Here is a 142,326-nt window from a genome sequence, read left to right on the forward strand (position 1 = left end):
ACAGATGATGTTGGCAGCATCTACCTCTCATTCATCAAAATGGCTTCACAGCTGCGTATCCGCTAAATACTACATTCAGGCTCTCCGTTGATGAAAGGCTGGTTGTTGCTGTTTCTGGCGGATTGTCTCGGTTTTAACTGATTAACGATTTGTGTTTCTACTGCAAAGTTCACAACGAACTTCCAACGTAACTAGGTGACAACTAATGCGTCTAGATAAAAGGACTGCCTCTCCCACTCCTGCTGCACAATGCCAGCCCAGTTGCTTTTAAAAAAAACACAAACCCATAAAAGACGCCTGCTGGATCAGGCCAGTGGCCTGAAGGAGCGTCTCCACCCCCATCGTTCAGCCCAGACAATGAGATCCAGTGCCGAGGGCCTTCTGGTGGTTCCCTCATTGCGAGAAGTGAGGTTACAGGGAACCAGACAGAGGGCCTTCTCGGTAGTGGCACCCGCCCTGTGGAACGCCCTCCCTTCAGATGTGAAGGAAATAAGCAGCTATCCTATCTTTAAAAGACATCTGAAGGCAGCCCTGTACAGGGATGTTTTTATTATTTAACGCTGTACTGTTTTTAACACTTGATTGGGAGCCGCCCAGAGTGGCTGGGGAAACTCAGCCAGATGGGCAGGGGATAAAGAAAATATTATTATTATTATTATTATTATTATTATTATTGGAACCTGCACACAGGATTCAAGCCCATTTTCTCATGGCTGGGCTCCGAGACCAGAAATTAGCCAGGATTGTAGGGGAGGTGGTACACAGCGAGAAAGCAGCACCTTGGGACAGGCAAGGACATAAAACTAGAAAATAAAAACAAAATTCGGGATGTTGCTCTGTGAGAGTTCCATTTCCTCTCTGGATCCTTTAATCAGGCTTAGATTTGTGGAAGGAAGGCAGTTCCAAATGTGGCCAGGGATACACACAATGTGTGCTTTGTTCACTGGGTGTGTGTTCACATTACTGCCTTAGGCCTGGGTGCAGTGAAGTTGTTTTCTCCAGCTGCCGCCACCCTCCCGGTGTGTTTTGCACCACCTTCCCCATAGCTGTTCACATCAACTTTGTTTTTATCAGTGCCACAGTCGTATCAAACAGTCACATTTTGCAACAAAGCTCAGGGTACCTATGCATTTTGGATAATGGGGTGAACACGGATTAAAAACCCAGCACTGGAAACACAAGTGAGTGTAAGCAGGTGGGAGGAACCAGCAAGGGAAGAAGGCTCAGGGCCTGGGGATTGGTGGTAGGATGACCGTGAGTGGTCCGAGGGAGAAGACTGGGAGGTGGAGGTGTCAGAAGCTGAAGAAGTATCAGGGTTTGGTGAGCAGGGAGAGTCTGTGGCAGAGAGCAGTCCAGAATCAGAAGCAGAAGCTGAAGCAGGAGAGTTGGATGAGGGAGGCCCAGAGGAGGAGATGAGTCAGGCTGGTGAAGATGCCCGGGAGTCTCCCCCTCCTGCTGCGACAAGCTCCCTTCTCCCCTAGTCTCCCAGTACCAGGAGAGGCATGAAGAGGGTGGAGGAGAAATTAGCCTCATGCAGGCTTAGGATCAGATTGCTTGGGGGGAAATCCTGGAGGAAGCGACAGGCAGCTGTGAGAAGGAGGGAACCTTCAGTCTCTGCAACAGCTTCACGGGGACAAGACATACAGAAGACAAGCTGCGGTGCTCCTTAGGCCTGACACTCCCGTGCAGATCCTGGTTTTTCCCTAATAAATAGAAAATTCCACTTGCTATGTGTGATTGACTGCTGACTCACTCCTGGCAGCACGAGTGTGAATGCAGCCTAGGATGGAAGCAGAGAAATGTGTGGGCAAGGGTCACATCCTTCCACAACCAGAGGCTCAGTAATCTCTTAGGCTCAGTGGCCGGCTGTGGGAGGGAGTAGTTAAAAACAAGGCTGGAGGGAATGACTAAGCACAATTCCCACATGACACACATGGAATTTTGTTAACGTGATTTGGACGTCGTTTGGGAGCAAGGTGGCATACCTGTCTTTAAAATATAGGGGAGGGCCTATATTTAATGGCAGAGAGGGTTGCATGTCCCAGATAAAGAATCTTGCCTGGAATCCCAGAGAGCCATTGCTAACTGATGTAGACAATATTGAGCTAGATGAACCAAATTTTTCACTTGTTATGCGGCAGTTTTCTGTGTCATTACAAAAACCAAACAGTGAGTTATACCGTTATTTATGCACCATTCATATTTCCAATAGGAGAGGTATTGTACTGAGACCGTTATAAGAAGCTTGCTTCCATGATTTTCTGTATCTCTTCTGGGGAGCTGCAAGTATCATAATATTTTAGTAGTAGTATAATACTGCAAGGAAAAGCTTCTGGTTTCTTAGAAAATGTTAAACATTTTTTTTTCAATTCGTTACATATCATCTCCCAAAATTCTTTTACTACTTTACAAGTCCACCATAAATGATAGAAGGTGCCCTCTTTCTCTTTACATTTCCAGCATGTGTTTGAATCTTGCTTTATACATTTTAGCTAATTTACTAGGGGTTAAATACCAGCAGCACATCATTTTCATATGGTTTTCTTTCATAGCACGCTGTGAACCTTTAAGTCTCGATTCCATAATGTCTCCCATGCTGTCAATTGTATGCTATATCCAAAATCCCTCACCCAAATTGATCTGTTCGTCTTTTGTATATCATTCCAATAATAATTTATGGATTTTAAAAAATAATTTACTCTTAATTTCTAACAGCTCCTTTTCAAATTTAGAGGTTTCATTAACGAAACCTTTCTTTTGGTCCGTCTTAAAGATATAATTAAGTTGATGGTATTGTAACCAATGTTAATAATCCTCTTATATCTTCAAACCTCTTTAATTTCAGCTCATGATTTATTTCCATTAATAATTCTTTATAAGATACCCAGTCAATTTTCTTAGATATTTCAGCCCACAGATTCAGCTGTTTCACAAACACTACTTTTAGCAACTTTGGGTTGTGTTTATCTGAAGTAACACTTAAGTTATAATAAGAGAGGACCCATTAAAATGAATGAACCTAAGTTAGTGGTGCCCATTGTTTTCAATGGGTTTACTCTGAGTAGGATTAACATTGGGGACAACCTTTTGACTTTTCACTGCTCTCTGACTTCAGATCCACACCATATATTTGAAGCACATTACTTCCCCAAAGAATAATGGGAGATGTAGTTTCTTCCTGAAAGAGCTGTAATTCTCAGAACCCTTAACAGGCTGCATTATTACTATTATTATTATTATTATTAGTTGTAGTAGTAGTTACCTGCCTTCACCCTAAGGTTCCAGGTGGGTTACAAAATTAAAATGCAATATAAAAAATAGTTTAAAGCAACTTAGTCATAAAAATAAGGTGATTCATAAAATATGACTTGCTGTATACTGAAGGTGCCTGACACACCTTCGTGGGGAGTGAGTTCCACAGCTAAGGGGCCACCACAGAGAAGGCCCTGTTCCCAAATCTACACACACACAAACACATGCCTTTGAGGGCAGAGGACGACCAAGAGAGGCCCTTTTGCTGATCTCAGCAATCGAGAAAGCCTGTAGGGAAGGAGGCAGTCTTTCAGATATTTGAGGCCTGTGTTGTTTAGGGCTTTAAGCACTAATATGAGCACCTTGAATTGGGCCTCAAAATGAGCTGACAACCACCGAAGCTGTTTCAGAAGAGGGGTTATATGGGGGGGCAGCCCCTACCCCAAAACTATTCAGGGGGCCCAAAACTCGGCCCCCAGGAACCCCTCAAGCAGGACCCAAGCACAAGAGCACCCTCCCATCCTTGGCTTCTAAGCAACAACAGTTTGCTGCTCTTTGCTACGAACCTAGCCCTGTCATTTAAATATTATTTATGTTGTTGTTTTTAAATAGCTTGCAATCTTGTTGTATTGTTTTGCCGATGGCTTTGTAAGCCAACTTGGGAGGGTGAATACCCTAAAAGGTGAGATAAAAACCACAAGCAAACATTTAAAATGCAATTCAGTGCAGCTTGGGCTGCCCTCATCGTCTCTAGGCAGTGTTGGGGAATGTGGACTCAGATTAAGGGTTTGTACTTTGCCTAGTCAATATTGGATATTGACCAATGCATGAAATCTTTTTGTATGCTCTTCCTTTGAGTGTGTTTGAGTTGCTTTCATGCCATTCGTTTGTGCTCTGTCTCTAACGAACTCCCGTTAGCCGCAATATATCGGTCATTGTCACGCACATACCCAACTTCTGAGTGGTAACAGATTTCAGAGGTGCGAACGCATACCTTGAGTTTGGTTGTCCTTGCAATTAAGTTTGCTGGAGACAGGGTGTCTCTGTGATAATATACTTCTCTTCATATATTCAGGGTGCTCACAAGATGGAACTCCAACAGATCGTGTTCCTTTGTTGGGTTTCTGGTGTGACAGCGTCCCTAGAGCAATAGCTTTGGGCTCTGCACGGAAACAGTTGATAAACAGCAAGTGGTTAATGAATGGATTATAAGTCATAGAATTGAACTGTAGAGCTGGATGGGGCCTCGAGGGTCATCTAGGCCACACCCTGCAATGCAGCCATCCTTGGGTGGGCTCACAACAACTACCAATTGGGTCAGGAGAGGCTGAGGCGGCCTCTGGGTCTAGTGACCCACCAACGTCTCCTGAGCTGCAGAGACTGAGGTCTGAGAGAAGGAGAGACCTGAGTACTCGCAGGAGGAGTGCTCGCCTTCGGGCGAGACAGGGAGGTGAGTCACTGGGGGATCAGGACCAACCGTTACCCTGACAGAGAGAAAAGGTTGCTGGACCCCGACCCAGGTTACGGGAGCATTGTTGCTGTTTGCCAGAACCTGCCTGTGATCCTGTGCCTGACCTTGCCTGGTTCCCTGCCTCATGTCCTGCCTTGGTCCTGTCGGACCGACTCCTCACAAAACCCTTGGATTTGGGACTGGACCTGGACCGTGTTACTCAGGTTACTCCTGGGCCCAGCACAGTGCCACAGCCATGGGGTCATGTGCTTTAAAGGCTCCATACACAATGTACATTTAGATAGATCTAGGAAATGGATACATAGGGAAGAAGTGAGACATTCAGATGAATCTGAGGCTTAGCTCTTGTCCCATGTGTTAGTCACATTCTGGAACTGTATGTTCCAAAATTCCAAATAACCAGAAGAGACTTTTTATGTATGCGACTACTGCTGCCCAGACACTATTAGCCCATAGATGGAAAGAAGGCACAGTCCCTACCAGGGAAGAATGGCAGATTAAACTGATGGACTATGCCAAAATGGCAAAACTGACCAGAAGAATTAGGAAACAGGAAGACCAAAATTTCCATAAGGAAAGGGGAAAATATAAAATTTATTTGTAAAAACATTGTAAACAATTACAGTTATTAGTAGGATTGGAATGACGTTCATGTTTAAAAGCTGGACTATGGTTTTATTGAAACAAAAGAAAAAAATTCCTTCCAGTAGCACCTTAGAGACCAACTTAGTTAGTTAATGGTATGAGCTTTCATGTGCATGCACACATGAAAGAAGTGTCTGAAGAAGTGTGCATGCACACAAAAGCTCTGGTATCTGAAGAAGTGTGCATGCACACGAAAACTCATAATTTAGTTGGTCTCTAAGGTGCTACTGGACGATTTTTTTTATTTTGTTTCGACTACAGCAGACCAACATGGCTACCTACCTGTAACTAGAACTATGGTTTTATTGAAGATTTAATAGAATTGGATTACCAGAGAAGATGAATGAGAAAAAGTTAACATAAGGACTCACAAAAGGGGAGGAAGGAAGTCAGTGGGGACTTATGGACATTGTCTTATTTGTTTTCTATGTGATTGCTTGTAAATCTGAAAACCCAAATAAAGTTTTTTTGAAAAATGAAATAGCTAAGAGAAAATCTTCATGATGAGCAAGAAAATGTGCTGACAAGTGTAGTTTGGAAAGGAGGCTGATCCGTTGGCCTGCCTAAACTTTGCTTCCTAAAGCCAAGGCCAGGTCTCTGTCCTCTTGCGATAAACTTTCCTACTTGCTTAACCCTGTTAAGCAAACGGCCAAAGCAAACAGCACTTGCAGACCAGTTGTGTGACAATCAGATTGTCATTTTCTTTTTTAAAATAATAATAATAAAGTCTACTTGCTGGTAGAGCTTACAATATGAAATGTAACAATTAACAACAATGGACTAATTATCCATTTTAGAAAGTTGCTTCTGTAACAGGAAAACATAATTAGGGCAAGGAAGTATTGCAGATTGGAACCCCGTTCCTACAATGAACATTAACCCCCAAAGTAAATAGGCACAATGTTTGCCTTACCAGGGCACAACTCATTGGAGACTACTCCAGAATTACAAGAAGAGGAGGAGAAGGAGTTTGCATTTGATATCCCGCTTTATCACTACCTGAAGGAGTCTCCAAGCGGCTAACATTCTCCTGTCCCTTCCTCCCCCACAACACACACTCTGTGAGTTGATTGGGGCTGAGAGACTTCAGAGAAGTGTGACTGGCCCAAGGTCACCCAGCAGCTGTATGTGGAGGAGCGGAGACGCGAACCCGGTTCACCAGATTATGAGTCCACCACTCTTAACCATTACACCACACTGGAAAAGCGATTTTAAAACATCACGCCCCAAGCAGTTTACGTTGTGAAAAATTACCACTGCAGTCTTCTCACTAATACTGTACAGTGGTACATCAGGTTACAGATGCTTCTGGTTACAGATACTTCAGGTTACAGACTCCGCTAACCCAGAAATAGTACCTCAGGTTAAGAACTTTGCTTCAGAATGAGAACAGGAATTGCACGGCGGTGGCGGTACCGGTAGATCCAGATTTGAGGAAGTCTTGGTAGTGGAGCATTCCTGTGGCCCATTTTTCCAAGATGGATCCCAGGGGGCTAATACAGCTCTGGTAGCACCAGTGTTCTGGGCAGTTCCGTATAGCCTAATGTTTCCCAAACTTGGGCCTGCAGTTGTTTTTTGGACTACAGTCCCCATCATCTCTGACCACTGGTCTTGCTAGCTAGGGATGATGGGAGTTGTAGTCCAAAAACAGCTGGAGACCCATGGTTGGGAAGCACTGGTCTAGCCAAATTTCCCATAGTGCCCTTGGCAGTGCTCTGAGGCCTTTTGGGAAATTTAAATGGCAGCTGGACCCAGCCCCCAAATACTGCTTGAGAACAAGCTAAAGGGAAGTCTGAGGAACATGTCGGTGGTGGCACCTAGGGGAAGCATGGGAATCCTAAATGTATGTCTGTATTTATTTTAATGTACTGACATATATTCAGAGTCTAGAGTGGATTTCATGCTCTTTATTCAGCTCATTGTGGTGAGGAGGAATGAATGTTCCCCCAAAGTATCTGCTTTATATACATTATTTACACAATGGGCCCCACGTGATTGGCTAATTATGGGATTCTCCTGTAGGCCAATCAGGTTGTGGATTCACTTCCATCTGGATCTGGATTGGGTGGCTCCTGCAGACCAATCATACTGCTGCATTATTCTAGGACCAATCAGACTGCTGCATTTTTGATCCTATTCAACTCAGTACATAACATGTACTCAGGCACATGCACACTCAGCTAGTAAACAAGTGCCAGTAGTGTAGTGGCCAGAGTGTTTATCCAGAACCCAGGAGACCACAGTTCAAATCCCAGCTCTTCCATGAAGCTCACTGGGTGACCCTGGGCCACTCGCACTACTCTCAGCCTAACCTACCTCACAGGGTTGTTGTGTGGGGATTAATTGAGGTGGGGCAGAACCATGTACGCCACCTTGAACTCCTTGGATACACAGGTGGGATACACAGTGGTACCTCGTGTTACAGACACCTCAGGTTACAGGCTCCGCTAACCCAAAAATAGTGCCTCAGGTTAAGAACTTTGCTTCAGGATGAGAACAGAAACCGTGTTGCGGCGTTGCGGCGGCAGCAGGAAGCCCCATTAGCTAAAGTGGTACCTCAGATTAAGAACAGTTTCAGGTTAAGAATGGACCTCCAGAACGAATTAAGTTCTTAACCCAAGGTACCACTGTAGATGCAATTAAAAAAACACTAATAAATAAGAGGTTTAGAGTGATGTCTGAGATTAGTATTCATAATGGCTGCCAGATTTGGACTGTCTGCTCTGTCTGCATGAAAGTCTTCCTGGACCAGCAGGAAGCTCAGATGAACGCTGCTCTTCTTGATCTAATGATGCTGCTTCTGCAAATGCTACAAGATTTGGGTACCCTGGAAATACAATGACAATATTAGCAAAGGTGTTGTGGTCCAATTGTGTGATCAGACGAGGAGCTTGGAGGTGTCAGTGGATGTGTACCTGAGGGGCAGGTGAAGGCAGGGACCAAAAACGAAAACCAAAAGTAACCCAGAGGAATAGAAACCCAAACTGCTGCCCAGGTTTTCAGGAAATGGGCAGCAAAAAATCCTTTTCTTGGGAAACAGAAACTTAGCGCTACGGTTTTGATTGGTTGAAAGTCGAAAGAAAGGAACGAGTGTTTTCTTTATGAGGTTGCTAGGAGGAAAACAAAGAAACAGAGCTGTTTTTATTTATTTAGCTATGAATATCTGCAACTACTTCCCAAAACAAGAAGACAGCTCGTGAACCCCAGTGTCTCACACATAAAAGCTCCAAGGAGCTTAAGGCAGCGTTGCAAGACTTCTCCCCGTTCCATATTTTATCATCACAACAGTCCTGTGAGGTAAATTAGAGCCAAAAGGGTAACTGATCCCAAATCGCTCAGCTTCAAGGCTGAATAGGGATTTAAACCTGAATCTCCTAAATCCTACTCTTCTCATCGAACCGTTATGCCACACTGGAACACTTGCCAAATAAATGTAATTTTCTGCAGGACTTGCAAATAACCACTTGCCTGATTACCAGTGGCGATTGAACGGTGGTCTCTAGGTGACTGTGCAATTTGCAGAGCAGGAGACGTCATGTGTCCTCCCTTTCCAGGCCACCTCGATGCCAGAAATGGCTGACATAGGCATGCATGGGTAAGCAAAGATATACCGGTAGTCTGATTTACACGCCTGCACATCTCGCAAAATATCTGACACAGTTTGGATGTGTCAGTTTGCCCCATGTACAGGAAATCACGAATGCTTAAGGTGTAAAACTACAATCCTGTATGCCCTTTACCTGGGAGTAAGTACTGTGGAACTCAGTGGGACATACCTCTTTGCAACATGCAGTGTAAGGGCATTCTGTATATAGGACTATGTGTCACCATGAGCGAATGGAATATATGTGGAATGCCTTGCAATGAAGGCCTATTTTCTGCCTTTCCCTTGTACATCTTAGGTTATAGATCACAGATGCCTCTCCTGCTGTGTTGTTTTGTTTCTATATTTATGCCAAAGCCTTGGGCTCAGAGTGTTCCTGCCAGTGCAGCCTATTCTCGCCAATATATATCTAACGCAGCAAACATAACAAGCTATATTAAGATGACGGTGGGATTGCCAGGCATCTATTCTTGTAAAAGGTTATCCCTTATTTTTAAATATCAGAGTTCTAGTAGTAGACTTTCCTCGCTACAGAATACCACCATTCCATAATCCCTCAATCAGGGCTGGGCAACCTGCTGCCCTCCAGATATTGTTGGACAGCAACTACCATCATTTGAGATTTATTGGCCATGTGAGTTGGAGTTCAGCAGCTTTTGGAGGACCACAAGGTTTTCTTACCCCCCCCCCCCGATCCTCAAGTCAAGAGAAAGCCGGCTCTGTATATCTTTATCATTAGACATTGCATCTATAAGAATGAATCCATGCATGCTGTTTGTGTTTGTAGATGGGCAACACTAATTTTGGCCATGCCAACTCTTACCTGACCACACCCACGGTTGGTTGGTATGTATCCTTCTTGTTCCTCCAAGGCTTGGCCTAGAGCAGGCATGGCCAAACCTGGCCCTCCAGCTGTTTTGGGACTACAACACCCATCATCCCTAGCTAACAGGACCAGTGGTCAGGGATGATAGGAACTGTAGTCCCAAAACAGCTGGAGGGCCAAGTTTGGCCAGGCCTGGCCTAGAGGGAATATGGTCCTTGTGCAGTTCCATTTTTGGTGATGGAACCATTCATATGGAACCTCCTCCTGGCTCAATCCTTCAAACTTTTAGTAAGTTAATTTAAGGCTGCTGGGGGCACTGTCAACATTGTTCCTTAGGCAAAGACCTCTCTCTTTCTTTGTGATAATATGCAAAGGACCCTATACACAAATGTATAAATAAATGACAGCACTAATATTCATTCAGCCCTTCATTCAAAGCCTTCTTTAGGCTACTCTTCAGCACTGAAAAGCTCCTAGATACGGGTCAGTAAGAAAAAGCAGAGACATCACCTTGCCAACAAAGGTCTGTATAGTTAAAGCTATGGTTTTCCTAGTAGTGATGTTTGGAAGTGAGAACTGGACCATAAAGAAGGCTGACCGCCAAAGAATTGGTGCTTTTGAATTATGGTGCTGGAGGAGACTCTTGAGAGTCCCATGGACTGCAAGAAGATCAAACTTATCCATTCTGAAGGAAATCAGCCCTGAGTGCTCCCTGGAAGGACAGATCGTGAAGCTGAGGCTCCAATACTTTGGCCACCTCATGAGAAGAGAAGACTCCCTGGAAAAGATCCTGATGTTGGGAAAGATGGAGGGCACAAGGAGAAGGGGACGACAGAGGACAAGATGGCTGGACAGTGTTCTTGAAGCTACCAGCATGAGTTTGACCAAACTGCAGGAGGCAGTGGAAGACAGGAATGCCTGGCGTGCCCTGGTCCATGGGGTCACGAAGAGTTCGACATCACTAAACAAGTAAACAACAAGAAAACAAAACAAGCGCAGCACCCAAGCTTACAATCTAGAAGGACACAGCACACAAGGATAAAGGGATGAGGAGGGAAGAGAAAAACAGGTTTGGGTGTTATGAGGTTCTCTGCTCACAATGGATCATCAGCATCATAGAAATCTGTCTTAGATGAAGCCATTTGGTCCATCTAGCTCAGTATTGTCCACATTGGGTGACAGCAGCTTTCCAGGGATTAATTTGGGACTTTATCCCCGTTGACTTCATGCAAATCAGCTGTTTTACCACTGAGCTTTAGCCCTCCCTCTAAAATCAAACACATGCAGTGCAGGGGAAGTTGCTGTTTCTTCAATACCTCTTTTGGTCCTCTCCAACCAGCTGCATTTGCAGATTCAATGAAAAAGGGAAACTGTGCTATCTGAAACTTTAGAAAACAATATTTTGGTATCATTTGCTGTCATCTGAAGGCAGATTACTCTCCCTGGTATAAACCCAGCACTGTTTAATCAGAAACAGCTCCAGCTCACCCAATGGATGAGTCAGAATCCAAAAGGTCAAATGGGCTGAATGTAGAATCTGGCCAAAGTCAATATATACAGTTATCACCAGATCATTGGAGTCTAAGCTGTGCGGAGTTTGAAAAACTGCTCTTCAATTGAGGAAATCAGGAGATGCAATAGTGACAGTCCCTCCCATGTTCCTTGCGAATTCTTAATTGTCACTACTATGGGAATGTGGATATAATGTTCATAGTGGAAATAAGGACTTCTTGGACTTACTTGGGCTTCCCTTTTGGATATTAAAGCAGCCCATTGCTTAATGTGGATTTATTGTAAAGCCCAAAATGGCCTCAGCCCTGTATACCTAAAGAAGCATCTCCACCCCCATCATCCCGCCCCATGAGGTCCAGCTTAGAGGGCCTTCTGGCAATTCCCTCACTGCGAGAAGCCAAGTTACAGGGAACCAGGCTGAGGGCCTGCTCGGTAGTGGCACCCCCTGTGGAACACCCTCCCAGCAGATGTCAAGGAGATAACTAATTATATGACTTTTAGAAGACATCTGAAGGCAGCACTGTATGAGGAAGTTTTTAATGGTTGATGTTTTATTGTATTTTAAATATTTTGTTGGGAGCCACCCAGAGTGGCTGGGACAACCCAGACAGATGGGTGGCTTATAAAATAAAATAAAATAAAATAAAATAAAATAAAATAAAATAAAATAAAATAAAATAAAATAAAATAAAATAAAATAAAATAAAATAAAATAAAATAAAATAAAATAAATAAAATAAAATAAAAAAATAAAATAAAATAAAATAAAATAATAAAATAATAAAATAATAAAATAAAATAAAATAAATAATTACTGCTGCTGCTACTACTGCTATCACTTTAGTGGCAGTACTGCAAATGCAGTAATCATTTTGATACACACTTTGACACAACTTTGTTAATATATTCATAAACGTTTTGTCTGAGTGTTTATTGTTGCTTTACTTTTATTTTCAATTTCATGTCATTTTCGCAGGTCATATGCTTTAATGTAAACAAAGATATATCTCAATGCAGCCATGTTAAACAATATTAAGATGAAAATGAATAAAAACTATGTTACTATAAAGACTGGAAGCTGAAAGTTGTTTTTATATTTATATATTAAAAAAACCCACCGCAAATGTGAATTTGCTTCAAACAAGAGAAACGTTTCATGCCCCACAAGCAGGGTGGAGTTGTCTGGATTTGACCATTTGCATGGAAATCTCCTAGATGACTCTGTGCTACCATGAAACATCTATTCCATTTTTTTCTGTACAGAGGGAAAGTGGGTGGATGTTTTTTTAAAAAATATAATTGTTCAAAACACATTCCCATGTGCCTTTCCTAGCTGGCACTTCCTGTACTTAAGGCCTCTGAAAAGATGACAAGAGTCTTTGGTGTTTCTTTCTGTGGTTTATCAAAGGAGATGCCACACTCGTCTTCATCATTTTCCTTGGGAATTACCGTATTTTTCCGTCTATAAGACGCCCCCTATTTTGGGGGACTCAGATTTAAGAAAATGGCCTTGGCACTATCTGTGTATAAGACGTCCCCTAATATTTGACATAATTTATTAGGGAGGAAAACCTAGCTTTATACATGGAAAAATACGGCACTTTTGTCTGAATTTTGATCATTAAAGGAGGAAAAAGCATTGCATAAATATTTGGGAGGGACAGTTATTTATTGCGGAGTATGCACACATCTTTAGGCATCATGCAAAAGCGTTTTTTTAACCAGGCCTTTGGTTGATTTGATTGACATCCTATGTGCTTTGAGAATGTGGGTTTTTTTGGGGGGGGGAGGGTTATTGGGTTGTTGTTTTTATTTTTGTTATATATTTTGTGGTTTTATATTTTGATTTTATTCTGTGAACTACCCTGAGACCTCCGGGAATAATAATAAGAAGAATAAGAATATTCTCAGGCTGTATTGTTACATCATCACATTCCCTTCATTTGAGCTCAGAATAACAAGAATCTTGGCTTTGGTGAGACAGGCTTTCTGTCCTGGGTCTTTTCCCATAGTCTTGTTTATATAACAGTGCAGCAGAAGGAATCTCTTTTTAAACATTTCCTTACTGCTCGCGTGTGAATGTAACGTGAAGCAGAAACAATTCCTTTTCAGGATTCTTTCAGGCTTGGATGGGCCATAGATGCTGCCTTGGGAAGTTTTGGTTCCTGGCCCATTCCTTTTTTAAAAGAAAGCAAAGCAAGGCAAGATTCCTTTGATTCCCCAGATGTCAGGGAATTCAACATGTTTGGGCTGAAGCCTTTGTCAGCTCCAAAGCGAACAGGCATCAGAGACTCCCGGAAGCTCAAATAACAAGAGCTGCTGGTGTCTGTCTTTGCTTAGATCATTGTTTCCAACTCATGTCCTCCCTCACTGTCTGAGTCACTGTGGGGTTCCCAGATGAAAACAGCAAAAACAGGGAAACGAAAAGCAGAGACCATTGTTAGTGCCAGTTTATCTTGGCATGGCACAGGGCAAAAGGATGGCTCACACTAACTGGGCTTTGAAGCTAAGGAGTCTTCTTGGAGGCAGAGGAGCTGAGTGGGCCTCTCCCAGAGCAGCTAAGACAAAGCAAATATTGGAACAAGCAGAGAGACAGACTGCCCACACAATTTACCGGGGGTCCAAAAGGACTTGGCTCCTGCTGACTGTGTTCTTGAAGGGCATATATCCAGGTGGAGAGTCTGTGGCCCTGTTTGTTAAGACTGTTGTTAGTTTTCCTGGACCATTGGCCATTATTTTTATTTATTTTTTTGTATTTTTATTTAGATTTTCCATCATACAATTTAATTTAAAAAAAGAGAAATAATACATAGCAGAAAAGAAACATTAAATCATTATACAATATCAAAAAAGAAAAAACATATACAAAATGAAATAAACCCACCACCCTGTTTAACTTCCCTCCACCGCTACTCGTCTTCTCTAAAATCAATTTTACCCTTATCATTGCATTCTGATTGTTTTTATTTTCTCTATATACATACATATGTCGTTGATATAATTTATTGTTATGATGCATTTACATTCTTAATCTAGGCATATTAGCATGTCTTTTTTAGAGGAATATTTTGTCATATAATCATCAAAGCATTGCCATTCGTTTTTTAGTCTTTGATTTGACTGCTGTCGTATGGATGCTGTTAATTTAGCCAATTTTAAATTTGAGAATCCATTCCTCCTTGGTAGGTAGTTCTTTAGCTTTCCATTTAGATGCTATTACTATCCTAGCTGCGGTGGTCGCATATAAGAAAATTCTTTTTTTCGATTTCTGCACATGCAGAAACTGCCTTATCTAGGGCTGGATTTAGTTTTGAGGAGGCCCTAAGCTACTGAAGGTAATGGGGCCCTTTATATGTCCAGCTGTCCTTTGTCAACAACAAATAGTCGCTGTCTTTTGTGTTGAATACTTTTTCCCCTCCAAAAATGATGGGGAAATGTGTGTGCGTCCTATGGGGCGAATGCAGGCTTTCACTGAAGCCTGGAGAGCGAGAGGTGTCGGTGCGCACCAACCCCTCTCATTCTCCAGGCTTCTGGAAGCTATCCGCAAGCCTTGGGAGCCCGGCGGGAGGTCCCACTGGGCTCCCAAGGCTTGCGGGCAGCAGCCTGCAGCCCGAATCACAGGGCACGCTGCGGAGCACGCCCCATGCTTCGGGCAGATGTCCGCAAGCCTTGTGCGCCCGGTGGGAGGTCCCGGCATGCGTGCAAGGCTTGGGGCGGCATCCTGCCGCCCGAAGTACGGGGCGCGCTGCAGAGCACGCCCCATGCTTCGGGCAGATGTCCGCAAGCCTTGCGTGCCCAGCAGGAAGTCCCGGCAGGCGCGCAAGGCTTGGGGCGGCAGGCTGCAGCCCAAAGCATGGGGCACACTGCAGAGCACGCCCCGTGCTTCGGGCAGATGTCCGCAAGCCTTGCGCGCACGGCAGGAAGTCCCGCCGGGCTCACAAGGCTTGAGGGCGGCAGCCTGTTCTGGGGGCTGGGGTCGGGGGAAGCCCGAGCTTCCCCCGTCCCAGCCCCGCGGCTGGTGGGGGGAAAATAATATTTTTTTTAATCCCCCCCCAAAACTAGGTGTGTTCTATGGGCCAGTGCACCCTACAGGACGTAAAATATGGTATATGCTATATAGTAATATATGGACCTAACAGGTATCTGAAGCCATTTGTACACAACAAAACAGGAGCCTACACAACACAAAAAACTGTTGCTGTATGTAGGTTTTATTTTATTTTTTATCTTATATTTTGAAAATGTACATCCAGGTGTTTTTTCTTTAATTTTTTTGGGGGGCCCCAAGAGAGTGGGGCCCTAAGCTATAGCTTGTTTAAGCTTATACATAAATCCGGCCCTGGCCTTATCTACAGTGGTGCCTCGCAAGACGAAAATAATTCGTTCCGCGAGTCTTTTCGTCTTGCGATGTTTTTCGTCTTGCGAAGCACGGTCTGTCGCAACTGCGCCTCTTCAAGCGGCTTTAGGAAAAAAGTGAACAAACTCGCAAGACGTTTTCGTCTTGCGAAGCAAGCCCATAGGGGAATTCGTCTTGCGAAGCGACGCAAAAACCGAAAAACCCTTTCGTCTTGCGGGTTTTTCGTTTTGCGAGGCAGTCGTCTTGCGGGGCACCACTGTACTGTTGGGCCCAATAATGGTCTTGTCTTCTCAATCTGCCGGAGCCAGTCTTTGCATGCAGGGGAAGTCTCTAATTCACTGAAGGTTTGAGACCCCTCAGCTACCAGCCCCTGGTTTAGTTGACCAGTCAAATGGGTTTCCTGGGCTGTGCCCACTGTCGCAATGCTGACAGCTTCTAGAAGCCGAAATGGAAGACCAGAAGAAGGCAACATGTGGCTTTTTCTAGATCAAGAAGTGCAGGCAGACTGACAGGCCACAGAGCACTGGAGAAAAACAGGAAAGAAAAAGACACATCTCTCTTGACTGCCTCGCAGCTCAAGGTAAGCCCAAAATCCTGCGCCCACAGAAATGCTAAAGATAATCTAAATTGCCTTGAGAACGAAGGAGGAAAATGGAAGTCTTTTAACTCAGGGAAGGAAACTTCTGGGACACTGGTGGACATGTTTTGGCTCAGTGCTTATTCATATGGCTTATCATATGGTTCAAAAGTAGCCACATAGATATGGCACGCTCTGGTCCATGGGGTCCTGGCATGCTCTGGTCCATGGGGTCACGAAGAGCCGGACACGACTAAACGACAAACGAGATATGGCATAATACCAACTAAAATTTAATTGTTAAGTGCATACCTTTGGTCAAGGAAACCAGCTCCATTTGTGGCTGTCTATATCATCACAACATAATACCAGAATGGTATTGTACTGACAACAGTCTTATCATTACTATCAAAAGTGGCTGCGTGTGAGTGACCTTGGGCGAAAGAAAGTCACAGCTAATCCTCAAACTCAAACTTCTGTTCCTATTAGCACAATGTTCCGAAGGTTCAGATTTCATTCTCCATTAAGGTGAATGCACTGTGGAATGGTTGCCAGGCGGAAGGGCTCTGCTGACTCCACCCCCTTCCAATTACTACTCTGTGTTCAATAGGGGCTGCCCTTGGAAACAGCTCAGAAACGTCAGCTGGTCTCCAAATGCAGCAGCCTGGGTTTTTTTACCCTGGGTAGGTCAACAAGGCTTTTAAACTGTTTCTCTCAGAACTGCGTTAATCAAGGGTTATTTTGGCCTGGGGTCTGAAGCTCAATTTTAGACACTGGTTTTGGCATTTCCTAAGTTTTGCCAGACCAAATAAATGAAATTTGGGACATGGCCGGAGATCTTCATAGCTTTGTTTGGATTGCATTGACCTACTTTCAGTGGGGAATGTACAATGCTATTTGCCTCAGTCTAGGTTTCCACATAGAGCTTGGCAAACGCTCTGAATGATACACTTTCCTAACACATTCCAAGGCCAGATTATAGCACATATTGAAGTTCCTGTTTGCACTGGCTCAGCCTCCCCAGCACTGAGCATGCCACCCCTGTAAACTTCCCCTGGGTGCCTGGATTGGACACCCAGCCTCCCTGCTGTTCTGAACAGAGCTTATCTCTGTGAGTGAGTGTAACAGTGCCTGCTTCCTCCCACCCCCCCGCTTGATGGGGGATTCGCACCATTTTGTGGTCTTGTCTTTCTCGCTGCTCTTGGTAGCCATTTTTTTTTGTTATGTCACATCCCTACAGCAACATTTCCGGGACCACAGCACTTCCTCAAAATTCCAAATGTGTCAACTGGCCCCCAAAGGTTGGCAGAGCTGCACAGGGCCAAATTCCGTTGAAATCAGGAGGACTGACTTCCAGGACTGTCACCTGGTTAATTAATCTTAGCTGATTTATTAAATTGGATAGAAAGCAATACTTTTGAAGGAAAAATGCACACTTTCCTCTTTTATATATATATGGTGTCCATTTAGCAGAGTGCTTCTCAACCTGTGGGTCCCCAGATGTTGTTGGACTACAACTCCCATCATTCCTAGCCAGCATGACCAGTGGTCAGGGATGATGGGAGTTATAGTCCAACAACATCTGGGAACCCACAGTGAGTTACTGTATGCACTGCTGTAAAAGGTAAAGGGTAAAAGGTAAAGGGTTAGGTAAAGGGTTAGGTCCAGTCGTGGCCGACTCTAGGGTTGCAGCGCTCATCTCACTTTATTGGCCGAGGGAGCCGGTGTACAGATTCCGGGTCATGTGGCCAGCATGACTAAGCTGCTTCTGGTGAACAAGAGGAGCGCACGGAAACGCAGGAGCAGTACCTATTTATCTACTTGCACTTTGATATGCTTTTGAACTGCTAGGTTGGCAGGAGCAGGGACCAAGCAACGGGAGCTCACCCCATTGTGGGGGTTCGGACCGTCAACCTGATTGGCAAGTCCTAGGCTCTGTGGTTTAACCCACAGCGCCACCCGCGTCCCACAACCCAACATACTTCTGAGCAAACATGCTTGGAATAAGAGACTGCAAGAATGCTTTCACGAGCAACCTTCAAAACACCTTCTAGTCAACCGTACAAACCCACTTGTGAGCACCGTGACCACAAGTAGGACAGACCTACTTTAAAGAGGTTGTGCATTCAATCCAAGCAATATAGGTTTTAGTTCCATTTTTCAGGCGGGAATACACACACAAAACCACACACCCTTAAAAAATTCCTGGGCACAGCCCAAATGTCACAGTCTTAATCATTAATTTCAGGTTCTAGGCAACGGATTGTCCCTGGGGCGAACCCTGAGGTGTGTCACCTTTCTTCCCACTTTCAGACACGACGCACAACTGCTCACGCTGAATATGGAGAACAACAACAACAACAACCACCCTCCCGCGCCCAGCAAAGGCACCTCTGCGCGCCTCCCTGTGCGTAGAGGTCAAACTAAACCCCTGCTCTTCCTGATAGGTTTCGGAAGAGCTCTTCTCCATAGCGGAGGTGATGATGACTCACTGAATGCACACATGAAGTAAACAAATAAAAAGTTAGCAGCAGCAGCAAAGTTGGATACTTGCAAGCCTGCAAAACCCCAAGAGGTGCGAGAGATTTGGAGAGAAGGGGAAGGAAGGAAGAGGATCCGCGCGCGTGCATGTGGAAGTTGGGCTCTCCCAACTGTGATGCGCCTGGGAGGGACCACCTGATCCCCTTGGCGGGGGTGGTGGGTGGCACCCATGCCACCTGAGTCACCCACCCCTTTCTTTCTTCCTGCCTCCCTCCGCGTCCTCGCTCGGTCTCCATGGCGCGCGCGCAGCCCGGCCAAGTTCCTTGGAACTTGGCCTCCCTCTGACGCAAACAATCGTCGCGGGGCGCCGGCCTCTCCTCCCTCGCAGCCAATGGGAAGTTGGGGGAGCCCCGGGCGGGGACCAATCACGGGGCGCTGGACGCTTCCCCGGTCCGGACTGACCTTCCCCGGGCCGGAGGGGATAAAAGAGCCTAGAGGAGGCAGCCGAGGTTTGGCTGCTGCTGCTGCTGCTGCCTCTCCTGCGCTCCGGGAAGGGAAGCGGCGATCCAGCTCTGCGCAAGCAGCGGAGGAGAGCGGGGAGGAGAGCGCAGGCCGCGGAGGAGCTGGCGGAGGGCCGGGCTGAGCTGCGTGTGGTTGCCGAGGGCGGAGAGAGGCGCAGCTCATTCATTGCAGCACGAAGCCGGCTCGGCTGCAAGGAGCCGGCAAGCAGCGCCGGCGCCCACGCGCAATTTCCCCTTTCCAAGTCCGAGGCGGCATCATCGCCGGCAGCGGAGGAGAGGTAAGGAGGATTCCGCTCGGGCTTCTTTCCCGTCGAGCAGCCGCATCCCCTGGGCTCCGAGAGGCGTCCGTCCACAGGCAAGTGGGGCGGGCGACCCCTTTCTCGGCAAAAGCAGGAGGCGTAAGGGGAGATCTGGGGCGAGGGAGGAGAGAATTGGGGGCGCGGGAGGCGAAGATGGAGATCTGGGAAGAGAAGGGGGGCGCCTCGAAATGATGCGGGGGGATCGTAGAATTGTCAAGCTGGAAGGGACCCTCAAGGATCAACTAGTCCAGCCCCCCCCCCCCCTGCAATGCAGGAATCGCAACGGGAAGCATCCAGGACAGATGGCCGTCCAACCTCTGCTTGGAAACCTCCAAGGAAGGAAGAAGGAGAGTTTGGGGGGTTGTGAGGAGTTTTCCATTCTGCTCTGAAGCCTTGGCCTTGGAGATCGTTCTCCTAAAAGTAATAAGGTCCTCTCCAGAATGCCATGGGGCAGGAGAGAGAATTTGCCAAGCAAGGAGGGGGGAGCAGGACTCCTGAGCTTGGAGAGTTGGAGGGCCTGGAGAGGGGAGCCTGGGCTTGTGTTGGAAGAAAGGCGAGGGCAGCGAGGAGGAGGTGTCTGGAGAAGGTGGGGAGAGCCTAGATCTTGGGGCTGCAGCATCTGGAAAGACAAAGTTGTGGCATTTCATTGGTCTGGAATGGGGAAGGGCTGTAGCTCAGTGGCAGAGCATCTGCCTGGCATGCAGAACGCCGCAGGTTCAATCCCCAACATCTCCAGGTATGACTGAGAGAGACACCCTCCCTGAAACCCTGGAGCTCCACTACTGGTCAGTGTGGGCAATACTGAGCTAGATGGACCAAACAGCTGCCTCAAACTGAAAGCACTTGGGGCCCCTCAAAATGACCGAACTGGACAATGGACAGTGCACATTGAGTGAGTTTTTGTGGTTAATCGCACAACTCAAACCATGTTCACCTCAGCTGCCAGAATGCAACCAGATTTGGCAGTGGGGTGAGACTGACGGTGTAGCAGCTTCATAGTTGGGTGCAGTCGCACACCCAGCTCACTGCACACTGTATTTTTGCATCGCTACACTCAACGGGGGTTCTCAGGGACGCCAGCTTGGTCATGTGAACTGAGGCTCCTGTCTCAGGCCTGCCAGCTGATTCACTGTGACACCGCTTCATAGTTTGTCCCTTCCGACCAACGACCGAGGTGACGGTCTCAGTTGTTTCATAGCAAGCTTCTCTGAGCCAGGAAGCGAGTACCTTTCAACTTCTCAGCAGGCGCCAGTATGACAGAAAACTGTGTTTCTGAGTTGGCTGGCAGAGTTCCCTCATCTCAGGGGTATCAATAGGAAGAGAGAGACGCAGCAGTGACAACAGCGTGCTTTGATAATCCTCCTGAGCTGGGCTCAAAAGATGCCAGAAAGGAGAATATCCTTATAAAAAGCAACAACTTTTGCCCCATTAGGTGCTTGGGAAACCCACGAGCTCCAAAGCCCGTAAGGCAGCCCCTTTCCAAACGGCTGTCTCCAGTGGTCAGTCGAGCCTACCTCACAGGGTTGTTGTTGGGGTTTAAATGAGGAGAACCATGGATATGGCACCTTGAGCTCAATGGACAAAAAGGTGGGATATAAATTCAATAATAAATAAATATATTTTTTAAAGTTGCCTTCCAGGGAGCCTCCCCCACCCCTGCACTCACCCCACAAACTTTGGCAGCATCTCCTGCACACACACACACACACACACACCAAGCCAATACATTGGGAGAGCACTGGGTTGTTGTCAAGAGTTGCTACAAGGAAGAAAATAAATAAATGGGAAGTCACATTACTGCATGTGTTATACTGATTGGGAATCTGGGAGTGCAGAGGGAGCGAAGGGAATATTTGTAGATTGCTATCTTTCTGAATTTTACATTTGCACAAATTCTGGGTTTCGGATGCATGGAGCTGGAGCAGCCCATTGAGGTTCCACAAAGAAAGAGGAGCAAATGAAGCTGCCTTATACCATAGAATTGTAGAGTTGGGATGCCAAGAGTCACCAACCAGTGTGGTGTAGTGGTGAAGAGCGGTGGACTCGTAATCTGGTGAACTGGGTTCGCTTCCCCGCTCCTCCACCTGCAGCTGCTGGGTGACCTTGGGCTAGTCACACTTCTCTGAAGTCTCTCAACCCCACTCACCTCACAGAGTGTTTGTTGTGAGGGAGGAAGGGAAAGGAGAATGTTAGCCACTTGGAGACTCCTTCGGGTAGTGATAAAGCGGGATATCAAATCCAAACTCCTCTTCAAGTCCAAGCTCCTGCTAAGCTGGAATATAAACTGAAGCCTCCACGACAGATGGCCATCCAATCTCTGCTTTAAAAAACTCCCAAGAAAGGAAGAGTCCAAATTAAAACATTGGTTTATCTAGCTCAGTATTGCTTACACTGGTTCGGAGGCAGACAATCCAGCTCATCTGTTGTCCACACACTGCCTGGTAGCAGCTCTCTAGCTTTCAGACATTTCCAATCTGACCTGGAGATACTGGGGATTGAACCCAAGACTATTTTGCATGCATGTTCTGCCGCTGAGCCACAACCCTTCCGCCAATTTGCTTCAGAACTGTGGTTCTGAAGCTCATATCTTTCTGAGAGCTTCAGTTGTAATTCTCATTCAGTCTTTGACGTGCTGCTTATGCCTCAAACTTTGAATTTCATAACCTATCTTTTGCCTCTTTGGGGGTCAAAGCAAACTGATCTCCTCCCACTATTTTTCGTGCCCATTAAGGATAAATGCCTGCTCAATAGAGTTTGGCGCAATCTAAGGATGTTGCAAGGCATGCTCTTCATTCTGTTATACCAGGAACTTCCAGTCAATGAAGTTGACGTCGGTCACATTTACACATGTTACCTTTATAGCACTTGGAACAGTCTTGGCTTCCCCCAAAGAACTCTGGGAGCTGTAGTTTGTTATAGGTGCTACAATTCCCAGAGTTCCCTGGGAAGAAGGACTCACTGTTAAACCACTCTTATTTCCTAACATTTCTCAACACCTTTCACAAGCTACAGCTCCCCAAATTATTCAGGGGGAACCATGGTGATTTGAAGTGGTATCACAGTGCTTTAAATGGGTGGTGTGAATGTGACCATAGATAGCTTTCTTAGTAATAATAATAATAATAATAATAATAATAATAATAATAATAATAATAAAAAATTATTATTTATACCCCGCCCATCTGGCTGGGCCTCCCCAACCCTGAACAGGGCTGCCTTAAGATGTCTTCTGAATGTCAGGTAGTTGTTTATCGCTTTGACATCTGCTGGAACGGCGTTCCACAGGGCAGGCGCCACTACCGAGAAGGCCCTCTGCCTGGTTCCCTGTACCTTTGCTTCTCGCAATGAGGGAACCGCCAGAAGGCCCTTGGCACTGGACCTCAGCGTCCGGGCAGAATGATGGGGGTGGAGACGCTCCTTCAGGTATACTGGACCGAGGCCGTTTAGGGCTTTAAAGGTCAGCACCAACACTTTGAATTGTGCTCGGAAACGTACTGGGAGCCAATGTAGGTCTTTCAAGACCGGTGTTATATGGTCTTGGCGGCCGTCACCAGTCTGGCTGCCGTTAGTTAAATCAAAATACACGTCCTGTGTCTTTTTTGGGGGGGGGGGTAATATTCCTTATCCTATCCTAGGAAACCTCAAGGGCAATGGCCCTGAACAGATCTTTGCCTACAAGTTGTTTAGATTCCTGGTGTCCGTAAAAGCTAACTTTGCAGTTTTCAGTTTCACCTACCTTAAGGGAAGTTGTTTGCAGTCCGGACCAGATTTAAGCTGCCCTGTTTGTTCAACCAGCTCTTCCCTCCCCGTTTTATTATATTTTTTTAAAAGGGACATGGGGTAGTTGGGGGGAGGAGAGGAAAGTTAATTGCTAACTGTTGTGCTGGAAATTAGGAGGCACAAGAGGTGAAAGGATGAGGGGAGAAGTGTCCTTGCAGACTTTGTTGGGGGTTTAGGCATTTATTATCTAGAGCTGCTTAAGATTCTGCTGCAGAAAGGAGGACATTGCAGACAGTGGCTAAATCAGCCAGAGGGTTTGGTGAAATGCACAAGTCCTGTGATCTTCAGATGGAGGGCGGCTTACAAATTTAATAAATAAAATAGCATAAAATTAAAAGTCCATTGTGATGTGGGAGGTGGGAAGGAAGGTTGAGGAGTTAGTAGAGGGAAAGAGAAGACTCTCTGGACATCAACATTAAAAAAACACTGTAATTATTTAATTTTGAATTTATATCCCACCTTTTTGTCCATTGAGTTCGAGCTGGCATATGCATGGTTCTCCTCTTTCCTCATTGAACCCCCACAACAACCCTGTGAGGTAGGATAGACTGAGAGCAACTGGCCCAAGGTGGCCAAGTGAAGTTCACAGCTGGGTGGGGATTTGAACCCTCGTCTCCCAGGTTCTAGTCCAGCACTCTAACCACTGTGCCACGTCCCCTTAGGATTGCAGCCCCGCCATAGAGTGATGCTTAATTACTTTTATAATTTAGAGCAGGCATAGGCAAGCTCCAGCCCTCCAGATGTTTGGGACTACAACTTCCACCATCCCTGACCAGTGGTCCTGTTAGCTAGGGATGATGGGAATTGTAGTCCCAAACACCTGGAAGGCCGGAGTTTGCCTATGCCTGATTTAGAGACTCCATCGCATGGCAGAGCTTTTATGCTAGCTTGTCTAAATGCATTTCCCTCATCTATATTGTTTGGAAGGTTTCAAAATAAATCCTCTCCCAGAGACAGATTTTGTTCCTGTAATGAGAAAACACCAGAGACAATACACCACATAATTTTGGGTTGCCCTCTTCTCCACACCCATCAGAGATCTCCTAGTGACTCCCTTACAGCTCAAAATATCGATTTGCAGGGAGTCTGTAATCCAATATTTGTTGAGGGATGATACTCCCGAAACTATCAAGATAGTCTCGTGATACTTAGCCGAGATTTCTAAAGCTAAATCTAAAGTTGCCTGATTTATTTAATGGTGGTTATCTAGTCTTTTTATTGCATGTGTTTGAATTATCAATGTATTTGGATGACTTTGCATGGTTTTATGATTTTACTGTTTTAACTTATGCCAATAAAGGCTAGTTAAAACTAAGTTACAACAACACTGCTCCATGCTGGGTGGTGCTGGAAGGAACATAGAGAGCTGCCTTTGGCCGTGTGAAATCCTTGGTCCATCTAGCTCAGTATTGTCTGATCTACTTAGCCAGGTGGACAGATGGTCTGGCAGCTTTCTATAGTCCTGCGAACTCACTGGTAAACCCTTGGTAAACCACTTTTGCTCTCAGAAAGCCTTCTTTTGGTGTTGAAGGTGCCTTTGGCTTGGCCATACGGTTTGGGTACTGTACAGGTATTTTGAGAACGCGTGTTTCTGAACTACACAGAGTTGCTTGATGAAAGCACATGAATAAATACCATTACACTCAGTGGGGAGGGGGGACTTAGTGTTAGTTATAATAATTTTTATTTGTATCCCGCCCATCTGCCTAGGTTGCCCCAACCACTCTGGGTGGCTTCCAACAAATATAAAAGCATAATGAAACATCAAACATTAACAGCCTCCCTATAGAGGGCTGCCTGAAGATGTCTTCTAAAGGTTCTGTCAACACCAACACTTTGAATTGTGCTTGGAAATGTACTGGGAGCCAGTATAGATCCTTCAGGACTGGTGTTATATGTTCTCGGAGGCCACTCCCAGTCACCAGCCTGGCAGCCACGTTCTGGATTAGCTGTAGTTTCCGAGTCACCTTCAAAAGTAGCCCCACGTCGAGCGCATTGCAGTAGTCCAAGCGGGAGATAACCAGCGCATGTCATAAGGTCCAAAGAACAGATTATGGGAGAGTTCTGTGGTTGATCTCCTGCTTCTCAAAAAAAAAAAAAAAAAAAGTTCATAAAAAACTGAGCAGCGTCAATCTGCTGATGTTTTTGTCTTTATTTTAATGCAGCTGGGCGTGGGGGTCTGAATTTGAACAGAACTATAGCACTGGAGAATTAAGGTGTTTTGACACACACACACACACCCATGATGTTTTCCTGGTCCAAATTGCCCTGCTCCCCAAAAGCTGCAGTTAGCTTTGCAAGATTGCCGGGGGCGGGGGGGAGCGAAGTAAAACTCACATTAAATTGGGAATAGCCAAAGTGGCGCATTTCAGGTGTTGTTGGGCTGGAGTTCCCATCATCCATGACCAGTGGCCTTTGTGTGCATCAGTGGCATAGCGTGGGTTGTCAGCACCCAGGGCAAGGCAAGTAATTTGCACCCCCTAACCCGTGGATTTGCGCCCCCTAACCCTAACCCCCAGATGTTGCACCCGGTGCGGCCGGCCCCCCCTGCACCCCCACGCTACGCCACTGGTGTGCATGCACAACTTTTGTGTTGAAGAGCACCCTCTGATAAGAATTGTACAATGGGCTCATAGGGGCGACGTCTGAGTGGGCAGCAGTGTGCTTGTGTGTCCTAATCATTGTGCTTCTTCCTTTCCCAGCATTCTCATCTCTCTTGGGCCTTCATGAAGAAACGGCTTGGTAGACCATTGAGAAGCCACCTTCCTTGACGCGCCACCCCCCCAGCGATGCCCTGGAACATCAAATGGCTGAGCAGCTACAGCAGCCACAGCTCCCAGTCCCAGAAGCAATGCAAGAAGTCCTCCTTTGCCTTCTACCAAGCGGTGAGGGACCAGCTGCCCGTGTGGCTGTTGGAGGACATGAGGCGCATGGAGGCCTTCCACTGGCAGGAAGGGGGCAAAGTCAGCACCTACTCCCCTTCCGAGGCCCTCCTCTACGCCCTGGTGCATAACCACCAGCCTTACGCCCGCTACCTGCTGAGCAACTTCCCTCAGAGTGCCCTGGCTATCCCCAGCCTTCACTTCAGCTGCTGCCATTCCTCCGCTCCTCACTTGGCCATGGCTGTGCGCTACAACCGTGTCCACATCCTTCTGGAGATCTTGAAGGCCATCAGAGACTTCCCGGCCAGCGACCGGGCCAGCTATTTGGACCGCAGAGGGTGCAGCCGAGTGGAAGGAGGCAAGACCGCCCTCCATGTGGCTTGCGAGCTGGTGAGGCCTGAGTGTTTGCTCCTGCTGCTGGGCCACGGGGCCTCACCCTGCCTTGTTGACTGCACGGGGAACACGCCCTTGGACCTCCTCCTGCAGCAGATCTGGGAGAGCCCGGCCTCGAACCTGCGCACCAAGCTGCTTCTCCTGGACTCCCTGTTCCTCTTTGTGCCTCAGGGGTCCCACTGTGCCATGAAGGAGCAGCTGCTGCAGGACTCTGAGCAATGGCAGGACTTGCTGGGGAAGCCCAGGTTCCAGTGGCTGGCGGGCTTAGCGCCTCCCTCCCTCTTTGTGAGTTCCATGCAAGTCTTAATCGGGACCATTACGCCAGATCAGTTCCCAGAGGCGCTAGACGACCTGCCTTTGCCACACTTCCTGAAGCCCTTGGACCTGAAACTGAAGAGTTAAGAACTTTCCCCCCGGGGCGTCCTTCCTTCCTTCGCAGTTCCCGCTTGCGTGATGAAAATAGGGCTCTCGGCTCTTGTGCGGAGAGCCGGTGTGTTTAATATAAAAACTGTGGGAGTGGGAGAAGCATTTGTTTCCATTAGAATTTGTTTTTTTAAAAGCCCTGACTGTGGTGTTGTCTTTTATTTGAATGTGGTGGAATACCTGCAGAGCGTTTGAGAGGAAATGTTTTGCTTGATGGTGAAGGGCAGATATTAAAAGCAAGCTTTGGCCCTCCAGATGCTGTTGGACTCAATGGCCAAGGGCTATGAGAATTGGAGGCTAGCAGTATTTGGAAGGGTACATGCTCGTCGTGCATGTCTGAAAAGGCAATGTAGGTGTTCAGAGCTGAGGCTAGCAGCATAAATAATTAGATAAATCAGGGCTAGCCAACTTGCTGTCCTCAAGGCTTGGCTGGGCTCCAGCTTCCAATGTCCCTGCATGGTCATGATGGAGTCAGCAATGTAAACGGTACCAAGTAGGCCATTCCTGCAATGTGAAAATTGGCCGCTGCTGCAAGCCTTCACTTCATATTATACACTTGTACCTTAGATCCTGAACGCCTTGGTACTTGGGCGTTTTGGCTCCCAAACACCGCAAACCCGAAAGTGAGTGTTCCGGTTTGCGAATGTTTTTTGGAACCCAAATATCCGATGGGGCTTCCGTGGCTTCTGATTGGCTGCAGGAGCTTCCTGCAGCCAATCAGAAGCTGTGCTTTGGTTTCCGAACATTTTGGAAGTCGAACAGACTTCTGGAACAGATTCCGTTCGACCTCCAAGGTACGACTGTATATCCTTTCTGTGTGATCTAGGCTCCTCTTTTAAGCACAAACACTGGTAACTCACAAAACAGGTCCAAACCTTACGGCGATTTCCCGGAGCGCTCATAAAAATTATTTGGATTGCACAATCCCTTTTCCATCCTTATCCTCAGAGAAGAAGGCTGTCCATGGCTATTCGTCATGATGGCAATATTACCTCCAGCTCCAGAGACAACATGCCTCTCAAATACCATATGCTGGAGATGAGGGGTAGGGAGCGTGCCAGGGGGCACATGCCGTGTGGCTTTGCAAAGGTGTGGGGCTTTTAACCTTTGTTCTGATCCAAACATAGGGCTTATGCGCCTGCCAGCACATCCACACCTCTCGGGAGTGCGTTCCACAGCAATTATATGGGGTTGGAATATCGTTTTAAACATAGATGTGGAACCATGGGGTGCATTCCAGAGAGGGTGAACATGGAGGAATATTTATATTGCATCAAAACACAGTTGTTAGGTTATTATAAATAACTAATCCACCTGGTCCCCGAATGCATTCTTTTATCTCCCCTCCCCCTTTCATATTCCAGTACTTTGCAAAAGATGCCCATTTGCCATTAAGAGAATTCTTACTTTATCTGCCTTCGGCTGGATGTGAATAACAGCACAGCCCATAGAAAGAGAAAAGCACAGAGGGTTTGGGTTGAAGGAAGATGTTTTGTGAAGGCAATTGATCCATATTAGCTCATCATCCCCAGTTCCACCTTGAGATGCCAGGTATCACACCTGGGGGGCCTCTTGCAAGCCAGGCATGCTTCCCACAACTGACCTGTCAGCAATTCAAATCAGTGGAATCTGAGAAACTGATGCTTTGATCCAGCTGAACATGCATGCATCTGCCAGGGATAGATAATCAGCAATAGCACTGTTGTGATGTCCCCCTCGTTCATGAGTAGCAGCTTGGCAGCATCACTGATATATAGACCAGGGCAATGTGTGCACATTCCCAGCAAAGGAACATCATCTACAGGATTCATTTGCATGTCTGGTTCGTCCCCCATTTATAAAGAGGTGAATGGAAGAGGCGCTAAAGGATCCTGCAGTCCTGTGGGTGTTTGCAGTGGTTCAGGAGTGGCATATTGGCTAATCTGCCAGCCTGAAATCACTTAACACAGGATAGGATGGAGGGACAGTACCATACCACTTACCACTTCAAGCTTCCCGTCCAGGGGTTTCTGTGCTATTTAACTGAACACTTGCTTCAAAAATGGCAGATTCTTAGATTCACCCTTTAATTGGCTCCCCCCCCTTTTTTCTGCAAAATCAGTATCACCACAGATTTCCCTTTTCCTAGGAAGCAGAAAGTGACTAATAAAAGATAAAGGTAAAGGGACTCCTGACCATTAGATCCAGTCGCGGACAACTCTGGGGTTGCGGCGCTCATCTCACTCTACTGACTGAGGGAGCCGGTGTACAGCTTCCGGGTCATGTGGCCAGCATGACTTAGCCACTTCTGGCAAACCAGAGCAGCGCATGAGTTGTGTTTACCTTCCGCCGGAGCGGTACCTATTTATCTACTTGCACTTTGACGTGCTTTCGAGCTGCTAGGTTGGCAGGAGCAGGGACCGAGCAACGGGAGCTCACTCCGTCGCGGGGGTTCAAACTGCCAACCTTCTGATCAGCAAGCCCTAGGCTCTGTGATTCAGACCACAGCGCTAGGGTTGCCATATTTCAAAAAGTAAAAACCAGTTCACCCCAAAGATTTTTGGAAGACCCCCCCAAAAAAAAAACATTTTTAGACAGCTGAATTGCCAAAGATCAAAGTGCCACCTTTCAGAAATTCCCCCGGACGTCAATTCCGCCTTTGAAATCCTGGTAATGTCCAGACGTATGGCAGCCCTATAAAAGAGATCTTGCCGTATGCTGGAAAGAGTTGCTAAATAAATAAATAAATAAATAAATAATTTTTTTGAGAAATGCAGATGCTGGCCACATTCACAACAGGCCTTTAAATCACTATGGTACCTCTTTAAAGAGTCGCAGTTTCCTCCAAATAATTCTGGGAGCTTTGGTTTGTGAAGAGTGCTGAGGGTTCTTAAGAGACCCCTATTCTCTTCAGAATTGCAGCTCTCAAAGTTGCCTGTCAAGATGGCAACTTAAGATTGGTTATTCAGCTACTCTGGGAATTGTAGATCTGGGAGGGGAATAGGGGTCTCCCCTAACAGCTCTCAGCAGCACCCTTCACAAACTGCAACTCCCAGAATTATTGGGGGGCGGGGGCGAGAATCCTGACTGTTTAAAGCGATCTCAGAGCGCTTTAGATGTGCAGTGTTAATGTGGTCGCTGTTGCTTCACTTACTAAGCCCTCTTGATTCTTAAAATCTACCCTTCCTCCTCTGCTTAACACTCACCCAGAAAAAGCACTACTGATCTGAAATGCTTGCTCACTCTTTCATAACAATTTGGTTGGTCGCGGAATTCGGAATGTTCCCAAAATAAAAGCGTACCCTTCGGTACCCGCAAGAAAAAAGCCACTGATTTTAACCTACCGTAATTTCTCTGCTCGGTTTTATTTCAGATCCTTCAACTGTCCCTATTTTCCAGGGACAGTCCTGGATTTACAGAAGCTGTCCCAGTTTCTGATTTGATGCCGGAATGTCCCGCTTTTCCTTAGGGCAGGGGTGCCCAAACTTTTTTCAGAGAGGGCCAGATTGGATGAAGTGAACATGCGTGAGGGCCAACCAAAGTTCTTGAGCTTTTTTCAGGATTGAAGTTGTTGAACCTTTTTTAAAGATTTGACCCCAATCAATAAACTGCCACAGGAGCCAGATAAAACCGTCCAGGGGGGCGGATTAGGCCCCCCAAAACGGACTTTGTACATGCCTGCCTTTAGGGTGTCCCTGTTTTCATCAGAGAAATGTTGGAGGGTATGGAGTTATGCAACCCCTGAGCCAAGGAGATAAGTAACTACAATTCTTAGAAGACATCTGAAGGCAGCCCTGTATAGGGAAGTGGTTTTTTTTTAAAGTAATGTTTTATCATGCTTGTTGCTCAGTCTGTAGAGCACGACACTCTTAATCTCAAGTTCATGGGTTTGAGTCCCATGCTGCGCAGAAGATTCCTGCATTGCAGGGGAGTCGATTCCAACTCTATAATTCTATGATTCTACTCCCCCGGATCCTCGTTAGGATCCGGAATTCATTAATGCTTTGGAAAGGTGCTGGGACTGCCAAAGGCTTTGAACAAGAGGCCTACTGTTCTGATACGGAGTATTACCTCACAAGCAGCGATTCTGTTTCCTAACACTTGACAGCATGCCCAAATCGGGCCTTTCAAAGGGGTCACTCATCGTCATCATCACTGTGGCCTTTCTGCAGGGGTTGCTGGCTGGAAAAGAAAGGGGGGGGAGGCAGCTAATGCCCATTATACAGCTGCTGTCATGCTTAATAAAGCTATCTGGGGTTGCTATGTCAACCAAACTAATGGGCACCAAGGCCAGCTTCCAAAAATGGCCGCCACAGAGCAAGAAAGGGAAAGGGAGAAATCCCCTTCGCCTACAAATGAAAGAGAAATATACTTTTATTTTAGTCAGGATTCATCAAGGGTATATTTCAATCCCGTTTCCAATCAATTCAGCCCTGGAATATGTGAAGACTATGTCTAGGAAGAAGAGAGTTACTCTGACCATGTGCAAAGTATCTCTCCTTCACCATTGAGTATTCGTCGGCAAAATGCACACACCCATGGCAGACGTTGCCGGTGCTGAGCTGATTGTATATTTATTTAATTAACAAGATTGATATGCCATTTAATCATCAAAACCTGGAAGCAGTTTATATAAAATATACATAAAAATTACCGATGAAAGCAAAAATGATTTAGCCTTAAAAAAAATTCCCAAATAAAATACCAGCAATTTTTTTAAAAAACATACCTTATAAAAGACATACAAAAAGGCCTATGAAATTTACATGTCTGAAGAGGCTTTCTTCAACAAAATTATTTTTTAGCAGGAGCTGGAAGTAGTGAAGGTGTCTGACTAATCAAGGGGCAACAAATCCCATAAACTGTGACTTTTTCCCACCCTACCATATATGAGAAAAAAAATGAGAATTGCAATGATAGGACACTGTTCTGTTCCTTGCGTAAAAATGGGAATCATTTTGAAAATCTAGTTTCCAAACGACATGGAAGGAGGTTGGAAGGCAATAAGATCTCTGATTTAATAATAATAATAATAATGGCTTTTAATTGTGTGTTTTGTATGCATAATGTTGCAAACTTCTCTGGTGTTCTTTATGGCTAGCAGTATATAAATATTAACGATTTCAATAAATAAAAAGCGGGATGGCGAATCCCTTTGCAGACATAACAGAAGATTAATTAAGGAAATCTTGATCCCTCAAGTCTAGTCTCAGGATTGAGGGAGTCAAATGCATTTGAAGAGAACAGGCCAGCCAACATCACAACTAGTTTTGCCTATTATACTTCCCACTACATATCAGTCAGAGGAAGGTTCTGGAATTGCTGCACAATTGGCCACGAGCAGCCTGCTCCTGGGACACTGCAATCGTTTCTACACAGTCTGGGGGTGGCGGCGTTTGACCTTGCATGGCGGAGAAGTATTCCGCTCAGCTGATTTCAGAAAACAGTTATCTTTCTAGGCCAAGAGGTGTTGCATCACTCGTCCCCTATCACATTCGCAGCCCAAAGGAAAAGGGGGGGGGCAGCAAAGCATAGAGATCAAGTGTCAGGCTCAGAGGAGAGGGAGATAGCAGCGTGTAGCTTAGACACGCTTGAACTCACAGAAATCCCCAAGCTTTATAAACACACTGAGATACTTAGCATTGGAACCCTGCATGATTTTTGTACATGCATTGGGAGAAAAACCCACAACCTTGCCTACGGCACCTTTTCTTTTAAGCTTGATTCACCTGCTGCCCTGTGATTAGGTAAAGTAAAGGTAAAGGGACCCCTGACCATTAGGTCCAGTTGTGGCCGACTCTGGGGTTGCGGCGCTCATCTCGCTTTATTGGCCGAGGGAGCCGGTGCACAGCTTCCGGGTCATGTGGCCAGCATGACTAAGCTGCTTCTGGCGAACCAGAGCAGTGCACGGAAACGCTGTTTACCTTCCCATTGGAGCGCTACCTATTTATCTACTTGCACTTTGACGTGCTTTTGAACTGCAAGGTTGGCAGGAGCATTATGGGACAGAGCAACGGGAGCTCGCCCCGTCGCGGGGATCCAAACTGCCGACCTTCTGATCAGCAAGTCCTAGGCTCTGTGGTTTAACCCACAGTGCCACCCGCGTCCCGTGATTAGGTAGTTATACTTTAAATAAAATTTTTAAAACGGCTTTTATCGACCCGTGGTTTTCTCCCAGTCCCTGACAAAAAGAACTCTCAGCCCAGTTCTCAAAACAGCATCTTGGACGTTTGCATGCGCAAGTGGAAAGAACATGACCAGGATATGTGCTGATGCTCCTCTGTTTGCAGGATCTTCGGAGTGGCACAGATGCTGCACAATGGCCACAGCTTCTCTGTTTACATTGGAAGGGGAAAAAGGAGGTGGAGGGCTGGAAAGGGAGCTTGTGCGATTGTTCCAAGATTCCCCAGATGTTCTGCCTTCTAAAGGCCCTCCAAGGATGCCAAAGGTTTTCTGTAGAAACAGCTGTCATACTCTGGAAAGCCACTTTTGTCATACCCACGCTGTAAATTTAAAGCACGTAGCTTCCTCCCTCCTCCCTCCCCCCCCCCCGAATCCTGGGAAGTGTAGTTTGGGTTAAAGGTGCTGGGAATTGTAACTTTGTGAGAGATTAAGAATCCCAGGATTTGGGGGGGGGGGGGGAGTAATGTGCTTCAAATGTATTTTAAATGTCTGGTTATAGGAAAGCCCTTTTAAGGGACAAAGGAAGTTGATTCAAATAGCCATAGAGGGCTGTCAACCAGCTATGTTGCCACTAAGCCACACATCACTTTTCCTTCGTTTGGGCAATGGATCAGATCAGCTGGCTGGCCAATATTACCCTGTTCTTTGGAGGAGATGAAAAATATGTACAGAAAATGCAGCATTCCTTTTTCTCGTCTGCCTCTTGTTTCTACATCCTCTTGGCAAGGAATGACCCATCTGTCCCCTTCAATAAGTAACCTGGTTTATTCAGCCATGAAGAAATTCCTCCTTGGCCTCAATACACCATCACAGAAGATACTCAGATTGTGTTGTATTCAAGAAGAGCAAATTGACTGGACACTGGACAACCCAGCCTCCCCTCCCCTCTCTTCCTTTGGCCTCAGAGAAGCCTTGCTGCACACCTGAGTTAGAAATCACCAACCCTGTTTGATGAACCATTTCCATCACCAACACCTCTGCATGCAGAAATCAAGGTTGAGCAGGTAACACAAGCCCATGTCCCTTGTCAAATGAGAGAGGGGTGGTGGAGGTCCACAGATTGAACATGAAAAGGGGGGGGGCGCACACCACACAGCCAGACTAGGCCCACAGTTCAGACACCACTTTTGAACTTATATTTTGCATGTTTGCAACTTAGATAGTAGTTATAAACCTGCCTTCATTTTGCTACTGTAATTGGCTGGTTCCAGACCTAGATTATGTAAGTAAATACTACTTTTACTTCTTCACAAAACAATGTGTTTGATTGTTGCTTTTAAGGGGGAGAAAAGCTGTTTCTTCAGTTGACACACAACTTGGTTTGGCTTATTGGCAGAGCCACAATCGCTTAAAAATGAAATTCTGAATTTGGACACCCCCTGCCTTCCATATTCATTAGGGACCCCTTCAGACTGGTATTTTAATTTTGCAGCTGTATTCTGCAACCTGTCATTGATGCTGTAATAGTGCAGGATTTATACAGGAGCGTCCACACTGCTTTATTACTACTAGTTCTGCGATGCTCCCTCAGTTTTACCACATTCTTGCCGCCTGGAGAGGCACTCTTGCAATATAGTGCAACGAAAACAGGACAAAACAAAACAAACCCCTTGAACATTTAAAGTGATGGGACTTTAGCAGGGCGTGCACAGAATGGAAACAAAGCAGCAGGTCTGCCCCAAAACTTTCAGGCAAACACAGTACTGAAAGGATCACCTATAACCACTCATATAACCATCATGAGCACAAGTCACTGTGAACACACAGTAAAAAGGATGTCTTTTGAGGGACCCTATGACCCTAAGGGTGGCGCTGTGGGTTAAACCACAGAGCCTAGGACTTGCCGATCAGAAGGTTGGTGGTTTGAATCCCCGCGACAGGGTGAGCTCCCATTGCTCAGTCCCTGCTCCTGCCAACCTAGCAGTTCGAAAACACGTCAAAGTGCAAGTAGATAAATAGGTACCGCTCCTGCGGGAAGGTAAACAGCGTTTCTGTGCACTGCTCTGGTTCGCCACAAGCGGCTTAGTCATGCTGGCCACATGACCCTGGAAACTGTACACTGGCTCCCTCGGCCAATAAAGCGAGATGAGCGCCGCAACCCCAGAGTCAGTCACGACTGGACCTAATGGTCAGGGGTCTCTTTACCTTTACCTTTAAGACCTGATATTCCTACCTCTCTCTGTAGAGACTGAGTTGTACAGACTCAGTACCGGTTTGTTGCATCAGTCACAATCCTTGCAGCTAGAGATGCAAATCCAGCTGTTGCACAAGTAACTTTACCATTTGCATAATGTCTGTGGGTATGCAATAGTCCGGCCCAGCCAACTCGGTATCCAGCAAATTGACTCCAGAACAGGACAGGCTGTTTATGCTGCTGCGTTGCTTGCTTGCTTGCACGGTCTGAAGGTCTGGAAAGCCTGTTTGTTCTGTTCACCGATTGCACAGACAAAGATCTCTCTTGCAAGTACAAACATGCAGTCTTAATCAGTCACATACTCCATAGCCTTCTTTTTCTCTTTCTTTCTTTCTTTCTTTCTCTCTCTCCACCCTCCCTTCTTCGTTTTCTTCTCTTTCTTCTTTGGCATCCTCTCATCGGGATCTTTATTAGGGTCCAGGGACTGAGAGGAGAAAGGAAAGATCCCAGGTGAATTCTGGGAGGGGTTACTCCCTTCTGTGGGTGCTAAGGGTTAAGAACTACCTTTAAGAGAGGACTCTGTATTCTATTTGTAGCTGTTTTGGTTTATATATATATATATTTACACTACTTTCCCATGATTTACTGTATTATAACTGTATTATTAAATATTTTAAATATTTTTTAAAAATATTAGAATCATACAGTCGTAAGGGACCTCCAGGGTTCATCCAGTCCAACCCCCTGCCATGCCCAGTACCTGCTGCGCTCTGGCTGGTTTCATGTTCCAGTGAAATTTCTGCCATTAAGAGGCATCACCTGATTACCTCACACTACCAGCATTCATTTGAAAAGTCCAAGACTGTTGCCAGGTATTTCCTTAAAGCAGGTGGAACCCGGGGCCTTCAAGCTGTGACTCCAATAATCCCTGACCATTGGTCATATTGGCTAGGACTTATGGGAGTTGGAGAGCTAGCAGCATCTGAAGGATAACAGGTTCACCACCTCTGTCCTTAAGGCATGCCTACAACAATAAGCCTGTTCACATTAATCGGACGGACAATAATAACAATAATAATAATAATACAGTGGTACCTCTGGATGCTGATGGGATCTGTTCTGGAGCCCCTTCACATCCAGAGCAGAACGCAACTCGTGTCTGTGCATGTGTGGGTCGCGATTCGCAGCTTCTGCACATGTGCGTGACATCATTTTGAGCGTCTGCGCATGCGTCAGCGGCAAAACCCAGAAGTAACCCATTCCGTTACTTCCGGGTCCCGCGGAACGCAACCTGAAAGCGCTCAACCTGAAGCGTTTTTAACCCAAGGTATGACTGTAATAATAATTTATTATTTTTATCCCACGCATCTGGCTGGGTTTCCCCAGTCACTCTGGGCAGCCTCCAACAGAACACTAAAATACAATAGTCTATTAAACATTACAAGCTTCCCTAAACAGGGCTGCCTTCAGATGTCTTCTAAAAGTCTGGTAGTTGTTTTGACATCTGGTGGGAGGGCGTTCCACAGGGCGGGTGCCACCACCGAGAAGGCCCTCTGCCTGGTTCCCTGTAACTCAGTGTTGCTGAGAGCAGATGAAATACATTCTGATCATGCTCAGAGGCTCCTTTTCCCGTTATTACAGGGCTGAGTCCTGGCACTGAAAACCAGATGTGGAGCTCTGCTCTGCTGAGCTCTGGCTGAACCTTAGCTCTGGTCTTCTTCCTTATTCAGAATAAATCACAACACAGCTGGAGGCAGCTATGCTCCTGAATACCAGTTGCTGGAAACCGCAGAGGGGGTTGGGGGTTTCTCTTGTGCTCGGATCCTATTTGCTGGCCACTGTGAGAACAGGATGCTGGAGTAGATGGGCCGCTGGCCTGATCCAGCAGCAGGCTGATCTCAATTTCTTAATGCTGCAGTTTGCAAATTTTTTAAAAAGGAATCTGCTCCAGCTGGGTAGTAAAAAGCCACACAACAGCTGCGAGAGATCTTGAGCCTCTGCAATCTGCAGCCCCTTTGTCCTGAAGTTGAAAGACTTGCGGCTCTTTACCTCCCACTTTGGCACACATGTGTTAGAAACAGTTGCCCAGAAACCGGCAAAACCTTGCAGTGTTTCCATGTGCGTGGAGGGATATAAAGCACACGCAGGGAGAGAAAGAAAACATTAAGCACTCGACCCCCTTGGAGTGTGATCTTGCTTCACTGCAAATCAGCTCCACAGGGCAGTGTGCAGGGGCAGAGAAACCTTGGGGTGGGGGATGAAATAAAACAATTAAGGTCTTATATATAGAAATAATAAATGCCAGGCAAACACTTACATAAATGTATGGGCCACATGTCTGAGCTAGAACAGGAGGGCAGTCCTGTAGCCATTTTGGCTCCCAAACTGACCAAATGTTCTCTCTGCAAGGTCAAAGGAAAATGGAAAAGCCTCCCCATTGTCTTTTCATTCACAAAACCTGTCTTAAGGGTATATCTGTGTATGAATAGGGTATTTGTCACTATAGTCATACCTCGAGTTGAATATGCTTCATGTTGAGCGCATTCGGGTTGTGCTCCGCGGCAACCAGGAAGTAACAGAGTATGTTACTTCCAGGTTTCGCCGCTCACACATGCGCGGACGGTCAAAATGAGGTCACGCACATGCGCTGATGCGGCGAAACGTGACCCGCACATGCACAGACGTGTCTTGTGTTCTGTTCGGGATGTAAACGGGGCTCCGGAATGGATCCCGTTCACATCCCGAGGTACCACTGTACAAAAGACTAGCCAGGCTCCCCAGGGTATCCAATCAAGTAAGCATTAATAGGTAACCTGCTAGACAGGAGATAAACAACGACAGGAGATAAACAACGCGCTCAGATTTCTGCTGTAGACCGCCCTTTCTGTGATGTAGGTATGATGTGTCTGGGGGGTGGTCTTGAGCTACACCCCTTCTGTGATGTATGTATGATGTTTCTGGGGGTGGTCTTGGACTCCAGGGCGGGCAATTTAAAATGTCTATATAAGGGCGGGCACACCTGGGTTCTGGGTCCTCCTCCTTTCCTGCATGTGAGGGGAGCACCCTGTTGCAACAGTTCAATAAAGATCAGGCTTACAAGCTGCTTTGCTTCTCAATATTCTCTGGTTGGCCTCTGTTCTTTTCTCCAACCGATGGAGAACCTTCAAAGGACTCTATAAGGGCTCTTGTGTCCCCCATAAGGGAAGAAGGGCAGATTTTCGTTTATTACAGGGATGACTCAAGGCCCTGCTTCCTTCTGCTGCTGAAGGGGGCTCTCTTATAATGGGAGGAGGGCCCTTAGCCACAGGGCGAACAGATGCTGATTTTGCAAGTTAACTGGTAGAGCAGCCAGATCCCAATTTGGGAAACTGGCATTGCAAAGGAAAGGGCCATAGTTCTGTGGTATCTGCTTTGCATGAAGGAGGTCCCAGCTTGAATCCCCAGCATCTCCAGTTTAGGCTAGGAAAAGACTCCTGCCTGAAACCTAGGACAGCTGCTGCTGCCAGTCAGTGCATGCAATGCTGAGCTAGATCAGGGGTCAGCAAACTTACCGCGCCTCAGGCCGGTGTCTCCAGCACCGATCGCGTGGTAGGCCGGAGGGCGGGGGAGCACATTCCCATACGTGTGCCCACACGCTATTTCCAGCACACTTCCGGGTCAGAGGAGCACTGGAAATAGCTTGTGTGCATGTACACAGGCCTCCTACGACCCGGATGTGCACCAGAAATAACGCTTGCACATGCGCGCAAGCTATTTCCAGTGCTCCTCCAACCCAGAAGTGGGCAGCCGCGCCGTGCTGTGCCGGTAAGAACAGGCGGCGGCAGCGGGAGGCAGGGGTTGCCGCGGGCCGGATAAATGAGTCCCTCAGGCCTTATCCGGCCTGCGGGCCTTAGTTTGGGGATGGCTGAGCTAATTGGTCCAGTGGTCTGACTTAATATACCGTATTTTTCGCTCTGTAAGACGCACCAGACCGCAAGACGCACCTAGTTTTTGGAGGAGGAAAACAAGAAAAAAAATATTCTGAATCTCAGAAGCCAGAATAGCAAGAGGGATTGCTGCGCAGTGAAAGCAGCAATCCCTCTTGCTGTTCTGGCTTCTGGGATAGCTGCGCAGCCTGCATTCGCTCCATAAGACGCACACACATTTCCCCTTACTTTTTAGGAGGGAAAAAGTGAGTCTTATAGAGCAAAAAGTACGATATATAAATTAACAAATAAGCATAACAAATGACAGGGCAAAATGAAAATGTAAAACACTTTAAGAGAAATATGACACATGCTGCTTTGTAAGGCAGAATTGTAAGGCTATAATGTTTCAAAGATAGCATATTCAATTTGTTCTGCAGCCGGTGGAATTATAGAGACGGGAGGTACATCAGAGCTAATCTGATGAGATCCCCTTTTCCAGTAGAACTACTGGAGTATATCATAGAGCCGAAGAAATCTCAGAAGGCATAAATCAGCAATTTTGGAGGCAGGAAGAGACTGCTTTGAGCTGTGCCAAGATGAGCAGCCCATCTTGGCACCATAATTCAATTGGTATGAGAGATGAAAGGCAAAATTGCATGTGCAGTCCTTGATCTACAAGTTAACATAGGCAGAGCCTTATGGGGGGAAAATGAATGAGGGAGGTAGGTGAAGTCATCTATCATACCAAGCATTGCAATTCCATTTCAAGTGCTGCTGTGACGTCACAAGACTATTCCATGTACTATGTAGAAATAGTAGATGCTTGAATCCATTACAGTGGTACCTCAGGTTAAGAACTTAATTCATTCTGGAGGAGCATTCTTAACCTGAAACTGTTCTTAACCTGAAGCACCACTTTAGCTAATGGGGCCTCCCGCTGCCGCCGCACGATTTCTGTTCTCATCCTGAAGCAAAGTTCTTAACCCGAGGTACTATTCCTGGGTTAGAGGAGTCTGTAACCTGAAGCGTCTGTAACCTGAGGTACCACTGTGCTGGATAACACGATAGACTGCAGTTGAGGCCTCATTATTTTAAAGACTTGTCTTAATTTATGCCTTGGCCCTGTCTACCTGAAGGAACATCTCCACCCCCATCGTTCAGCCCGGACACTGAGGTCCAGCTCCGAGGGCCTTATCTGAGGGCCTACCAAACTTTTAGAAGACATGTAAACGCAGCCCTGTTTAGGGAAGCTCTTAATGTTTAATAGGTTATTGTATTTTAGTGTTTTGTTGGAAGCCACCCAGAGTGGCTGGGGAAACCCAGTCAGATGGTCGGGGTATGAATAAATGAATGAATGAATAATAATTGTTGTTGTTATTATTATCTGGCGGTTCCCTCATTGCAAGAAGTGAGGTTCCAGGGAGTTTCTTGGTAGTCGCGCCCACCATGTGGAACACCCTCCCATCAGATGTCCAAGAGATAAAGAACTACATGACTTTTAGAAGACATCTGAAAGCAGCCCTGTTTAAGGAAGTTTTTAATGGTTGATGTTTTATTGCGTTTTTAATATTTTCTTGGGACCCGCTCAGAGTGGCTGGGGAAACCCAGCCAGATGGGAGGCATATAAATATAAATATAATAGTAGTAGCATTTGTAGTAGTAGTAATCCTGTGAGATGCCTTGGGTCTGTGGGAGAAAGGCAGGATACGAAAGAAAGAAAGAAAGAAAGAAAGAAAGAAAGAAAGAAAGAAAGAAAGAAAGAAAGAAAGAAAGAAAGAAAGCTCATTTATTTATCTAGGAAATCTAAATATTCAAAAGAAAATTTCCCCAAGAAAACAGAATAACTTTTCTTTTGTCCCCAGAAGTGACAGCAAGGATCTACCACACATATTATATTTAAACGTCTGTGACTAAAAGCTTGTTTTTCACGGGTTTATTTGGAATGCGATACATGACTGGGAATCGTTTTAAGCCATTATTAATTCACTTCATAGTTATAGTAACAACAGCGTTGGCCTCATTAGACATTAATGTGCCTGCCATTATAAAGCAGTGCCAGTACAAGATCAAGTATATTTCCAGGCACTAAATTGCCATTTCGCATGCTCAGTCCTGCTGCCAAACTCTCTGCCTTCTTCCTTGGTAACACTGCAGAAATCCACTCTTTCCTGACTGTCCTCTGCTCTTCGAAATCTCTATACACGCATGAACAAATAAAGCTAGTGTAAAGGAATACTTAGGGTTATTTGGTCATCTATACACCTTGATTACAGTTAGCAACGTCGATATACAAAGACGGCCACGAGATAGGAGAATGCGCAGAAATGTTCTCCTTTTCTCCAGTTACCTCCTAATATTTTGCATCAGGGAAAGGAATTTATTTACCGTATTTTTCTGTATATAAGACTAGGTTTGTTCCCTAAAAAATGATGTGCAAAACACGGATAGATCTTCCCCCATTTTCTTAAATTGGAGCCCTAAAAATAGTAAGGTAAAGGAACCCCTGACCATTAGGTCCAGTCATGACCGACTCTGGGGTTGCAGCGCTCATCTCGCTTTATTGGCCGAGGGAGCCGGCGTACAGCTTCCGGGTCATGTGGCCAGCATGACTAAGCTGCTTCTGGCGAACCAGAGCAGCGCACGGAAAGGCCATTTACCTTCCCGCTGGAGCGGTACCTATTTATCTACTTGCATTTTGACGTGCTTTTGAACTGCTAGGTTGGCAGGAGCAGGGACCAAGCAACGGGCGCTCACCCCGTCGCGGGGATTCGAACCGCCAACCTTCTGATCAGCAAGCCCTAGGCTCTGTGGTTTAGACCACAGCGCCACATAGGGGCGTCTTATAGACGGAAAAATATGGTATTACATTTGTACCAAATGCAGCTCAAGGTGGTGTGCATGATTCCCCTTCCTCTCCATTCTACCTTCACAACAACCCTGTGAGGTGGGCTAGGCTGAGAGGCAGTAACTGGCCTGCGGTCACTTAGCAAGCTTCATGGCCAAGTGGGGAATCGAACCCTGATCTCCCAGGTCTTAGATCAGCGCACTAACCACTACACCACCTCAGGCTAATGTTACTTAAGCAGAGATACCTGCATCTCCCACCACTCCAAAGACGCATGTCTTGTGTTTGCAGACACATGGCTTCAAGAGCTGTAGATACAGGAGAGTCCCATGTAGCAGGGATGGGGAACCAGTGGCCTTCCATTGTTTGGACTCCCAACTCCCATCATCCCTGAGCTTTGGCCACACCGGCTGAGACCAATGGGAGCCGCAGTCCAGCAACATTTGGAGAGCTGCATGTTCCCTGCGCCACCATGCAAGAGTGACTGCGTGTTTGCAGTGCACCAGGACAGAATTTTTGGTGTATGCTCAGATTGAATGGTCCATGTGGTCGCATTTAAATTATTCCAGGCTTTGCAGAAGAAAACTGAATCTTAGGCGAGCACAATTTGTTACACCATTTCAGCTCACATTGCAGTTTGTGTATTGGTTTAGTGATGTTATGTTGCCCCACGAAAGCTGTATTTTTAAAAAAAAATCCAAGCATTTTTTTTAAGAAAAAGGATAGTTTATTGCACTTATCTGAAAGCACAATGGGGGGGGGGGGGAAACCACATGCACAGGTGTACAGAAATGAAACTAAAGATGGTAAACATTTCAGACTGTTGGATGAAACATAAAAAAAAAAAAACTTATTGGCTTAAAAGGGTTGTAAACACCAGCTAATATTAATGAACAAAGCAAGGTGCCCTATTACAGAGAATACAAACTAGCAAGCCAAGCTGTTATCATGAGGTCTTTTTTTAATTAAAAAAGTATAATATTTCAGTATTGTAACATGAACATCTGGTTCTTGACCAGGAAGAGTGCAAAACAGCCCTGTTTCCACCCTCCAGAAGTTCCCGACTTCAGAGAAATGTCTTGGATGCCTTTTGACATCTCGCTTGCCGACGAAGCTCCCCAAACAGACCATCTAGTGACCTGGGTGAACCTCGGCAGCTGAGTTGGTTACGATCCAGTGGCAGACTATAAAAAGAAACTCCGAGGCTGGCTCCATATATAGATGAGGAAGGGATCGAGCAAAACAGATCAGGTCTCAGAGGGAAACAAATATGACCTGCTCGTCACCCTAAACTGAAAGGGAAGAAGCGTAACACTCATTATGCAAGCGCTTGTTGCAAAACAGGTATCTGCCGTGACCAAATGTTAAGTTCTCTGCAGTGGTTTTTCCCCAGAAAATCTACCACAGGGCAGTTTAAGGAGGAAACAGGAGTGGCACTTGACCTGGGCATTGGGTTCCCAAAGCTTCTCCACACGTGCCCCCCCTCCCCCAGTCCCTGCTGTTAAGTTGGCTCATCCAAAGGTTCATTAGCAGCTGCTTATAAAACCCCAAGGGTGCTTCTGTTCCTCAAATAAACATATCCTTAAAACTATAACGGAAGGCTTTCCCATCCAAGCCGCTGGAATCAAGCTCTTTCCTAGAGTTTTGGGTTGGTTTTTTTTTTAAAACTTTTCATGAAATATACCGCATTTTTCCGTATATAAGACTAGGTTTCCCCCCTAAAAAATAATGTCAAAAATTGGGGGCGTCTTATACACAGATACATCTCCCCCCATTTTCTTAAATCTGAGTCCCCCCCCAAATAGAGGGCGTCTTATACATGGAGGAGTCTTATAGACGGGAAAATATGGTAAATTGCAGTGATTAGTAAATTATCAAGCACTTCTGCTGTAAACATCTCAAGTATAAGACATTGCAATATATAGCTAATATAGCTTTTTTTTAAAAGGACCATTCTGAAGACAAAACCTAGCCAATACCAGAGACTCTCTCGTGAGATGCAATTTCTTTATTTTCGTTTTGTTTCGTGATACAAAAGTGGAAATTCAGTCTCCTCTGGTTACAGTTCAGTCAGGCCAAGCATGGATCTCAATGGGCACCCGCAGCCACCCCCTACATATTACAAGCTTGACTTTCAATGTTCTGCCTAATTCTCTCATGGATATCTATGAAACAAAAGCCATTTTGTGTCCCGGTTTTAGGCATAAGAGGAGCTAATGTCTGCACAAAGCCTGGGATGAACCCAACCTTTTCAGCAAGGTATGAAATTAGTAACCACAGAGTGAAGGTTCAGTGGAACCCTGGAAGTTACAACGAAAATGGTCCCAAGAGTTTTTCACCTCAATTGCCAAACTGTGCCTTGCTAAGTTGACTTTCTACTGAGAAAGGTTCCCTCGTTCTGAAATGTAACCGTCTTCCACATTGCACCCATTTCCCCCTGCGCGGTGTAAAAGTACGAGGACATTAAAAAATGCATTTCTGCTGTTCAGCCTATGTAACAGACGTCCTCCCCAATGTCGCACAGATATTAATTTGCATGCTAGAGCAACATTTGTTTTGCTGCTAAAGAGGTTAAATCGATAAGTATTTTTTAAACGGTACAGCTACGGCAAAGACTTCTTAAAGCCACGTTGCCCATCTCGCCCGAGAGATACAGAAACAAGACACCTCACTACACAGTTTGGGGGATATTCGACAAAGTCAGTGTTTTATATCAAAGTGCCAATTGTTGCCAGACGCTGGCCCAACACTCCCACGTGCATGTCCATGCTGTTTTAGCGCTCCAGGTCTTCGGGGGCCTCATATTACCTCCCATTCGTCTTCGTCTGAGTGGAACGACATGGAAGCGTCGCTGTGCTTCTGCAACGTGTGAGAATGGCGGAAGGTCTTAGTGAGGCGCTGAAGGAGGCAGCCTGAAGGACCGACAGCCCACAGTTCATCTAGAGGAGTAGCTGACGAAGAAAAAAGTTGCCAGGTTCAATTTTAGCAGGCCAATAGACAGGCTGTTAGCTAAGGAGTCCATCCCATCCTGTACTACAACTCCCAGAAGCATTGCCTGCTTTGCATTGCTGTGTCTCCTGTGCTAAAGATCCTGTTTGAAGCCTAACAGGTTCAACAGTTCAGCTGAAGGCAGGATGGGGTGGGGAGTTGTTTGACAGTATCGCTGCAACTATTCCTACTTAAATGCCACACGGAGGAAGGGCCGAAACAGACCTGATTAAACTGCCCACAAGTGCGCCTACCATCTGATTTTTAATCCCGTATGTGTGGCAAGCACACCTATGAAAGCAGTGCCCAAAGGGACGTTAGATGCATCACCACTGATGAGCCGGGTGCCCGGCGCTAGGTCAATTCCTTTCCACCTACTCTCTAGTATAAGTAGTATAAGTATGCCCCACGGAGAGCCTCAAGGTCCATAAATAGTGGTCCCGGGCCCTAAGGAAGTTGGATTGGCTTCAACCAGAGCCAGGGCCTTTTCAGCTCTGGCTCCGGCCTGGTGGAACGCTCTGCCTCATGAGACCAGGGCCCTGCAGGATCTGATTTCTTTCCACAGGGCCTGTAAGACAGAGTTGTTCCGCCTGGCCTTTGGCTTGGAGCCAATTTGATTCCCTCCCTCTCTTTCTTTTTTCTTTTCCTTCTCCTCCTGTGATGAGGCTACATTTTAATATTTTACTGCTTCAGTATTTTAATGTTGTATTTTAATTTTGTTTTTAAGTTGTAATCATTCAACCTGTTTTTATTATTGCTTGTAAGCCGCCCTGAGCCCGGCCTTGGCTGGGGAGGGCGGGGTATAAATAAAAATTATTATTATTACTATTATTATTAGTAGTAGTAAGCTCTCCGCAAGGCTTTCTGTGGAAACCCTGTACAGTTGTACCTTGGAAGTCAAATGGAATCCGTTCCGGAAGTCCATTTGTCTTCCAAAACGTTCGGAAACCAAAGCGTGGCTTCCAATTGGCTGACGGAAGCCCTGTCAGATGTTCGGTTTCCAAAAATAGTTTGCAAACCAGAACAGTCACTTCCGGGTTTGTGGCGTTCAGGAGCCAAAATGTTCGAGAACTAAGCTGTTCGAAAACCAAGGTATGACTGTATTCATCCAATGTTCCTTTTAAGAAGAGGACATTCAACACTTTGAAAACAACAACATAGAATTGCAGAGTTGGAAGGAAGGACCCTGAGGGTCATCTACGCCAACCTCCTGGAATGCAGGAATCTTTTGCCCAACATGGGGCTTGAACCCATGACCGAGATGAAGAGTTGCATGCTCCACCCACTGAGTGATCCAGCTATTAATTATGCTCCTGCTCAGACCAGCATGCTTCAAGTTTCAAGTACAGTGGACGCTCGGGTTGCGAACGTGATCCATGCGGGAGGCACGTTCACAACCCACAGCGTTCACAACCTGCAGCGCCGCGTCTGTGCGGCTTGCAATTCGGTGCTTTTGTGCACAGCACGATTTAGTCTTCTGCACATGCGCGAGTGCCAAATCTGGGAAGTAACCCATTCCAATACTTTTGGATTTGGCGCGGTGCGCAACCTGAAAACACACAACCTGAAGCGCTTGTAACCTGAGGTATGACTGTACAGTGGTACCTCGGGTTACATACGCTTCAGGTTACAGATTCTGCTAACCCAGAAAGAGTACCTTGGGATAAGAACTTTGCTTCAGGGTGAGAACAGAAATCGCACGGCGGCAGCAGGAGGACCCATTAGCTAAAGTGGTGCTTCAGGTTAAGAACAGTTTCAGGTTAAGAACAGACCTCCAGAACGAATTAAGTATGTAACCAGAGGTATCACTGTACTGGATGCAATTCCCACTACAAGCCCCGTAAGACCGCAAGAGCATGTATATATATAAAAAAGAGAGCAAAACACAACTCACCTGTCAAACAAGTAACATTCCCTGGGATCTTCTTCCAGTAATCTCCTGCGGGGTTTTTATCCGTGATGCCGTACCGACGTGCTATGTCGCCATTTGGACAACGTGCCCAAACAGTCCTTGTACTTATCGCCAGCTGGCATGCCTGAAGCCCTGAAGCCAAAGGATAAGTTTGGTCAAAGTACGGAAGAGCGAATACAAAAGCAAAATACAGTGTCAGTAAAGGGAAATGCAAAAAGAAGGCAGGGAGGAGGAGGAACACCGACACACCACTTCTCCCTTTTCTTCTGCTTCTAATTTCATGGGGGAAAGGGACGTTTTCCCAATGGCATTTCAACAGCGACCAAATGATGAAGGCAAAATATTCTCACCTGGAACCTGCTCCCAATCTGTGCCTACAGGCATCTCCTCTGTAATCCCCGTGCGAACATGGACGTTCCATTTGTTGTCGATCGCCCACAGGCTCTGATCGTTGGGACTGGAGAACACACTAACCAAGTTGACTCCAACTGGCTGCAAAAGATAATACAACGGTCAATGTCATCCTCTGCCGTTTGATACAAACCCTCTCTAATGGATCGGCACTGACTGAGAGGCGGGAAATTAAATTAAAGATGAACTGCTGGAAGAAGTGGAGAGAAAGTGCTGGATGTATATTGGCAGTCAAAAGAGCCTCAGAAAAAGTAGCATTATTGTTATTTATTGCAGAAAGCAAACTCAAAGCAAATTACGATAGATAACATTCCATTTCGCCTCTGGGAAGGCAAAAAAACACCCGTAAAATGAAGGCTCAATATCACTTTCTCTAAAAACCCAAACTAACTGATGATATTTATATAACGCTTCTGTTTTAAAATCTGAACTCGGTGCCAAATTCCCATTAAGTGCAACAGGAAGCAAATCTGTCATGGAAAGAGAAATATGGTAGGCGAGAGACTCCATGTCATACTGTTCTTACAAAGAGATTCTCTTCTCTCCGTCTCTCGCTCTCTGACACACACACATTTCATTTTTCATGACTGCATCCTACAGTTCCCCATCGTGTTTCAATTTAAATACCAGCCAGATGGGTGGGGTACAAATAATAATAATTATTATTATTATTACCAAATAACACAGAATACATCCATATATGATACATGCGAACAAGCCCTTGCTATTTGCAGTGCCAATGCCTTTTGATTCTTTCGGCTCCCTATTATTTCTGCATTACAGAATACATAGGCATTGTGCTCTGGAGTAAAAAGCTGCCTATCTGAATTATCGCCATTCTGCACAACTCGATCTACACTCTGTATCTTAGCCTTTAGCGAAATTATGGCTACCGGGAGAACAGACACTGAGTGTATTAGAAGCCAAAGAAGCTCATCCCCTTTCCAGTCAGAATCTGACCATAGCGATTGGGATGAAAAGCTCTCCTCCAGCTCAAACTGGCAAGCGACCCAAAGATCCCTTCTCCTGTACTGTGTGATCAGAACTACAAGATCAACTAGGTTTCTGGGTGTGTGATCTCTGTCTCTGCCCTGCTACTTTGCACTGCCACGACGGCGGCAGCGTGCGAGACACCCTGAATTCTGCTCTTGCCCTAGGGACCCCTCCCAGGGCAACACCAGGCTTTCAGCCAGAGGGCCCCACGCCCTAATAGGGAACCCTCCTGGGGCTACAAGCCGACGCAGGTGGTGCTGGGGGAAATGAGAAGACACCCAAAAGCCTGAGGTTTCTACCACCTTACGCAAAAAGCCCGCTCTCCAGCAAGCAAGTATCTATTTGCTGTCCAAGGACATAATACAACCAGGTAAAAACATTCAAGGTGGCAGCAGAGCAGAAGCAATGAGGGGCATGGCCTAGGAAGAGGCAGTGGCTTATGGAGAGTGCCAAGGGCCAGACTGAGAGCCTGCAGGGCCGCATTCAGCCTCTGGCTCTCCACCCTGGTTTTAGCTATCGATGAGGTTTAAATTTCTGGATGACTGTGCATTTTGGATGAGGTGGAGGACAGGTGTCAGGACGTTCTTAGCCCTGTGTGGAGGGCTGTGTGGAGAGAGTCTCTTCCTTTAAATTCCTAGGAGTTTATCTCAGTGAAGACCTCACTTGGAAAATCAACACAACCCAGGTGGTTAAGAAAGCCCAACAGAGACTCCATCTCCACAGAGTATTGAGAAAGAACAATGCCAATCAACATTTAATGATCTCCTTCTACTGGTCCACAATAGAAAGTGTCCTTTCATACTGCATCACGGTGTGGTACGCTGGTTTGACATCAACTGATAGGAAGTGCCTACAGAATACAGCTCTAGATATTATGGGCTGTCCCGTGAATCCGCTGGATGAAATAGTGGAAGAACGTTGCCTCAGGAGAGTGAGGAAAATTCTCAGGGATGATTCACACCCTGGCCGGCACTTTCTTGATCTCCTGCCCTCAGGCAGAAGATATAGAAGAAGCATGATTAGTCGCACCAACAGGGTAAAGAACAGCTTCTATCCATGGGCTGTTAGGCTGCTGAATGAAAGATAACAACAGGGCAACTGACTTTTGGGTTTGGTGGGTGGGCGTCAGTAAACGAGGGGAATTAAGACTAAGAGAGCTGAGTGGGGGGTGCTCGTGTAATCTCACTGTATACAAGTTGTACAAGTGACAATAAAGTATTTCAATTATGATGTCTGGGTCCTGAACACAGACTGTTGATCTAGCACACCACGCTCTGGTCTACAGATGACAACAAAACAGGGGGCAAATTATCCTGTTCTCTAAAAAAAAGCAAACATTTATAAATGAAGCCTCTGCTGCTGAATCGTGAGAAGGATCGCTGTGTGTGTGTCAACAACGGCTACTGCAAATGTCACCGATGCCAACTTATTTTAAGGGCCATTTGAGCATTGCAGGTGAAACGTTAGCCAGCTCTTCGAAGTTTTTGAAGCTACCAGTATCTTATGCGGAACACATCATTTCTTATCACTTTGCAGCACCCACAGTAAGCTGGACAGGCAGATAGCAAGCACGTTGCTGCACATAGGAAGTTGAACAGGACAGTTTCGTATGAGGCTCTTCAGAGTCCCACACCCAAACGATGCCTCCCACATTCTTGTGTAACTGCACGGTTGAGTATGAGTTGTGAAATGCCCTCCGAACACCAACAGAAACAATAACAAACACGAAGGAGTATCTGTTGGGTATTGCAAGGGATCTTTTACTCATTACACATTAGCAGCCAACTTAGGAGATTTTTCTAACACAGTTACTTTTATGTTTTGTCCTCCATCCTCTGCCCCCCCCCGCCACTTCAAATCACATATTCCCCATATGCATGTTGGCCAGTAATATGGAGTGCGAGCCAGACTCTTCTTTTAAATCCAAGGCTGAATTTTAAGACTCCGGTTATGCGGTTGCTGAATCTTAGCCCTGCAGCAAAGTCAAGGACTGTGCCGCTCTCTGCCAATGGTTTAGGCATCTGACGAACTAGGCTTTAGTTTGCAAAAGCCACAAAAAGGCCTGCTAGCTTTTAAATGCACCAGATGCTGTAGCTTAGACTATAAACCTATTGCATTTACGGGGGGGTGTGTGTGTGTGGAATACTTGTATACTGCATCATAAAAAATATCAAAGCGGTTCACAAGCATTATACACACACACACACATTGCGTACAAAATTTAAGGTACTGGATCATCAGCTAACTATTACAGGAAATATTTTCTTAATTGTCTGCGTAAGCCTGGCGGCACAGAAAACGTTTCCCCGCAAGTATTTGAAAGTTAAGGCAGAAGACACCCGCTGAATCTCTGCTGGACGAGCATCCCAGAGGACTGGGCCGATGAGACTAAAGGCTCTGTTTCGTGGTGATGTCAAACGAGCCTCATCAACTTGGAGGATACAGGGTGGAACTGAACACTGAGCTCCTCCTGCTGTTCTACCTGTGCAAGCATTGCAGATTATTTATTTATTTATTTATTTAGTGTGCCCCAGTGGCACAATGGGTCACACAGTGGCACAATGGATCCCTCTGCGGGCTGGATTGTGCATGTGCATGCAATTTCTGGCGCCTGTGCAGAAGCGATTTCTGGCACCGCGCTGCGCCGGTTTAGCACAGGACGTGGGGACTTGCCAAGCGGGCAGCTCGTGGGCCAGTTAAACGACCCCCCCCCCCGTGGGCTGCTCCTGGCCCATGGGCCTTAGGTTGCCTACCCCTGATGTATACCACCCTTCGTTCGAAGAACACAGGGCAGTTTGCAACAGAAAAATACAAACCGAGATGACAAACTATATAATATAGAAACACCCTCCGCCCCGCCACCCACATTATTCTGGGAGATCCAGGGCATCCATGGGGGGCAGGAGAAGGTAGGGGAGCCTTGTTGTGCAATCAGATGTCCTTGCGCAGGTCAAATCCTGCCCGTAAATGTTCAGAAACAGTACTTTTATCACTCCAAACTCGGGATAATTATTTAGAAATCCTTTCCAGCCTTTAATAAGCCATTCGTGCATTCCCAACACGCCTGTTGTGAAAAGAAGACTTGACAGATGAAAAGGGAAGTGAGCAAAAAAGAGAGAAAGAAAGAAGGAATGAAAAAGCAATCAAACGTGGGTGGCACTACCAAGGAGAGCTAGCCCTTCATCCAAAGGCTCCTCTTCTCAAAGCGACCACCAAACAGGGGCTACACTGGGAATCACTCGAGGCAGGATGCGTGAGCAGGGCCCATCGCTGACCTTTATCCTGCAATCTCATTTTACAAGCTTCATTCCCAAAAGTACAACTGGGCGCCTGGAGGAAAATTTAGTGCTGCAAGTTTGAACATGTGCTTAGGCAGACACGTGGGTGTCCTCTGAAAACCCTTAAACAGAGCCACACTCTGCTCTGCACCTTCTCCTCTGCCCACTCCACTCTACTAAAATAATATTTTTTCCTTGATCTAACGGCAATAAAGTATTTTTACCCTGCTCTCCAGCTGAAAAGGTCTCCAGAAAGGGGTTACAATGATCAGTAACAAGATGCCGGCTCAGTCGGTAGAGCATGAGACTCTTTAATTTTTCAGGGTTGTGGGTTTGAGCCCCACGCTGGGCAAAAGATTCCTGCACTGCAGGGGGTTGGACGAGATGGCCCTCGGGGTTCCCTTCCAACTCTACAATTCTGCAATTCCATGCTCCTTGTGCAATACACAAGACATGGCACAAAAGGAGAAAGTGACAGGGAGGGAGGAGGGGAAAACAGCAACACCCAGGCACTCCTGCTTTCTGGCAAGGAAGAACGAAGCAAGCTCTCTGCAGCTGCTCCATTTCTGGCCAATTGATAGGGCTAGGCCTTGGTCCAGTATATCTGAAGGAGCATCTCCACCCCCATCATTCTGCCCGGACACTGAGGTCCAGCACCGAGGGCCTTCTGGCTGTTCCCTCACGGCAAGAAGCCAAGTTACAGGGAACCAGGCAGAGGGCCTTCTCGGTAGTGGCACCCCCACCAGATGTCAAAGAGAACAACAACTACCACCAGACTTTTAGAAGACATCTGAAGGCAGCCCTGTTTTTAATGTATGATGCATTATGGTATTTTAATATTTTGTTGGAAGCTGCCCAGAGTGGCTGGGGAAGCCCAGCCAGATGGGCGGGGTATAAATAAATTATTATTATTATTATTACAGTGGTGCCCCGCAAGACGAACGCCTCGCAAGACGAAAAACCCGCTAGACGAAAGGGTTTTCCGTTTTGGAGGCGCTTCGTAAAACGAATTCCCCTATGGGGTTGCTTCGCAAGACAAAAAAAATATTGCATCCCCCCGCGGGTTTTTTTCCGCTTTTTCCGCCCTTTTCTTAAGCCGCTAAGCCGCTTATCAGCTGTTCCGCTGATAAGCCGCTTAACAGCTGATCGCTGGAAGCCGCTTGACAGCTGTAGCGCTAATCCGCTAAGCTGTCAATGGGCTTGCTTCGCAAGACGAAAAAACCGCTATACGAAGAGCCTCACGGAACGGATTAATTTCGTCTTGCGAGGCACCACTGTATTATTATTATTATTATTATTATTATTCCCATTGCTATGATGTTCTTCCTGGGAGGAACCTCTTTGTGGCTTTTGTGTTCAGCAGTAGAAAGCCGAGCATGCTTCCCTTCAGCTCTGCATTCCCAGGGATTATTTTGGCACCCCTCTGCAAACCACACTCACATCTCCAGGCAACCAGAGACTCGTGCATGGTCTGAGGCACCCTGAACAGCTGCAAAGATCAGCATGTCTGAGATTGCCCACCTTCTGAATAGAAGACCTCTGGGGAACCATGTGCACACTGATCTTCATAGTGAGGCGTAAAGAAGGGGTAGGGCACATGTCTATTGCAGGGACACTGGAGGCCAGTCTTTATAAAGGTAAAGGTAAAGGGACCCCTAACCATTAGGTCCAGTCGCAGATGACTCTGGGGTTGCGGTACTCATCTCGCTTTATTGGCCGAGGGAGCCAGCGTACAGCTTCCAGGTCATGTGGCCAGCATGACTTAGCCACTTCTGGCGAACCAGAGCAGCGCATGGAAACGCTGTTTACCTTCCCGCCAGAGCAGTACCTATTTATCTACTTGCACTTTGACTTGCTTTCGAACTGCTAGGTTGGCAGGAGCAGGGACCGAGCAACGGGAGCTCACCCCGTCACAGGGATTCGTACTGCCAACCTTCTGATCGGCAAGTCCTAGGCTCTGTGGTTTAACCCACAGCGCCACCCGCGTCCACGCCAGTCTTTATAGGAGCCCAGTATTGCCTCCTTTCCCCGGCAGCAAGCAGTTCTTCAATTTCTCAACAGATAGAGCAATTATCCCATCACCTGCTACTTGATCCTTTTAATGGATACTGAGCCTGGGACCTTATGTATGCGCCGCTTGTCATCTCTATGCCACTAAATCTTCCATTGATTTGTTAGGATCCTGCCTTGTAGCCACATTGGGTGGGTGTGTTGTGGGAGATCCACGACCAGGATGTCCCTTAACAATAAAAAATAGATCCAAGCAGCTGTAGATGAAATTCAAATCAGCACCGCAGTGCTGCAGGAAGGAAGACATTAGCCTTTTGCCCCCATGTCCAAGCTATTATTTGCCCAATGTTGCAAAATATGCAGGTAACCACAAGCAGGGCCGGATTTAGGTTTAATGAGGCCCTAAGCTACTGAAGGTAATGGGGCCCTTTATATGTCCAGCTGTCCTTTGTCAACAACAAATGGCTGCTGGTTTTTGTGTTGAATATATGCTATATGGTAATTTATGGACCTAACAGGTATCTAAAGCCATTTGCACATAACAAAATCTATTTTATCAAAGTAATTTGTTTTTTATCTTATATTTTGGAAATGTACATTGTTGGTTTTTTCTTTTAATTTTTTTGGGGGGCCCCCCAAAAGAGTGGGGCCCTAAGGTACAGCTTGTTTAGCTTATACGTAAATCCGGCACTGCCCACAAGGCAAAGGGAATTGTGTGTGTGCACCTGTGAGAGATTTCATTTTGGTAATCAGTGCAAGGATTAGGGGAGCGGGTTAAGACAGGAACCTTGAAACTTGCCTGGCAAATGCACCCTGCATATCTCCTTTGATCTTTTAAAAATAACATTGGAGATCCCTTCACAGACCTCCCCCGCATCCCTCCATTACAGTTTTAGCTTTTAGATTCATTATAGCAGGACTAGCTAACAGGTGGATCTCCAATTATTGCTAAACAACAACTCCCATAAGCCAATGTCCAGGGATGAAAGGAGTTGTAGTGTAATAAAAAAATTAAGGTCTTATATATATATAATAAATGTTCGTGAATGTGCCAGCCAGGTGCGTGCATAGATGTGTGGACCACATGTCTGGAGCAGCACAGGAAGACCGTCCTGAAACTATTTTGACTCCCAAACTGACCAAATGTTTTCTCTACAAGGAGGGAGGGGGTGAGGGAACATCCCCATTGTCTCAGGAATTGGGTAATCACCATCTCAAAGGAATGGGCCGACTACCAGGAAAGGCATTATCAGATAACCTGGCAGACAGGAAAAACAACAACATTCAAATTTCTGTTGTAGACCACCTTTTCTGTGATGTAGGTATGATGTTTGTGGGGGGTGGTCTTGGGTTACACCCCTTCTGTGATGTTTGTATGATGTATGGAGGGGTGGTCTTGAGCTCCAGGGCAGGGAATTTAAAATGTCTATATAAGGGTGGGCACACTTTTGTTCTGGGTCCTCCTCCTTTTCTACATGTGAGGGGAGCACCCTGCTACTACGGCTTTAATAAAGACCAGGCTTACTAGCTGCTTTGCTTCTCAGTATTCTCTGGTTGGCATCTGTTATTTTCTCCTAACAATAGGGAACCCACGTAAGGACTCTATACAGGCTCTTGGATACCCCATAAGGGAAGAAGGGCAGATTTTGTTTACAACAGTAGTACACCAACATTTTTGGTGTGTGTGTGTGTGTTATATTACCTATCACTATGTTATGCTCTAATAGTTCAATATTCATGTTATTACTCCTCAAATTTTTATTCTACTCCTTTCCATCCCATCTCCTTTGCATCCTCACAGAAACCTTGCGAGGCGGGCTGGGCAAGAAAGATAGCGACTGGATCAAAGTTATGCCAGTAACGTTTGTGGCCTAGTGTGAATTTGAACAGGGGTCTTTCATCCAATAAACCACACTGGCTCTAAATAGAGGTCACTTTCTCACTCCTTTTGTAGATATGGCTGTTTTGGTACAGGGTGAGGCACTAAAATACCTGTCAAGTGTCTACTCTAGTAGGCACTGATGGGATGTTTCATCACCAGAGTCATGGCACAGAATTCCCCAATGCCTTAAGAAATCCTGAATGCAAGAGGCCCACATGAGTCACCTTGCTCACTCGGTTTAGTTAAGCATCTCTCCTGGATCCCCTTTCAAGCTGCTGTTTATTTACAGCACTGTTTACATTCCCTGTGTCATCTGAGATAAAGATCAAGAACACCTGAGAATTGGAAAGAGTGGATCATCCATCAGCTGTTCCCTTTTCCGTTTCTCTTACTTGAGCCACCACCTCCCGCCTCCTGCCCCTGAGACACAGTAGGAAACTCAAAAAGCTACGAAAAACATATTCCAACACCATAATTAGGATAAGCCGCCCATCCTGCACAAACAAGGCAACACTCGTTTTATTAAGGATTCTTGCCTCTCTTTCTTTAAAGCCGGAGTCGGTCTTAGCTTTAAGCAGGATGAAGCAAGAGAAGCTAATCATGAATTAAGTTGTTTATTATTTCATTTTTACCATCATGGGAAGTAATAGTTAGATTTGCTGCCTAGGCACCAAAACTCAGTTGGCTTTCTTTCTATGAAAGTCGCCTAGGGATCTTCACGTCTAAGGCAATGCATACAACAACAACAACAACAACAACAACAGATATCGACATGAGCCCTTGATAAAACAGTTTTACAGATGCAAGTCTCTCTCTTGCCATACTAAATAGTGCACATTTTCTGACTTAAGCACATTACTGAAAGACGGGGGGTGGGGGGCGGAAATTTTCGGATGCAAAGATAAATCAATCTAAGGATGTTCATGGAAGGAAAGTCTCCAGGAGACCCTCTCCCACCATCCCACCTGGACGGGCTCTGAGGGAGGGATCCAGGTAGCTGCAGGAATTGGAAACCCTCCTTCTGCAAACTTCCCTCAGGTTAAACTCAGAACCCCAGCCTATAAAAGTGAAGAAATACATTCTGCAAAATACTACAAAGATCTTAAAGAATGGCTAATACAGCCATTGAAGGAAGTATGCAACCAGATACTAGAGGGGGAAAAGGGCTCCTGAATCGTGGAAAGACGCATTTATCTCACTTATACCGAAGACAGAAACTGAGAAACATCAAGTTAAAAACTACCGCCCTATATCACTCTTGAATGTGGATTATAAAATTTTTGCAGATGTTTTAGCAAAAAGATTTAAGAGAGTTTTGATGGAGGAGATTCATAAGAACCAAACAGGCTTTCTCCCAGGGAGACATATGTCAGAAAATGTGAGGAACATTATAGATATTTTGGAGATGCTAGAGGTGGACATTAATAGGAAGGCAGTTCTGATCTTTGTGGACGCGGAGAAGGCCTTTGACAACATTTCTTGGAAATTTATGAAGAAGAATCTCCATGGGATGGGGGTAGGTCAAGGGTTTGAAAACGGTATAGGTGCAATATATTCTGAACAAAGAGCGAAATTAATTGTGAACAATGTGGTAATGGATGAGATACCAATAGAGAAAGGTACACGACAGGGATGCCCTATATCCCCTTTACTGTTTATATCGGTCCTGGAGGTTTTATTAAACATGATTAGGAAGGACCAGCTGGTAAAAGGAATACAGGTCGGATCCAAACAATATAAGTTAAGGGCATTTGCAGATGATTTAGTGCTAACTTTGCAACAGCCAGAAGCTAGTACCAAAAGAGTTTTAGAATTAATGGAGATATTCGGCCAGGTCGCAGGATTTAAATTGAACAAACAGAAAACAAAGGTGCTGGAAAAAAATCTAACAAAAGAGGAGAAAGATAGGTTTCAAAGTGAAACTGGGTTGGAAATAGAAAAAAAGGTTAAGTACCTGGGGGTAAATCTGACATCAAAAAATGTGAACTTATTTAAAGACAACTATGAAAAATGTTGGACAGAAGTTAAGAAAGATTTAGACATATGGTCTAGGCTGAAACTTTCCTTGTTAGGCCGAATTGCTGTTATCAAGATGAATGTATTGCCAAGAATGTTGTTTTTATTTCAGACGCTACAGATTCTAGACAAAATGGACTGTTTCAAGAGGTGGCAGAAAGATATATCTAAATTTGTCTGGCAGGGCAAAAAGCCCAGAATAAAATTTAAGATCTTAACCGATGCAAAAGATAGAGGGGGCTTTGCCCTGCCAGACTTAAGACTTTATTATGAATCAGCAGCCTTTTGCTGGTTGAAGCAATGGCTACTTCTTGAAGACACAGACATTCTTGATCTGGAAGGATATGACAATAGTTTTGGTTGGCATGCATATTTGTGGTATGACAAGGTAAAGGTGTATAAAAGTTTTAAGAACCATATTGTCAGGAAAGCATTGTATAATGTTTGGAATAGATATAAGGATTTATTGGAAAGTAAAACCCCTAGGTGGTTGTCACCAATGGAAGCGAAAGCAGTGAAAAAAATTAACATGGACTCTAATTGGCCTAAGTATTGTGAAATTTTAGAATATGATGGCGAAAGACTGAAGCTACAAAGTTTTGAGAAGCTAAAGCATAAAGTTGGAGATTGGTTACACTACCGTCAGATAAATGAGATGTTTAAGCAGGACAGGAAACTTGGTTTTCAGAAGGAGAGGTCAAAGTTAGAAACAGAATTGTTAGAATCCAATACTAAAAACTTATCTAAAATGTATAATTTGCTGCTGAAATGGAATACACAGGATGAAACAGTGAAATCAGCTATGATTAAATGGGCACAGGATATTGGTCATGACATTATGTTTGACGACTGGGAACAGTTATGGACCACCGGTGTTAAATTTACGGCATGTAATGCCCTGAAAGAGAATATAATGAAAATGATCTATAGGTGGTACATGACCCCAGTCAAACTTGCAAAGATTTACCATCTGCCCAATAACAAATGTTGGAAATGTAATGAGGCTGAAGGTACCTTTTACCATCTTTGGTGGACCTGCCCAAAGATTAAGGCCTACTGGGAAATGATCTATAATGAAATTAAGAAAGTCCTTAAGTGGACATTTGTAAAGAAACCGGAGGCTTTTCTCTTGGGCATGGTCGGCCAATTGGTATCAAAGAAGGATAAGACATTCTTTATGTATGCAACCACGGCAGCAAGAATCCTGTTGGCAAAGTATTGGAAGATGCAAGAATTACCTACTCTGGAAGAATGGCAATCGAAGGTGATGGAATATATGGGACTGGCAGAGATGACCGGCAGAATCCGTGACCAGAGGAAAGAGACAGTGGAAGAGGACTGGGGGAAATTTAAAACATATCTAAAAAATTACTGTAAAATTGTGGACTGATAAGATGTTAAGGGGTAGGAAACAAAGAACTACAGCTGTAAATCTTAAACTTCAAGGAAATTTAAAAGGGACTTAACTAAAGACTGATTGATGAGTTGCTCGAAAAATGGTAAAACAAGGATGTGGCGAAGGGAAGGCATGGGGAAGTCAATTTTTGTTGTTTGTTTTTGATGTTTGTGTTTGTCTTGTATTGTCATTAATATGTGTAAAAACTAATAAAAATATTAAAAAAAAAAAGTGAAGAAATACATTCAAAGCGTGAAACGACCATATCATGGAAGCATCATTAGACACCTTTAGGCGCCAGGCGAAAACGTTCCTCTTCAACCAGGCCTTTGGCTGATTGACATCCAATGCCCTTTTAAATGTGTTCTGGGAGGGGAGAGGGTTATTGGTTTGATTATGTTCTTTTTTTTAATCATGCATTTTGTGCTTTTTGTATTGCAATTTTATGCTGTGATCATCAGGATCAGACATCCCATTAAAATGCACTGGGAACTAAACACAATCATATACTAAACATCATCAGAATCAGACACCCAGTGCATTTTTAATGGGGTGTCTGATGATTATGATGGTGATGATGATGATGATTATTATTACTACTACTACTACTACTACTACTACTATTCCTCTCCCCATCTATTATGGCTACAGATTACTAGAATTGCTAAAGGAATAAAACAAAAAGGACTTCATTCTACCCAACAAGAGTGTGCTGTAAATACACCCCCACACCCCTAATATTTATAAGTTGAACAAAATATGATTTACATGGTAAAAGTATAGAAATGCCATTGTGATGAATGAAAACAAAGAGACAATGGATTTACTTCTGGGATGCTCAAATGCCGGAGCAGAGAACAGACTTTTTCTCAAACCTGACAAGAGATTTAAAAGTGCACTTCTCACAGAGCAAAAGGGCATTCTGACAGCTTGTTTGTATACTGTTAGAAGTCCAGAGCAGAGCAGGCTATGTTTTGATAAACAACTGTTCCATATTTTAATAGCTCCCCGCCCTGTCATTTTGCTGACCGCTGATCTCGGCTCAGCAAACAGAAAAACAGGATGGTAAACAGCCGATCTGCTTTCACATGAGAGGGGTGGGGAGTCATCCCACAAGCTGCGGAGAGAACACGATGAAAGGAACATGTGCACATTTATCAGCTATAAGCCAGCATTTAAAGCCAAGGCTCAGATTCACAAGGAGAGGTAAGGTCTAGTTACTCAAATCGCCGGCGAAAATCCAAGAAAGGCGATGTTATTTTAGGCGACAGATTTATGATCCGTATCAACCCTGACAGAAGTCGTGTTGCCCTAGAATTTTGGAGTGTTACACAAGCGGTGCAGCTAAAGACGAAAATTCAGCCACTTGCAGGCAAATTTCATGACTCACGAGTTCTGAAGAACAGCAAATTATTCTATCTGGCTGAAGGATCAGGCTGTCCTGCCTCACTGATGGCAGAGGCTGTATTCTGAGAGCAGGGTTGTACCTGAAGCCACTGAAAACCTTGGCAACACCCCTCTCTCTCACCCTCCCTTCCTGCTCAGTGCCATTCCTTCTTCTGCCCATTGCTGTGAACATGATGTAACGTAACCTCCTAGGTCAAGTCAGTGAGGTGCAGCCCAAATGACATTAACTGGGGTTCTGCAAAGCTTGCTGAATGACTTGATAAGACACTCGCCTGCTAATATCTGTTGGTCGAAAGCTAGATTTGAGCTGGGTTTTGGGGCGTTAGGCAATATGAAGGTGCACTTTTTTTACATTTTCTTGTACCCATTTGGCCTAATGAACTGGAATTCTCCCAGATGCTATTACGTAACCAAGAGATTACTTCTCTGGAAGATTGGGGGTGGGGAACAGCCCGAATTCTTTGCTCTTTGAGATCAACTGCATTAGGCATTGCTGATGTTTGGCAAAAAAAGAAGAATTTCCAGTTTTGGGGGGGAAATGGGATATCAAGACAGGAGGAGAAACCAGGCTGGAAAAGATTATTAGTATCAAGTTCACCTCCAGCTACAAAAGTCCAGTTTCCCCCCATTAATGGCTACCCCACTGTCCACTTCAAAAACAGATGCAGGAATTCAGTTAGGATCTATGCTGGAAAGACAGAATGGTGCTCTGACCATGCACACCAGTGTTCATTCTGGTATCTCAATCTTCTACTAAATAGTACCAAGTCTATGACAGCCTTAAGTCCATAGCTGAGCCCTCCCTCCTGCCCCACAGCATTCCCAGATCTGAGAATCCTCACTTGCCACCACTGAACAACTGGGATCTTTTCATGTCAGAAGGCCTAAAGATTAGTGGCTGAATTAAAAACAAGATCAACATCGTGACATAATATATTAAAATGTAGCTTATTCAGTTGACAACCAAGTCCAGTATGTGCAAAATACAAATCCTATTTTGTCAGTGCAGTAATACGTTCATTTCTGATTTCTTCATCTTCTCTTCTGTTTTTCTGTCTGACGTATTCCTTAGAAGAGTGACATGAAATAATCTTCTAAGTGTCTAATGAAGATGATAAAGTTGGTAGACAAAAGAAACTGGCACTGGTAGATGCTGGCACAGACAGACAAGAGAAGGATTCCTGAATATTCCCCTGTTTCGCCCGAAGGGGCTTCATCAGCTGTGCGTAGTTCAGTACTGTATATAACAGCTACATGGAACTTATTTGTAACAGGTTCTCAGGCGAGGTAAAATACAAGAGAAGATGAAGAAATTAGAAATGAATGTATTACGGCACTGACAAAATAGGATTTGTATTTTGTACATACTGGACTTGGTTGTCAACTGAATAAGCTACATTTTAATATATTATGTCACAATGTTGATTTTGACACTATGAGAAGCTGTATCTAATTTTTCAGAAGTAGTTTCTAGCAAATAACTTTGCAGTTGTTACCATACAGCCTATTACGTTTACGTGTTTTTTTCAGCTGGATTTAGGCATTCTGATGGTTTTGAATTAAGAACAAGGCAACTTGTTTTTCTACCTGGATTGGTGGCTCAATCATAATCCATGCAGGCAGCATCAAACTGGGGTTCAGGGGCTGTGTCCCAACCCGGAAGTAGATTCTGCCACCGCTGTCACAGGCCCAGATGTGCTGTTTGCCACATGCCAAACTTTTAAGTTTCACAGCACCTAATTGAAAAAAAGAGAGGAAGAGGGGCACCCAGTCATTCAACCAGCCATCTTCAATTCTGATTTATGACGCTAGTTAGGGTTGAACTACAAAGCTACTCTGCGCTTCCACCTAAATCAGCTTCAGGAGGGAGTCAGACCACGAAGGCAAGGGTGCAAGGGGAGAGGGGAGGGCTGGAAACTCCTTCCCCCAATGCTGCCGTTGCAATAATAAAAAAATCAGAGCCTCTCATGGACACTTAAGACTACAAAGAAAAATGATGGGCGGCAAACTCTCTTTCCTTAGAAGTTCTTTTTAAGCAGAGGTTGCATGGCCACCTGTCATGCATGATCTAGTTGAGATTCCTGCACAGCAGGGGGTTGGACTAGATGACCCTTGGGGTCCCTTCCAACGCTACAGATTACCTCTCACTGGATGTATGTGAGAATATGGACCCTCTCAGCAGAATATCCAGGCCTGAACTGCATGGACATCTTGTGTGCCATCCAGGGAACGGACAGAACGAGTTAGACTTGTGTTTGCAAGACCCTCATGCAGATGTTAGACCCATGCATTGACTTTTGCAGAGTCTGAGTGCAAGACGGGCAAGAAGGATCCACTGGCTCCCTTGCTCCCACCCCATGTGTAGCCACTATTTGGGAGAATTCACCTGAACTGAGTCATTTACACAAGAGAATACTATGTCTACCATAAGGAGGGCATGGAACATTTCACTTTGTTAGCAATGCGATACAAGTATGAGAGCTGGCTGGTGGCGGGTGCAATGTAAGATGTTGATTCTGCTTGTTTAGCGAGTCCTTTTCTGCATCATCATCATCATCATCATACTTTATTATTTGTACCCCGCCCATCTGGCTGGGTTTCCCCAGCCACTCTGAGCAGCTTCCAACAAAGATTAAAAATACATTAGAATGCCACACATTAAAAACTTCCCCAAACAGGGCTGCCTTCAGATGTCGCCTAAAAGTCTGGTAGCTGTAGTTCTCTTTGACATCTGGTGGGAGGGCGTTCCACAGGGCGGGTGCCACTACCGAGAAGGCCCTCTGCCTGGTTCCCTGCAACTGCACTTCACGCAGTGAGGGAACCGCCAGAAGGCCCTCGGCGCTGGACCTCAGTGTCTGGGCGGAATGATAGGGGTGGAGACGCTCCTACAGGTATACTGGGCAGAGGCCATTTAGGGCTTTAAAGGTCAGCACCAACACTGAAGTTGGTTTGCGGGATAGCTCACTTGGTACAGCATAAGACTTTTATTTCCAGAATCGAGCCCCACAATGGGCCAAAAGATGTTCCTGCATTGCAGGAGACTGAACCAGATGACTCTTGTGGTCCCTTCTATGAAGTGCCTTAGGATAACAGGACACAATGTAGTCCACAAATCACTGACATTTAAAACGATGATTTTCAAAGAGGAACAGGTGGGGGCGGGGGGCGGGACCCTTCATGCAATGCGATTGGTCTAAACTAGAGATGCAACTTTTCACATGACCTCAAGTGAACTCTCCCAGGGAGCCGGTCGTGCTTACAGACCAGGTCTATAAATACATGTTAGCGCAAACAGTTACTAGCAAACAGTGGCTGCCGAACTATGGAACAAGTATTTCAGAGTTAGCCTGCTTTCATTTCTAGCATGCAACGCAAGCAAGGAGCTCTTCTCCCAAAAAACGACTGTGCCATCAACAGGTTATTTTTATTTTCAGCCGCTTCCCCGAGGACTGAAATAGAAAAGTGTAAAGCTGTGAAGCAACTCTCTCAGGTCATTAGGCAGCCATCCATCAGCAAGAGCACTTGTTCCTAGAAACTTCAGCTCTGCTATTTACACTGGAAAAGGCACTTCAAGGAAAAAGGGGGGGGAAAGCACCTACGGTTTATAAGCCAAGGCCAACCTTATCATGTCTAGCGCTTCTGTATTTTGTAGCAGAAACACCTGGATGGGGGAGAAAGAGAAGTCTAAAAAACTGAGTTGCGTTAAGAACTAGATGGTGAAAGAAGAATGGGAACGTTTAAATAATTATCTAGGGGATAAGGGTTCATCAATAAAGACCTGGTTATGTTTAGAATGATACCACATAGGGAAATGTTCCCTGATACCAAGATTCTATGGAATTCTATGGAATGCAGACAGAGAGAATTGTTAAGAATAATGATCTGTTGTGACCTTGACAGAAGCGTACAATAGACGAGCCATCTTGTGTTTTGGCTCATTTCCCCCCTCCCCCCTTTTTTCTTCCTTCTCCTTCTTCTTTCCTTCTTCTTTTTTCTTTCCCATAATGGCTTATGTTCTATGCCACGTACTTTGATATTTTTTGTAGTTTTTTAGCCTTTTCCATTATTAAGGATTTTTCTTTTGTAATTTTGGTTGTTTATATTTATCTGTTTAAAGCAAAATAAAGTTTACTAAAAATAAAATATATTAAAAAAATCTACGAGCAAGGAACATGCCACTTTGCCACATAAGCCACGGGCAAATTTCCACCTCCCTTGTAATTCTTTAATGCACTTTAAAAGAATGCGATGGTAGTTTAACGTTCTTGAGTATCACAGAATTGGAAGCGGCATCCTGTTCTATGGGAGAGCAGCAATGGCGTGGAGGGTTTTTTTTGCATCTCTTGTCAATGGCTTCGTTCTCACATCACAGCAAGACAAAGAGCTCACAGTCACTTTGCTCTAATCTCTCTCTCTCCCATGTTAGGCTAAGCCAAGTTTGGGCTGAGGTTGATGTCTGAACTGAGGCTCATGGCGAAGGTCTCTCCTTTCTAACCATGAGCTGTAGGCAAGGACAAACTTTGACTACAACTCGATGTTCGGCCAACATGCTAAGCCAAACCCGTGGCTTCTCTCCCTGAGTGCAAAAATGGAATCTGTGCTCTTCTCCTCAAAATGGCCGTGGCAGAATGCAGGTATATCCCTAATGCAATTGTGGCTTTAAAAAAGGCCTTCGCACCACAGGTGTGTGGCAGAAAAGAAAGAAAATATAAACTGAATTAAGTAATAGGTCTGTAGGGAGAGAAAGAAAGGATTCACTGAGGGGAAAACCTATCAGGGGGGAAAAAAATATGTATCTGCATTGTTGGTCTTGTGGTATTCAAAAGAACTCAGCTCACTTCCTTCATGTACAGAAGAAAGATAAAATCTCTCCAGTTGAGGGAAATGGCACTAGCTCTGTCCTGAGTTTGCAGTCTAGAAACTCCTGCACAAATGGAAGAAGCCCACATGTACAGTGGTACCTCGGGTTACATACGCTTCAGGTTACAGACTCTGCTAACCCAGAAATAGTACCTCGGGTTAAGAACTTTGCTTCAGGATGAGAAGAGAAATCGTGCTCCGACGGCGCGGCGGCAGCAGGAGGCCCCATTAGCTAAAGTGGTGCTTCAGGTTAAGAACAGTTTCAGGTTAAGAACGGACCTCCGGAACGAATTAAGTACTTAACCCGAGGTACCACCTTACGTCAAAGAAAGAGACCACAGATAAAATGGGGGGGAGGAGTGGTAGCTCAGAAATGTCCCAAGGTTCCCTAGAGGTTGAAAGGGATACCAATATGCTAAGTGATAAAATGACAATTTAAAGTGGCTTTATTTGAAATGGGTTAAAACAACCAAGGTGTTGAGCACCTGACTTCTCCTAGCTTATTCTCATATAGTTTCTTCATGAATTCTATCTTTATTTTAGCACTGTTACATAAGACCTGCCCGGCTCAAAATAGCTGTGGGGTGGGGAAGAGAGTCATCAGCATAATTCTGCTGCTCCTCTGGGTCTGACATTCAGCAGCGCTATTTAAAATAAAGTCTTGTTACTTCTCCCGGCACAGACATCCTGGATCACGGTGGCTTTGGGCCTCAGCGATTCAGCTGTTGGTTTTGATCTAGCTAAGCATCAGGGCTCTCTGAACAAGGGGTCACATATCACCTGCTCTGCATCGCTGGGCACTTATTTACATATGCAGCACAACCTGATATCCAAATGCGCACTTCTCTTATGTAACGTTTTCGGCTTGTTTTCCTATTCCACCTTGGGTTTTTCCTCCTTTCTCCAAAGCTGATGCTAATTGCTCATCCAGAGAAACAAATCTTTCTGCTTGCTAGCACACTGTCAAAGCGAATCCTGCTTCATTTTTTGGAACTCTGGGATATGACAGGGCAGCTCTGATCACGTCAAATGCTATGCCTCAGAAATCTGCGCAAGAGATGTTCGAAAACCTATTGGTGTGCTATTTTAGAAGAAGAAGAAGAAGATTTTAGAAGAAGAAGAAGAAGAAGAAGAAGAAGAAGAAGAAGAAGAAGAAGAAGAAGAGGAAGAGGAGGAGGAGTTTGGATTTGATATCCCGCCTTTCACTCCCTTTAAGGAGTCTCAAAGCGGCTAACATTCTCCTTTCCCTTCCTCCCCCACAACAAACACTCTGTGAGGTGAGTGGGGCTGAGAGACTTCAGAGAAGTGTGACTAGCCCAAGGTCACCCAGCAGCTGCATGTGGAGGAGCGGAGACAAGAACCCGGTTCCCCAGATTATGAGACTACCGCTCTTAACCACTACACCACACTGGCTCTTTTAAGCCTCTTATTTGCTAATGCCATTTCATCAGGTGTTACTTGCCTTGAGTTTGAATTCCAGAGTCCACATCTGAAGTAGAAGTTTTGCTTTCTTTTAAAAAAAGATGAGCTCATCCAGTTTTCCCTTTAACACACCGCAACCCACAAGCATATGGGAAGAAACCCTTTCAGAGCCACAGGGAAGTGGCAGACATCCTGATCCTCTGTGGGCCAGGATAGCATTAATTCTTGATCTACCTTCATCCTGTAGGGCAGGGAATGGGAGCCTCTGGCCTTCCATATACTGTTGCTACTACCAATTATCATCAGCTCCAGCCAGCATGGCCAAAGGTCAGGGATGATGTGAGGATCACAGGTTCCCCATCGCTCCTGTGGGATGTCCACACAAGGATGCTCCCAAAGGATCCACATCACACCTTGCTCCGATGGCACCTTTATTCTGCTTTTTTGAAAATCTGGATTATCTTTTCTTTCCAGTCAAGTCAAAATGGCCCTGCAGTTCTCTGCCCTACCCCTTTCTCTGAGATTAAGATGGCAAAAAAATTCTATGAAGCCAAGCTACCAGAAGGTATCCCTGTTTGATGCTTCAGCCATAGGTTTCACGGGTCAGAGCAATTTTGTGTTCAAATACTCACCAGGTATGCAGAGGGAATGCTCCCCGTCAGTCTGTGTTTAAGTCGGGAAATTTGCATGTGACAAACGAGCTCACAAGGAGTCTTACCTAACTGGGCAAGGTCCAGTCTGGTCCAGTGCATCCCCGTTGGGCAATTTGGTGAGAGTGTCCTTATGAAGACTTGTCCCAGGTGGTCCAGGCTCCATATGGCATCCTGGCAGGCTGAATAGTATTCTATTTCGTCATCAGGGGGTAGCTGAACAGTCGAAGGATGAAACTGAGGGTTTTGGTCGCTGACACAAAAGAGATCCTTGCTGCTTTGGCACAACCACAGAAAGCTTCCTGTGGGAGGGACAACACTTACATGGTTAAATCTGCTTTGCCAGAAGCCTTCGCCGTTACAAAACCATTCAGTGTCTAAGTATCAGTATTCAAACCTAGATTGAATATAGTAAATAATTACTATTACAGTCATACCTCTGGTTGCGAACGGGATCTGTTCCGGAGCCCCGTTCACAGCATGAGCAGAACACAACCCATGTTTGTGCGTGCCACAATCCGCCGCTTCTGCGCATGCACGGGACGTCATTTTGAGCATCTGTGCATGTGCGAGCAGCGAAACCCGGAAGTAACCCATTCCATTACTTCTGGGTCGCCGCGGGACGCAACCTGAAAAGACATAACCTGAACCGAACATAACAAGTGGTATGACTGTATTATTACTATTTCTACCACGCACCCAAGAAACTTTGCATACATAAACCACTTCAATGTTTTTCCCACAGTCAAGCACTATATAAATTTTACAGTATCTTGGCAAAACAGCCCTGTACGGTAAGCCAGCATTATCCCCATAATGCAGATGGGAAGGCTGAGGCTGAAAGATAGCTGCTTAGTAATGTAAGAGCCTTGCTGGATCATCCTGGTTCAGGAAGCCAAGAAGCAGACATAAAGAAATACCCTTTTGCTGTGGTGCTGCTGCTCCCCAGTAACTGGTATTCAGAGACATGCTGCTTTTGATCCTGGAGGTAATGTAGAGCTACTATAGCTAGTAACCACTGGCAGCCTTATCCTCCATGAATTTGTCCAACCTCCTTTCGAAGCCATCCAAGTTTATGACTATCACTGCAACTTGGGGTAGGGTGCTCCACAGTTTAAATATTTGCTTGCTTCATTTTATGCTATACGTTTTACAAAAGACCATTTACTGGAGGCGAGTTTTTTTATGTCTGGCAAATCAACACACACAATGAGTTTTCCAGAGTTGCTCAGGGAGCTAATGCTTCCTTTTTTTTTTTAATATAATTTTTATTAGGTTTATAATATTCAAAATTCAAATTGCAAATACATGTTTCCATAAATCTAATGGACTCCCCCCATCTTCCGATCACTGCATTCTCTGTAAATCCAAAACCTCAGCAATTTGTTGACTTATCTTAAACATAATAATATATCTTCCATTTTATCGTGATATCTGGTCTCTAAACATTTCAATCCAAATCCATTAATTTTTAGTTTCAACACAATAAAATTATTTCATTACACCACTTCTGTCTTGTTGTGCCTTATTTACCAATTCAAAAATTTACCGATACTAAAGCTGTACTTTCCTAGAGAGGAGCATTTTTTAACATTCATACAACTTATAATACTTTTTCAAATAGTCCTTAAATTTTTCCCAAACTTCCTCCGTTTCTTCTTCTCCCGAGTCTCGAATTCTGCCAGTCATTTCAGCCAGTTCCATATAGTCCATCAGCTGCGTCTGCCATTCTTCCAATGTGGGTAGATTTTGTGTCTTCCAGTGCTTTGCCATCAAGATCCTTGCTGCTGTAGTAGCGTACATAAAGAAAGTTCTATCTTTCTTGGCCACCCTCTGGTCTACCATGCCCAGGAGGAAGGCCTCCGGTTTCTTGGGTACGGTAAATCTAAGCACCTTTTTTAGTTCATTATGTATCATCTCCCAGAAGGCCTTCACCTTCGGGCAGGTCCACCAGAGGTGTAGAAATGTCCCTTCCTCTTCTTTACATTTCCAACATTTATTATCAGACAGGTGATATATCTTTGCAAGCTTGACTGGGGTCATGTACCACCGGTATGTCATTTTCATAATATTTTCCTTCAAGGCACTACATGCCGTGAATTTCATTCCGGTGTTCCATAACCTTTCCCAGTCTTCAAACATAATGTTATGCCCCAAGTCCTGCGCCCACTTTATCATGGAGGATTTAACAATCTCATCCTGTGTATTCCATTTAAGCAGCAAGTTGTACATTCTCGAAATTAGCTTAGATTTTGGCTCAAGCAACTCTGTCTCTAGTTTCGATTTTTCCTCCTGGAAACCCACTTTTTTGTCCGCATTAAAAACTTCCTGAATTTGAGCATAATGCAACCAATCTCGCACCTTGTTTTTTAACTTTTCCATACTCTGCAACCTCCATTTATCTCCAATTTTTTCAATTATTTCCCAATATTTAGGCCAGTGGGCCTCCATATTGAGTCTTTTACGTGCTTTGGCCTCCATCGGTGAGAGCCACCTCGGAGTTTTACTCTCCAATAAGTCTTTATATTTTGACCAGACCATAAAAATTGCCCTTCTGACAATATGGTTTTTGAACAATTTATGAACTTTAACCTTGTCATACCACAAATATGCATGCCACCCAAAAGCATTATCAAATCCCTCCAGGTCGAGGACATCGGTGTTCTCCAACAAAATCCAATCCTTCAACCAGCAGAGGGCTGCAGATTCATAATATAACTTCAAGTCCGGCAGGGCAAACCCCCCTCTTTCTTTCGCATCTGTTAGTATTTTAAACTTTATTCGGGGCTTTTTGCCCTGCCAGACAAATTTAGACATATCCCTCTGCCATTTTCCAAAACATTCCACCTTATCCACGATCTGGAGGGCCTGAAACAGAAATAGCATTTTCGGCAATACATTCATCTTTATAGCAGCTATTCTGCCCAACAAGGAAAGTTTCAGTCTTGACCATGTTTCCAAGTCTCTTTTGATCTCTGACCAACATTTCTCATAATTGTCCTTAAACAAATTCAAATTTTTGGAGGTCAGGTACACCCCTAAGTACTTTACTTTTTTAACCACATTTAGTTCTGTTTCTTTTCTGAACTCCTCTATTTCAGTAGTTGTCAAGTTTTTTGCTAAAACTTTAGTTTTTTCCTAAAGGAGCATCTCCACCTCCATCATTCAGCCCGGACACTAAGGTCCAGCTCCGAGCGCCTTCTGGAGGCTCCCTCCCTGCGAGAAGTGAGGTTACAGGGAACCGGGCAGAGGGCCTTCTCGGTAGTGGCACCCGCTCTGTGGAACGCCCTCCATCAAATGTCAAGGAAATAAACAACTATCTGACTTTTAGAAGACATCTGAAAGCAATCCTGCTTAGGGAAGTTTTTAATGTTTGATCTTTTATCGTGTTTTTAATATTCTGTTGGGAGACGCTAAGAGTGGCTGGGGAAACCCAGCCAGATGGGTGGGATATAAATAAATAAAGAAGAGGAGGAGGAGGAGGAGGAGGAGGTGGAGGCGCGGGTGGCGCTGTGGTCTAAACCACAGAGCCTAGGGCTTGCTGATCAGAAGGTCGCCAGTTCAAATTCCCGTGATGGGGTGAGCTCCCATTGTTTGCTCCCAGCTCCTGCCAACCTAGCAGTTTGATAGCAAGTCAAAGTGCAAGTAGATAAATAGGTACCGCTTGGGCGGGAAGGTAAATGGCATTTCCATGCGCTGCTTTGGTTCACCAGAAGCGGCTTAGTCATGCTGGCCACATGACCCGGAAGCTGACTGCGGACAAACGCCGGCTCCCTCGGCCTATAGAGCGAGATAAGCGCGCAACCAGAGTTGTTCACGCCTGGACCTAACGGTCAGGGGTACCTTTAGCCAATAATAATAATAATAATAATAATAATAATAATAATAATAATAATGCTTTGCATGCAGGAGATTCCTGGCATCTCCAGGCCAAGCACAGACCCCTGCCTGGAACTCAGTGGAGAGGGTCACTGCCATGCTGTGTGACAATAGTGGGCTTGATTGCCTGATTCAGGAGAAGACAATTTCCTATGCTGCTTAATCAGCCAGGAACTCTTGGCATATCAGCACTGTCCTCAAATAATCCTAACTACTGGCTGAAATGAGTTAGGATGGGGAAGAAGTGCCTCTTCACTGATGGTTTAATAATGGCAGTGCCCCTCTGTCTCCCACCCTATGCAGCTGCGGCAGAAGCCCCTGCAACAGCTGCAGAAAACTCTTTGGGTCCAGATCTACCGCTGCCTGTATTTCGGCTAGCAATAGCCAGTGCTAATTTCTGAAGCAATGCATTCTGGGCCTGGGGTGGAGGCAGCCTTGGATCCAAAAACTCTTTTGTTCCTGCGAAGAGAACCTGCAATTAGGCTCACTACCTCTGCCAGCTTGGAGCTGCTGTGAATAATCTCACCAATGCTCCGTTGGTTTCAATAATGGGAGTGATGGAATTAAACACATGTTAATCAACAGGGCTGAAGGAAAAACACCCACGCCACATACAACACAGCTCCTGCTCCGGCTGGTGCAAGCCAGCGAGGTTTTGGAAAGTGGTGGAACATCCCTCCTGCCCTTCTCTGCTCAGGGTTACTCCATCACACGACCAAAAGAACTGTTACAGTGCAGACAAGGCACCAGCTTAACCACCAAAGGAACATGGGAATGTGAAAATCAAAGATGCAGACTTCGTTTGGCTTAAGTGAGCGCAATTAATACCGTGTGTCCGTCTCTGTGTGTGAACCGAAAGTAGACCACTCACTTTTAGTCCTGCATTTTTGTTAATTGTTTGTGAACCTTAAATCTTAACTGCCCACGTTAATGATTATTTATGGGACTGGCTAGGGTGACCTGTGCTCTTTTTCCTACTTGTGCTGCAGTGCAGAGCAAAGGCTAAGCCATGGGGTTAGAAGCCATTGTTCAGGTCTGCTCTTCCTTTCTGTCCAGTCAGTGGCGGAGGAAGTCGATTGGGCGCCTGGGGCACATGCCCAGCGCCCAGGGGCGGGGCCAGCCGGGACAGGACACTCCATGGGGCCTCTGAGGAGTCTGCCTGCCTCCTCCCACTCAGCCACCCTACAGCTGAGAGGGAGGTGGCAGGTGGACTGTTTGGGGCAGTGGGGAGGCGGTGGGTGCCCAAGCCACCGCGTCACTCCCAGGCTCCGCGGTGAGTGCTGCCCGCCATTTTGTCACCCACCCAGTGGTGACCCCTGGAACGGCCTGCCCCCACAACACCCCCTTCCTTCGCCCTGTGTCCAGTACACATTGATGCCCTTAGAAATACCTGCCGATATCAATGGTTGGAGTATATTGATGCAAAGAGCTTGTTATCTTTCGCCGGTGTGTCAGAAAAAACAGAATAAACTTGCAAGGCAGCCCCGGGACAGACGTTACCTTCTTTTGCTGGAGCTGCGGAAGCCAACGCAAACGCCCATTTTGTGGCCGAAGCAGTGCCGCGAGGCACAACGTTATTCCAATAAGTACCTGGAGAAGGAAGGAGGAATAGTCTTAGCATGAAAACAGCCAGCTTTCTCCCAAACTCTTCTGGTGCTCCTGAGATTCCTGCTTCAAGTTTTTATTCTATACACCATGGAATTCTCATCTTAGGCCCTTCCCTCCAAGGGAGGTGTGAGAGCGGGCCTTCTCAGGGATGGCCCCCTGTTTGTGGAATGCTCTGTGAGGCACACTTAGCGTCGTCATCACTATCTGTTTTTAGGTGCCAGGCAGAAACATCTTTATTTGCTTTTGTAAGTTGCTCTGAGTTCATCTTTCTGGGGGGGGGGGAGTGACTAATATTATTAGTCATATTATTATTAGTCAATATTATTATTTGTACTAATATTCATCATCACCATTATCTACGCATTCATCTCTCTCATATAATGAAAACTGCTGTGGATATGGAGTAGAGTTTCCACTCAAGGTGATGTTTCCAAAAATATGTATTACTCAGAATATGGTGTTAAATGATCCACTTCTGCTTTTGCCCACTTTGGAAAGGCAGAATTGCCAAAGAGGTTGACCACTGTTTCTCACAGAACTTTAGTGTTTGAAGGGACATTGAAGGTCCTCTAGTCAAACTCCCTGCAATGCAGGAATCATTCGCCCAATGTGGGGTTCGAACCCACAAACCTGAGATTAAGAGTCTCACGCTCTACCGACTGAGCTATCCCATTACAACGCAAGTACATGCTGCCATGGGAGGTTCAGGGAGTCTTCCATTTCTAAGCAGCTGGTATGAATGAAGACACACTGTTGTGCTGCTAAATGTGGACAAACCGCCTGGCTTCGTCTTTTGCAAACAGAAGCCAGCAACCAAAAGCGTGCCTACCCACGAGGTTTCCCTTCGCTACGTGAAACTCGTTCTTCCCCGACGAGATCCAGACGCCGCCGCTGCTGACGGCGAGGAGACTCGGCTGACACTGAAGCGGCTGTGGCCAGAAAGCCGTGCGGAGTTTGTCTGCCACCTTCTCGACAGGGGCCTGAGCCGCTGTGGCTACTGTCTGGGTTGCCTGGATGATGGTCTGGAAAAGGCTGCTCTGGTCAAACACTACGTAATCCGTAATGCTTACCTGGGGGGAAAATGTACGGAAAGAACCAGGTCAGCGAAAGAGAAAGTGAAGACTGGATCAGGGGGTGGGAAACCCACAACAATAGGCAAAATCCCAACGTATTATCAATGAGGTTTGTGAGTCTCTCTGATTTCAAGAGGAGAAAAATCCACATTTGAAATCAGCGGGACTTATAATAATAATAATAATTTATTTATACCCCACCCTCCAGAGCCAGGCTCAGGGCAGCTAACACCAGTAAAATTACAATAAAAACATAATAAAGGGGTGGGGGGAAACACCAATTTAAAATTCAGGTTAGAAATAAAATTCAAAATGCAGCCTCATTTTAATAGTAGCCCATAGATCAAAACCATAAGGGGAAGGAAACATAAGGGTCAGACTGAGTCCAAACCAGAGGCCACTCTCACTTTGTCTGCATTGCGTCCATTAGAAACATAGGAATCTGCCTACCTAGTGTTCTTCAATATTGGCTTCCTAGATGTTGGTGGACTACAACTCCCATCATCCCTGACCCACTGGGCTCAGCTGGCTGTGGAATATGGGAGTGCTAGTCCAAGAACATCTGGGGACCCAGGTTGAAGAACACTGGTCTACACTGACTGGTAATGGCCCTCCAGAGTTTCAGGCGGGGGTCTCGCCCAGCCCTATCTGGAAATGTAGAGGATTACGCCCGGGACCTTCTACATGCAAAGCACAAAGGTAAAAGGACCCCTGACCATTAGGTCCAGTCGCAAACGACTCTAGGGTTGCGGCGCTCATCTCACTCTATAGGCCGAGGGAGCCGGCGTTTGTCCGCAGACAGCTTCCGGGTCATGTGGCCAGCAGGACTAAGCCACTTCTGGAGAACCAGAGCAGCACACGGAAACGCCGTTTACCTTCCCGCCGGAGTGGTACCTATTTATCTACTTGCACTTTGACGTGCTTTCGAACTGCTAGGTTGGCAGGAGCAGGGAGCGAGCAACGGGAGCTCACCCCGTCGTGGGGATTCGAACCGCCGACCTTCTGATCAGCAAGCCCTAGGCTCTGTGGTTTAGACCACAGCGCCACCCGCATATGATGTACAATCGGGTTATTGCCCTTCCTGAATTTCTGCAGTTATTCTGGCTACTGGCAACAACAAATAGTGAGGACGGGCAGGAGGCAGTTTGTGTAATACTGAATTCTGCTTGCCTCGCTCTTGAAGCTGTTTTTAGTTTTATGCTTTTTAGTTTTATGCTTCACAACCAGAGAGGTGACAAAGAAACAAGCACTATAGATCTCCAATCTGGAGTGCTGTTAATCAAAAAATCAGATGGCTCTGAAATATCCTAGCAGAACAATGTGTAGATTAATGAAAACTGCAAAGGGGCACCTCAATTCGTTTGGGAAGGGTTGGTTGTTACACCAAAGGCAAGCAGCCAAGCTGTTCCTTTTGAGAAAGTATGTGCAAAAAGGGGGGGGGGCAGAAAACCCTACACCTGACGAGAAAATCCAAGTAACAGGGCTGATATTTTGCAAAGGGGAAACAGTAACATTTGTCTCACTCCACAGCTGGAGATTAGTGACGGTTTGTGAGAACACTGCGACTAGCAAAAGGAAGAAGCTCAGATACCTCACTTAGCAAGATAAATGTGAGTTTAGTTCTTTATCTCTATTTTTTCTTCAGTGGCTCTAATGGGAACAGGACCAGATAGACTCCTTTATCTTGCGTTTAGGAACTAACCTATAAGAGAAGTCATATATAAAGCCATGTCTGTTGGCAGTTCCACACTACAATCCCTGCAAAAACAACTTTAACAGTCATGGCTCCCTGCCCCCCCCCCCCCGAGAATCCTGGGGAACTATAGTTTGTTAAGGGAGCCAAGAATTGCGAGGAGACTGCAGTTCCCAGGGCTGATTGGATTTTTTTTTTATTTGACTCAATTTTTCTAGTACTTCAATTTCCCAACAACCATATTGAGCAGCTCAACAATAACCACCTTTAAAATGAGCAAACGTTACAATCGCTATAGTCACATCAAAAGCACAACAGCATATAAATAGCACAGAAAACAAATTCGTCATGTAAGCAATACAGTTCTATACAAACTGACAGTGAGTCAAAAATATCAGAAGTGGTTGCTGAGCACCAGCCCTGTGCCATCAGAGACACTTTCTCTGGGACGGGGCTTCCTCACCCAGGATGCTTTGGGGGAAGCCATGAATAGGAGTTCTTTATATGTATGGTGTGGTTGTGACCTTACTGTGAACACCAGGCTCCTGGAGAGGAGACAGAGGCTGCTTTTTCTCCTTCTCCAGTCCTGTTGCTGTGGCGTGCTAAGCCATGTTTTGGCTTAGCGCAGGCACGTCCAAGTTCCAATAGGTTGCGATCCACCATCCAGTATCAAAATCTGGCAGTGATCTACCACACTCTCCCACTGTCATTCTTCAACTTAAACATGTTCTATTTGGCTGGGGGAATCAGGGTATAAATAATAAATTATGATGATGATGATTACAAATTATTACCCCTGCACCAGGCCCTTCCCAGGGCTCTTGGTGCACGTGGGAAGGCAACATGCCCCAAAATGACCAATTGCCCCTTTACCGACAAAGAGCTCCCTGGGAAGGGAGGGGGGCAGTGGCTTACTTCTGAGTAAACACAGCTAGGCTGGAGCTGGAAAGGTGGGGAAAGTTCAGCATCCATGCAGAACTAAGAGGGAGAGGGTGTTTTCTTCCCATGGGAACTGGCGGGAGAGGGATGTCATTGTCTCTCTGCCCTTCCCTTGGCTCCCTTTTCTGGCTGGCCAGCTGACTGGGCACCTCCACAGCTGCACCCACACCTCATTTTCGCCTCCCTGCCCGGGGCTGAGGCTTTGGGGGGGGAGGGAGGTGCCTCGCACCTTTCTGGGCTGGCCAGCTGACTGGACGTCGGGTAAAGCAGGGTGATTGAGACGAAGATCCATCGCGATTGATGCATTGGACATACATGGCTTAGTGTGTCATCTGAACCCAGGCTTGCGGTTTTGTTTCCTGCAAACAAACCATGAGCTGTAAATCAAGAACAAACCATGGTTACACCTCGTGGCTTGTCTGCAGTGGGGCATACCAAGAGCATGGGTTTGAACGACTGGCTAAGCCAAACTACGGTTCAACAAACAGCACTGTGACAAGAGGGGGGAGCAGCAGGACCAGAGGAGGATCAAAGTGTCCAGGATCTCTTCTCATGCTTGGCTTAAGCGTGACATGCAAACCGGACCAGCATCTGATCAGTAGTGGCTCTCCAAGGTCTCATGCAAAGGCTTTTCTCAGATCCAAGATCCTTTAGGTCGGGTTGCATCAGGGACCTTACACGTGCAAAGTATGTATTTTGCCCTCTGCATTTACTGAAAGTAGAAGAAGGAATGCCTACTTGCCACCAGTGGTTATCATCCCCTTGTGGTTTCTTGGAAACAACCCCCGTTCTGAACCACAGATTGCCATGGATGTCTAAAACCCATATGGTCTGCTGGTCTCCAAGAGTCACACACACCGGCTCTAGAGCTTGCATTTCACTGCAAAAACGAACAAAAGTCACAACACATTTACACACAAGTGTTTCCACCCTCCCCAAATATACAACCCGTACCATGCCCTGCCAATTTTTCTGATTTACTTACCATATTTTTCGCTCTATAGGATGCACTTTTTCCCCTCCAAAAATTAAGGGGAAATTAAGGTGTGCGTCCTATGGAGCGAATGCAGGCTCCTTGGCTTCAGCGATAGCAACGCGAAGCCTCCGAAGCGTCCTATAGAGCGAAAAATACGGTATTTCTAGTTCTGGGAATTGAAGTTAAAACGGTTCAGTAGAATGCTATTGTTTTAGCCTTGCACACAACTCTCTCTCTCTCACTATATATATATACATATATGGCTCAGGTTGCAGCATATTGTGTGGGTCATGGTAAGAGATCGCAGGAACTGTCAAGGCTATCTGTTGGAACCGTGGATCTGAGGGAAGGCATTCAGAGGAGATCGTACTGAGGAAGGACTTGGAAAATTTCCAGACTTCAGAACTTGGAGAACTCTATCAGTTGCAGGACTTTGCAAGCAACTGAACTGTATGCTGGAGTTGGCCTTGTAAAGACAATCTGTTAAATGGCTGTTTTCTGTGGTGAGCTTAATCGCTTGGCTGAGCTTCCACAGTGCATACACCACCCAACACCTCAAAACGCACAGCCCTGTGTCTAAGAAGGTAAATCAAAGAAGCTTTTAGTACTCGTTGGAACATGACCACATAAATGCACAGCTGTTATCAAATTGTGCAATATTAAATGCCAGCTGATACAACTTCCTCGTGCTGCTTCCACAAACGGGCTGCTTTTCACCCTCTTGTACAGTTCCAGAACAGAGCGCAATGTAACGCGAGGTCAATGAAACCTACTGCCCCGATTAGGAAACTGGCCTTCTCGTATGATGCAATACTCCCTTCGAAAGATGTGTAAATCCAAACTACGGTGTTGCAAGATCAGGGAACATCTATTACAGAACATACCTGCTGATTAAACACTGCTTACCTGATGACATCGCATTTCCACTGCTCCCCTTCAGGGCAGAAGCTGCTTACCCCCTCGCGGTACAGAAGCGCACGATGCTCAGTTAATGCCCAGACAACATTATTTCTGGCTGTGACCTGCGAGAGCGGATAGGGACAGTCCACTTTTACTGCTCTGGCACAGGGACGATCCACACTCAGGCCTTCAAGTAAAATACAGAGTAGAAATAAATTGCATTAACTCACTTTTTATGCTTACGGTGCTCACCTTCAGGGTTCATAAATTATCTTCCTGTGGTTATTATGGCCATGCTTTAAGCTCACAGTATGCGCCCTTAGCATATTCCTTTCCGGGAACGGCCTGTGGTGTTTTCTTCCTGGTCAGAAATTACTGCTCTTATCAATTTCATTCTAAAAAAAGCCTTGATATCTGTGGATGTTCGCACACTCTTAAATCATATTCCTGTGGGCAACGAAAGTGGGTTCTGCAAGCCTCTACAGTGCCTAAGAGGCTTCTGCTGTAAAACGTCTATCGCCCAGTGACCTGAAGATCTCACACATTTTACATATGAAAGCATGACTCACAATCATCCCCTTCTTTTAGATACATCTTTAGACATTTGGACTTCCTATATGAATGTATACATTTAAATCAGGACTGACTGAATATTCTTATTGTTAATGCCAGCAGGTAATGAGGTTTTTAAATAATAATAATAATAATAATTTATTATTTATACCCCGCCCATCTGGCTGGGCCTCCCCAGCCACTCTGGGCGGCTTCCATAAAAACCAAAAATACAGTAAAATATCACACGTTAAAAACTTCCCTGAACAGGGCTGCCTTAAGATGTCTTCTGAATGTCAGGTAGTTGTTTATCTCTTTGACATCTGATGGGAGGGCGTTCCACAGGGCGGGCGCCACTACCGAGAAGGCCCTCTGCCTGGTTCCTTGTAGCTTTGCTTCTCACAATGAGGGAACCGCCAGAAGGCCCTCGGCGCTGGACTACTGATGTGTTTGTTTCTCCCTTACTTATTTGCTTGTGTGACATTTACCAATTAAAAAAAAATGTTTTTTTAAAACAATCTACATTTATCTGTGTCCTCCAATAACACAGTTTTCAATAACTTGAGTCATGATGTGCCTAGGCAAGGGGAGGGGTTGAAGGAGGATGGGAAATGGCAGGGGAAATGTCTGCTTTACTTCGTCACAACCTTGAGAAGTTTCCAAAGAACCGGAGGGTTCTCCCAAAATGCACTTTTTGGGGGGGGCAGAGGGGGAAACACCACCACCCTAGAGAAGCAAAAAAGCAAGTTAACTGAGGTACCTGTCTGCAGGTATAGGTCGCCGTTTGTTCGGATAATCCAGGCGGTGTCATCACTCAAAGATACAAACGCTGTCTCAGGCAAAGCTTCGTACCAGTGACGTTTTCCTTTAATAGTCACTTTTCCACAGGCAAAGGCTTTATTGGTTTTGTGCTCAACCTTCCAGAGAAGAGTCCCTGAGGAAGGAGCCTCACATTAGTCAGATGAATCATGTTTAGCGCCAGGGAACACCTCTGGACCTTCTTAGGCGCTCCAATTTTATTTGTTCGTTACAGTCATTTTACAGCTTGAAAGACCTACTTTCATGGAATATGTATATACAGTGGTACTTCGGTTTAAGAACAGCCCTGTTTATGATCTATTCTGTATACAAACTCTGCAAAACCGGAAGTAGTGTCCTGGTTAGCAAAATTTACCTAGGTCTACAAACGGAAGCCGAACGGTGGAAGGGCACCGGCAGCAGAAGGCCTCATTAGGGAAAGCGCACCTCCGTTTCAGAATGGCTTTGGTTTAAGAACGGACTAAGTTCGTAAACCGAGGTACCACTGTATATATATATAGGACCCCTGGATGGTTAAGTCCAATCAAAAGGGAATATGAGGTTGTCGTGCTCATCTCACTTTCAGGCCGAGGGAGCCGGTGTTTGTCCACAGACAGCTTTCCGGGTCATGTGGCCAGCATCACTAAACCGCTTCTGGAGCAATGGAACACCGTGACGGAAACCAGAGCGCACAGAAACGCTGTTTACCTTCCCGCCATAGCGGTACCTATTTAGCTACTTGCACTGGTGTGCTTTCGAACTGCTAGGTTGGCAGGAGCTGGGACAGAGCAACATGAGCTCACCGCAATGACATACCAGCAAAGAGCATTTTTATGGACAGCACAGCCACAGAAGTTGCTTGCAAGGTTTTCCTTTAAGCAGGGCCCAAAGGCCTTCACAGCTGTAGTTCACAGGACCAGCTATTGAAGATGTGCCTGTATAACTCTGTGTCTTGTGTTACTGGAATAATTTCATTATCCACCCTGTGGATGCAAAATGTTTTGCTGGAAATGTCCCCCAAAGATCTTAAACCCATTAGAAGGCACACTGCTTTTAGTACTTTCACCATTATCATATTATTTTACAATTGAGGTGCACTAGGTCTTTATTTGAACTGAGAGCTGCCTGGTAAAAAAATAAAATACGCCAGCATTGCCCCCTGTAGTATTATACTGCATGCTGCTAAAATTCCAAAGAGGTTGAACAGAATTGTCACAGAAAATCAGGCACAGCTTAAGGGGCAGGTAGGAGAGTCAGAACATGCAATCAGGAGAACTGATAAAACACTTTTTTGAGACTACACTTCAGGCTGGGTGCGCATGGAGGGGGCTTGTCCGAATGTTCTTCTCCACCTGGCAAAAATCATCCCTCCATGCAAGAGTACTAGCCTGACAGGGGAAGGTTATATTTCTCCCCCCCCCCTTTTTTTATTAAGTACAAATTAGAAAACATACATATTCACAACTGTCAGGGAACTGCCATCTGAGCAAGAAACGGAGGCAGGGCTACCCAGCGATGCCGGAGAGGGGACGAGCAGGGGGGAAGGATTTCAGCGTAACACCCATAGAGAAGAGAGGGAGATGGAGGAATTGGTGACAGGGCTCCAAGACCCTTCCCCCGAAACTAGTGGAGAGAGCGCTGGGACGCCCCTGCCTTCCCCTTACTTGCGCAGACGTGTTCCAAGCAGAGAACATAGGAGGAGACTCGGGGTCAAACAGCTTTTATGTTGGAAGAGGTTCAAGAGACGCCCACTCTCGGATTCTGCAAGTGACTAACAGGTCACGGAGGGTGAGCTCCGACCCTAAGCATGGTTGGGGCAAGCAAACTAACTGAACTGAAGTAAGGTTACGCATAAGTAACCCCTCACAACCCATTACAACAACAAAAGAAAATACAAAAGAAAAAGAAAATACATCTAACCAAGGGAAAAGAAACTAGAGAATATTTTGTCTCTTTTCATATTTACAGTTATTTATACCTCTATAAAATGCTATTCACAATAAAGGAGAGAGAAAAAAGATATAAGAAAAAAGAACAAAAGAACCAAGAAAAAAATAAAGAAGTAAAAGAAAAAGATCATAGGTGAAAATTTTTAAAAGTAGATAAGTACTCACAATACATAGCCGTTTCCCATCTATATTTATATTCAATTGTATAATTTCATCTTGTCCTTATCTACCTTAAATTAAGTGTTTTTTGGGAAGGTTATATTTCAACCCATCAGGTTTCTTATCACTGAAACATGTAACCAAACCAGCACATTTGCAGCCTATGGTGGAACAGTTCAGGGAAGCTTGACTGCTTTTCTGCAATATGCAACCAGATGCCCTCAGCCTATTGTTTTCTGTACTAACGCAACAGACTATTAACCCCAGCTCCAAACTTAATTCTGGACTCTAGAAGTATGCACCAGACGTGGTTCTGCTACCGAGATTTGTAAATTGCTCATAATCATTTCCACAGACCTTGTCTGTGGGAAGAATGATCTCTATATATAAGAAAAGGCAAACGAAGTTTAATCAAACAGAGGGCAGCTGCAACGAGGTTTTTGCAGCAGAGTTGCAGAAGCCATTCCCCCCTCCCACCAAACCAAGTACAGAAGGCAAAACGACAATGGTGATGATGATGATGAAAAGAATGACAGGCTAACCAACCTGAAGGAGAGACTGCCACCTGCTGGACGTTATCTTCAAACTTCTGCCAGCGTAGACCAGCACTAGGTAAAGCACTGCAGTACAGGCCACCTTTGTAGTCCAGGCACCAGATGTATTTTTCAGAGACGACTAGGCTCAGTATTCCATAGCCAGGACCTGCGTAGCCCATCCAGCTTTCTGCAAACTAAAGACTGGAGAGTTAGAATGCAGGTGAGGTATCTTTATCGGTGCGAAAAATCGGACAAATTTCGACATTACGAAAAGGGAGGGGTGAATGCATTCATTGTATCTTCTTGAAATGCTCCATTAAAAAAGGAGGATCATTTGATTTCTGCAAGCCAAACATTAAACAACGCAGTCTCCAGAAATTTATTTAGTTATATCCAATGTGTGTTTTCTCAGCTTAAATCACCCACCCTGGTAACTGTTTTGATAGTTATGGTGGGATTTCTAGAGAGTTTCACAGCCAGGAAAACACCATTAATTCCTAGACACTGGAATGATGGCTCCTAGATGTGAATCCAAAAGTACATTTCTCATGCTGACCAGAGGCAGGTAAAGTCTGATAGGGTATGGATGCTCTGTGCTGAAGTTTCAAGAATAAATTGGCTTGGTGTAATAAATTTAAGTGGCCAGAAACAAGGAGGTAATCACTCTTTGCTACACTGCAGACGTCTTCTCCTTCATACCAATCGCCTCCAGTGTCCCATGGCTCTCTTCCTACTTCCATAAACCAAACAAAAGCATGTTTGCAGTTTCTAGATGTTGAAACCTGTTTGGTTTTGTTTAAAGCGTCTCCTCCCCCATCATTCTGCCCAGACACTGAGGTCCAGCTCCGAGGGACTTCTGGCGGTTCCCTCACTGCGAGAGGCCAAGTTACAGGGAACCAGGCAGAGGGCCTTCTCGGTAGTGGCGCCCGCCCTGTGAAACGCCCTCCCATCAGATGTCAAAGCGATAAACATCTACCTGACATTCAGAAGACATCTGAAGGCAGCCCTGTTCAGGGAAGTTTTTAATATGTGACATTTTAGTGTATCTTTCATCTTTGTTGGAAGCCGCCCAGAGTGGCTGGGGAGACCCAGCCAGATGGGCGGGGTACAAATAATAAATTATTATTATAAATGCAGCTTCTGGAAAGCCAGTATTCTGGAAAGTCAGCTTGTGGGCACTGGCTCATAAGAGACTGGCCCCAATATCCTAAACACTGTGCTTCATTTTAAAGATGTAATAAAATAGGGACTGGATTGAGAGGAAACCCATGTGGAGTGCAATATGGCTTTCCTGCTTCTCCCCTCTTTCCCCCCTGCCTGAATCCACTTGTGGGGATTGAGGGAACACTGTGGTTTGGAGGGCTGCAGCAGACGTGAGAGAAATCAATGGGGAAATGGCTGGTAGGGCCGCAAGGACCTTCTGCTCATGCCGGGGAGCCTCTGGGGGAGGCATAGGCAAACTCCGCCCCTCCAGATGTTTGGGACTATAATTCCCATCATCCATAGCCAACAGGACCAGTGGTCAGTGATGATGGGAACTGTAGTCTCAAACATCTGGAGGGCCAGAGTTTGCCTATGCCTGCTCTAGGGTGTGATGCAAGTTTGTATTCAAGTGCATACCTGATCCGACTTTAAAAGTGCTCCTTCATCTAAGCTGGTTCTGACTTTTTCCTGGGGCGGGAGGCAGCCCCCCATTTCTGTTACACTCGTCTCAGAGGATGAGTAAGGTAAGCCATGCCTGTAGATATCCTCTTCATCGCTCGATGCAGATCTCTCAGCTGCTGCATCAGAGGTGTTGGTTATCCATTCACTGGCAGCGCTAGCGTTGGGGTTAGCCGTCAGTGGCTCCCTGAAATCCTGCCCGGGCAATGCACTCTCTTGAAGACCGCTCTCCTCTTTAAAAGGGGCAGGAAGGGGACTGGCGGGGACTGGGTCCATTAGAGGTAGCTGCTGCTTCTGTTCCATGTGGGCCTCAACTTCCGCCTCCTGACCAGATGAGTCCTCAGCACTAAGGCTGGCTTTCACATCTCCAGACGTTCCTTTCTCAGGGTTTGTCTCTTCCAGAGAATCTAAAACACCTAACTTAGCTAAAGTGCCTTCTGTTTTATGCAGGACAGAACAACTCTCTTCATTCTGGGATGGCGGTTTTGAGACAATTTCGTTTTGTTCAGATAAAGGGCTCCAATTACATTCAGCGCCATCGCTAAGCGCTTTATCTTCTGCGAGAAGCAAGGGGGAACCGGAAGCCAAGGAGCTCCTAGCGGGAGATGTGCCCACTTCGCTCTCGCCGTTGGAACATTTCAGGACTTCTGGCGCATCGTCGTCCTCTGGCGTCAGAGCAGCTACCGACTCCGGCGACTGAAGGACGCTGAATGTTTCAGAGCCATTTTCCTCCTGCGGCACATTTTGGGATTCAATACAGAATACACTTTCCTGGTCTTCAGAACTGCCCATGAGGCTAGATTCAATAGAGAAAGAGTCCGCGTTTACAGACTGAGGGCTGTCAGCAAAGTCTCGTTGTTCACAGGACGGTGTGCTTTCCAGAGAGCTGAGGTATCTCGAATTTTCTAAGCTCACACATAGTCGAGAAAGGTGAGAGAGGGAAATAGGTGAGCCAAGGGGCAGAGAGGAGGAAAGGGAGAAAAGAAGCTTGTTAATTAAGAGAATGCCATTCTAGGGCCAATGAAATACAAGAAACCATCTATTTTAAGCTCCTGAATTTGACCAACAAGGAATATATTGGCAGGCCAAACTGCCTACTTCAGCAGTGCAGAACTTGCCACCAAAGCAGAACATCAACGCAATCTTAACTGTTGTGTTGTAGTAGCCAAGGGACTGAGCTGTGATTCAAAAAGTTTCTGGTTTGAATGTCACCTCTACCCCACTGCTGTCAAAGAGGAAATCCTCTCTCTCAGCCTCTGTCCCCACTCTCCAATAGGGAGAAGTAACACTGATTTCTACTGCAGGGTTATTTTAAGTATTACAAAACTCTGAATGCAGGGACGTCAAACTCCCAAGAGTTGCGATCTACTCCCGGGAAAAGATTAATGGTAGTGATCTACCCATTTTGGGGGGGAACCCATAGTTCTGCTGCTGGAGGGGGGGGGCACATGCAACAAACATCACAATAGTAGTAGTAGTCCCACCAGCGGTAACTCCGTCTTCCATTCTTGATATGGAATCTTGATATCTGAAGAAGTGTGCATGCACACGAAAGCTCATACCAAGAACTGACTTAGTTGGTCTTTAAGGTGCTACTGGAAGGAATTTTTTTTTGTTTTTTCCATTCTTGAAATCGTGCGTGAATCGACCGTGATAAAACAGGGATCGACCTGTCGATCACGGTCAACCAGTTGGACATCCCTGCTCTAAACTGCTTATCATCTTTGAACAGCAGTGAAACCATGATGGGGAGCAGGGTTATTGGTTTGTGGGTTTTTTTGTTCTTGTTTTGATTATGCATTTTGTGTTTTTTTATATTGCATTTTTATGTTGTGAACTGCCTTGAGATCTATGAAGGGCGGTATACAAATCTGTCTGCTCAAAGTACTAGACCTTACGATAAAGGGTGGGTGAGAAACCCACCACTAAGCAAAAATAAAAATAAAATTTACCAGATCTTTTCTTTTTCTTCTTCTTCACTTTGATTGGCTTGACGACCAGTTCTTGATTGAAGTCTTCAGAACTGATCACACTGAATCGCTGCGAAGAAAGCAGACCTTCTTTCTGGACTTGGACTGAGGCCTGCTCTCCACTGGTCACAAAACTGCAGCCGCTGCCCACAGAGCTGACCGAGGTGCTCCTGCTCCTGGGCTCACTGGCCACTGAGTAGCCCCGCCTTCTCGGGTCGGTGCTCAAGTCCCCAAACCCGTTGAAGCTCTGGGAACGGATCCTCTCCGTGAGCAGGGCCACTTCCAGGTCTGCTCTGGCGACAGAGCCATTCCTGTCACGAGGCGTTTGGGATGAAGGGAAGCTGTTCCGCGTTTGGCTTGCTTCTGGAGAAGGTTCGGACGACACAGACGCCGCAGCAACAGAGTACGGGCTCTGTAACTTGGGGCTCGTATCAGATAGCGGGCTCATCGATTTTCCATTCCTATCTGAAATTGGAGCACAAAGAATGATATAATAATAATAATAATAATCATAATAATGTATTATTTATACCCTCACTCTGAGTGGCTTCCACTGAATATTAAAAACAATACAGCATCAGACATTAAAAACGTCCCTAAACAGGGCCGCCTTCAGTTGTCTGTTAAAAGTAAAATAGTTGTTTATTGCCTTGACATCTGCTGGGAGGGCGTTCCACAGGGCAGGTGCCATTATCGAGAAGGCCCTCTGCCTGGTTCCCTGTAACCTCACTTCTCGCAGTGAGAAAACCGCCAGAAGGTCCTCGGAGCTGGATCTCAGTGTCCGGGCTGGACGATGGGGGTGGAGCTGCTCCTTCAGGTATACAGGACCGAGGCCATTTAGGGCTTTAAAGGTCAGCACCAACACTTTGAATTGTGCTCAGAAACATACTGGGAGCCAATGAAGATCTTTCGGGACCAGTGTTATATGGTCTCGGCGGCTGCTCCTAGTCACCAGTCTAGCTGCCACATTCTGGATTAATTGCAGTTTCTGAGTCACCTTCAAAGGTAGCCCCACGTAGAGCCCATTGCAGTAGTCCAAGCGGGAGATAACTAGATATTTAGGGGCAGAAGGAAAAGAATTCCTTTCCCATTAAGCCATGGTTAGGTAAAGGTAAAGGGACCCCTGACCATTCGGTCCAGTCATGGCCAACTCTGGGGTTGCGACGCTCATCTCGCTTTATTGGCCGAGGGAGCCGGCGTACAGCTTCCGGGTCATGTGGCCAGCATGACCAAGCCACTTCTGGCGAACCAGAGCAGCACACAGAAACACCGTTTACCTTCCCGCCAGAGCGGTACCTATTTATCTACTTGCACTTTGACATGCTTTCGAACTGCTAGGTTGGCAGGAGCAGGGACTGAGCAACGGGAGCTCATCCCGTTGCGGGGATTCGAACCGCCGACCTTCTGATCGGCAAGTCCTAGGCTCAGTGGTTTAGAGCACAGCGCTACCTGCATCCCTAAGCCATGGCTATGTTTCCCTTAATGGAAATTAACCATGGCTTAATGGAAAAGGAATTTTTCTCCCTTCCTTGTAATGCTAGAACTTGGGAGCTGCTCAATGAAATTCGTGGACTGTCTTCAGTCTTCTTTCTCACGCAAGACAGAAGAACACATGATTAATCCAGGGGACTGGCTGCTGCAAGATGAAGCGGCGGCTGCTAGCTCAGACAGCTTAAAATGCTAAAATGTAAATTTGTGCACACAAGTGAGAATGTTCCCGCCCCCCCCCCCCCAGGTCAGGAAAAGGACGTTTGTTGCGTTTCTTTCAGTTTCAAAGAATCCCAGCTTTGAGGAATTTATGAAGCAGGTCACATTCACACCATACCTTTTAATGCACAGTCATGGCTTAACAATCGTGTCCTGGCTGCATAGCTGTCAACTTACAGATTTGAAAATAAGGGACCAGCAGCCTCGAAAATAAGGGATCAGCAGCCAAAATAAGGGATTTTCCAAGCACAGGTATGTTCAACTTCTGAGCCCCTCCGAGTCAAAGGCAGAAAGCCCAGCCAGCAGCCAAACGAAGCCTCAAGTGGTGGTTCCTACAGCACAGCAACCCGGCAAAGGGGAGGCAGCAAGGAAAACCACTGTCACCTCTCCGCTGGGAAGCGCTGAGCAAAGGCGAGTCCCCAGGCAACACGGCCGATTTGATCGGCACAAGGCATGCAAGCTCCACCCCCCAGTCGTTCTTAGACTCCTTATTGGGTGAGCAACGCAGCCAAACAATACAGTTGGAGGCTCCCTCCTCCCTGGCCGGCAGGGAGGGAGGGAGAGGAGCTGCTTCCTTTGAAACCCGGGAAATTTAAGGGACATCATCAATAAGGGACAGCAGCGGGACACAGCGCTGGGATAAGGGACTTTCCCGCCAAATAAGGGACAGTTGACAGCTATGTCTGGTTGGCTGTAGCCTGAAGGAAAGTCCCTGTATCTGCCTATGCTCAGCTGGTAGAGCATGAAGACTCTTAATCTCTAGGTTGTGGGTTCAAGCCCCACGCTGGGCAAAAAAAATCCTATATTGGAGGGAGTTGGACTAGATGATCCTCATGGTCCCCTTCCAACTCTACAATTCTGTGAATCCTGGGAACTGTAGTTTGCCTCTCGTGGATCTACAATTCCCAACAACCTAGAGTTCCCAGGATTCGTTGGGGGAAGCCAGGCACTTTAAATGTGTGGTGTAGATGTGACCCCAGAGTTTGTGGTTTAAAGCAAATTCCAAACAATTTAGCACAGTTTCCAAACCAACCAACTTCAAACCGCAGTTTATGAAGCTGTGGTTCAGCTAACCAGAGTTTGTTTTAAATCATGATCCCTGGTTTGTAAGTAACATTAAGTCAGGATTATTTGAAATTAGAGCTGAACACTCCCTCCTAGCCTTGCAATAGGAATAAGGGGAGCATGCGTGTCTGAGGGTAAACTTTGGGGTAGTTCTAGCTTGTGAACACTGTACTATAGTTTAGTGTTACGTGAGAATGCAGCCAATCTATCTCTCAGACTAGCAGCTACGGTATTCTAAGTAAGAACAACAAAAAATCAGTGCTGTTTTGAAATTAGTAGTTGAGATCAGTGCAGTTTTGAAAGCTTCAGCCTAGCAACTTGACTCAAATTGTATCCAAGCAGAAGGCAATCTGCTCCTTGGTCTCAGGAAACATCATGCAAAATCTGGTTATGATATCTTTAGAGTTGTCTGAATGCAAAGAGAACGAACGACTTTCCAAAATATATAGCAGATTGCTAGGTGACGGACAGCAGAAGGCTAATGTCTTCATGTGTTGCTTGTATGTTTCACAGACGCATCTGACTGGAAATAGAATGGTTGACCAGATTTGGTCCAATCAAGGGGTTTGCAAAACATAAAATATGCTTTTATGCATGTGTTTTCCAAGATAAATTTGACAATAACAACAAACAAACTGTTGAAGTAAAGTGATACCACTGAAACTCATCTCATTAAAAGGCTGCAATTCAACAAAAAATATCAGGAAAATTCAAATCATTTCTTTAAAAGCTGTGTCTTATTGTGTCCTAAAAATCATTCTAAGCAAGCCAGAATTTATTGTGATGCATTGGTACAGACTTGCATGCAGTAAACAAAGCCACATTCATATTAGGGCAAGGCTGGTTTGTTTGTTTTGCTTCAATGGGAGCTTTGCACATTTGTCAGAGACATCTGGCTGCTGAGAGAGGCGTGCAAGAGGTGCCCTGTGTTCGTGGCTCCCAAATGTATCCTGGCATGTTGCTCTGGGTTAATTAGCATCTTGTCCTACAGTGACATTTTACCAGCGAGACAGTCCCAACATTTGTCCCCAAACACCTTGGTCATAGCCTTCCAATAGGTAATCTGCTACTAAACAGGACAGCCCAAAATAAAACCAATAGCCCTAATGATTTATCCAGCCCATTCTAATGACAAGAACAAGAGGAAGTAGAATCTGTAGGCTGAGTGACCCGGTAAGAGTCTTAAATCTGCTCCCTATTGCTAGCCTTCGCCCAAGGGAGTCCATTATCAAAAAGGCATTTCCACTCTGCAAGTGGTGGTCACTGATTTCTACTGATCCCGACCCTGGGGTGTAGCCACCCCCTTCACCTCCCCACACATAACTCCATGCCATTCTAGAAACTCCACCAATCTCCAGGAGTAACGTTTTGAGGGGCAAAAAGGGCAGTGGCAGCAAAGCACGCACAGCTCCAGACACAGCTCCTTCCGATAAAACAATCATCTATGCATTCACATAAATCTTTTTTAAAAATTACTATAAGCTTAGTATGCTAATGTATGCAAACCTATTGAGACCAATCCTTCTGGCCTGCTTGAGATCCTAATGATATCTCTGTCTCCCTTTAAGAGAAAAATCTCAGTTTCTGTGCAGGATACAGACACAATATCGCCAGATCCTTCCAAACTTCCAATCAGGCTCTGTGAAAGCAAGAGAAGTTAAAGTTGAGCAACGAATGTGACAGGAAGCATTTTAGGACGCAAGCAACACTTCAGAGGCCTGATTTTATTTTTGGCAAGCAATATTATACAGTCCAATCAAGGAGCAAAACAGCAGTCCTAAAAGAAAGAAAGCGCGAATGCAGGCTTGGGGAGAGGGTGACTCATGTGAAGCTTGGCTAAGAAGAGAAATGGGCTATAAATGTTTTATAAACGTAGCTCTGTTTGTGATAATTCACTCCTGGCTTAAGAAATGTAGCTTCAGACCACAATCATAGACACTTCCAAGTCCCAAAGAAGCAAAAGATTGGCAGAAGCTCTTAAAGGACTTGGTTGAGATAAAGGGAAAGGGTAACTTGAATAAACTCAACTAATTTGCATGACCTATTTGGAATTCACTGTCAATGGGCTTTATAGGTAAAGGTAAAGGTACCCCTGCCCGTACGGGCCAGTCTTGACAGACTGTAGGGTTGTGCGCTCATCTCACTCTAGAGGCCGGGAGCCAGTGCTGTCCGCAGACACTTCTGGGTCACGTGGCCAGCGTGGCGAAGCTGCTCTGGCGAACCGGCACCAGCGCAGCACACGGAAACGCCGTTTACCTTCCCGCTATAAAGTGGTACCTATTTATCTACTTGCACTTAACGGTGCTTTCGAACTGCTAGGTGGGCAGGAGCTGGGACCGAACAACGGGAGCTCACCCTGCTGCGGGGATTCGAACCGCCGACCATGCGATTGGCAAGTCCTAGGTGCTGAGGTTTTACCCACAGCGCCACCAGCGTCCCTGGATGGGCTTTATAGCCAAGTGCAAAATGATTCCCATTAATAGCAGGCTAGGGTGGCTGAACGTGTCATCAGCTTGGAAGAGAAATGGGACTGCTAAATATGCAAGTTTGCAAATTAAACAAACAAAACTAAGAGCTCAAAATGGAAGGAGGAGGACCTGTGAAGGTCCAGGATTTACTGAACATTGAAGTGTCAACTGAGAAAGAAAAGGAACTGGAAATGGAAGGGAGTGAGGAACTGGCCTGCTCAACCCTTTAACAGCTTATAACATGGGGTGGGGTGGGGGTTAAAAAGCAGCAATTCTTCCCTGCATTATACGAGGATTTTTCTAGGAAGGAATAGACATTTTCACCCTGCCTACAGCATCCTGCCACGCCACTCAAAATGCTCATGTTCAAGGCTGCTTGTCAGCTCCAGATCTGAGCCCTCGTACACAGAACACTAAGGAAAAAGAGGAGAAAGTATTGGGATGCTTCCAAATTTCATCTCAGGCAACCAATAGGCCACCCTGTTTGAATTGAAAGTGCATCTCAGAGCAGAATTCCTCTGCAATGTGCAGTGGCTCCATGGCAGGTGAGTTAATATGAAGTGTCACTGCTTTATCATAAGCAATTCTACGTCTAGAAAGCATGTTAAGATAGGAACAAAGGAAGTTGATCTGTACAGAGTCAGACCCACCGGCCCATCAAACTCAATACTGTCTACTCTGACTGGCAGTGGTTTTCCAGGGTGTCAGGCAGAAAGTCCTTCCCATCACCTGCTATAAAACCCTTTGGACTGGAGATGCCAGGGATTCATTAAACCTGTGCCCTATTTGTGCAGATCAGATAGTTTTAACAAACCTCTTAATTTCAATGTACTGTATTTTTTGCTCTATAAGACTCACCTTTTCCCTCCTAAAAAGTAAGGGGAAATGTGTGTGCATCTTATGGAGCGAATGCAGGCTGCGCAGCTATCCCAGAAGCCAGAACAGCAAGAGGGATTGCTGCTTTCACTGCACAGCGATCCCTCTTGCTGTTCTGGCTTCTGAGATTCAGAATATTTTTTTTCTTGTTTTCCTCCTCCAAAAACTAGGTGTGTCTTGTGGTCTGGTGCATCTTATAGAGCAAAAAATACGGTAATTTAACTGTTCCAGATTAAAGGCCACTCACGCCCAGCTTAAAACGCTACTGCTCTCTTGGTTTGACTCACCTGGTTTACTGTATCTATTAAATAGATGCTATATTCATTCCAGCTCAGCACCCATCCTTCCTGGAAGAAGCAGGAAATGAGTCCAAGTTGCCTGTCTGGGAAATTGCAGCTGCTGCTGCTTAAGGGCTCCAGTCGGGGATATAATTCAAAAGGCTTCATTCCAACAGGAAATACATCTTTCAAAATAAACGTGGCCTGAACAGTTCCATGAACATCTGATTTCCAAAGGCGGATCCCAGGCCTTGCAGCAAACAGGGTCAGGTCGCTTTGCTTGCACAGCCCGGGTACAAAACAGGCTCCAAGTTTGCCAGTGCTAAAAATGTAAAAGCAGAAGAATGATCAAACCATGTGGTTATTATACTCAGAGGTGGGGAGTGGTGGGGCTGGGAAGATGAACAATGCTAAAACTCTTTCGTCTCCAAGTGCAAACTGATAAAACTTTGCAGCAAACTGCGTAAGTGAAAACATGGCTCTAGTAAATAATTGCAGCATATTTAGAATAATAATAATAATAATAATAATAATAATAATAATAATAATAATAGGTAAAGGACCCCTGGATGGTTAAGTGAAGTCAAAGGCGACTCTGGGGTTGCGGCACTCATCTCGCTTTCAGGCCGAGGGAGCCGGCATTTGTCCACAGACAGCTTTCCGGGTGATGTGGCCAGCATGACTAAACTGCTACTGGCGCACGGAGGACCCTGACAAGTGCCAGAGCGCATAGAAACATGGTTTACCTTCCCACTGCAGCGGTACCTATTTATTTACTTGCCTTGGCATGCTTTCGAACTGCTAGGCTGGCAGGAGCTAGGACAGAGCAACGGGAGCTCACCCTGTCGTAGGGATTTGAACTGCCGACCTTCTGATCAGCTAGCTCAAGAGGCTCAGTGGTTTAGACCACAGCGCCACCCGCGTTACCAACATGCGATACATGAGAAAGAAAAATATGTGCTGGAAGCCAAAGGGCTCTGCATGGTCTACCATGCATGCTCCAGAGATTTTTCCAATCCCCCCCTTCCTCTTGCTACAACCCTAGGTGTCTTCCTAAACACTGTTTCTGGGGTTCAAGAGATCTGTCCCAGAGCACAGTGCAATGCATCCACTGACCATTACACTAGGTCACTGATGTCCACTTTTCCCTTTTCTTGCGAGGAATCCTATTTGGAATAAGGGAATTTCCCTTTAAGAAAGGGAAACGTTGACAGCTATGAACTAGGTGCACGTGGAAGTACTGTGGCTCACAGTTAGGGCTGTTCACAACCTGGATAGATACTTGCTCTTTCTTCTTCTTGGATGGGAAATATTTTAAATCCTCAAAATGCAAGGGTATGAAGAAAACAAAGAGGGATTAGCAAATTTGGTATAAATAGCTTTGCTTATTTTTATTCTGCCTACCCTGTTGTGTGTGTCCTGCGCTGTTTCCTGTCTGCTCTGGAGGATTGGGGGAACACTCCTAACAGATTTAGTGGTAGTGTGTGGGCAAGAGAGAAGGGAGAACGTTCCACTGAGCAAGGGAAAATCCTTGCGCTAAAAGAATGTTCACCTTAGAGCTATGCCACATAAAAACCTTTGTTTCCCTACCTGTTTGGGGAGTTTGGGATGAAATAATAAGAATACTACCGGGAGAGGATTGTGTGAATGAACAAGAAAATGTGAGTTAGCCCTTAAGCTCAGGAATCATGAGAAAATAATTACAGAACAAAATAGGGTCAGGATACTAATTTCTTGCCCACCAATAGCTGGAAGCGTCTTACATTTTCACTTAAGCAGAGTCCTTCCCCATTGGAATGATTAAAAGAATGAAAACATGAACAGTACTTCAAATTATCTATTTTGGCTCCTTTATTAACAACTTTAGAAGAGGGCAACAGTGCATGAAATACCTTAGCAGAATTATACAGAGTTATATACACTAATTAAATCTTATCTCTAAATGTCTGGGCAAAAATCTAGAAGACCTACTTTTTTCTGGGTTGGCTTCCAACTTGCTTGACAGATTTTTCTTCAGTGTAAAAAAGCAGACTTCGCTGTAATGTGGAAACCAGCAACACTTTCTGGCTATAATCCAGCTGCACGACTGAAGAAGGCTCTTCCAGTACCAAACTGGAGTTGCATCGACCCTGGAAGGATGTAGTGTGAATATACAGAGCCGTCATATTTCAAGTTAAGTTGTCTAAACTTGCCAGGTGGCCTGTGCAAGTTTATGTTAAAGCTGGTTTATCTAGTGTTCGACAATTTGTAGGGGATCCACTAGAATTCACTTCACATAGTTAATGTCACAGCATTTTGGAGCTCCTTTCTGCTTAGGATATTTCTCCAAGTAAAAACCTCAAGGCTGAAAGGCAGGCAATGTTCAAGACCACCAAGTGATCCCATGACTGAGCAAAGATGTGACGCCATGTCTTGCAGATCAATACCACCCACCACAGGGATTCAAGTAAATAAATGCTTTGGGGGAAACATAGGTAAAGGGACCCCTGACCATTAGGTCCAGTCTGGGGTTGCGGCGCTCATCTCGCTTTATTGGCCAACAGAGCCGGCATACAGCTTCTGGGTCATGTGGCCAGCATAACTAAGCCGCTTCTGGCAAACCAGAGCAGCGCACGGAAACGCCGTTTACCTTCCCTCAGGAGTGGTACCTATTTATCTACTTGCACTTTGACATGCTTTCAAACTGCTAGGTTGGCAGGAGCAGGGGCCGAGCAACGGGAGCTCTCCCTGTCATGAGGATTTGAACCACCGACCTTCTGATCGGCAAGTCCTAGGCTCTGTGGTTAAACCACAGCGCCAACTACAGGTAGTCGTCAAGGCGGGAGGAGAATAAACCCTCAATAAATGCCATGTCACAAGTGGCAGAATTTTACATAACTGCTCCTTTACTTACAGCCCCTTAGGCTCCACCTTCTCTACATCTTAACTACCACCCTCCAATTTTAATCTATAGGAAAAGTTTTTATATACACTTTGAATACAGTGGTACCTTGGACGGCTTGGCTCCCGAACTAATTGGCTCCCAAACGCCACAAACCAGAAGTGAATGTTCTGGTTTGCGAACATTTTTCAGAAGCCGAACGTCCGACGCGGCTTCCGATTGAGTGCAGGGAACTCCTGCAGCCAATCGGAAGCCGTGCCTTGGTTTTCGATTGGTTTCGGGAATCGGACGGACTCCCGGAACAGATTAAGCTCGAGAACCAAGGTACCACTGTTATTTGTATCCCAGGTACCAAAAGTTTGGGCAAACAACCAATTACCTGATCCAGATCCAGAGCAGAATACACTATTTTCCCTTTGTCATCTCCAGAGAACAATTTCATTCCATTGGGACTCCACGCCAAGGCTGTGATGCTACTTTTGTGGATACCAGACACGTTAAACCTCCGAAGCTGCAAAGACAGACACCAGTGAGCATACGGAAGAAACCAATCAGAAAGCAGAAGGCCTACAGTGGGTGGGTTTATTCACTGATGTAGCTATCATAGGTAATTCTCTATTAGTCCTGCTACTTCATTTTAATGCTCATGCACATTTCCAGCGAGATCTCTGCAGTTAGCGAACTGCAATGTCACAAAAGCCCCAACTGACACTTTAACACAGGGGTTGGCAAGGCTTATTGGGCATGGGCCGGGCCAGCACAGCACAACGCCGGAAATTGCATCTGCGCTTGTCCGCGGTGCCGGAAATTGCTTCTGCGCATGCGTAGACGCCCAAAACTGTGCCTGCTCAGAAGCGATTTTTGGCATCTGGGCATGCGCAGAACTGTTTTCGGTGCCATGGACATGCACAGATGCAATTTCCTGCGTCTGGGCATGCGCAGAAGCAATTTCCGGAGCCGCAGAAGAAAGTCCACGTGCCACGCTGTGCTGGTTTAGTGTAGTGCGTGGGGACTCGCTGAGCAGGCGGCTCGGTTTGGGGGCGGCTTGTGGGCTGGTTAAACAGCCTCCATTGGCCACCTCCAGCCCATAGGCCTTAGGTTGCCGACCCCTGCTTTAACATATTATTGGCATCCATCTGTCTTGAGAGACAATGGAGTGCACCTCTGGGGTGAAGCCAAACTGCTGGTTAGCAGCACTGAAATGACTTCCCCAGGATGCAAACCTGGGCAGTGTGTATGGAGGTCCTGGGCTGCCCAGACGACAAGACCTCGCTGATGTGGTCAAAAGCAAAGCAGGGCAAGGCGTTTGGCATCAGCTTGGCTGCAGGAAAGAAGTGTACAAGGAGGAATTCAATTGTCTTTGGGTCTGTCCCCACTCCGGATTTACTCCCGAGTCTTTTCTTCTCCCAAAGATGTACTGCAAGGCAGTGGAGATTGCAAAGCAGCTGCTCTACCACTGAGCTGAAGCGGAATCACACAATTAACGTGAAACAGCACAGGCTGTAACCAAGTTTGGCTCTTACTTGTTTGTTTCTCCCTGGCAAGGACGAGACAAGCTGAAAAATAGCAATCTTGCCCGAAGCTGTCCCAACAGCAACAAGATCATCAAAGCAGCTCAAGACTTTCACGACAGTGATAGACTCATTTTTCCCCTGGTGGAGCAGGAAAAAAAATATACAGCTGTAAAATTAAGGTGCCATGTTTATTCGTATCGGCCGAGACAAAAGTGGGATACCTGAAGGAGAGCTTTCCTTCCTCCCTGTGGATCTCATTGCCTAAGAAGGCTCAACTGGCTAGCTCTCTGGGGGCTTTCCAAAGGCTAGTGAAGACCGCTTTGCTTAGAAGGACCTTTGGACTAGGAAGGGGCTGTTGCTGCGGTTTGATCTCTAGCTAATGCTGAATAAAAATTTGCTCTGTTGCTGAAACTGTTTTTAACGTACATATTTTTATACTGTGGGTGCACAGTACAAAACAATCTTGTCTTGCGTGCAATTAACTTGCATGATTTCAACCTTACAAGGTTGAAACCCAGCAGTCTGAAATCCTTCAAATTAATTACATGCAAGGCAGAGAGCTTTAAAGCGCATTTTGCGCCAGGTTTTCCTGCTCTCAGGCTTGCTTGCTGGGCTCTGGGATGCTCTTGAGAGTATATCGTATTGCTGCTGCTTCTGAGGGCTTTACTTGTAGCTTAGGCATTTGTTTGTTTTTTAAGTACTGTGTTGTCGCTGTCGCTTTTGGTATTCTTTTGATAGTTATGATTGTACTGGCTATTATAATAGTATTAATGTTTGGAACATATTATTGAATGTCTTGATATGTTGATAGCTGACTTTGCAATATGCTGTTTTATTACCAGTTTTTTATCAGCTGTATAAATTTTTTGATATGCTATATGAATTATTGTTTACCATATATAAGGTGTCAATCTTCCTGTCTGCTGATAATTAAACAAGAGCCCTCACTATTTTGTTTCAGATGCCTGCTGAAAACTGTTATGTTTCAGCAAGCCTACCCAAACATACAATTTAGTCATCTAAAGTTGCTTTTACATTGTTACCGATTTTAATTTGTGTTTTATTTATAATTATTTTATGTATTTTTATGTTTTTTAAAATAGTTTTGTGGATTTTAGCTGTGTTTTACTGGTAATTTTAGTATGTGCAATGCTTAGAGAATTTTGTGATGAAGCATGGTCTATAAATCTTTCCAAATAAATGAAATATCAATATGAATTATAATTGTGTACCTCCTCCTCAAGAGGTCAGGAGGGTGGCAACACGAGAACGGGGCCTTCTCTGCAGTGGCTCCCCGTCTGTGGAATGCTCTCCCCAGGGACGTTCGCCTGGCGCCTTCACTATACACCTTTAGGCACCAGGCAAAAACATTTCTTTTTAACCAGGCCTTTGCCTGACTTAATCTACATCCTATACCCTTTTTAAAATGCTGGCTCTTTTTTTGGGGGGGGTTATTGGGTTGTTGTTGTTGTTCTGATTTTATGTATTTGATATTTTATGTGAACTCTCCTGAGACCTTTGGGTATAGGGCGGTATAGAAATTAAATAAGTAACATAAATAAATAAAATAGGTTGATACTATGTTGTTGCAATCTATATGGTATGAAACTGCTGTTGAACTTCGATGTACTAATGTTTATATTTTGCGATATATTACAGCTCTCATTTTCTTATGGCTTCAAATGACTATGGGAACAATCTCTAGTGGAAAAGCAGCATAAAAATAAACAGATGATGAACAACAGAATGCCTCACTGAGAAGCAAGTAGATAGAATTGAGAACAAACCCCTAAACCACGCTGTGTGAGATAAAATAATTACAGACCACAAATAGATGCTGACTCTTAATCTAATTTTAGCAACAGCCAGAGCAACCGCTTTTCCTCAAGTTAACTAACTCTATAGCTTTACATTTCTGCACATTTCAATATGCTAAAATTGACAAAACCCAAGGCATAAGCTTCATCACACCTTTTAAAAAATGAAGGTGTCCTGTTACGTGTTGGTTCATACCTCAAAATTGTACTTTTTCATCTGGTTCAAGCGCCTGCAGTATAAATACAACATTCCAATACTGCTGCCCACAGCGATGTAGTCCTCGTTAGTGTCAAGTGCAGTGAGGTATACCACAATGGAACGGAATCCCTTTTGGATCTTTGTAGGAATGGCATTGAGAAGATAGTACAAGGGACAGAACTCCTTGAAGGTAAATGATGGAGTCGCCGATGCCATGGCAAACATCTGTATGTGCTACCTAGAGGCTGGAAAAGATAAACTGCATGTACTCCTGAAGCCCATGAAAACAAGGAGTATTTATTTCAGCAGCCACCCTTAGTATCTATACAACTGGGAGTATGTACAATGCTGGTGGGAAAAAGTGGTTTTTCTCCCTCATGAAAAGTTTAATAAATAATAATAATAATATTTACTGCATCACAGATCTGCAACTAGTTGGCTTAACATAATGCTTACGCTGTATAACATTTTGTGTCTCATAACCCAGAACAACACTTTGTGATTTCTTTTTTATGCATGACAAAGGTTTTCAACTTATGAAAAGGAGAACACAAAGCAATTAGTTGCAAATGTTCCAACACTCTTCCACTGTCTCCCAACTGATGGATGTCAACTGGCACCCTCAATATTTTGTAGGAAAATATTCACTTCCATTAACTGCGGTTCAGAGTTCCATTCAAAGCCAGACCAACAAGAGTTTGCAGAAATAAGCCAACTTTGAACTGTGGTTTACAAAGGAGCTTTGCTTCAATAAGCTGGGGATGGGAGACATGCAGTTTACCCAGCTTCCCTCTTCTCCTCCAGAACCAAGCTCTCGGACAGCAAATAGCAGTGTGAATTGATGCACAAGATTCCTGTCTTTCATTTAACACAGGGGTCGGCAACGTAAGGCCCATGGACCCCCACCGCCCACTCAGTCAGCTCCCATGCGCCACGCTAAACCGGCACAGAGCAGAGCGGGGACCGCCTTCCGCGACGCTGGCTGGCTTTCCATTGGCTGCAGGAAGCTTCTGCAGCCAATGGGAAGCTGCACACGCCTCCTCCACACGGAAAGTGTTTGCACATGTGTGTGTGTGCGTGTGCATTCCGGCCCACTGCGGCGTCTGCAGGACAGTGAACCAGCCCAAGGCACAAAAACTCTGCCGACTCCTGATTGAACATCACTACAATTGGGGAATGTTCCCACAGAATGCAAAATTCACGATTCCCTCTGTGCCCCGGGTCCCATTTATAAATCCCACAGAGTTTAAAAACAAAAATACTCTCTAAGAGGCTGATCCAAAGATGTAACAGTGAATCTTAATGTTAGTGTCAAATCTCTTCCCCATCCCCACACCTGTGGAAGCGAAGCTAATGGGAAGTCAAGAACAACCCTTGGTTTCACATCATGGTTTATTTGGAGCAAAACAAACCATGGTACTCAGCTTGGATGTAACACTAAGTCAGGGATCATGGTTGTTGTTTTTTAAGCGTTTATTAATTTTCCAATAAGAACATCCAACTAAGATATCAAATCAAATCAAATCAAAATGAAAAACTAAAATAAAATAGTCCAATTGCCTTCCAAATGGTAATCTTAATTTTTTTGACTTCCCACGGTCTGAATTCCAAAGCGTTTTCCACATCACAGTCCTGTGTCTTATCATCGTCAGGGATCATGGTTTGTTCCTCCCCAGTCATGCTTGGGGAGGAGTGATGTGGAAGTCACATGTGTTGCTGACAGGAAACCATTAACTATGGCTTGCCACAACTTGCAAACATAGCCAAATCAGCAATCCTGTTCATTCAAGCCAATGCCAATGCTTCTATCTCTGCCACCACAGGAAATTATGCAGAATTAATGTCTATGCAAGCACTCAAGATCATAGCGAGTAAAAGCCACACATGCAAGTAAAAGAAGCCAAGCAAGCTAGTATTCTTTCAAAAGGCATTTCTGAGATAAAATGAAAGTAAAAGTTCCAAATAAATATTGTCCCTTGCTAATAGTAGAGGGGGGGGGGAGTCTAGTTACATCCTGGCATCCCTCTTGCATTGGGTCATATGATTTACTCCTACTACTGACATCTAAATATGCATTGAAGACCTCCTTATACATTATAAAGTTGCCTTAAGTGTAGAAAATTATGTACAACCCAAATGCAGTTCATCACTGAACATGGGTTGGCCGGCTGTCATTTACCTGCCTATGTACGCACAGGGAAGAGCCAGCATTGGAATTAGGCACAATTAAAGGTCAAAGTGAATGTCTTGCTAATTTCCACACCCAGTTCGCATGTGGCAGCCCTCTGAATTGCTTAAGCTCTGCTAACACAGTGCACTTAAGAGTTTTAAGGGAACTTCTATTTTGTGAGCTAAGGTTACAATAAATTTCGGATACCGGTACTTTTTTCAAAACAGAATATTAAATTTCATGTCAAAACCAAGGGTTATGGTGCACTCACTCTGCTAGTCTTCCATCGAAGAATCCTATGGCTTTAAGCAGCCAGTTCATCACATTCAGTCCGCTACCCTAAGGCAGGATACATCTTTGTTGCAGACAATAAATTTGGAAAACGGTGTGTGTTATCCTCCTGTTGAAGTAACAGTAGCTCAAATAATGAAACCATTAAATCACTTTGAAGGGACAGCGTCAACTGTTTTGCTTTTTAAACAAACATGAAACCAGGTCCCAGGGGAGCTACTTTTTCAAATCCATACATTTGTAACAAATAAATGATTTGTCCAAGGAAGAATTCAGCAAGCATCAGGCAGAACAGTGAAAGAAGTACCATAAATACCTGAAGTTCCCTGGGCTACAAGGTGGCTGTGCCAACATATGTAGCTTGCAGAGTTAGTAAATGCACAAGTATCAGGAACTTTGCCACTTTCCTAGCTACAGATATTTAGGATGGAAAAGCTTCTCGGAATATGTTTTCATTTCAGGAACCCAGGAGCTGTTAAGGGTGGAAGCTGCAATATTAATTCTGCAAACTGTGCAGCAGTGAGAGGAGTTGCTTAACGAGATAGCATTCCCACCCACCCCCATTTCAATGCCGTGTAGAAGCTGTATTATTTATTTGTTTTGCTAAGGAGGGCATGAAGAGGAAAGCACAAATCTACAAGAAAGAAAGAAAGAAAGAAAGAAAGAAAGAAAGAAAGAAAGAAAGAAAGAAAGACAAGACTAATGTGAGAAGGGAAAACTTCTGGGTGGATTTTTGTCCTTCCTCCTCAATGCAGTTTGACAATTCTAACCCATGAGTGATAAAAGAGGGCAGAATTAAGAGATCCCATTAATCGACAGAGTAATAATCAGCACTGTTGGGAAGCCCAATCACGGCACCTGAAGCATGAACCAAACAAGAGTACAGGCAAAACAAAAAAATTCCTTCCAGTAGCACCTTAAAGACCAACTAAGTTAGTTCTTGGTATGAGCTTTCGTGTGCATGCATAGTATCTGAAGAAGTGTGCATGCACACGAAAGCTCATACCAAGAACTAACTTAGTTGGTCTTTAAGGTGCTACTGGAAGGATTTTTTTTTTGTTTTGACTATGGCAGACCAACACGGCTACCTATCTGTAACAAGAGTACAGGCAGGCAGACAGGCGGCCGAAATACACTAAAGGAGGTAAACAAACCCAGCACTCGGCGGTTCCCAAACATGCGCCCCCGCTTGAGATGCTCAAGGCAAGCCTCATTCTCTGTGCGCGCCTTGGCGGGCAGAGAAGCCAACCAACCGCCCAGAGCTCGTCAGGACGGAGCCTCGACACGTGTTTCCAGCGCCAGGTCTCTCGAAGGAAACCCGCGAAGGAATGCGTAAAAAGGGGGGTTTCTCCGGACGGTGAGCGTCCTTCTTATCGCCTCTTGCAGCCAGGGAAGGGAAGAAGAGAGAGGCCGCCCAGCCAGGAGGCTCCCACCCCGTCTCCCCGCCGCGCTAGGCTGCCCTCCTCACCTCAGCAGGGGCCCCGACCGGGGCCTGAGCTCCCGCGTCGCCCCCAGGCCCAGCGGCGCTGGGTCTCCAGCGCTGGGCGGCGGAGCTGGGCGGAGCCGGACGTGAGCGCACTTCCGAGGGGAGGGAGCGGCCTCGGGTGGCGGCGGAGATGGCCGGTAAGCGCTTCTTCCCCAGGCGGCGGGCGGGAGCGCGGCCTGCAGCTCCTGCGGCGGAGGAGGCTCCGGGTGTCTCCACCAGGGAAAGCGGTTGCTGGAGAAAGGCGCATGGGGAGGGGGGCGCCACAACCCAGCAGTTTTTTCCTCCCTCTCAAGTAATACCAGGACGGGGGGGGGCGTGCGAGGGAGCAGAAGATGAAAGGGTGGCGGGACGGTGGAACTCCCCGCCACTGGAGGCAGGGTTGGCCTCCGACTTCAGAACTATAAGGAGATGTTCAGGGCCGGGTTTAGGTTTGATGAGGCGCTAAGCTGCTGAAGGTAATGGGGCCCTTTATATGTCCAGCTGTCCTTTGTCAACAACAAATGGTCGCGTTTTTGTGTTGAATATATGCTATATGGTAATTTATGAACCTAATAGGGATCTAAAGCCATTTGCACATGCAGAATGTAGGCACCCCATACAGTATATAGAAATGAGCAAAGTAGTGATATTTTAGGGAGCAGGCTAGCAGGCGGGGCCCATGACTTACGGTACATCATAGGAGCCTACACAAGACAAAACACTGTTGCTGTATGTAGGTTTTATTTTGTTTTGTATCTTATATTTTGGAAATGTACATCCAGGTTTTTTTTCCTTTTAATTTTTTGGGGGCCCCCAAGAGAGTGGGGCCCTAAGTTGTAGCTTGTTTAGCTTATACATAAATCTGGCACTGGATATGTTGCAAGGCAGCCATGGCAGGAGTTGAGAGAGGCTGTTAATGTAGGCAGGGAGGAGGGTGAATTTTGGGAAGTGGTTGTGGGGTTGCGAAGGAAGTGAGATGATCCTGCGATGCTACTACAATCCCGACTCCTGGTTGGGTTGGGTTGGTCATCTTCTTCACGTTTGGGTGATGGGCAATGGGCAGGCGCACAGTGTTGCAGCGGGCAGAGACCTGTCAGTTTTCTATCAATGAAATAAAACCTCTTATTGAAGGTTTGAAGCAAAGTGCCAAGTGAAGATAGAGGCTGAAACTTCACAAAACAATGAGAATGGTGTTGTTATTTTGTTATTAGCAAAAAATGTTGCCAGCAGTCTAAAATGTCTCACATAGATATTTTCCCTCTTCCTATTTAAAGGGTTTTATTGTTGTGTTTTTGATTAGCCAAAGGCTCATCTCCCAAGACACCTGTATTATCCATCAGTGCAAGGAAAATTAAAGATAATGCAGCAGACTGGCATAATTTAATGATGAAGTGGGAAACTCTGAATAATAAGGGATTTACCACTGCCACCAAAATCGTGAACATCAAAATTTCTGCAGAGTAAGTATATTGAAAGATCTTGTCGATGGTTCCAATGCAAATTTATTACCTTAGGCCATCACTTTTTAAAATCTGCATTATATGAATGTAACAATTTACCTTGCATTATGCACTGACTACAGTTGACTCTATATATTATAGGCAACAAGGGGTAGGAGTTGTCAGAGGAACAGAGCTTCTATTATGTATAGTGAATGATATTTTTCTTTAGGTGCAAAGATGGCAAGTTGGAAATAGAACATGATAATATTGCTTCAGAGTCTGGAAGACGACCAGTTGACTACAATGTAGAATTGGAGGAGTGCTGTACAGAACTACTTGATACTTTTGAAAACATGGTACGCTATTTCTCTTATTAGGAACCCCACAGCATTTTTCTGTTTCCACCATCCTCCTATAGAGTTCCCAAAACTTTCCCCCACCCAGGGGACCGGTTAAGTGATTTTTGTGCAAGTTGTAGCAATTATAGCACACACTGCTAGATGCTGTGTGATTTTTAACTCTATTTTTATGGACACATTGCAGACCACTTAAATGAAACTGAACCCTTGTTCTGGAGAGGGAGAGGCCATAGCCACTGGTGGGAGATCTAGAGGTCTTCTTTTCAACAATGTTTTCCATGAATATTCAAGACCCCTTCACAAGAGAGGGTATATGCAAATCTACCTAATGGAGCAATCAACCAAATGAAAAATGAATCTCTTCTGTGCAAAACATTCAGAAGGGAGAGCTGAAGCTATTCTTAATGTTTTGTTGTGAAAAATGCCCTTTGAGAACTACTAATTTTAGTCCAGTACTGACTGAATACTTTAATTAGTGATTTGTCTCTAATCCAGTTATCCAGTCTTTGTGATAAAAGTTCCCTGGTTGTGAAGTTTCTGAAAGTAGCGATTGAGTAGCCTACACGGATAGAACATATGTTAAGCTGCAGTCGTATTCATGTGTACTCAGAAATAAGTCACATTGAATTCTTTTGAGGTTAGGCCAGGTAGGTGGGACTAGGAATGCCACTTCAGGACAAAAACACATTTATTGTTATTATTACATTATTTACTCGTATGTAATGTGTACCATTTTGGCCCAATTATGTCATGGAAATTAGAGTGTGCATTAGATTTGATGGTGCATTAGATTCAATTGCAAGCTTGAAAAACCCAGACATAGCAAATACAGTAGTATCTCTGGTTACGAACTTAATTCATTCCGGAGGTCCGTTCTTAACCTGAGGTGACACTATAGCTAATGGGGCCTCCTGCTGCTGGTGCCGCGTAATTTCTGTTCTCATCCTGAGGTAAAGTTCTTAACCCGAGGTACTACTGTACTTTTTTTCGTTTTAAGGTTTTGAAAACTGAGGTTTTCAAATTAGATTTGAAGGTGCATTAGATTCACATAAATATGGTATTTATTACCGTAATTATTATTGTTTATTAAATTTGTATATCGCTCTTCATCTGCAGATTTCAGGGCAGTTCCAACATAAAATTCAATGTGATTTCTGAATAGACATGGTTAGGATTGTACTGTTGGTTACAAAATATTAGCTTCTTACACAGACACTTAAAACTTTGTTAGGCAAAAATACAACAGAAAATGGAAAAACTATGTTCAACTACTAAAGGGATCTGCGACTTAGAAGCATATCATGGAGATCAGAAGACACCATTCTTTCACACGTGGCCCATTCCTTACTTCTGTAAGTAAATTCTTCCTTTTTGAGATACTGCTATTTCTTTCTGCTGAAGCATATTCATTTGAAAATGAGAGTGGAATACTGTGAGCTAAAGAAATTAAATTTAGCTTATATTGCTTGAATTGCAAATTTGCAGGGCAACTATAGCTCTCAGGAGAGAATGATTCACATCATCAACCCACATCAATTCCTAGAATTCCATATGTTGAAACCAGATAAGCTTTTTAAAAATTTCGCAGCAGGAGAAATATGGACCTTGAGGGATGGAAGATGAGTTAGCTAATTCTAAAGCTTAAAAACTATAGGCAAGCAATCTAGCTAGCAATGTAGTATGTTCAGCATTTGTAATATGAAGCAAAATCAGAGCACTACTCCGGCATTCTGAATTATGGCTTCGTCAATACATATGAGAGTATGCACTCTGAGGGTGTGGTAGCTGTACCACATTCGCCATGTGTTCCCTATCAAACCGTCTGCAGCAGGGAAGCCTCCTGGAATCATGGCTGCATCTATGCATTTTGAAACCCTGAAAAAAAAATATCAGGCTTTCAAAGTGCACAGGGGTATATGCAGACAGTTGCTAGGAAACACAGCATCTAATTGAGAGGAGGGTGGGGACAAAGTTAGTGCACATTCTTCTCTTCATTTGCTGTCCTAAGCCATATTCAGAATGCCTATGTATTTCCAGAGCTACTTCTTGATTTATCTTTTTCAGATGAAGTTTCTGGAAAGCTCCTGAACATGTACTCAAAGGAACTAAAACTCAAGCAAACTATTGTGCAAGAGATTGCTCATACCGCTGACCAAGATCTCCTGATGGCCTACTTGTCGTCATGGTTATACCAGCCCTACATTGAGAATACCAGCCAAGTATTACTAGAAAGCATGCTATTGGAAACAGGACACAGGCTGGTCTAAGCTTTCCTGCCACTTCATAAGGTTGCATTTGCCTTGAACTGCACTGCTAATACATTAAACACAATGCAATTTATATATTTTTGTATAGTTCCAACGTTTTAATAAAGTCTTTTATTTTCTAAGATTGTATCTACCTAGCAGGTCCCATATTGGGATTACAACAAACAAAACCACTTAAGAGGTTTTAGTACCATCCAGATTTATATAAATTTTGTAAAATAATAGAATCAAAACAATTCTAACACAGAGCTTGATTAACTTTAGGGTCTCTAAAAATCTGCTTTCACAGATTTCAATATCCAGTGGAACTCCTTTTTCTTTTGTTTTAAAGTCTGAACTTTCACACTATGAGTGTAAGAGGAGCCTGCTAGAGTAGGCCAATGGTCTATCTAGTCAAGCATATTGTTCTCAATAGCCAACTATATGCCTGTGGAAAGCCTGCTAGCAGTACCTGAGTGCACCAGCACTCTCTCCTCATTTATAATCATATTTGGATTATAAACGAGGAGAGAGTGCTCGTGCACTCAGGAACTGCTAGCAGGCTTTCCACAGGCATATAGTTGTAGCTGGATCTTTCACCAGGGCTATGAGAAAAGTTAACACATGCCTTAGATTACGAGGCCAATATGTAAATCCCATAAAGGCCCATCCTTGCCTCTGTTGCTAGGCCAAGACAGCACAGAAAGCACTGGGGATTTCAAGAAACACATACAAGAGGCAAAGCACTAACAGCCTCCTGCTCTTCTCAGCATCCTAGCTGCCAGGCCCATTTTTTTAGGCACCAATGGCTATTAGGCACTTTTTGCATTTCTACCTTAAAGAGTCAACAGAAAATGGTTAACATTAGGCAAATGCTACATTACCATTTCGGCTCAGGTTGTGCCTAGAGGCATATGCTTTTTAGAATTGCCGCTACTCTGGGAAATTATCTAAATCTGAACAGCCTCGTTGAAGTCTGTCACTGAAGTCTGTATGTTGGGGGATTGGATTCATCTCTGGGACATGAAGGCCCACTCTTCCAGATGATAATATTTCACTTCGTAACTGACTGCAACACAATCTCTCTATGCTTAGCAGCTTTAGAGCAGCTAGCTCCTGTGTTCAAAACATCAAATTGACCTGGCACACCCAAAGTGTCAAGGATAGTATATGTAGTACCTTTAATTTGGACTAGATAAACCATCAGTTACAGTTTGATATCCAGCACTGAATGCCATTACCTTTGTTTGCACAGATTACCAATTTTATGAAAAGGTTCTTATCAATGAGCAGGTTCTTGATCTTCCCGTTTAGTCAAAAAGCAGTGTGATTATGGTAATAAGTTGTGTCCAAAAATCAGATCAGTTTGGTAAACAGTGCAGTTTACTTGGAATTCTAGTTACTCTTCAGTCATGTTAGTTGTAATTGCACAAAGGTTACAAGCAGCAGAAAATTAAGATTTAATAACAAAAATAGATATTTTAAGAACTTGCTTTTTTTAAAAAAAACCCATATATTTTCATAACGGCTTTACTCTGAGCAAGTTCTCTGTGTGAACAATGTTGTTAAAAGAGCCTCTGTACTTTCCAAAGAACTTGAATGTGTAAGTGCACAGCAGGATCATCAATTTGGTTACAACACTGGTTGAAAAAGACAGCAGCACCAGGATGGGGCAAAAGCCTGAACTATTTCATAGTCAATGAGTTTTCTAAGATCATATAGAAATGTTATCTCATTGAGACCCAAATGGATTAGCTACTGCCATGTTACTAATTTGGGAAGATTTTGCTTAATCAGATACCCTAGGATGTTCACAATCTATTAATGACAAAATCCTTGCTTCTTCCTGAGATTCTTGATATTTTTCATTATGATTGCTTTCTTCATGCACTGACAAGGAAGGATTTTGATTAGCTTTTTTTGATGCTGTGGAGTTACAAATCTCAAACACACTTAGTCCGCTTGCTGCATTACCCGAGTACGCTGCCACCATCTTTTCTTGTGAACTTTCTGAACTGGCAAGTGGCAACCTTTCACTCTGTGAGAATAGGTAGCCTGAACAATCCAACCCTGATACACTTGAAGGTTGTATGATCTCAGCCTTCCCTTGCAGGAACTGATCTGTATCTGCAATCTCATTTGAAGCTTCTAGTTCAAGTGATTTGTGGCGCTCCTTTTGCTGTAATGTATTTCCGGTGCAAATGTTTGCTCCGCAGTTCTGTTCTGGGGGGAAACCTTAAAAAATCAAGTTAAAAAACACAAAACTTCAGTTTACATGCATGTTCTTCAAAACATACAAAAAGGAAAGTGTTTTATAAAATATTTATTTCATAAAAATATATATACCACCTGATTGTGGTATATAATTGTGGTATATGCTACCCATATAAAAAATTAAGCTGTTTAAGTATAATATTAAGCATTAAGTAGTATAATAGAATAAATAGTTTATAAACAAACAGCTTCTACTTTGGCAACAGATTGTTTTAAAAAATCTGCTTGGCAGTGTTAACATTTATCCCTGAAAGTAGCCAGGTGGTGGAGTATTTACCAATAATAAATACTTGCATTATATCACATTTCCTTCCAATACAGGTTAAGAGCTAAACAAAGGTATAGTTAGTTTTGTATGCCCAGTGGGGCTTTAGGCTCGTGTTTCTAAAACAGCAGTACTGACATTCATTTAGTGAAATCTGGATTCAAATCACCAATAAAGAAAAAAAAACTACTTTTGGAAAACCTATGCATTAAGTACCTTAAGGAGAATGCAAGTGTGAAGGATACAGCAAATTTTTAACTAAGTTTCCTTTCTCTCTCTCCCTACTCAACATTATTTTTAGACTTATACCACTACAGTTTAAAGGGTCATTGTACTCTTTCAGCTTCCTAGCTATTTGCATGTAATTTTATCTTCAGGAGAGAGTGGAGATATTAGAATTCACATACCACTACCTTCATATGCAGGAATTCTTTCCTTTATTTCACCTTGACTTGAACTGATAGTCACACTTTCTAACAAATTTTCAGCTCTGATCTTTTTTGCAAATGGCAACATTTCATCTGAACCCTCTTGAGAGAGAAAATAAACTTACCAGCATATTCATCAAACATCAACTTTTAAAAATTATTCCAATATTTTAAAAAGCTCTATTCATTTGGCAGCACTTTGTGCCACACAAGAATCCAAGTGAATGAACTTATGCCAAAAAAGTATGGTTTGCTTATAAAGACCAATTTTGTATGGGAGATGAAATATGCAACAGCTTATTTTCAGCAAGACATATACAAGCAAAAAAGCACAAGAAAAGTTAAATATGCTACAAGGTTTGTACAGTATTATTGATGTGGCAGAATTCACCTATTTTATACCTCAGTTGCTCGTTTCTGTCCCAGAATCTCTGTACATACAGGTGCATCAGCAATTTTAATACACTCAGGTGAAGATTCTATTGTTTGAACCATTTGCATTTCAAGATCACTGCCTATAATTCCTAGAGATTCAGCCACCTATGAAAGACGAGACACAATATTTTTGTTCTAGAGCCGTAATACACAATTTATTCACAGTAAATTTTATAATTTCAAAATTCTTATTTGCAGCCGGTAAGTCAGCAGGGCATGTACCTGCTTTGATTATTTCGAGGATGGTTTTATTAGACCTTACCAAGTCTTCTTTGTTAATATTTTGAGTATCATGTTTGTAAATAAAGCTGATTTAAAGGTAAAGGAAAAGGGACCCCTGACCATTAGGTCCAGTCGTGACCGACTCTGGGGTTGCGGCACTCATTTTGCTTTATTGGCCGAGGGAGCCAGCGTACAGCTTCCAGGTCATGTGGCCAGCATGACTAAGCCGCTTCTGGCGAACCAGAGCAGCACACAAAAACACCGTTTACCTTCCCGCCGGAGCAGTACCTATTTATCTACTTGCACTTTGACATGCTTTCGAACTGCTAGGTTGGCAGGAGCAGGGACCGAGCAACGGGAGCTCACCCCGTCACGGGGGTTCAAAATCTGGTACTATATTTGATCTTAGCAAGTAGGCCTAAAAACAAAAGATAGAAGTGCAAATATAGAATAAGATGTACTTATTTTCTGCTTATCTTCAGTATTTGCTATTTATCTTCACACTCCTTCTTTTAAAGAAAATGTGTTCAGTTTCACCTGCTGCACTCAGTTTAGCTACTGGATCTTGATTCACAGCCACACACGAAACTACCCAACATACCTTTGGGTTTTTTATTGCCAGAGGGTTGTTTAATTCAGGAGTACTCAAATAGTCTTGGCACATTTTCTTTACTATAGTATGCAACTCTTCAAATTCCCGATATACTTCTGGAAAAAGTGCTTTGGTTGGATAATTTTTTCCTACCTGTTTAGTAACAAAAGCTACATGAATATGAGCAAATTCACAATCACGTGCTATAAGTATCATTCAAGCCTATCATAATGCAAACAAGTGACAGGCGATTAAAGGCAGAAAGCACTATTTGAACATCTCCAGCAAGTCCCCTATCGTGACCACATTGGTTTGGATCAGAGGTGTCAGTCCATCCAGTTGTCGTTGGCTTAAATTGATCTTACGTTAAACAGAGTCTGGAGAAGTAGGGACTGTGGAGTTAAGAAAACTAGACAACAGAGGCTGTGGTTCGAGGTCCAGAAAGATTACATTAAGAACCATAACTCCTATCTACCTGTTATGAGAAAAAAATCTCACTGGAATAACTTACTGTACTAATCTATATTTCCATAAAGAGTGAAATAAAATTGTTGACTTTCCCCTAAACTGTAACTTCAAATAGCGTAGGGAAAGTGATGTGTCCCACTTCTTCAATCTTCCACCATGTAATTCCTTGTACTCCTCCTGGTTAATCTGGTTTCATCCAATTTTTGTTCATACCCACATGAGAGACTCAAGTTTAAAGAGTTTGACTATAGGAAATTAAATCCACATTTGCAGATAGTGTAAAATGCACAAAATAAATGAATAATAAATACTAAGTTTGCAAGATGTATCTTACCTTCATCAATAGGAATTCAGATACAGTAACAAGTGTTGTAAAGCGTGGAAGAGCCAGCTCCATAAAATCTTCATTGGCACATTGCTGAAGCAGCTATTAAAGACCATAATAATTTCTTTAGAGAAGCCATAAAGTCAAATCGCTAAAACGCCAAGTCTAAATACATGGAAATGAACAAAGAAAAATGCATGATATCTGAGCAATTTATTATAGAAAACAGATAAATCACTGAGAAGTGTCAATGTTAGGAGACAGTTCTTAGAGTCATTGCCAAAATAAATTCAATTTTAAAATCCCATAAGTTATATCTAGGAGCCACCTCACACAACATTCTTCCTGCATGGAGATGATCAAAACTAATGCAGAAAACATGTACAACTTGTGTGAAGCACATACAATTGGATTATTTTGCCATGGGCAGACACTTTATCCAATTTTCAAAAGAGCCTCTCCAAAGCCTCATTTACTACATGAAAGGCTAGTTACCAAGTAGAATCTTAGCTGGCAGATTCTGAAAGAAAAAATAGTAAGTCTTTCACCAGATAACTAAGTTGTAGGAGTTTTAAATGGTTGAATATGCATAAATGGTCACATTTGTATAAATAGCTTTGATGAGAAAGGCATGCTTCCTCTTAGATGAAGCAGGCACCCTTAGAAACATTTCCTCCTGCTTGAAGAGAAAGGGATAGTTCTTATAAGATAGTATCAGCCATTTTATACTTATATCAAAAATAATTTCAGGAATATGTGTTGCCCAACTGAGACACCATTTCAAGTTATCAAAGCATTTTGAATGGATGAGTCTAACTAACGGATGGGGAATCTTTGTCAATCCTGGAGCAGCATTTCCTCATGAGCAACATTCTTGAAGCCATGCACCAATGGTGGCAAGGGCGGCTTGCAAAAGTGGTTAAGATTTTTTACTTTGTACTGTAGGATCTCTTTCCAATTACACAAAAGTCATAGGTTTCAATACACATGCACACACATATCTCTCCATTCAAGTAAGTAAGTAAGTAAGTACAGTGGTGCCCCGCAAGACGAACGCCTCGCAAGACGAAAAACCCGCTAGACGAAAGGGTTTTCCGTTTTGGAGGGGCTTCGCAAAACGAATTCCCCTATGGGGTTGCTTCGCAAGACGAAAAAAATCTTGCATCCCCCCCGCGGGTTTTTTTCACTTTTTTCGCCCTTTTCTTAAGCCGCTAAGCCGCTTATCAGCTGTTCCGCTGATTAGCCGCTTAACAGCTGATCGCTGGAAGCCGCTTGACAGCTGTAGCGCTAATCCGCTAAGCTGTCAATGGGCTTGCTTCGCAAGACGAAAAAACCGCTATACGAAGAGCCTCACGGAACGGATTAATTTCGTCTTGCGAGGCACCACTGTAGCTAAGTACTACAGTGGTGCCCCGCTAGACGAATGCCTCGCAAGACGAAAAACCCGCAAGACGAAAGGGTTTTTCGGTTTTTGCGACGCTTCGCTAGACGATTTTCCCTATGGGCTTGCATCGCAAGACGAAAGCCCATAGGGAAATCTCGGGGACCTTTTTTTAAATGCTGGCGGTGGGGAGCAAAGCCTTCTCCCCCCCTCCGGACTTCAGAAGAGGTCCAGGAAGGCCGGCGGGGGCGAAAGGCTTTGCTCCCCACCGCCAGCATTTTAAAAGCGGTCCGGGATAGCAGGGAAGCGCTTCCCGCTATCCCGGACGGCTTTTGAAGGCAGGCAGGGGGGGCAAAGACTTTTGCCCCCCCTGCCTGCCTAACCGGGGGCTTTTAAATCGCCCCGGGACTGTCCGGGGCGATTTAAAAGCCCCCGGACGGCTTTTGAAGCCTCCCCCCGCCGCCCGGCTTCGGGGCATCGTCCCGATGCCGGGCGGTGGGGCAGGAACGCCTCCCCCAGCCGCCCGGCATCGGAACGATGTCCCGAAGCCGGGCGGCCGGGCGGGAAAGCCTCCCCCCGCCGCCCGGCTTCGGGGCATCGTCCCGATGCCGGGAAGTGGGGCAGGAACGCCTCCCCCAGCCGCCCGGCTTCGGGGCATCGTCCCGATGCCGGGCGGTGGGGCAGGAAAGCCTCCCCCAGCCGCCCGGCTTCGGGGCATCGTCCCGATGCCGGGCGGTGGGGCAGGAACGCCTCCCCCAGCCGCCCGGCTTCGGGGCATCGTCCCGATGCCGGGCGGTGGGGCAGGAACGCCTCCCCCAGCCGCCCGGCTTCGGGGCATCGTCCCGATGCCGGGCGGTGGGGCAGGAACGCCTCCCCCAGCCGCCCGGCTTCGGGGCATCGTCCCGATGCCGGGCGGTGGGGCAGGAATGCCTCCCCCAGCCGCCCGGCATCGGAACGATGTCCCGAAGCCGGGCGGCCGGGCGGGAAAGCCTCCCCCCGCCGCCCGGCTTCGGGGCATCGTCCCGATGCCGGGCGGTGGGGCAGGAACGCCTCCCCCAGCCGCCCGGCTTCGGGGCATCGTCCCGATGCCGGGCGGTGGGGCAGGAACGCCTCCCCCAGCCGCCCGGCTTCGGGGCATCGTCCCGATGCCGGGCGGTGGGGCAGGAACGCCTCCCCCAGCCGCCCGGCTTCGGGGCATCGTCCCGATGCCGGGCGGTGGGGCAGGAACGCCTCCCCCAGCCGCCCGGCATCGGAACGATGTCCCGAAGCCGGGCGGCCGGGCGAGAAAGCCTCCCCCCGCCGCCCGGCATCGGAACGATGTCCCGAAGCCGAGCGGCGGGGCGAGAAAGCCTTTGTCCCCCCTGCCTGCCTTCCCAGGGGCTTTTAATTCGCCCCGGACAGCGGAGAAGTCCTCCGCTGTCCCGGGCGATTTTAAAATGCCGCCCGCCAGAAGAGGTCGGGGGAAGGCGTTTTCCATAGGAACGCATTAATTGATTTTCAATGCATTCCTATGGAAAACCGTGCATCGCAAGACGAAAAACTCGCAAGACGAAGAGACTTGCGGAACGAATTAATTTCGTCTTGCGAGGCACCACTGTATTAAGGTACAACAACACATTCCAGCTAGGCAAAGTCACTCAAGGAGGGTGAGGAGACGGACTGGTGTGAATACAGAGGGCCAGATAGTTCAGAAGTGGGGAAACGTCCAGGCCTCTCTAGGTTCACAATCCTAAGTATTTTTACCAAGGTGTAAGTCCCACTGAGCTCATTGAGACCCAATTCTCAGTAAACATGCTTAAGATTGTATTGTGAGCACTGTAGCCTAATGGAGAAACTATCACTAGACAAGCGAGCATGAACAATTGTGAAAAAGAACCATACCTCTTTTAGCCTAGCTTTCCTTCTAAATATACTGTGGTGCTCTGCTGACATATTATTAAGACACTTTGAAGAGAACTGACTGCATCTGCTATATCTTCCAAAATACCTTGATCTTTCAGCTGTCTTTGGTCGGCCACACCTTCTTGGTTGTCGGGGTCTTCCGGGACCCAAATACAATAAATCGGTGTTTTGGTGTTCTATTAACTTTCCATCTTCTGTAGATGTAGAAGACTTTAAAAAATGTCCATAAGAATGCTTTAAACAGTTTTGACTTTATGTATTAATTTTTCAGTTTGGAATCATTATACTGACATTATCCTATAAAACTGAGTTAAAAGGCACATATACTTCCTACATATCACTTCAAGACAAGGAAGATTGCAAATTCCTTTTCTCCTACCTTTAATGCACTGTGATGTCACATCATTATGGTTTGCATGTGCTGCTAACTTTGCTGTTTTAGGATTTATTTTCACATAACCCTGTCTACTTCCAGAAACAAGGACAACCTACTTTTTGACACAGTAAGGAGCACTGATAGAGCAACAAGGCAAAACAATGGTGCCTCTGGAATTACTGCAGCTGGTAAGCGGTTTTCATTTGCTTGTTACTTGCAAGGAAGCTTCAAAATGAATCTTGCAATTCAGAAGGAGTAAGGCAATGAGAATACTTAGCAACACTTTTACACCAGTTACCTTATCTATCCAGTAATCATGACCAATAATTCACAGTATTTGAAGACCTTTTAAGACATGCATGTATCAATACAGTACTGTATTGCTTTCATGTGACAAATGCCATTCATGAAAAGGATTTTTTTGTATGGTATGCTTCCCCATTACATTGATTAGAAATTGCCTTTAGAATAGATTGTCCATTAAATACTTAAACGTTACCAGCAACCTCTATCCCAGACTAATTCTCTCTTCATATTGCAGGGATAAGAATGGCATACACCTGTTTTTCTCCTAACTTTACTGAGCTACTAGCTTTTAGAATTAGAAGCATCAATAGTGCAGTTGTTTAAAATATTCCAGCAATGCCATTCAGTGAAGCCTATGTATAGATTCCTGTAGCCATGAACTGGATTTAGATAAGTGGCAAAGGGAGATCTAGCTTGCTCTGGAAAGGCAGAGGGCATGAGCTGACCATTCCCTGGATAATTTGAAATAGAACTATATATATTTCTCTTACCTGTTGCTTATTCTCTATAGGAAGATTATTTTTCAAGTCTACAGCTGATCCAATTTCATTTATTAAAGGGGCACTAATTGGTGGTGGTGAAAGCATCTGATGCACACTTTCACAACTTGTCTGCCCAGTACACTGCAGCAACTGTCTATTTATAGGAGAAGATTGTGAAGATTCTTCCTGCCTATGAGCTGGATTAAGTTTATAATGCCGTGCTAATCCTCCTTTTCCTATGTAGGATTTTTCACAGCTTTGACATTTAAACAATTTTGGCTTCAGGTCATAGTTCAAGGGACCAAATAACGAGCACACTTCCTTCTCCTTGCCGCCTCCTTCATCATCTTCTAGACTTAGCTCAGCATAGTCATCAGAATCAGACTGGTGACAGTCAGCCAAGTCTTTAGTTTTAATGAATTTGTAATCCTTAGCTTTATATTTGGGAGGCCTTGAAATCCGCCCAGAACGAGTTTTCACTTTTAGAGATTTTTTAACTCTGTATTTGTACTTCTCGTGGTTTGTGAGTGAATTTGCTGAACAAGATGGGGTGCGAGTAACATTTGGAGAATCTGAAGCAGCTGTTGCAACAGATATGTTTTTCTGTCCATTGACAGCGAGGCCATTGAGTAGTTCATGTGTTATCTTGCCTGAGGAAACTTGTCCAAGAGGATGTAAAGGTCTCTGCAGAAGCAGCTGAAGGGTAGGTTCAGAAGATTTATATAACAAAAATTGCTGTGGTCTAGGCACTGTAGCAATATGTGGATTAATAACACTGAGTGCTACAATCCTGGATTTTTTCTCAAATGGCTGATTCATAGTTACATTTTTTGATCTTTGAATTGCTGCAAGAGACAGCTCTGATCTTTCTTTCTCTTTTTTCTGTTCTGGCTGTACTTGGACACAGATGGTTTCCAATGGCTGTAAGAAAAAATAAAGCTTGTTTAAGCACAAAGTCATATAAGGTTTTCTATACATTCTTGAAAATGAAACTGATCTAGATGACCACTCACTAGTTTTTAAAAGTCTCTTTTAATCCAAGTAAACACAGTCAAGATTGGTTGGAAATTGTAGCATAATTGACTTTTTAAAAAAATAATACTCTAGCTTGCATACTCCTGAAACTAGTATTATACACGTTTATCTACTTGTCATATCGTTGTAAGGATTAAAGTTAAGGTTTTATGGGGAGTGGAGTAAATTTTTAATAGTGACCTGAAGGAGATCAAGGGCAGGAAGGGGAGAAATCATGTGGTTTTAACTGCTAACTAACTGACCTGCTATTGTTAAGCAGATTGCTGGGTAAAAGTCTGGCGTGGTCAGTTGGTGTTTCATCCATGGGAAATTAATTGACAGGATTTGTGAAAGTTGGGAATCTCCTTTCATTTCTTTATGGTACACCCCTCAGTTCAGCAGAGGGAGCAGATGCTTGTGCAACTTTAGAATAGGCAGGGTGTCCTGGGCGTGATGGGGGGCTGGAGCGTGTCGGAGCTAAGCACGTTTTGGTGATGTTCCCCAAAGAAGTTCACAACTTTGGGGAAGCTCCGCCCCAGGCGAGGTTGTGATGGATAAGCACTGCTTACCTTGCTCTCTGATAAATCTACTGCTTCAAAGGCGTGCCTGCTTTGTACACAGGAGATCCCGAATTTCTTTTCCTCCCAAGAGGACACTAAACTATTCGCCTCCATGTAAAGCAGCACTTTGGTGACCCTATATTAATCTATTATTATTATAGCTATATACCATCCTACAGCCAAAGATCCCAGAGCGGCTTACAACATAAAAACACCAAATACTTAACAATACTGTAATAATAGCAATAATAATAATAATAATACGTATTTGGTGTTTTTATGTTGTAAGCCGCTCTGGGATTTTCGGATTAAAAGCGGTATATATATTTATTAAATAAATAAATAGCAGCAGCCCTCCGCTCCGCAAGCAGCGATTTAACCATTCTACGACTTAAGCATCAGCGATCCCCCTTACGAAAAATCCCCACATAAACCCTGCAGGCTTATTTCTTATACCTTGGGCGGCGGGAGCCTGGCGGGGACACGGGGCACCTTCTGCAGCCGCTGCGCCGCGTCGTGCGGGATACTGGACACCGGCGGGTCCGCCGAAGTCGAGGCGGAAGTCGCCGAGCAGAAGCCCCGAGCCGGGAAGTGGGGATGAGAAGCCGCGAGGCCGTCGTCCTGGGCTACTGGAGAAGAGGCTTCCCGCCCTTGAGGCGATGCTGCAGCCCCGGCGATACGGGGGCCCACGGGCCTCCCCGTTTGCTTCCCAAGGGGCAAGGTCTCGCCCGGCTGCTGTAGACCGAGCGCCGGGTCCGGGTCCACAGGCCCCCTCGCCTCAGAGGCCGCCATCTTAGCGAGTAGCTGCTGTCAGGGGAGACGGTTAGAAGTCTCCCTAAGCCCCGCCCCCCTACCGCGCGCATGAGGAACAAACAGCGCCGGACCAATAGGAATCGGGCTCGGCTGTTTGGGGTACAGGACGACAGCGAAGGGGTGGAGTGGGGAGGAGGAGCAAGAGTTAGAGCGTCGCGGTGGGAGCCGAGCGGGGTCAAATTAGCTTCAAAAGCGTTCAGTCGCTTTCCTGGAGTCCTAGTGCTTCCTCTTCGAACCCCTCTTCCGCTTGCTCATCTCCTTGACGCGAACTCGGTGGGCACATTCTGGATTTCGGGCAAATGGGAATAAATAAAATCGCAACTTAATTATGCCTGGAGGGGCCGTGTTTTGTTTGCATTATCCAAGGGGGAAGCTTTAAATTCTTCATTATTATTATTATTATTATTATTAAAATGGAAAGTATTGCCAAAGTCGAGGTTCTAAATGCTGAGCAGATTAAATAGATTGACAAAATACAGTATGAGTATTCTGGCTTTATTTGTCTCCATAGCGATCTGTTCGAAATGCCTGTACAGAAATGGGCACAGCCCTTCCGCTGGATGAAGGCCGGGTGGTTTTTACTTAACCACAGGTTTCTGTTTATGTTGCTGTACGGATGCATTTATTTTTAAGTCAATCATTTTTTCCCTAAAAATCGTAAACTTAAAAAGAAAATAGTTTTTCAACACCGCATAACCGTCGCCTTTTATGCTCTTTGCAAAATGAACAAATTTGCTTTTTTCTAAGCGACATTTTACGGCAACGAAGCATTTGTTTGGTTTGTTTTGTGGCGGACGAACATTTTATTGAAAAGCAAAAGGCTTCCTCGTGGCCCGTACGGGGATCGAACCCGCGACCTTGGCGTTATTAGCACCACGCTCTAACCAACTGAGCTAACCGGCCACTAGGAGAACATTTTGCCTTCGCCTTCTTTCTGCTACTCGGTGACTCAACTTTGAAGATTGGAATTCGTATACAATATTAATGGCTGCGCTGGAGTTGCATGTCGTTTCTTTAAATCACAAATGTGTGTTTCACTGTAAAACGAAGCAGATCTGCATGCTGTTCAAAAGTGATCCATTTGAGAGTGTGAGAAAAATTGTAGCTGCGGTTATGAAAAAGGGCTGCTTCGTTTAATGACTGTCTAATGGCTATTTATTACATACAGAGCATCGACTACACGAGTCAACACTATGCTTTGCCTTTTTTAACAGCTAGAGAAAAAGGTTATGAGCAAACGATGTAACAGCTGGTAGATTTTCAGAGCTGGATACACCTTCCAATTCTGGATTTTCAAAATCTCTGTTATTTAGATCCTATGTTGTCTTATTACGCGGAGCAGTTGCAGACATATCTAGCGAACTGGGACACAGTATTCGAGCTGCAGTTATTCACAGGCAAGTCACACCCCTGCAATCCCAATTCTGTACTGGAAGTGGCAACTTTTGCAAGAGTGACTCAACCAGCATGTGATTGATTTCTTTCCTTTTTATTGCCTCCCACTCAAAAATAATTACTTTGTAATTCTGACAGTGGTTGGTGGTTGGTTTTGGTAACATAGCTCCTTTTCAAAACAACTATATTTTGCTTAACTATGTTCAAGATGTGTCTTCATGGAGCAGGAGATGCTTACTCGGAAGTAAGCCTCGCTGAGTGCAATGGAGCTTGCCCGCATGTATAGCTCCTTGAGTAATTCTACCTGGTGCCCCTTACAGTTCAAACTTAAGCATGCTTACAGGGAAGTTCGACGGCGACTTACTCCCAGATAAGCTTACTCTCCTTCATTTGATCATTCTAAAGCAGAGGTTGCATCTGTCATGGAGTGTGATTCCCGCATTGCCGAGCGGGGTTGGTCTAGATGACCTTTGGGGCGCCCCTTCCGACTCGGCTAAGGTTCTAGGCTCTCCCGTGACTGCGCATGTGCAAGGATCGCCCGAGGGGCGGGGGTGGGTGGGGTTTCATAGGGCGAGGCGACTGAGGATGCGCGCAGAAAGGAGAGGCGCCGCGGTGTGCGCATGCGCCCCTCGGAGGCCCCGCCGCCGCCATGAAGCCCGCCCTGCGGCTGCCGCAGTCAATAGGAGAGGGCGGAGGTTAGCAACTGCGCTTGCGCCGCTCCGAGGGCGGGGCTGACACGGTCGCGCCCCCGGGTTGAGGGAGCTTGACGCTCTGGGGTTGCCAGGGTGACGGGGATACAACATGGCGCGCTGACAAGTTCTCGGCGCGGGGAGCGGAGGGCGGGGGGCCCTGGCGCTTCAGAGAGGACCCTCGCCGCCCCACACCCCCCTCCCCACCGGAGGGCACGCGCGGGGAAAGCGAGCGGAGGATGAACAGTAAGGGGGCGGCCTCGCTGGGGGGCGGCGGCAGTGGCGAGTCTCCCTGAGGGGAATTGAGGGGGGGGGAGGGCGGAGAGAGGGAGAGGAGCCGGTGCAGCTCGGCTTTCAAGGCGGATCGCGAGGCCGGCGGGAGAGGAGGGGTTAAAGGAATATATATGTGGGTGTCGGTGTACGTGTGTACACGTGTTTAACGTATATGATCTACAACATCGCGTCCAAGTTTGTTTCAGGTCCTGGAAGGATGCGGCCGGTGGCTGCTGAGGCCGGCGTATATTTTCTGGCAGCCGGCTAGTTAAACAGAGATGCTAAATTCTTATAGCGAGAGGTGTCTGATTCGATATCCCGCTTAGTGGGGGTGGGGAGGGGATGAGAGCTGTGTGCAAAGAAAAAGGGGGGTGGGGAGGGGAAGCCAGTCGGGAAGGGGACAGTGTGGTATAGTGGTTTCTGCGTGTGCTATAGAGGGAAGCGAGGGGCAGATGGGGCTCGCCAACCTGGGAAGGTAGCCTGTTTGGAGAAGGAGAACTCCCAGTCCTAAACCTCTGCCTTGCATGATTTATTCAGGAGAAGACAAGGCTTAGGAGTAAAAACCCTAGACAGATCCAGAAGGGAGTCGCTAAGATGGTTGGATGGCACCTTGTATGCCTCCGTCCGGCAGCTGCTGCAGCCAAGCTGGTGCCCAACGTATTGCTCTGCTTTCCTTTGGATCATATCAGCAAGGTCAAGCGGGGGGGGGGTGTCATCGACTAGGCAGCCCTGGAACTCCACACACGCTCCCCAGGCTTGTACCCCAGTGCTGTTAATGCAGTGGTTTGACTTCACCTTCAGAGGCGCACTCAATTGTCTCTAGAGGCAGTAGAGTGCCAACAACAATAGCGGTTAGAGCAGAGCTTTCCAAATTTTTCATGTTGGTGACACACTTTTTAGACATGCATCATTTCGTGACGCAGTAATTCAGCTTTACTTAAGGTTACCAGATTTTTTTCAATGAATCCAGGGACACTTTTCAGCTTCGATGGATTTTGTATGGGGACTGGTTTGTAAATCCAGGACTGTCCCCGGGAAATGGGGAGGTCTGGTAACCTTTTACTAGCAAACGGGAGTTTAAACTAACCCCTATCTAGCTGCAGGAGGAGTGCGGGGAGCATTCATGCAACATGCCAGCACACTAATTTGTCATGACGCACAGTTTGGAAAACTCTGTGTTAGACTGTCAACCACCTGGGAGATACAAGAATTCAAATCCCCTCTGGGCCAGCCATGCAACTCACTTAGTGACCTTGGGGTAGGTCAGACTTCCTCAACTTCAGCCCTCCAGATGTTTTCGGCCTACAACTCCCATGACTGTAGTCTCAAAACATCTGGAGGGCCGAGGTTGAGGAAGCCTGGGCTAGGTACTGCCTCTCAAAGGACATCATTTTTCAGACTTTGAACAGAGATTGTAGGTGGTGTTTCTTCTGCTTTGTTGTATGTATCCTATTCTAGTTTCATGTTCAATAATTAGGACAGGCTTCCCAAAACTCTGCCCTCCAGCTGTTTTGGGACTACAACTCCCATCATCCCTGACCACTGGTCCTGTTAGCCAGGGATGATGGGAGTTGTAGTCCCAAAACAGCTGGAGGGCAGAGTTTGGGGATGCCTGAATTAGGATGTGTGCTTCAATTCAGGTGTATATGAACACCTATCATATTTTCAGCCTGCTTTATACATCTGGAGAATTATATGACATGATGTACAAAAGCTCATGCCATGATAAATGTTTCAGATTGCAGTCCAGCCTTAAAACTCTTCCTAACCCCTGATCTGATAATGCTTACTCAAAATACAATTTAATGGGTTTTCCTTTCATGTATGTATCAAGCACAAGCCTTCCTTCAGGAGTGGGAAACCTTTGACCCTCCAGATGGCGTTGAATTCCAACTCCAGTTATCCCCAGCCAACATAGCCATGTATGCAGAACTTTCGTCCCGCCAGAGGTTGCTGAACCACAACTCCCATCATTCCTGGACATCACCCATGCTTGGTGGGGCTGATGCAAATTGTAGTTCAGCAATATCTGGTGGGTCAAAGGTTCCCCACACCTGTTGCAGACCATCATTATTTGGAGGGCTTCAGTTTCCCCACCTTGCCTTTTGTTACTATATAGAGTTGTCAAGTAGACATACCTAAGGTGGTAACAGCAATGGTCTGATTTATTATCAAGCAGTGATATATATTGTAAAAAGACTGTAAACTTGTCCAATGAAGCAGAATTTAAAGCAATCTTGAGGATATTAAGCTTGCTATCGATACTAAAACCTAGTTTTCTTTTAAAATTTTGACCTTTTTAGAATATAAAACGATTGGTAAGATTGGCGAGGGAACATTTTCTGATGTTCTGAAGGTACAAAATTTCAAAGATGGACAATATTATGCATGTAAACAAATGAAACAGCATTTTGAAAGGTAGGTGCAGCTGCTTTTTTAATTTTCTTTTTACTTAAATGTTGAAATACTGAAATTAAGATGATCAAAGTTTGATTTAAAAATTGATTCTGAATATTTATAACTATACAGTTATACAGAAAAAGAGTGCCTTCAAAGAGGCACTAACCTCACAACCTCACAACCACTACATTTCTCAATAATGGACTTGGCTGACATATCCAAATTTGTCTCTTTTGTCCCGAGCATTAAACATAGTACGTAGCCCTTCTCTGGATCCCACAACCATCAGAGGTGTGGGAGCTGGTAACCAGAGATAGAGGCTTCTTTGTGATCTCTTACAGAAGTAGTTTACATGCTGTCTTATAAGCCACTTTCATAACCTTGGGGAACACCATGAGATGCCTCTGCTATTAATGTAATACATAAATAAAATAAATAAATAACACTCTTCTGCTACCGGAAGAGAAAACCATGAAATGCTCTAATTCACTCATCCAAGCATGTGTCTCACACATCTCTTGAGATTATGTTGTGGCCCAATTCACAGACTGAACAGAGCAACAATAAAGAGGAGGGGGGATGAAGTGTTTACTCTTCTGTAATTTTAACAAACAAAAGCAACCTTAACATGGTAGCCTAATCTTTTCCCTTTTTAATATACTGAAGTATCGACCACGTGAACAGTATGAGAGAGATACAAGCACTAAGGCGACTGAATCCACATCCAAATATCCTCACATTGCATGAAGTGATATTGTAAGTGCTGCATGCTTTCTTTCACCTTCCCTTTCTATACCCAGAGTATTTCCCTAAGATGATGTGGAGGTGGTGAATCACAATTTCATTTGCCAGACCAGTCTTAATCTGGTTACAGTTGTTTGAGGCAACAGCTCCGCTATTTTCCTGTGGCATAATGAATGAGATTCTGCCTTTTCCTACACCCCTGCTCCCAGGAGGGCAGCAAATACCCTTGTGTTGGGAAGTGAGCCTACTGGGGCTGCCAATCACTTGCACTTGAATGGCTGAGTAATATATCTAAGTAAGGCCATTGAGCCACTGGTAGCATGAACACCGAGACTCTACATGTACAAGTTTTAAGGAACAACTTGCTTTTATTCCATCTTTATCTGTGTTCTCTGGTAGTGTAGATGATGGCAGCACCAACAGTACAAAAAAGTACAATGAAGGACTCAAGTAATGACACTATTAAGGAGAAGTACATGTACAGGCAACTCCCAATTTACATGCATTGAAGGCACGTGTGACCATGCGCGCACGCATTGCCATGAACGTAGAAGTGGCATGAAAAGGGGCAAAAACAGCCCTCAAAGAGAGCAAAAAACAGCAGAAATTGCATGAAAACAGTGTCCAGCAATCCCACAATCCTTTGCGAGTGCAATCCCAGGAGCCTTTGCACCGAACTTGGAGGCCTGTCGAGAGTTGGAGCTTGAGCAAGAAGTTTGGAGGGTGCTTGCAGGCTTTATCAATGGTGTTCCCAATATACGTGATTTCACTTAAACACGCGGTGCCTCAGACTGTAACTCCTGTGTAAATGGGGAGTTGCCCATTTTGTAAGGAGGGCCAACTTATGCCACCTGCCAAATAAGAGACTACAAGTGGTCAGTGGATGATAACGTTTTTCAGACTGTTGTATTCTACTGACATAGTGACTTTTGTCTCCACATAAGTTCAGAACTTTTGCTAGAGTTCTAGCCTTTTTACATATGACAACAACTCCCATCCACCAAAGGATTTCATAAGTAGTTTTATCCTTTCTTCCATGTAGTTAAATAAGATCACTCTTTTTTCCCCTTCAGTGACAAGAAAGCTGGTGCTGTGGCATTGATATGTGAACTCATGGACATGAACATTTATGAACTGATCAAAGGTATGTAGATCATGGCAATGAGAAAGTCCTTTGCAGAGATTATCTTTATTTATTTATGCAAAAACCCAACTATTTGTACAGTGTGACTGACCAAAAGAATAATGTAGGGCAGGTGGAGAACCTGTGACACACTAAATATTGTTGAACTCCAACTCCCATCAATCTCAGCCAGCATAACCATTGTCAGGGTGTTTTTCCTCTAGCAACATCTGGAGGACCAGTTGTCAGGGAGTTGTTGTCCAACAACATCTGGAGGACCACAAGATTTCTCTAGTTGGCCAGTCCTCTTGCCCAAGCTGAAGTCATTCTGTTTGTGCAATTCAGTCGTTTACCGCCCATAGTCTTCTTCCCAGTAGGTGAAGGCAGAGAGAGATTTTGAAATGTGGAGATGACATTTCCATATAATTACAGATACCAAAGGGAAACAAACACCTGCCTGATGGTGCTGGAAAGGAGGAAACAGGTGCAGGTGGGAAGACTGTAGAAAGGGAACAGCAGCTAATAATTGTGTCATCTCTGCTCTGTAATTAAGAGTCCTGCTATAACAGCTCACACATCACAAATATATATATCTACAATTCAAAACAACTGATTGGCTGAGATTAGAAAGCCACGATCACATTTCACTGCTGTTGAGAGATTACCGTATTTTTCGCACCATAGGGCGCACCGGACCATAGGGCGCACCCATTTTTTGGGGGGGAAATAAAGGGGAAAAAATTATTTCCCCCCCCCCAGGCGCGGGGCTGGGGCGGGGGAAGCTCGAGCTTCCCCCGACCCCAGCCCGCAAACAGGCAGCTCTCTGCAAGCCGTGGGAGCACTCCCGCTGCTTGTGGAGAGGTCCGCGAAGCCTGGGCGCGCTGAGCTCAGCGCGCGCAGGCTTCGGCATGCTGGCAACTCCCCGCAAGGAGCCGGAGCGCTCCGGCTCCTTGCGGAGAGGTCCGCGAAGCCTGGGCGCGCTGAGCTCAGCGCGCGCAGGCTTCGGCATGCTGGCAACTCCCCGCAAGGAGCCGGAGCGCTCCGGCTCCTTGCGGAGAGGTCCGCGAAGCCTGGGCGCGCTGAGCTCAGCGCGCGCAGGCTTCGGCATGCTGGCAACTCCCCGCAAGGAGCCGGAGCGCTCCGGCTCCTTGCGGAGAGGTCCGCGAAGCCTGGGCGCGCTGAGCTCAGCGCGCGCAGGCTTCAGCATGCTGGCAACTCCCCGCAAGGAGCCGGAGCGCTCCCGCTCCTTGCGAAGAGGTCCGCGAAGCCTGGAGAGCGTGAGGGGTCGGTGCGCACCGACCCCTCTCACTCTCCAGGCTTCAGCGAAAGCCTGCATTCGCACCATAGGACGCACACACATTTCCCCTTCATTTTTGGAGGGGAAAAAGTGCGTCCTAGGGTGCGAAAAATACGGTAATTCTCCTATCTTTTCTTGCCATTCCTTTGCCATTCTTGGCCATGTGCAAGTGTGTGAGAACAGGAGTTTGCACTCACCTGCTTTCTTCCACACCTCAAAAATTATTACTGATGGCTGGGGGCAGGGGCGAATGAAGGCTAACCGACAACCGGGGCAGGGGAAACCGCCGGCTGCACACGGGTTGCACCGCTACGTACAATACATGTGCGGTGTCGCTACATACAGCGCATGCGTGCGACACTGCGCATGCGTTGCACGTAGCGGTTTGCCGGTGGCAGTGCCCGAACGCTGTACGGACGGTGGCGGGATCCTCTGCTCGCAGCTGCAGCCGTGAATGGAGGATCCTCCACATGCAGCTGCTGCTGCACGATGGCTGCTTGTGCCACCGCACCCGGGGGCAGCGGGGAGAGCACCCCGCGGGGTGCCTTCTTGTCACCCCCCCACACATGGCACCCAGGGTGAACCACCACCCCCTTATGACACCACTGGCTGAGGGTCCCTCCAGAGCAAGAGTAGATAGCAGTTGCTGATTTTCCTTTCCAGCAGCAATCCTTTTCACCACAAGTGAAATCACTTTCAGGTCTGAAGACTGTTTGGATCTTGGCCTGTGGTTGTTGTTCCCCCGCCCCAATAAAATATAGCTGAGCATTGGAGGGAATGGCATAGTGTATGTTTCAAATGCTGGTTGTATATTGATGAAAAATGAAAGGCTGGACAAGTCTGGTACCATGAGCCACAAGTAACTTTAATGCAACGAATCTTAAAAGTTCCAGCTCCACCATCTTCCTTTTCTAGGCTAACTCTATGTTTACCTAAAGAGTTAGGAACTCAGAACTTACAGAATTCAAGATAAGTATTCACGGTTGTCTTAGCTAGTATTGAATGTGGCCTCACATACAAATGCAAAAAATTGCAGAATGATGACACAATAAAGAAGCTCTCAAAACTAAAAAGCCTGTTTCTCTGTGCAAGCCACTTTCTAAGGGTGGTAGTCAAGTTTCTTCAGTTCAGTGCCTTTATAATAATTTTGTCCTTGAGTTGCTACAGGGAAAGGCTTTCATTGATTGTGTTGATTTTTATATTTATAAGGACTCATTGGGTGGCAGCCAATGTCCTCCTGCTTGTGGAAGGGCTTTTGATCTAGCAGAGGCCCCTCCCAACAGAACGCAGGAGATAACTTTCACCAGTTTCCCCTCCCTCCTCCAACCTTAATTTTTTTCTCCAGAAGAGAGAATCTGCAAAAATAGACTTTCCCCCTTGCCTCTGTTTAATCAACCCATTGGTCCTTCAGGGTATTTGGTATATGTATCACGCATAAAGAAAATGTGGCTTGCTTTCTTTAGTTGCAGTTCCATTTCCTTCAGCGATGAATCTTCTGAGGGACAGTTCACTCATACATGTTCAGCAGCTAGTGACTACAACACCTAGTGGTGACTCACTTGTCTGAGTGGGCCTTCATAGATGGATGCTCTCATTGCTCCTGAGGTCACCTCAGATGTGATGCTTTCCAGGAGAGTCAGCTCACACTAGTACAAGCTGATGTGAATCCATATTCTGTTTGTAGATGCAGATAATGTATGCATGTGCATGTATGAGTTGGCACTTAGCATGGCAAGGTGGTGGGAAAGGTCTTTTCCATTCATTCCTTTTGAAATGAGTGACATAGATGATGGGGGTTCTATCTTAAATCCTTATTTGATCTTAAATGTGAACAAACTGCAGAATATGAGGCTCCACAGTTGCTGAGGTTTTAGTGTCATTTCTTCGGGTGAGATTGTAAGGACTGGAATAATCTACTGCATTCACTCATTAAATTAGCTAAGAAAAAATAATAAGTTGATAGTACAATACACAGAAGCAACAACTAGAATGGAAGTAGTTTTCTAATGGCGATAGTTGCATAACTGAGAGTTAGAAAGCAGATTGATTCTGTCATCTAGAATGCATTAAAATAAGCAATTAAGGCTTATGAAAATTTGACTGAGTTTCCATGATGAATATTCTGAAAATGTCTGTGAAAAGAGATGCAACGTTATGACAGGAGATCTATGGGACAATATATATAAAATCCATATGTCTGGCTGTTCAGCTTCTTCATGAACTTATGGCTCATTTGATGGCTAAGTATAAAGGTATTTTGTATTTAAATAGTTGAGGGTGAAGTGTCTTAGGAGTCAGGTTACTACATTGTAGGTTGAATCCAGGCTAAATTAGTCATACTTTTAATCCCACTGATTACAGTGAGACTAAAGCATGACTATCTTAATCTGGCTCCAAGTATGACCAATGTTACCTCCCCCCCCCATCTCAAACTGAATAAAGTGGTACCTCTGGTTACGTACTTAATTCGTTCTGGAGGTCCGTTCTTAACCTGAAACTGTTCTTAACCTGAAGCACCACTTTAGCTACTGGGGCCTCCCGCCGCCGCTGCGCGATTTCTTTTCTCATCCTGAAGCAAAGTTCTTAACCCGAGGTACTATTTCTGGGTTACCAGAGTCTGTAATCTGAAGCATCTTTAACCTGAAGCATCTGTAACCCAAGGTAGCACTGTACATTGGTCAGTCAGGAGCATTCATTCACCCTTATCATCCCAAACAGCTGTAGCTTATTCAAGCAATAACTTGAGAAGTAAAGTTCATGCTGAAAATGCAGTGAGTAAATTAGTACCTGAAATGAAGCAATGTAGCAGTTTGAGCAGGAAGATTAAAAAAATACGCATATTTGTGATACTTTGGGGCCTTGACAAAGCTTTTCCTTCTCATGCATTACATCCTACTGCCAGCATCCAAACACCCTTGGTGTCCTGTTATATCTATCCTCTGTAATACTGAAAGCAGTCTTTGGAAGAGCCAGTCTGTGTGCCATATCAGAGCAGGTGTGGTTATGTGTGCCTATTGTGTAGCAAAGGAACCTGTGGCCTTCTAGCTGTTTAGCTCCCATCATCCATGACCACTGGCCATGCTGGCTAGGATCAATGGGCTCTGGGAAGCCAACAACTTCTGAGGGGCCACAGTTTCACCATCTTAGAGTAGGGCATTCTGCTCGGCATTTCCCAAAGTTCAGATGCGTTGGTTAGATTGACATATCTCCTGTCAGGTTTACTATGCACCAACCGTATCATGTGGCTGAGCTCACCATATAAGGGGGTATCTGATAGTAGGTTCCCTCTAGGCATGGAAGTTTGCTCTTCCATTCCCGGAGGGCAAGTAAACATCTAAGGCATGTACTTTACACTGTTCAGAATGGGCCTAGGTATTCCCAACAGTGGCTGCCCTTTCAGCAGAGATTGGAAAGCCAGTTTAGGAATCAACACTTCCTCCTCGCCCACATTTATGGGGAGCAAACCTTCATATCATGTTGACCACTATTAAGAGAAGAGTCAGCGTTGAATCTGTCTGCAGTTATCCAGAACTCTGGCATGTGTTAACTGTGGTTGGGTGAGTGCCTGTGTTTCTTTTAACAGTGGTTAAGGCTGAGCAGGAGAATTTGCTCTAGGGAGGGGTATAGATGACTGCTGAACTCTTAAAAGTAGCCTTGTTAAATGAATGAATGAATGCATTTTAATAAAAATTATATGCTACTTGATTGTAAACAAAAACCCTCAAAGTGGTTAATACATTAAAAAACAACTATTTAAAACATTTTTAAAAAATCAACAGTATATTAAAAACAGATTAAACCAGCCCAGTGTGTTCTTCTTCACCACTATGGAAAATATAAAAAGAAAACAAACACTCTACCATGGTTCATAGGCAAACCATCTCACACCTGTATTTAAAATTCACTTAACTGGCAGAAGTGACTGCAAGCTCTCCATCATAAAGTGAACTTTGTATAAAACTGTACCACGTTCATTTGACTGTTTCCTCTAGGGAGGAAAAAACCGTTGCCTGAAGGAAAAATAATGAATTATATGTACCAGTTATGCAAGTCTCTTGATCACATGCACAGGTAAGGCAGCCATTTGTATTTATTTTTCAAATGTAGTATTTGGCTATATAATTGAGCCGGGATCTGGAGAGCCCAGTGAATACCCCAAAGGTACTGCTGTGAGGGTCAAAGTACATATGATATTAGTCGTGGGGCTGCTTTTATTTTGGAGAAAAAGCAGCCTTGGGGCCCCTATCCAGAATGTGCATTTATTCTGACTTCACACTGATGAAAATTGCTCATCTGCTTGCCTCCAAAAAGTAGACTACAGGTGGCAATATACAGCATTTTCTGGGGCTAATAAGAGCCATAAGAGAATGATTTTCAGTAGGGGGGGGGGAATGGTATAGGGCTCCAATGTGGATTGGGAGCCCATTCTAGCTTTCTCCAAAATAAAAGGAATCAAGTTAATCCCACTAGCTTGATATAATATATATATATATCTGTCCTTCCTTCCATAGGAGCCTAGTTAGCTTACAGTCTTCATAAAATCACATTAAAACAACCTTAAATCACAGTTTAAAAACACTATGCACAGAAAAAACCAGTAAGCCACTAGCAGCAGGCTCTGCATGTAACATCCATGCAGTTTGATGTATCTATTTCAGCTGCAGCCTCTCACGCTGCAAATTCTTCTCTGGAGCATCCCCCAATCTCCAGGCCAGGGATGGTTTTCAGGAGTGTTCATAAGGTGGACTGGGAATAGGACAGTGGGGAGCAGGAAAACCCCAATGCACAGGGGACTTTCTGTATGCCATTCTTGGTATATAAATACTTACTTGCCCTGCATAATTCTCTTGCAGGAATGGGTTATTTCACAGAGATGTAAAACCAGAAAACATATTAATAAAGGTAAGCAGTCTTTAGTGCAGTGTTTCTCAAAATGTGTTCCACCCCCTCCAGGTACGTGAAAGAGTTTCAAAGATTACAAGGCAGAATTTATTATTATTTTACCATAAATAAAATAGTATTATTAAAAATACCCCCAATTTATTTTTGCTTGAGAAGGGGCACACCAGTAAGACTAAACTCAAAAGAGGTTTGTTGTGGGTTTGGGAAACACAGCCGTAGCACAAGCGATAAATATGTTGAAACTCTGTATTCATTTTGCTAAGACTGCAATTTGGAAGTGCATTTGTACCTAAGAGAAAAGTACATTGTTAGTTTTGGATGTGGAACTACAGGTGCCCAGTTTAGATAAGTGGCAGTATTGTCCCTAGCCTTTCCCAAACACTACTGACGAAGTGTAGTAAGTAATCTTCTATAACCTGGTAAGTCTTCTTGTGACCAAAGTTTCAAGCTTTTTTCCGGTTAAGTACACCCCGTTACCATGTTAAGTGCTCCTGCAGTTACATTTTCTCGCCATTTCCAAAGACTACAAGCACTCTGCCCAAAATAGCCATGGACCAGAGTTCATTGCAATGTAATAGCCAGATTTAATTCTCAAATTAAGCACCTTTACACATGATTGATTTCATATGAATGCCTTCTCATTTGTGATGCCACAACTATCTTAACTGCAGCAGGATCTTCTGAAGCTTGGGGATTTTGGTTCCTGCAGAAGTATACACTCCAAGCAGCCTTATACAGAGTACATCTCTACGCGCTGGTACAGGGCACCTGAATGTCTTCTCACAGATGGGTACTACAGTTATAAAATGGACATGTGGAGTGCTGGCTGTGTGTTCTATGAAATTGCAAGGTACATTATCTTAAAGGAATTGGTGGTTTGACTTGAGAGCAGGGCCGGCCCAGCCATGAGGCGGGCTGAGGCAGCCGCCTTGGGCAGTGGAACACCATGAGGTGGCACCCCTGTCTGCCCCATCATTAGTAGAGAAGCATTGGTGGCGGCTTCCAACCACCGCTTCACGACCCAGATAACAGAGGCATTGGCAATGGGGCAGCACTTTCCCTTTTGCCTCGGGCAGCAGAACGGGACACACTGCCCTTGACTTAGAGTGAAATTCACATAAAGGGCAGGATTGTGTAGATGGCATGAAGTGTTCACAGTTGTGTCACGGAAACAATTTGTGTAAAAAGCTGGACAACAACAGGTAAAGCTCAGTGGGAAAGCACATGCTTTTGTGTGGAGAAGGTTTTAGATATAGTCTTTGGCCTTGCCACTAAACATATACTTGAGTCTTCACTGGGGGGGGGGGGTTGGATTTGAGAGGGAGGGAAGAAACCCCAGAACAGCACATGGGGAGGGAGAGAAGATTGTTCTGTCTGGCAAGCTGCATTGCTTGCACAGATGGAATGTTTGCAATAGCACCATGCTGAATTCCACCTGTAATCTCCTCAATAGTTGGTGGAGTGGGGCAAATACTACCAATTTACGACTGCCACAATTTAAGACTGGATAGTTTTCCTCACAAGGAGAAAACTCTCAACCCTGGCAGTTTCATTTCCCACACTGCCCAACCAATTCCTCTTTTTTTTTGTTTCTAGTTTCCACCCACTCTTTCCTGGATCTAATGAACTGGACCAAATATCAAAAATCCATGATATTGTAGGTACTCCTCCCAAGAAGATTCTTAATAAGTTCAAGCAGTAAGTACATTTTGAATTTTGGGATTTAATAGTGCATTCTCTCTGTGATCAAGCTTGTACAAATAAACTTCTTAATTTAGAGGAGAATGCTCACACATCATGTCAAGGAAGCCGTTTGCTAGTCCGTAGCTAAAACAGTGTAGACTAACAATTCAGTGTAACCTGAGGCTACTTCATCGGTTGTGAGCTGAAGTCACACTCCAAATCATGGCATCTTGTGAATTGATTAGATTGCTCGCTGTCTACTTTTCCATTCGAAAACAAGTTCGATCTCTGCTTCAGAGTGTTAAGTGGTACAGAAATACCAGCTTCAGGCTCCAAGCACAGAGCAGATCCAGCAGAGGGACATGCATTTATCCCTTTCCCTCCCCAGAGATCCCACTCCCCACCCCTATGCCACAACTCACACATGCTTCTACTCCAGCACTGTGGTATTTTAAACTGTGATCAAGGAGTACTATTCAAGCACAGGAAGATCCTGATAGCTGCTATTTACTTAATGGCCAAGATGCTGTGTCAGGAAGTCACCTCTGCCATGACCCCGCCATGTGCCCTGAGGCAAGCTACTGTCTTCTCAACCTCATTCCTCTATAACATGGGAATAACATGGATCATTAATGCATGAGAAGTCCTTTGAACACTCAACAATGCTACATATATGTTAAGTAGGCTATGGGTTACAAAGCACCGCTGAAGACGGCCCGGTAGCCAGATCTCTGACCATAGGTGTTATACGCTGACAAAGTCTCACTATTGTCAGTAATTGTGCTGCAGCAACTCTGCACAAACTTCAGCTTCTAGATCAAGTGCGAGGGAAGCCTCACCTAGAACGCACTGCAGCGATCCAGTCTTCAGTTTGTGAACTGCCGTGGCCAGGTTTTCCTAGTCCAGGAATGGCTGCATCAGTCAAAGCAATTGCCACTGGTAAAAGGCACTTCTAAGCTGCTGAGGCTTCCAGTGACAGAGCTGGAGCCAAAAGCACAAACAAACTGCGAACCCGCTGCTTCTGGGTAGGCAAATCGAAGGTCAGACAAAGAGCAAAATGTGTATTTAGCCTTCAAGATTTTCTACGTCAGCTTTATCTCTTTGGCATCCCTGCCCCATCCTCCCCAATAAGGCTGGCATTAATAGCCTCCTGACCGGAATGTGTTTCCTTTCACTGGATTAATGCAGGTCACGAGTGATGAGCTTTGATTTTCCCATCAGAAAAGGGAAAGGAATCTCTCCATTTATGCCTAGCTTGTCAAACAAGAGCCTAACTCTTATGTATGCAATGATACAATATGATCCTGACGAGAGGATCTGTGCCCATGAAGCCCTACAGCACCCTTACTTCAGAGAATTAAGGTAAGTAAACTTTCAGTGTCTCTTGAATTGAGCAATAAATGTGGAGTTGCTGGTGTCTCCAGCTTCTTAATCCCAGACTTAAAATCAGTGAGTGAGGTCCACCATTGCAACAGTGCATGAACAGGACTTCCCTTCCTCTCACAACCGCCTTAATCCTCCCAAACTGCTCCAGAGAGGCCCTTGGCTAACTAAAGCAGACCACAGGGGCAGGTGGGGGGCTGTGAGGAAGGGAAAGTCCCACTGGTGCAAACACAACTCAACACTGGATATCACCCAGAGGACTTATATTACATCTATAGCATCCAAGCTTAAATCTTGACCTACTTCACTAGGTTTGGGTACTTAACAGCTGCATTATAAATTACTGTTTAGTACGGCTGAAAAACGGAAGTTGCTATGTTGGCTCGACTCTCTAGTTGTCACAAACGAATTTTGAGTTTCATAGGTGAGATTTTGTCTGGCTCTGTGCTGAACAGGTTGGCAGAGAAACAAGCTTTGACCATACGCAGAAGAATGAGATTAGCAGAAAACCCATTAGAAAGGGAGACTCTCAGCTTGCGTCGTATTTCAAAGGAGGATCAAAGGCAGGTAATCTTTAAATCAATGAATAAGTAATAAACCTAATTAAGTAATGTCATTTTAAAATTGCCAGCAGAACAACCCTGTGTCAAATGTGATGATATGATGAATAGTGTCCAATAGGAAAAACGTATTTTAGGATTTTTGTCTCAAAAGGATCCAAGGCTGTATGGATTTCTGATCTAAACAATGTCCATTTAAGCAAGACAGGTAGCTTTAGAGAAGGCTTTGCATACATACTGCATACTAGCCTTGCAAATAAGCCCCCAAAAGCTACTAGCCTGCTCCATTTATATGGAATTGCAGGGAGGCTTCCCGGCAGCCTGTTTAGTTTCTAGTTTGGGAGTGGATGGGGGAAATGTTCTGTCCCTTCTCTACAAGCCTGTTCATCTGCCTGCATGGAATTTCTTGTTGCCAGTCACTACCAGGCTAATGTCAGGGTGCTGAATATTATGAATTACAGCTTGGAGGAGCATACAGGATAGCATTTGGCGCTCAGAAAACTTTTAGTGACCTTATGAAGATGCACATGTAATTATGCTGGAACAGGTTATTTACACATCTTTTCTTGAGATGTTCCTGTGAGCATGACTGCTGTTGCATCCAGGCTTATTAAATCATCCCTGCAAATTGTACATTAATTATAGAACTATGAAATCGGAAGAATCTGGCTGAACCAGATGCAAGTTGTCACTTGAGCTATCAGCATCCCATTTGCCAGCACCCAAGCAAGATTCTGTGCTGACCAAACTGAAATCCAAGCAGGGAAAAGAGGGTCACTTATTCTAATAAAGCTTTTCCAGGATCTGTTGGATCACTTGTGCAAGGGGAGGGGGCAGGATGAAATGTGCCCGATGAACAACAGATCTTACCTTTTGAAACCACTACACTAAGCTCCCCTCCCGCCATGGAATTCTGAAGGCACCAGGTTTAAGTTGCCAACACCTTATCAAATTATATGTCAGATCTAACCAATGTTTTGTCTTATTTAGAAGGTATTCCAATAGCTGTTCTAGGGAGTAGTTTTAGAAATGAGAAATTAATCTCATGCTACTAACAGAGCAAGTTTGATCAAGCCTTAGCTTGTGGCACAGTTTAAATTCTTGGTTCTCTAAAAATTAGAGCAGCAAAAAAACTATTTTCCTGGTAAGTATCCACCTTCCAATATGCTCCAGCTTTTCTCCAGTAGTGTTTTGATACCAGTATTGGTGTAGTTACCATTATCTAGGTTTGCTCCTACACTAATCCGAATACCTTTAAAGTACACCCATCTATGTGTTTCTTTCTGAAGGTGCGATCACAGAAAACAAGCAGCACTACTTGGGAAGAACCATTTTGGTTGTAAGTCTGTATACATGCTTAGACCATCACAGCAACAATGTCAACCAGACCAACACAGGTCGTCAAAACACTTAACATTTAGCCTACACAAAACATACTGATTTTTTTTAAAAAATTGAACTTTTATTTTTATTTTAAAAGAACTTTCTTAGGAGAGCCCAGGAGAATCCACTGGGACGTCGTGGATTTCCCTATACAGTGGAGTTGCCCAAACTGGCTGTTCCTGAAGTAACCAACTTGACTTCTTACCCTAATCCTCCATTTCAGTCAGTTTTTCCTCTCCCAGCAACCAACGGGCAAGTCCAAGTGTTGCAGCCCATAACATATTTTGGGACACACTGCAAGGTAATTCTGCCTTGCTTCTCAGATTGTACAATTTTAGACAAGTCATTAACAGCCCATTTTAACTTGTGTTGTCTCACCAACAGTCTGAAAGGCAGAAGGAATTTAAATCTCCTGTGAAACACTACCACTTGCCTGCTCTGGGAAGAAGAGGTGGTTACTGATGGACTAAGAATCCCTTGTGTTCGCCAATACTTTTGAAAGGTACACTAACAGCAATAGTGCCTTATCTTCTCAAATGCTGCAGCAAGATGCTACAATATTATTATTTTTGTGCTTAACTTTAAAAAAAGGAAAAGGAGCCTTTCTACGTGAGCACCGTTTTCATAACTCAGACTGCACTTCATATTTTTTTTAAGCTCCTGATGTACAATTTTATTTCCTCTTAAGTGGGTCGTACATTTGTTCCAATTGTGCTGCTCTGGTAGGAATGGAATTGTTACTACTTTTATATTAAATACGATACAGTACTTCTTATTTAAGGTGTGTTGAAACTGAATTTGTGTATTTTTGTAAATGTGACTGTGGAGATATAGATTGAAGCAGCGGGGAAGGTGTTTGGTAGTTTCAAAACCCGAGTCTACTTAGTGTCTTCTGGAGTATGTTACATCTGATTTGAGTGCAACCTTGTGTAAAGATTTATTTTCCAAATTATGTAAATGGGCAGATTTTCTCTGCATGCGTCGTTCGTAAGATCAAGTTAGTCTTGCTCTTGCTCTCCCAACATATTCCTGTAGCACGGAAGCTTAAACAGCATGGGCATGCTTTATCAGTTAAAATACGATTTGTCACATGCTCAATACAATTTCACTTCAAAGAACACATTGTGCATTTGTGCTAGAAGAGCCAATAATATCTGAAAGTATATTTTGTGGGGAAGGGGCCTTGTCTCTGCCAGGGACAAGATTCTTAAGTTGCTTTCAGAATGACCGTTTAAATGAAAAATAAAAATGCTGTTTTATTAAAATACAGGGTTTTGAAATGTACTCTCAAGGTTTGTTATATTCTACCCTTTTGAAATGAAATCCACTTCTATAGCAACCTCTCTCTAACAAGGAAAGTAGTTTGTGTATTACTGGTACAACTAATTGTATAAATAAATTTATGACCGTCATCCAAAGCATCAGATTCCCCAAAATATAGAGGTGAACACCTATCCTAGAAGGGAAGTCAATGATACAATGGGTTGTTGTTTTTTATCAGTAATGCTAGTGGATAGGTAGATAGTACAAAAATAAGTGAGACCTGACCTTACCTTAAATAATGAAAGTTGTACAGTAAATGGATTTTCCCTCCAGAAAAGCCACAGATGTATTCAAGGGAAGCATGAACCAGAACATAGCCATGTAGCTTCTATACTGCTAAAAGGTTTAACAATATTGCAGTTTCATCCAAGTACCTATTGAATGGCAAAAGCTTCCAATCTTGCTACCAGCACAAGTGAAAAGTATCTTTAAGCATCTTCAAGCACAAGCATTTCTCAAGTGTATTGACATCATTCAGATCCAGAAAGTTAAGTGCTAATTCATGGAGCAGGTTCCTATTTTATAAAAAAATTACAGACATCCACTGTTGGGGGAAGTGCAGCAAAGGATCCTAAATACTGTGCTGATTAGTTTACATGCCAAATTCATGAAAGGCTATTAATCTCAGTACCTCCCACCCACACTGATTTTTGCATGGCATCGTAAACTGGTTCTGGGATTTATCCCATTCCACCCCACTTCTGAGCTGGACTTACCTGGCAGGTGCTTTTGGGAAGAGTAGAGGCAGCTCAGAAGACGTGCTGCTTCTAGGTACCCATTGGCAAGTAAGTTAAGAGTGCAGTGCAGACACATTCTCTACACGTCAGTTCTGGCATGCTTTCTTCCTGCATCATCAAGGTAATATAACATAAGTAGCCTTGGGGGGGGGGGTCACACCAGAACCCTTGAAAGGCACAAAAGGTAGCCAAGGACTGGATTGTTCTGTTGTTTTAGTGTTTACATGCAAGTGGGAAATGTCAGGTTTCAGCTTTGAAATCAATGCTGGCTCTTTTTCAATTGAAGTTTGTAACTCATATAGCTGATGTGGTCTAATCTCACAAGCCAGAGAGGGAGCTGCATGCAAGTTCCGAGTCAAGGGATGGGGCTTCAGAACCCCTCAAAGCTGCTTGACCTGACCCACAACTAGCAGAAGCGAAATGTCATTCATTCAAAGCAAGCAAAAATATGCAGGTTTGCTGGTCTCAATTCAGCTTTTCTCCGATGGGAGTATGTTTTGTCACAGCTGTTCTATTGAAGCCTCCAGAGCTGTCATATGACAACTATCACCAGCTGGGAGTTGCAGAGACTTCTTGCACAGCCCTCTAAGGGAAGAAACTTGCAACTGTCAAGCCACATGGGTTTCATGCATTCTGAAGTAAAGCTATGCTCCCAACTTGCATTTGAACTTGAATCCCGCCATAGAAGTAACTTGTTCATTATAGTTCTGCCTCTTCGTGATTCAGGCTTTAATCCAAATTCTACTTACCTGGGAGTAAGCCCTATTTAATTCAATGAGAGACTTCTGAGTAGACATGATTATGAGTGCAGCATTAGTCACATCGGAGGAGCAGCGCTCTGGTGAACAGGTCATGAAGTTACTACTCAAGTGTTTCTTGCTCATATATTTAAGTGAAATTGTATACACAAATACTAACCAATGTGGAAGTTATACCAGGTGGGGCTGCCAGTGCAACTCTCCTTGCTACCGGGGCTTTGCAAATACTTGCATATATTTAAAAGGTTAAGACTGCAAATAATTCCCTGTACAAATAAGAGCCTACGCAAGTCACCAGGTAGGGAATCTGTTTTCTTCTTCTTCTTCCCTTTTCAGACCACCACAAATGAACAAGGCAGGGAGGCCTTGATACACTTTTGAGTGTCTTAGTTTGAAAGGGGGTAACAGCAGCACTAATACTTGTCTTGATTACATGCCAGAGCAGTCCTTTGGAAAAGCGGAAGGGTTTCCCCTATTCGTTTATCGCCTGCCATTCCTCCTGAGGGAGCCCAGGGCTCCATGATCTGATTTTGAAACATGCTGTTCAAAAAAGCGATTCGCACCACTTTGAGAAGCATGGTCTGACAGATTTAGATCTAGCTGCAGAGTTTTGAATGTAACAGGCAATATGAGTAGCTAGCTGCCTGCCTGCCTGCCCACACCCATCCAAATATATAAAAAGCTATCTTTGAAGACTAGAGCTTTTAAACACAGGTGAATATGCCTAAATATGTTATGTTTGTGGACCAGATTTTGTTTTTGTTTTTGTGACGAGGCATTAAAAGATATTGTCACGGCCACCCAGGACGGGTCCCAGCTCACAAGAGACCTCACTCCGTTGCAGTTTATTTACAGGAAAAGTTTATTGAAGATTTCTGCTTCTCGTACAGTTCAGCATCGTGGCCGTACGTCTGTCACGTTAGACCGCTGAAGTCCCCTCTGACTCCTCCCCTCTTCCACACCAACTTAATAGCCTGGCTCTAGACCACCTCTTCCTCTCCTTTCTTTTCCGCAGGGTCTTCCTGCCCCCCTGGGTTCCCTCTCTCCGTGACTCGCCTGAGGCTGAATCCTCTGCCGCCTCTTCCCCCCTCCTTCTGGCTTTAGGGCCGGGCTCCTCCCCTGAGCTCTCTCCACTTCCGCGCGCCTCTACGTTTGAACTTGGCGCGCGTACGTTGCTGCTGACCTTTCTTTCGACCGCTACACCACCCCTTGTTCTGCTCTCCACCCTTTCCGGCTGAACACCTTGCTCCAACCCCCTTTCTCTGTTCTCTCCTAATCCTGCTCCCTCCGAGAGGCTGACGACTCCACCCCCTTTACTCCGTTCCGGCTGAGACGCCTCTTGCTGCGTCTGTCTTCCACTGGGCTCCTCTCCGCTTCTCCCTTCTCCTCCCTTTTGCTTGATTAAGGTAACCCCCTTTTGAGAATCCTCTGACTCGCTGCTCAGACTAGTGGATTCCCTCAGAATTCCGTCATCTTCTTCCTCATCCTTCTGCCCCTCCTCCCACTCGCTCTCCGTCTCCTCTGTCATCTCCTCCTCTCTCCCAGAAACCCTGACATCCATCCCCCCCTCGAAGCCCCCCCTTCCCCCCTCCCGCTCGCCGGGTGCAGGTTGAGGAAAACGTGGTTCTTCCGGGGTCGGTTCAGGATACAAGTTGTCCACTTCAACGTTCTCCTCTGTCATCTCCGTATATGTGTGTTCGAACTCGGGTTCCCCACCCACAGACCTCACAGTCTCTTCCTCCATCACTGCTTCTCCTGGCGCTGCCTGCCAAGGACCTACCATCCATCTCTGACTCCATGCCTCCCTTGGCTGATCCACCCACCAACAAGGGCCTGTCTCCTCCCCCCCCAGTCTCGGATCCCTGGTCGGGCTTGTTTCGGGCGTATGGCCCTCGGGTGAGGAGAAACCCTCGAACGTGCTGTCTGACAAAGTGGGCGTGAAAAGCCAATCATCAAAATACTCCTCGGGCATGGGCTTGTGCGGAAAAAGTGCATGGAACTCCTCCTTCAACAGGGGTTCGTCCAACGCGTAACCCGGCACCCAGCTATTGGCAGAGGCCGGAGTGCCTTCCCTGGCTAGAAAATATTCAACTCCCTCCTCCCCCCATCTCGAGTCCAGTATCTCTGTGACCTCGTTAAGAGGTTCTGGTCTTGGCGATTCCCCCCCCTCAGGCGCCCTCCTACGTGGCTCTGGGAGTGCTCCTGACTCTTGAAACCTGTGTGGGGTTTTGTAGGGAGTGAGCACCGACCTATGAAAGACCGGGTGCACCCTGGAACCCTCCGGAAGGGCTAGACGAAAAGCCACCGGATTGATCTTAGCCTCAACTTGATATGGCCCTAGCTGCCTGTGTCCTAACTTCTTCTTGGCCAATGACCTGGCCGGCATCGCGTGGGCTGCTAACCACACCCAGTCCCCAATCTGGATGTCCTCTCCCGCCCTCCTGTGCTTATCGGCCTGCACCTTATACGCCTGTTTTGCCAGCTCCAAATGTCTCCGCAGCTCCTCGTGCACCTCTTGCAACTCCGCTGCAAACTGGTCGGCATCTTGAGGCCCCCCCCCTCCTGGTGCCGCAAATCTCGGGAAGGTTCTGGGATGACGGCCATTGTTCGCGAAGAAAGGCGTCACCCCGGTGGATGCGTGTTTCGTGTTGTTGTAGGCGAATTCAGCCATCGGCAGATAGTCCACCCACGCCGCAGGTCGCTGGTTGGCGTAGCACCGCAGGTACTGCTGCATGATCGCGTTGACCCTCTCCGCTTGACCGTTGGTTTGTGGATGTCTCGCCGATGTCAGGTTGATTTTGACGTGCAAGATGCCCAGAAGCTTTCGCCAGAAAGTGGAAACAAACTGGCGCCCCCTGTCGGACAAGACGGACTGCGGAAGTCCATGCACTCTGAAGACGTGATCGATGAAGAGCTTTGCGGTCTGTTCTGCCGTCGCCACCTTGGCACAAGGGATGAAATGCGCCATCTTGGTGAACAAGTCCACCACCACTAACACCGCCGTCTTACCTCTGGAGCTGGGCAGGTCCGTAACAAAGTCCAACGCTACCCTCTCCCACGGTTG

General features: G+C 45.2%; 5 protein-coding genes across 15 annotated transcripts; 3 read left to right on the plus strand and 2 right to left on the minus strand.

The window, feature by feature from the left end:
* The first annotated feature begins 19,245 nt into the window (after nucleotides 1-19,245).
* On the plus strand, nucleotides 19,246-27,162 carry ANKRD9 (ankyrin repeat domain 9). Of its 2 annotated transcripts, none has more exons than XM_081914976.1 (2): nucleotides 19,246-19,524; nucleotides 26,028-27,162. In XM_081914976.1, exon 2 carries the CDS (start codon nucleotides 26,115-26,117, stop codon nucleotides 27,000-27,002), a length of 888 nt encoding a protein of 295 aa, XP_081771102.1. In that variant the 5' UTR covers nucleotides 19,246-19,524; nucleotides 26,028-26,114; the 3' UTR covers nucleotides 27,003-27,162. The 2 variants fall into 2 exon arrangements, with proteins under 2 accessions (XP_081771102.1, XP_081771103.1); XM_081914977.1 differs by lacking the exon at nucleotides 19,246-19,524 and adding an exon at nucleotides 21,021-21,132.
* Nucleotides 27,163-44,065: 16,903 nt separating this feature from the next.
* TECPR2 (tectonin beta-propeller repeat containing 2) lies at nucleotides 44,066-102,808 on the minus strand. 2 transcript variants are annotated; one of them, XM_081909024.1, is made up of 21 exons: nucleotides 102,726-102,802; nucleotides 101,238-101,366; nucleotides 98,794-99,041; nucleotides 96,790-96,918; nucleotides 95,646-95,777; nucleotides 94,357-94,514; nucleotides 92,395-92,707; nucleotides 90,270-90,402; nucleotides 85,974-86,456; nucleotides 83,980-84,926; nucleotides 82,370-82,553; nucleotides 79,678-79,851; nucleotides 78,372-78,552; nucleotides 77,228-77,369; nucleotides 73,614-73,854; nucleotides 72,677-72,766; nucleotides 67,366-67,599; nucleotides 61,953-62,101; nucleotides 47,323-47,464; nucleotides 46,955-47,104; nucleotides 44,066-45,023 (listed from the first exon to the last, which is right to left on the minus strand). In XM_081909024.1, exons 3-21 carry the CDS (start codon nucleotides 99,019-99,021, stop codon nucleotides 44,872-44,874), a joined length of 4,362 nt encoding a protein of 1,453 aa, XP_081765150.1. In that variant the 5' UTR covers nucleotides 99,022-99,041; nucleotides 101,238-101,366; nucleotides 102,726-102,802; the 3' UTR covers nucleotides 44,066-44,871. The 2 variants fall into 2 exon arrangements, with proteins under 2 accessions (XP_081765150.1, XP_081765151.1); XM_081909025.1 differs by lacking the exons at nucleotides 44,066-45,023; nucleotides 46,955-47,104; nucleotides 61,953-62,101 and having other exon boundaries at nucleotides 47,399-47,464; nucleotides 102,726-102,808.
* CINP (cyclin dependent kinase 2 interacting protein) lies at nucleotides 102,784-106,863 on the plus strand. The gene is made up of 5 exons (XM_081915780.1): nucleotides 102,784-102,880; nucleotides 104,023-104,182; nucleotides 104,394-104,520; nucleotides 105,755-105,875; nucleotides 106,588-106,863. The coding sequence occupies exons 1-5, from the start codon at nucleotides 102,874-102,876 to the stop codon at nucleotides 106,788-106,790; spliced, it is 618 nt and encodes a 205-aa protein (XP_081771906.1). The 5' UTR covers nucleotides 102,784-102,873; the 3' UTR covers nucleotides 106,791-106,863.
* Nucleotides 106,864-108,539: 1,676 nt separating this feature from the next.
* ZNF839 (zinc finger protein 839) lies at nucleotides 108,540-118,637 on the minus strand. Of its 5 annotated transcripts, none has more exons than XM_081921185.1 (8): nucleotides 118,256-118,635; nucleotides 116,235-117,146; nucleotides 115,041-115,271; nucleotides 111,788-111,880; nucleotides 110,995-111,138; nucleotides 110,139-110,276; nucleotides 109,716-109,836; nucleotides 108,540-109,004 (listed from the first exon to the last, which is right to left on the minus strand). In XM_081921185.1, exons 1-8 carry the CDS (start codon nucleotides 118,589-118,591, stop codon nucleotides 108,559-108,561), a joined length of 2,421 nt encoding a protein of 806 aa, XP_081777311.1. In that variant the 5' UTR covers nucleotides 118,592-118,635; the 3' UTR covers nucleotides 108,540-108,558. The 5 variants fall into 5 exon arrangements, with proteins under 5 accessions (XP_081777311.1, XP_081777312.1, XP_081777313.1 ...); XM_081921186.1 differs by having other exon boundaries at nucleotides 109,722-109,836; nucleotides 118,256-118,634; XM_081921187.1 differs by lacking the exon at nucleotides 110,139-110,276 and having other exon boundaries at nucleotides 118,256-118,637.
* A 1,976-nt stretch (nucleotides 118,638-120,613) lies between these two features.
* On the plus strand, nucleotides 120,614-137,219 carry MOK (MOK protein kinase). Of its 5 annotated transcripts, none has more exons than XM_081913858.1 (12): nucleotides 120,614-120,702; nucleotides 123,273-123,387; nucleotides 124,036-124,125; nucleotides 125,187-125,257; nucleotides 130,526-130,604; nucleotides 131,387-131,435; nucleotides 132,107-132,285; nucleotides 133,032-133,133; nucleotides 134,307-134,480; nucleotides 134,957-135,068; nucleotides 136,542-136,745; nucleotides 136,829-137,219. In XM_081913858.1, exons 1-12 carry the CDS (start codon nucleotides 120,657-120,659, stop codon nucleotides 136,904-136,906), a joined length of 1,299 nt encoding a protein of 432 aa, XP_081769984.1. In that variant the 5' UTR covers nucleotides 120,614-120,656; the 3' UTR covers nucleotides 136,907-137,219. The 5 variants fall into 5 exon arrangements, 4 of the variants coding, with proteins under 4 accessions (XP_081769984.1, XP_081769987.1, XP_081769985.1 ...); XR_014168839.1 differs by having other exon boundaries at nucleotides 120,616-120,702; nucleotides 134,957-135,064; XM_081913859.1 differs by lacking the exon at nucleotides 120,614-120,702 and adding an exon at nucleotides 120,763-120,942.
* The last annotated feature ends 5,107 nt before the right edge of the window (nucleotides 137,220-142,326 follow it).

This window comes from Podarcis melisellensis (assembly GCF_964234715.1).
Source record: "Podarcis melisellensis genome assembly, chromosome: 1".
Classification (NCBI taxonomy): Eukaryota; Metazoa; Chordata; class Lepidosauria; order Squamata; family Lacertidae; genus Podarcis; species Podarcis melisellensis.

Excerpts from the sequence above, each read along its gene's own strand:
- ZNF839 (XM_081921185.1), bottom strand. The coding sequence starts at position 118,591 with ATGGCGGCCTCTGAGGCGAGGGGGCCTGTGGACCCGGACCCGGCGCTC. Across the intron at positions 111,881-115,040 it reads GGAAAGCTAGGCTAAAAGAG|CTGCTTCAGCAATGTGCCAA; the intron begins GTATGGTTCTTT and ends GGTCTTTAATAG. Across the intron at positions 111,139-111,787 it reads CTGAATTCCTATTGATGAAG|GTAGGAAAAAATTATCCAAC; the intron begins GTAAGATACATC and ends GTTACTAAACAG.
- TECPR2 (XM_081909024.1), bottom strand. The coding sequence starts at position 99,021 with ATGTTTGCCATGGCATCGGCGACTCCATCATTTACCTTCAAGGAGTTC. Across the intron at positions 94,515-95,645 it reads CTGCTCTGGATCTGGATCAG|GGTCGATGCAACTCCAGTTT; the intron begins GTAATTGGTTGT and ends ACATCCTTCCAG. Across the intron at positions 92,708-94,356 it reads GGAAGCCAACCCAGAAAAAA|CACTGGCAAACTTGGAGCCT; the intron begins GTAGGTCTTCTA and ends TTACATTTTTAG.
- MOK (XM_081913858.1), top strand. The coding sequence starts at position 120,657 with ATGAAGCCCGCCCTGCGGCTGCCGCAGTCAATAGGAGAGGGCGGAG. Across the intron at positions 124,126-125,186 it reads ACATTGCATGAAGTGATATT|TGACAAGAAAGCTGGTGCTG; the intron begins GTAAGTGCTGCA and ends TTTCCCCTTCAG. Across the intron at positions 125,258-130,525 it reads CATTTATGAACTGATCAAAG|GGAGGAAAAAACCGTTGCCT; the intron begins GTATGTAGATCA and ends TGTTTCCTCTAG.
- CINP (XM_081915780.1), top strand. Across the intron at positions 104,521-105,754 it reads TTGATACTTTTGAAAACATG|GCAAAAATACAACAGAAAAT; the intron begins GTACGCTATTTC and ends AAACTTTGTTAG. Across the intron at positions 105,876-106,587 it reads GTGGCCCATTCCTTACTTCT|ATGAAGTTTCTGGAAAGCTC; the intron begins GTAAGTAAATTC and ends TATCTTTTTCAG.
- ANKRD9 (XM_081914976.1), top strand. The coding sequence starts at position 26,115 with ATGCCCTGGAACATCAAATGGCTGAGCAGCTACAGCAGCCACAGCTCC.